The 144,179-nt window shown below is 38.0% G+C and overlaps 8 protein-coding genes across 8 annotated transcripts; all 8 read left to right on the top strand.

Annotated features, from left to right (window-relative positions):
- Positions 1–25,107: 25,107 nt before the first annotated feature.
- Positions 25,108–31,486, top strand: LOC149288571 (outer mitochondrial transmembrane helix translocase-like). The gene is made up of 9 exons (XM_089491316.1): positions 25,108–25,275; positions 25,579–25,677; positions 25,859–25,979; positions 29,011–29,211; positions 29,368–29,474; positions 29,758–29,847; positions 30,335–30,385; positions 30,803–30,936; positions 31,378–31,486. Exons 1-9 carry the CDS (start codon positions 25,108–25,110, stop codon positions 31,484–31,486), a joined length of 1,080 nt encoding a protein of 359 aa, XP_089347442.1.
- Positions 31,487–55,922: 24,436 nt separating this feature from the next.
- On the top strand, positions 55,923–59,010 carry LOC149288570 (outer mitochondrial transmembrane helix translocase-like). Its single transcript, XM_089491315.1, has 5 exons — positions 55,923–56,006; positions 56,290–56,379; positions 57,861–57,911; positions 58,329–58,462; positions 58,902–59,010. Exons 1-5 carry the CDS (start codon positions 55,923–55,925, stop codon positions 59,008–59,010), a joined length of 468 nt encoding a protein of 155 aa, XP_089347441.1.
- Positions 59,011–60,648: 1,638 nt separating this feature from the next.
- Positions 60,649–65,112, top strand: LOC149288569 (outer mitochondrial transmembrane helix translocase-like). The gene is made up of 9 exons (XM_089491314.1): positions 60,649–60,792; positions 61,096–61,194; positions 61,376–61,496; positions 62,637–62,837; positions 62,994–63,100; positions 63,384–63,473; positions 63,962–64,012; positions 64,430–64,563; positions 65,004–65,112. Exons 1-9 carry the CDS (start codon positions 60,733–60,735, stop codon positions 65,110–65,112), a joined length of 972 nt encoding a protein of 323 aa, XP_089347440.1. The 5' UTR covers positions 60,649–60,732.
- Positions 65,113–69,812: 4,700 nt separating this feature from the next.
- LOC149288568 (outer mitochondrial transmembrane helix translocase-like) lies at positions 69,813–74,261 on the top strand. Its single transcript, XM_089491312.1, has 9 exons — positions 69,813–69,956; positions 70,260–70,358; positions 70,540–70,660; positions 71,801–72,001; positions 72,158–72,264; positions 72,537–72,626; positions 73,111–73,161; positions 73,579–73,712; positions 74,153–74,261. Exons 1-9 carry the CDS (start codon positions 69,897–69,899, stop codon positions 74,259–74,261), a joined length of 972 nt encoding a protein of 323 aa, XP_089347438.1. The 5' UTR covers positions 69,813–69,896.
- A 4,742-nt stretch (positions 74,262–79,003) lies between these two features.
- LOC149288567 (outer mitochondrial transmembrane helix translocase-like) lies at positions 79,004–83,452 on the top strand. Its single transcript, XM_089491311.1, has 9 exons — positions 79,004–79,147; positions 79,451–79,549; positions 79,731–79,851; positions 80,992–81,192; positions 81,349–81,455; positions 81,728–81,817; positions 82,302–82,352; positions 82,770–82,903; positions 83,344–83,452. Exons 1-9 carry the CDS (start codon positions 79,088–79,090, stop codon positions 83,450–83,452), a joined length of 972 nt encoding a protein of 323 aa, XP_089347437.1. The 5' UTR covers positions 79,004–79,087.
- A 3,290-nt stretch (positions 83,453–86,742) lies between these two features.
- LOC149288566 (outer mitochondrial transmembrane helix translocase-like) lies at positions 86,743–95,594 on the top strand. Its single transcript, XM_089491310.1, has 9 exons — positions 86,743–86,886; positions 87,190–87,288; positions 87,470–87,590; positions 88,736–88,936; positions 89,093–89,199; positions 89,472–89,561; positions 90,048–90,098; positions 90,516–90,649; positions 95,396–95,594. The coding sequence occupies exons 1-9, from the start codon at positions 86,827–86,829 to the stop codon at positions 95,592–95,594; spliced, it is 1,062 nt and encodes a 353-aa protein (XP_089347436.1). The 5' UTR covers positions 86,743–86,826.
- A 14,172-nt stretch (positions 95,595–109,766) lies between these two features.
- Positions 109,767–119,262, top strand: LOC149288565 (outer mitochondrial transmembrane helix translocase-like). The gene is made up of 10 exons (XM_089491309.1): positions 109,767–109,820; positions 110,384–110,554; positions 110,858–110,956; positions 111,138–111,258; positions 112,403–112,603; positions 112,760–112,866; positions 113,139–113,228; positions 113,715–113,765; positions 114,183–114,316; positions 119,064–119,262. Exons 1-10 carry the CDS (start codon positions 109,767–109,769, stop codon positions 119,260–119,262), a joined length of 1,227 nt encoding a protein of 408 aa, XP_089347435.1.
- Positions 119,263–134,157: 14,895 nt separating this feature from the next.
- Positions 134,158–140,536, top strand: LOC149288564 (outer mitochondrial transmembrane helix translocase-like). Its single transcript, XM_089491308.1, has 9 exons — positions 134,158–134,325; positions 134,629–134,727; positions 134,909–135,029; positions 138,060–138,260; positions 138,417–138,523; positions 138,807–138,896; positions 139,385–139,435; positions 139,853–139,986; positions 140,428–140,536. The coding sequence occupies exons 1-9, from the start codon at positions 134,158–134,160 to the stop codon at positions 140,534–140,536; spliced, it is 1,080 nt and encodes a 359-aa protein (XP_089347434.1).
- Positions 140,537–144,179: the final 3,643 nt, after the last annotated feature.

Genomic DNA, 144,179 nt, shown 5'->3' with positions numbered 1-144,179 from the left:
GTTGGGATTAACAAGACTAATTATGAATAGTTTTTCTAAAATGCTGTTTTCATCTTTTTTTTCCTAGTCTACGGCACAGCGTCAATCAATTCTCAGTCTCATCTTGGAAAATGAAAATGTAAGCGACTTATACTTTGATATATGTGATTTTTATGTAATGGTTGACTATTCCACCAATGGCCCAAGAACCGTCCTGCTCAGCTGGAACTGCCTCAGATAGTCACCCCTTTCCACAACATACTGTTAAATGTCATAAATCATAAAGCCACCATTCTCTGGCTACTGGTATAATATCAATCTTTTACAAGATTCCTAGGCAATTGCGATCTTTTTACACAATGCATTTTCAGATGGACTCGATTCTTCTCAGTCTTGTTTGACTCTTTTCCTTTCCCTAAATGTTTAGAAAAACACGCCCTTGATTACTCTTTATGAATCTATATCACCCGACTTTGGTCTCTTGGTAGTTTTTTGAACTACACTGGGGAAAATCACCAATTAATTGTCCTTATGTGTCCTAATATGTTTTCTTTAGGTGAATGAAGATGTAGACCTGCGTGAAATTGCCGACTACACCGATGGATTCTCAGGAAGTGATCTGAGGGAAATATGCCGCGATGCCGCTCTGCTTTCCCTCAAAGAATATGCAGACAGCCATTCAGACGATGGGTATGTGTCACCTCTCTCTCTCTTATATTCATGTATTGCATATGAAACCCCTATGTAATGTTTTTTGGCTAATGGTAAACGTAAGAAAAGCCTTTGTGTCCAGTGACACAAAATACTGACGTGACAAAGTCAAAGCAAGATGTGCCATTTTGACATAGTAAGTGCGTGTTATGGAGCACACACTCTGTCCTTCTCAGAGGAGAAACCCACATAGACCTCCTGTTTTTTTTTGTCCCACTGAATGATTGAGTGAATACAGTCCAGAGAACTTTACAACTTCATATTGTAGAGTTGGCTCCACCAAGTGAATCATTGTATCATTTCTCAGCATCTTCACACTTTGTAAACTCAACTCGCAGTAAGTTAGATTTCAGAGTGACAATGAGCTGATAACAAAACTATGCCCACTGACAAGCTATTTTTATTTCTTCTTTTCCAGCTTTTGTCAGGATAGTGTAAAAATAGGACGGCTCCACTTACATAAGGCAATAGAAAGAATGTGCATGTTCCAGGAGCCAATGAGCCAGGGAATCGACATGCTGTCCTAATACACGAAGCCTAATGGATTTAGAGATAACCAAGACGTATTGGTTCTCAAGTTGGACTCATAGGATTATTATTAGTAATAGTATTGTTAGTTGTAAGTTGTAAGTTGTAGTTTGAATAAAGTAGGTTAAGGCCAAGGGCAGTGTTATCTTTCTGTTTAAGGTTGTGTGTGTGTGTCTTCTACAGAATAGTGTGAATAGTTTTCCTCTTAAGACGCTTAAGTCAATAACAGAGCTGCAGAACCTGCGTGTGTTATATAAATGTCATTTAATAGTCCAAAAACATACGCATTTTATTCCGGAAATTAAATGAGTGCATTTCTCATGTGTGTATGAGGACAAGGGTATGTACTTATGTTATAGGTTTACAGGGAAAAGAAAAGCTATGCGTGGTAACATTTAATTGTACAGGGCAAGAAAATTAGCCTAGAAGGAAGGATATATATTCCTTCTTAATGATCATGAAAAGTAAAACCAAATCTCTTGTTCTTCTGCGCCATTCATAGACTAGCGCAAACGTCCAGTCCTGTGAAGGCTTAACGTATGGACAAAATTCTGATAAAATGCAGACTAACATTATTAGAAATACTTTAAAGCTCTACAGAAATGAATTGTCACAGTCTTATCCACTTAAACATGGCTGAGGCCTTTAGAAAACTTTATTAAGGCAAGCGAGAAGATACCATATAAACAGTGAGCAGAGACATCCAGAAACATCACCACCTACTGATGGAACAGTATATAAAACATAAACTGGAGACAATAGTTGTTGCGGCAGACTTAAAAGACACAGGGTTCCAAGATGCATACAATATGCACTTTTCAAGTCTAGGAGTCTATAAAACATTTTCACTTGAATAAAGTGTTATAAGTTATTGAGTTTGCTTTGGTTGGAAAAATCTAATATATATATATTATGCATGTATGAATGAAATGAGACACACACTCATTGTATATGTATATACTCTATATGTACAATGTATTTCCTGTTTGCTCAGGAGTCACTCATCACAGCCCTCTTTCGCCTCATCTTTTTGTCTGTTGCATAGAGTTCTTTGTTAAACCGATCAGACGTATTGAGAAAAGAGGGATCACCAGGTCCCGACGTCGGATCAATTCGCTTTTTGGAACGCAACATCCTCGGACCATGAGCTCTCCATTGGTATACCGGGATTGATGCACGAAATAGAGACTTTTTGTCGTGTGGGCATTGCTGGACATATAACTGTATGGAGGCACTGGGCTGTCTGGTCGTTGATGGGATTATACTCCTGATCCAAATATGTTGTCTATAGATATACATATCTTTGATGTTCTCAATAAAGTCAGTTCCTGTTTTACCTCAATACGCGTTCTGTCTTATTATTGGGGTAAGCCTCGGTGCTGTCCTTGTAAGGACAGTAATGAACTATATTGCTACGCTCCAGTGCCACTAAGGTTCATGAGGAGCGGTGTTTCCTGCTGTCTTCGGCGCTAGCTCCACCTCACGATTGAAGTCTTGTATTCCTGGTAGCTATGGGGAAAAGAAAACAGCCTCTGGAGGGTGTACCCAGTTGGGGTATGGGTAGGTCCCGTCACATTGGTGCTTCCGGAGAGTGATTTTACCACTCGCAAGATGGCGGCACGTCCTTATAACAAAGATGGAAAAGTTTACTAGAGGGTCTCCAGACCCTCTTGAGAACTCTGGCTCCACTTGCAGGTTACTGCATTCAACCATACAAGTCAATGGAGCCCAGCTTTCTAATCACAATGTGATTAGTAAAACATTTAATAAATAATAAAAGAAAATGAAAAAAATGTAAAAATAAAATTAGTAACATTTTAAAATAATTTAAAATAATAATCAGAGGAACCATCCAGTTCCATCAAAATGTAAAAAAAGTCCAAAAACAAATAAGCTGTTTCCCCATAATTAAAGATTATATCCCCCAAGTATCCATACAGTTGCTGTTTAAATGTCTGTACAGACTCAGATAAAACTACATCTGCAGGCAGAGAATTCCACATCCTTATTGTCCTTACTGTAAAAAACCCTTTCCTCTGCTTTAGACTAAATCTGCTTTCTTCCTGTCTAAATGCATGACCACGTGTCCTGTGCATAGTCCTGTTTATGAACAGATTTCCACACAATGGTTTGTATTGGCCCCGAATATATTTATATAAAGCTATCATATTCCCTCTGAGGCGCTGTTTTTCTAAACTAAACAGATTTAAATTTGTTAACCTTTCCTGAATTTGTTTTTCTTCCTGGATCTGTAACTTTTTTTCTGCTTGGACCTTATTTTCTGGAAAAGACAAAAAGAAAGTTCCCTTCGGGTCTCTATTGGAAACCCACGGACCTATGGTATATAGTCTCTCATCCGTCTTCATAGGTTCCTTTAAAGTAAATAGCAATTTATTACAGTTATCAAAGGTTGTACATTCGGATCGTAATCATTTCAATCTTGTTTTGATCTTGCTCGCTCCTGCCCCGAAAATATCATATCCCCAATCTCGACTAGCTGTTGTCCACATAGCATAATCCCAACCAAGGCATGATGTTATACTTCGTTTTCCAGGGGGCTTTTCGGGCATCCAGCATATATATATATATATATATATATACATCGGCCTTAGCATAGTTTCTTGCTTGCCCAATATTTTTACAATGAATTAATTTACACAGATCAATAACAATGCAACTATCTCCTGTTAATAAAAAAGTCAGATTTTGTGCTTTGGTATCTTCCCATCTGGTCACCTTCTTGTTCTCATCCCACTTAGCATTAGCATTAGAATAAGGAATTACTGTAAAAACATCAGTCACTACCCAAAAAACTATAAGCAGGCACCACCCCTTCATCCTATCTGGCCGTCAACTCAGGGTTTGGGGAATGGATTTCTTCACTGGTTTGAGACGAGTCCAACCTATCGTCTGGACCCCCCTTTGTACCCAGACTTAATGAGTGACTACCAGCAAGTGGTGTTACCTTCTTACAGTGTGACTGATGTATACAACAACTCCTCTCAGCTTACACGCCGTGGGGTGGTTAATAGTACTTGGTACGGTCTTTCCCACCTCGGTGATGACCAATTCTTTCATTTGATTATCCTTATTAGTACCCAATCTCCAAAGCAACGTTCAATTTCTCAGGAATTGGCTCTTATGTTTCTGGAAGAGAATTAACAGTTTGTATTGATCTGGTATTCAACATTTTTGCCATATAATCTGCTAGGGTCAATTCCCTTTCATCATTTGCTTCTTTTATCTTTATCTGTGGCAAACTATAGGGTCTCTCATACATTACTTCAAATGGGATGAGGCCTTGCTTATTGGGTGTAATACGCATACTCAATTTTACCATAGGTAGGCAAGAAATTCTTCTCAGTTTCTGCCATGGTCTTTTTTAATTTATTCTTTATTGTTCCAATGTTTCTTTCCACCAACCCTGCTGACTGAGGATGATAGGCGCAATGATTCTTTAATTGTATACCAAATACTTGTGCAAATCTGGAGATTAGTTGATTGACAAAATGAGGCCCATTGTCACTATATATTCTTTCTGGTATTTCAAATACCAACATTTTTATCCTTCTGTCCCTTTCCCTTACTGTGGAATATCCCCATAATACAATCTCACCGCAATGTCAAAAAAGACAGAAAAAAGAAAATCTTTCGGTATTTATAAGATACCACGTCTGGACAGAGTGAAACAGAGAGCTCTTGGTATTTATAAGATACCACTTATTGACAGAGTGAAACAAAGGACCTCTGTATTTATGAGATACCGCTTCTAGACAGAATGAAACAAAGGACCTCTGTAATTATAAGATACCGTACATAGACAGTAGAGGTAGGAAAATTGCTTTCGCAGCGAAGTTGTTCACTTGCAATCCCAGCACTTGATCACAGAGAGCTTCTCACAAATGCCGGGGGGCGTATTAACAACAACCTTATTCACTGTTCGTTCGCCGTAAAAGACTCCTGAACAGTCATTCACACAGACAGAGTCATTCAGACATGATTTGTGACATGGGTTGGTATAGCTGTCCCTGGACCATAAGAGTTCTTCTCTTTAAGGTCTTGTGATACTCTTTCACAATAATACAAGCTGCAAGCAACCCCAACAGTATTACCACAATCACAAACAACAACAATTCGTTATCACAAAAATAATGACTAACTATCTGTGCACATTTCTCCTGATCAGCCTCATATTACTCCAAGTAATATTTCTCATTGTCGAATGCATACGCAGTTATTTATTTCAGTAGTCCCTGACAGACTTTGACCACTTATAATATTTCCCAGAAATATTTTTCCTACTCACATTTCTGAAGAGAAGACCGTCATAAACTTTCGGGAGGACGCTGCCGGTTTCAGGGACGATGTCGCGAAGTGCCTCTGGTTAACAGCAATCTTAGCTGGAGGACTTATATTATTACCCCAGATGCAGATCCTCGAGGTGTGGTTCCTCAGGACCGTCGTCCCTGTCTCCGGTCAGGACCTCCTCACACAGGGCACCAAAATGTTGGTTGAATTAATGGTCGAATTCTCCTCAGAAAGAGTTTTCCTTTATTTAGATCATGCGCATAATCGACACAAGACACACAAGAAACAAAAGTCGAAGCGTTGTCTGATTACATGTTTGGATTACATGGTTTATATAACCTCTTATCTATTTCTAATAGCATGCTTCATTCTGATTGGTTACCTTTCAAGCAAGTTACACCTCTTTAAGCTGCATAATTAAGAATGGCCTAGACTTGACCCTTTGCACATATATATATGTAGAACATAGAGTAGACGTTTTGACGTGAACTCGTGCATATATCATAGACTAGACATTTTCTACTTTCTTATGTCTTTGTCAGAAATACTATTTATGATAACACACGCATTTTTCTAACACCATAACATATAATGCTCCATTCCTTTTATTAATTTTGTAGCCCGCCTCTGCACCCTTTCTAGTGCTATGATATCCTTCTTTAGAATAGGTGCCCAAAATTGCACAGCATATTCAAGGTGCGGCCTTACCATTGATTTATACAGAGGCAAAATTATATCTTTATTCCGCGACTTGATGCCCCTTTTTATACACGACAATACCTTACTGGCCTTAGCAACCGCAGACTGACACTGCACATTGTTGCCTAGTTTGTTGTCTACAACAATTCCCAAATCCTCCTCATTTGTCATTACCCCTAATTCACTACCGTTTAGGGTGTAGGTTGCTTGTGCATTCGCTACCCAGAAGTGCATAACTTTACATTTATCTACATTGAATTTCATCTGCCATTTGAGTGCCCAGTCCCCAGTCTATCTAGATCCCTCTGCAGCACAGTAATATCCTGCTCGCCCTGTATAACTTTACCTAGTTTTGTGTCATCTGCAAATACAGAAACATGACTTTCAATGCCTCCTGCCAGGTCATTTATAAATAAGTTGAATAAAATTGGTCCCAGAACAGAACCCTGAGGGACACCACTTTTGACCAGCTCGAAAATTTACCATTTATAACAACTCTCTGTTCTCTATCTCTAAGCCAAGGTTCTACCTGAGCACAAGAATTTGCATCTAGACCAATTTCCTGCAGTTTGAATACTAACCTATTGTGTGGAACCGTCTCAAACGCCTTGGCAAAATCCAAGTAGATTACATCCACTGCAACCCCCTGATCTATACTTTGACTTACTTCTTTGTAGAATGCAATTAAATTAGTTTAACAGGACCTATGTTTCATAAAACCATGCTGATTTTTGCTAATAATACTGTTCTTCCCAATGAATTCTTTTTTTTTTTTTTTTAAGATTTTATTACATATAAAATTTGACCATTACAAACATATAACAAGACAAGATCTTACATTTCTATGTCTCAAGAGTAAAATTTTACAAAATAAAATATCTGACATACATACAATGACAGTAAATTGAGATTATCATAATCTGATATTATAACCAGAGCTGCGGGAGGGAGGAAGAGAAAATATCATAAAATTACTAATAATGAAAATAATAATAGTAATTTGCCAAGGTTAAAAAAAAGAAAAAATTAAAAATATAAGAAAAAAAGAAGAAAAGAGAGAGAAAAAGGAATCTCTATTATACTAAATCGGTCTCCGAGATCATATTTTGCCATGGGAGCCAGATTGCCTTATAATTATAGATGTTACTATATATCCTATAAAATTGTTTTTCCATTTTATATTGATAATTTATCTGAGTAATTACTTGAGACCATGACGGTGCTTGTTTCATTTTCCAGTTTCTTGCGATACAAATTTTGATAGCGGCCAGAATGTTAATGGCCAGATATCGATTTGATTTATTTTGCAAGGATATGTCGATATGAAATAAAAAAGTTTGAGGGTACAATATTAAGTCGAACCCAAATAAATTCCTAAATAATTCAACAACTTTAAATTTCATATTAGAGAGTTTGTCACATTCCCACCAGATATGTAGCATGGATCCTAATTCTAATTTACATCTCCAACATTTGTTAGAAGTGGATCCATACATTTTATGTATAGATGTCGGAACGTAATACCATCTGTGAAGGAGTTTAAAAAATTGTTCGTGCCTTTCTTGTGTTAATCCAGGCTGCAGCCCAGATATCAGATGAATAAGAAATTCCCAAGTCCGTTTCCCATTTTAAGATAGTATTGGGTTTATCTGGAATAGAATCTTGTTCAAGCAGTTTAGTTATTTGCATAATTGTATTTCTTTTATGATGTCTGTTCAAAAACCTATCCAGATTAGTCAAAGGTCTGACCGGGTTATGTTTAATAAAATTTCTAATCCTTAAATATGGGAAAAATTATTTACTTAAGAAAGAATATTTAACTTGTAGTTCTTTAAAGGAAGCTAGGTCCGTAGAAGACCAGATGTCCTCTAATGTAGCCACTCCTTGGGAAAACCAGAGTCTTAAATCAATATCTTTTATCAGATTTTGCAAGACTATTAGAGGAGTAAATATCGAAGAAGACTCAGTTATACCAAATTTTTTCATGAAACTAATCATGTTGTTCAAAATATTCGAGATGATAGGGTTAACAATCTCTAAATCATTTATTCCCTTTATATTGAACCAATACAGATAATATGGATCTAAATTATGACACTTCCACCTCTCGTATCTATACCATGGAAGGTGCAGTTCTCGTTTTGTATCCCATGCCAAAAAATGGCCAAAGAGGCAGATTTGATGGAGGGTACGTAAATTGGGGAAATTAAGTCCAATCTGTGAGAGACTTTTGGTAAGTATTATTCATGAGATCCTCGATTTTTTACCCAACCATACGAATGAGTAAAATAATTTTTCAAATTGATTTAAAATTCTTAGTGGAACTGATAAAGGAATAACTCTGAATAAGTAAATTAATTTTGGAAGGACATACGACTTTAATGTGTTTAGTCTGCCTAACCATGATATTTCTAAGCCTTTCCATTGTGTAAGTTGATTTCTAAGAGTTTCCAGAAGGATAGTATAGTTATTAATTACAGTATCTCTAAGGTTCTGATATATCTTAATGCCTAGATAGTCAATGTGGTTTTGTCCCCATAAAAAAGCAAAGTTACTTTTAATTTCTTCAAATCTAGAAAATCCATATTAAAGTCAATGATCTGAGATTTATCTAAATTCAATTTATAATTAGAGTATACTGCATATTCCTTAATACTTTCCAATGTCTCTGAGAGTGATATTTCAGGTAAAGATAAAGTGAGGAGAATATCATCTGCGTATAAAGAGATTTTGTGTTCATATGGACCTGTTGTTATTCCAGAGATTTTTTCCGACCGACGTATTATCGTCGCGAGGGGTTCAATAGAGAGGGCATACAGTAATGGAGCTAGAGGGTATCCTTGTCTTGTCCCATTATTGATAGAAAAAATGGTCGAATTTAAGTTTGAACCTGAGATCTTTGCTTGCAGATTTTTATACTGCTGTCCATTCAGGCCAAACATTTTTAAAGTTTCTTCCAAAAAGGGCCAACTCACCCGGTCAAAAGCCTTCTCCGCATCTAAGGCTAAGAAGACTGCCGGCGTATTATTAAAGTGTATTTCATGTATAAGATTTAATATCCTACGGGTATTATCTTCACCACTCCTACCCAGTATAAAGCCCGTTTGGTCTGAATGGATCAAGTCCTGCATAACAGCAGCTAATCTGTTAGCTAAAATTTTTGAAAATATTTTAATGTCAAGGTTTATAAGAGAAATAGGGCGGTAGTTTGAAACCTTACTCAGATCTTTCCCAATCTTTGGGATAGGAGTTATTGTGGTCTGTAACATTTCCGACGGAAACTCTTTCCCTAAAGGAACTTCTCTAAATACTTTCAATAATAATGGAGATATTATAGGGTCCAATAATTGATAGAAAGGAGCTGAAAATCCATCTGGACCGGGAGCTTTGGATTCCTTATTATAGTGTTAATCTCAGAGAGTTGAATAGATAGATTTAAGTTTTCCAACTTTACTTTAGATAGTTTAGGTAAATTTAAATCGTTAAGAAATGAACTTATCTGTGTTTTATCCTTATTAACTATAGGTAAATTATATAATGTGCTATAGTATTCTCTAAAAGCTTCTCCAATTAGTTTTGGGGTTAAATAGGTTTTACCATTATATACGATCTTATTAATTCTACTTTTAGCTAACCTATTTTTAATTTTTTTAGTTAAATTCTTACTGGCCCTGTTACTACTGTAATACCAATCCTGTTTAAGGAATAAAAGATTTTTATTGATGTTCTCCATTAGTCTCTCTTTAATCTTACATTGAATTTCTTTTATGTCTGTGTATAGGAGATTTGAAGGTCTTATTTTATTACTAGCTTCTAATTGTGCCAGCTCAATATATAAATCTGTTAGGGTCGCGCCTTTCATTTTCTTTATATATGCACCCTGTTTTATAAGATAGCCCCGCATGGTGCATTTAAAAGCGCACCATAGAGTTGCAATCGAGACTGTACCATTATCGTTGGTCTCAATAAAATTTTTGGCCAAATTCCTAAGTTGTTCCTTGAAATCGCGTGAAAGCAAAAGGGATTCATTAAGCCTCCAATTAGATTTTATTTTAAATTCTTCATTGTTTTTAATTTTTATAAAGATAGGTGCGTGATCGGACCAAGTCAAATTTCCTATAGTAGGCGACTCATAGATTTCTAAAGATTTATTGTCTGAAAAAAACATATCAATTCTGGAATACGAGTGATGCCTAACAGAATAATGCGTAAACTCCTTCACAGATGGATTACACATTCTCCAAATATCGAACAAATTATTACGCGCAAGACACAGAGAAAATGAGTTAGCTAAGGATTTCAACTTTAAATTTGGATATGTACCATGCATAAAACTCTTATCCAATTTAACGTCTAATATACAATTCATATCTCCTCCGATTACTAAGAAACCTTTTGAGATAGCATGGACTTTTTCAGGAGTTTTATCCAAAAATCTAACTGTAGAGATATTTGGTGCATATATATTAACTAACGTATAGGTCACGTCATTCAACTTACAAAGGAGAATAGTGTATCTAGCTTCTTGGTCAGATTCCATATCTGTTCAAACTTAATATTTTTGTTTATCAAGATTGCAACTCCTCTTTTTTTTCCCCACTTAAACTGGAGTGAGTAATAACAGGGTATTTCTTATAAGTCCAATGGTGGGAAACTCCTTTTTTCCAATGTGTTTCTTGCGCAAAACATATGTCTATTTGTTCTCTAATTAACATATCATATAAGAAACCTCTTTTGTATGGGAATTTAAACCTTGGCAATTAATAGAAACAAGTTTAAGTGTCATAGATATTAAATAATATTAGGCCCTCTTCCTCCCTCCTCAACTTTGATTTACCGTCAAGACATAGACAGACAACAAAAAACAAAGCATTTATACAGTTTACACATGAAAATCTTTCATGCGTCCTTTGCCCCATCATTAGATTGGGCGAATTCATGCGTAGGTGCCGACGTTTAGGAGACCTTTAAGTTAATAAAAAAAAAATAAATAAATAAATATTTGTATATTTTAAATAATGTCTAGGCACCAGTAGACCAGCTTAATGTAATTTAAATTGATCATATTAACAAATTAGTGTACTACTACTTCTTTAAATATGGTAAATTCTTTTAGCCATATTAATTAATGAATAGGGTGATAATAAATAAGTAAAAATTTTAAGTGTAATTTAACCAAATAAGTAAATAAATAATATTTATTAAGCAGTGTTTATGTGCAATACACTAATATGATGTAATTATATCTTAGTATATTATTTAATTAATTAATACACTTCTATTTTCATTAAAATATAATAAATTCTATTTTAACCAATATAGTTAATGAAAATAATAATAATAAATGAATTAATAAAAATAAAGATATAAATTAAATAAATAAATACATTATTGTAAGTAATAATTAAGTGCAAATGAGCAAAAACAAGGTGCTAAATGATACCAAAGTATCATTATTATATGATACTTTCATTATTAATGGAATTAATTAATCAATAATAATATTAATAAATAAGTTATTTCATCCAATAAATACATTATTGTAAATAATAATTAGGTGCAAATAAACAGGTATAAAGTGCTAAAGAAATTTAGTGTGCTGCCACTTCATTGTTAAGTGATAAATTCATTATTAGTAGAATTAATTAATCGATAATAATAATAAGTAGATTATTACAAAATTAAATATAAGTTAAATAAATATTTAATATAATATATTGTTTAGACACTAGTAAACATGTGAAGTATGTAAAAAAATGGCTTAACCCAGTAATACTTAAAACTTTCAATTTCCTCAAGCTTGTTTTTTAATTATTGTAAGTGATAATTAAGTGCAAATGAGCAAAAATAAAGTGCTAGAGGCATTTAATGTGCCGCCATTTCATTATTATATAATACTTTCATTATTAATAGAATTAATTAATCATTAATTATTGTAGGTGATAATTAAGTGCAAATGAGCAAAAATAAAGTGCTAAAGGCATTTAATGTGCCGCCATTTCATTATTATATAATACTTTCATTATTAATAGAATTAATTAATCAGTAATAATAATAATAAGTAAGTTATTTCATCAAATAAATACGTTATTGTAAATAATAATTAAGTGCAAATAAGCAGATATAAAGTGCTAAAGAAATTTAGTGTGTAGCCATTTCATTGTTATATAATAAATTCATTATTGGTAAAATTAATTAATCAATAATAATAATAAGTAAATTATTACAGAATTAAATATAAATTAAGTAAATAAATAATATAATATATTGTTTAGACACTAGTAAACATATGAAATATGTAAGAAATGGCTTAACCCAGTAGCACTTTAAACTTACAAATTCCTCAAACTTATTTTTTAATTATTGTAAGTGATAATTAAGTGCAAATGAGCAAGAATAAAGTGCTAAAAACATTTAGTGTGCTGCCATTTCATTATTATATGATAATTTCATTATTAATGGAATTAATCAATCAATAATAATAATAATAAATAAATTACTGCATCAAATAAATACATTATTATAGGTAGTAATTAAGTGCAATTTAGCGGGTATAAAGTGCCAAAGGCATTTAGTGTGCTGCCACTTCATTGTTATGTGATCATTGGTAAAATTAGTTAATCAATAATAATAATAAATAAATTATTACAGTGTGTATTTCTAGTGTATATTAATGTTCCTTTACCCAAAATTAATATTTATAATGTGGTGTATTGAGTCTGCAAATAATAGTGAATATTTGCAGAATTAAAGTGCAAAGGTGCTAACTATCCAAATAAATAGAAAATATGGTGAAAGTTAAAATAATAAATATTATAGATATTTAAGTAGATATATCTAACTATAAAACTCAATTCATAGTGTATTAACTATTCAAAATCAATATAACTTAAAAAACTTCAGATTTTCCAAGTGCATTTCTAATACATACAATTATGATAGAGAGTGTGCAAATCTTCTAATAGTGTGCAAGTACTCATAATTTAAAGTGACAAGTGTCCTAAATACCAAAAAAAAATAATAATAATAAGTTAAATAAATTAAATAAATTATTAATAAAAAGTTCAATTCATAATGGGATAGCTGCCTTGCTATCGTCGTCCCTACAAAGTACTTTTCCTATGCGAGAATGTAGATAAGAAATCTTCAAGTTCTGGAGGTTTATTAATTACTAGCGTTTCTCCCTCATTCTGTATAATCAACTTAAAGGGTGATCCCCATTTATACTTGATGCTCAGATCGCGGAGTTTCTTAGTGCCATCATAAAATTGTCTTCTAAACTTTCGTATTGCCATTGAGAAATCAGGAAGAAGTTTCAGATCTTTATATTGCTGACTTTGTGCAGAATTTTTATTAAATTGTGTTATAAAAAGATTCTTGATGTAAAAATTGTTGAAACGGACTATTACATCCCTTGGAGTGCTAGTGATTAGGTCTTTTGGTTTAGGAAGTCTATGAAAGTTTTCCAGCAAAAAATGACCTAAACTATCTTCTTTAATAAAGGTTGATAGAAGATCCTTTAAATAATTCTCCAGATTGCTAATTTCTTCAGGTATCCCCCTTATCCGCAAGTTTTTCCATCTTGATCTGTCTTCCAAGAGTGTTAATTTCGTTTCTATAGCTTGATAATTAGATCTGAGATCACTGTTCTGCATTCTAAGATTCTCTAGTTCGTCCTGCAGTGCCTGGATTAGGTTTGATTGTGAGATAAATTTTTCTGAAATTGATGCACTGTCTTGCTTCAGAGAGATTGTATTGGTTTTCATTTCTATAGTGAGTTTGGAATATAAATCACTTATATTATTAATCTTGATTGGATTGATTAATTCAGTTTGTACCAATTGGGGGTGAGTATCAAGAGAGGAATCAACTGATATGTCCGAGGAGTCTTTTGAAGGATGTTTGGGTGTAGGTGTAGTGAGAATCGGTTTGGGAGAGTATTATGTAGTTAGGACTTTAGATTTTTCATGGCTCAATCTTCTGTCCTTTTCTCTATCCCTTTCTCTGTCTTTGTCCTTTTTTGGCGGCATCTTAGTATTTTAAATACAAGTGCTCTGAAGCCGTTTATACCCGTTAATTTCTTATATGATGTTTCTCTCCTTATTTTTTTTTTCCTCTTTTTTACTCCTTTCTTTCCTTAGCTTGTTAACCCCCTCCTCATATATTTCCTTGATCTCCTAAGGTTTTATACCTCTCGTCTTTTACTTAGATTATTCGCATTAATTCTTATTAATTCATTTTGAGTCCAAAAAATTCAAGCTATTTCAAAATAATGAGAAAAATAAAAAATATATTCGGTGGTAAGCAGTGAAATTCCCAGGGACCTCATAGATTTAGGCCTCCGGATGTTTATAAGTATAAATATCTCCAGTTAATGGCGTAGTGCAGCAATGTAGTGCGATAGTGTGTTGATACTTCCAGAAATTTCTTTGAATCTCAGTTAATAGCAGTATACAGAGAGATATATGTATACTAAAAACGTCACTTATCTTGCGTTGAAAACCGGACGGTGAACAACTAGATGGAATCGCAGTTGTAGTCGTGGACGAGGGATATGTCCATATATCTCTGCATCTGTGTTTTCTATTCGACCATCAGGATGCCATATATCCTGCTTCTTACTCCAGGCAAATAAAAACACGCAGGAAATGTATAGAAAGTATGCAAGTAAGTGGGTGCCAAATACCAGGTTGATCCCCCAGGCTGGGTCAGGCTGAGTCCGCTGTAATAAAATAAACCGCTGTCCTGGGATTATTCTGAGGCTCGGAAGCGCTAAATTTTCGTCTCGGCAGCTACACCATTACCCGGTAAAACCGAGCATCGCCATACGTCTCCAAAAGCCGGCACTAGCCGCAGGCGTATTACTCAGCACGCATAGCGTGATGCGTGCAGCGTTCTACGTCACCATCCATCCTTTCTTCCCAATGAATGCTTGAATATTATCCCTAAACAGCCCTTCAATATATCCATTGCCATAGGTTCCTCCTTAATATATACTGAGGAAAAACTGTTATTTAAAGTTTCCGCTTTTTCCTGGTCCTTCTTAACCAACACTCCCATCTGGTATTTCTAAACTCAAGACAAATAGTAGAATCTATTTAGCAGGTTTTTTCATGAGCTTTTTTTGGGATGAGTAAAAGATTGTTCAGTGCCTGAGTTTTCGAAATGATAGGTTTGCAATAGGATACTTATTTATAGTTCTCCAGATGTTCATCTAGGTAGAAGAAGAACTGTTTGGGGATGTAAGGACGGTGAAGATATCATACCCGAAGAGACCGAGGGAGATGTCTCAATTGGGAATCCTTTGATCAAGGCATATGCTCTTACACGGATCACATTGGTAAAATTAAAAAGCATAGTGCAGAATCCTAACAAACAGACACTTGCCGGGGTTTCTATATAGTGCCATTTATCCCTGTTTGTAGGGATTGGTGGACGCCCAATTTCGCTAAACTTTTTTGTAAGCATTCCTAGTAAAGTCGGTCAAAAGCCTTCTCAGCGTCAAAGGAGATTTTTACCTTTAGCTCACAGCAGCGAGGTGAATTGTATAGTGTAGGACTCGCCTAAGAGGTTTGCCGTGACGTGGCAGGCGAGCTTCCATTTTAATGGCCATTGGAGTGAAACTAAAAACCTCCATTTGTCTATATGAGCACAGGTGTTTGGGATAGTGCGCAGGTAACTTTTTTTGTGTTTGTTCTATGTATTTTGGGCTGATGAATACTATAGCCGTTGCTGCCGCCTAAGAATGATGGGAGTTTGAGCGCAGGGCTTTCTTTTGTGTGTCAGCGTCAAAAGATGCCAGAAGACAAGGGAGGTGTGGGCCTCTGATTTCCATATGACATTCAAGAAGTTGCGGTATTGTTATGGGGTTGGCTACCTAAAATGAACCCCAACTTATCCAGATGCAGAAGGGACAACACAAAGGGAGTAAGTCAATTCGCAAACACTTTGGCATACAATTTAACAACCCCATTCAGCAGGGAAATTGGCCTGTAGATAGAGCAGTTGTCCAATTTTATCACTGGTTGGGAATTGTCACTATGAGGGCTTGAAGGCTCTCCTTCGGGATGGGTCTTTCTTTCTTTAAAGCTATGAATAGGAAACAGAGACGTGGCACCAGGGATGTAGCTAAATTCTTGTAGTAAATGTTAGATAAGCCATACAAAAATAAAGTGACTAATGGCGCTTCTAATAGATATATGGATAAATAAAGTATATAAAATGAATATAAAAAATAGCTGCTAGCACTTAACACATAACCCCTATGTTGAGGGTCTCATAGAAGATACCATCTGTGATTTGAATCCAAGTATCCTTTTTTTTCTCTTTACATACGATGGGTGTTACTTTGTAAGAAGGGACATATTCAATTGTTATATAATACAAAACTGCATAGCACTACTAATATAGAGTTATTATAAACGGAGCGCTGCACTATATTTATTAATCTATTTTTTGAATGTTAGATAAGCAAAATAGCCCATGGGCTGTTTTCAGCTTTCTCTACCTGAAAAAAGTCCCGATTTTTCAGTTTTTTTCAGTCCTGTCCCGTCACATTTGGGTAAAGTAGGTATGCAAATATAGGTACAAAAAATATAATAAATTAAATAACTTGTAAAATATAATTAGAAAATAACCCCTTATGTTAATAACACCTATTAAATTTTAAGTTAGATAAATTAATAATAGATGTTTAACCAAACCGGTGCACCACTACTATCCTTAACCTTAATTAACCCTATAACTCTAAGTCTAAGCTTATTTTGAGTTTTTGACCACTTTCATCCATCCACATACCTCCCAACAGTCCCAAATCTCACGGGACAGTCCCGCTTGTCATTCAATCCTGTACGGTTAAATTGGGGTTGTAGGTAAGTATGCCATTATACTCAAGTCGCAAATGTTAGGCAAGTGCGTAAAATCGGTCTCAAATTCCCTATTGAACAATGCATTCATTTATTGACTTTAGCACCGTTTCATGGCATTTCCATGGCAACCACCAGAAAACGAAGAAAAAATGAATACAAAGTACACATACGAAACTAACACGGGAAAGGACGAATATTTCTAGAATTTGCAGATATCTTTCCATCGAAGACTAACACGAAGACAAACACGTCTTCGTCTTCGCCGGCGCCCAAGTCTAATTTAAACTTTCTCGATCACAACCTTAAGACGTCTAGTGAGACACCAGATGGTAAAACAAAGCATGTGCAAATTGCACTCAAATATAGATGGGAATAACCAAGGGCAGTTCATGTGGGGATTATTACTATATTTTATCCTTATTAATATATTTTATTTATATTGTGATAACAATTCATGCAGTGATTATTATAGATGCGTCTATCCAGATAAAAGTGTAAACTTGTTGTTATCATGTCTTACACAAATGATGTGCATTAACAGTAAAATACATAATATTAAACCATTTTAATGTCTAATTGGATAATTGACTGTCACTAATTTTCGTGATGTGCGCAGTTGCCATCTGATATCCTTTACGAGAATCACCATGGAAAAACATCTTGCATTTCCAGTAGACGTTACACAAGCGTTTTTTTCTGGTGGCATCACTATAATTGGATGCATAAAGCGGGGGGGGGGGTCTTTGATGTCACCTAAATCCATTCAGCTTTGAATTTTGAAACTATTTTTTAAAAGTAAAGTTTATAAAAATGGCTTCCCCTCTTTTTATAAACAGACAGATCACATCACCCGACAGGAGAATGTGGAGTTCTGTTTATTCACATGGAAAACATGTGTTTATTAGAAAACATCATAAAGGGAGCAGTAGTGTCTTTAAGAAATATACTAGCATATTCTATATATATGTATATATATATATATGTATGTATATATGTATATATATATATATATATACATATATACATACATATGTATATTTTTTTAAATTTACCCCTCCTAAAGGCAAACGGGGGTCTGTAAACCTAGAGGACAGGACCGCTGAGGAGAGCCCAACTCAAGCGTGCCGACAATTATATCATTATATGGATCCTTTCTGCAGTAACTGTGGGAGCGACTCTACAGCGATACTATTAAAAGTCACAGTGTGCGGACGGTTCTTACATCTCAAAACCGGATTCAGGTGCTGCAGCCTGTTTCATTCCTTTCAAGGTACTTTAGCAAAAAATAACTCATTAAACTACTAAGAAAAATGTTTTTTTTTTTCCTTATTAAAGATGTTAAAAACAAACATAATTTGCAGTCTGCTTTTAGTCCAACATCTATTTTTATCTCATTTATTTAACTTGAACCATCATTATTTGCATCTTTGAAATTGATGTTTTCATGATCAGTAAGCTGTAAACATGCAGGCCACACCAACATTGCCAAATATGGAAAATATGTAAATCAGGCATGTTATGTCATAATAGTTAACTTGCACGGTCTTGACACACACACACACTTTAAGCCACGCCCATATCACCATATATGGAAAACATGCAAAGCAGTCAACTATGATGTCATAATAGCTAGGCTATAAACCCCCGATGCCTGCAGTGACTGTGCCCTCATTCACACAGTGATTGTTCATAGACGAGGACCTCAGAGAGAGAAGAAGCTACAGGACTGTAGCTTCTTAGGAAAAGTATGTATACCCTAAATTATAAATGCACATAATCTAACATAGACCATAAGTCAAATGTATAGTTATATTATAAAAAGATAAAGGGAATTAGATAGTATTGTTTTGCTCAAAACTTGCTTCTCTGTTTTGGTCGAAAAATGATTGAACTGAGGTGTCCTTCCCCATGGAACGTGGTAGAATATAGATAGTAAAACAATGACATAGAAATTACTCTGCGCTAAGCAAATATGGCAAAACAAAACAGGATGTTATCATCTCCTCTATGGATAGATGGCTGCAATACAAGAGGTGGCTGATGTAAGGACTTACCTGCCTCTCCGGCCCCGCTCCATGGCTGCTCCCACGACGCTTCCTCAGGCGGCTTCCCGGGCAGCGAGTACCACCGCTACCCGGTCGGCGTCTTCACCGCATGGCCGACCACGCGGTAAACGGGTACCACAGCGCCACCGTGTGGTCAAAAGTTAATATTGCATGTTACATTTGTAACATGCTTTTATAACCTCGGGTGACCTCTTCATGCAGGACACGCCTCCTCCTCTCCCTATTTAAACCCGGAATTCCTCTTCTGGATCACCCTTGGTTGGTGTATTTTGCTATTTGCTTGTGCATTGCTTGTGACTACTGCTCCGGTTTGACTTGGCTTGTTGACCTCGTTCCTGTCTCCTGATTCGGCTCCTAATTCCTGCTCACCTGGTATTGATTCGGCTTGTTGACCTCGTCTCTGGATTCTGATTTGGCTTATCCTGCTTACCTGTCTGACCCGGTTGGTTCTCTGACTCCCTGGTTCCTGTTTGGCCTGGCTACCTCCGCCATCTGGGGTCCTGCCTCATCATACCATTACAGTACCAAGGGTCATCATGGACCCCGCGGAGATTGGCCAGAAGATGTCTACCTGTGAAGCCCGTATTGAAAGTCTGGATCATCGCATGGACCAGTTTGCTCAGGCTTTGCAAACCCTCCTGGCGAGGACTGATCCAGCACGTGGTCCTCCTCCTGTGCCCGCTGTTGCACCTGTTGCTGTTCCACCACCTGCTGACCCAGGTCTTCATACCCTCCGTTTACCTCCTCCTCCCAGATATGGAGGAGATCCTGCTACCTGTCGTGGATTCCTCAATCAGTGCTCCATTCACTTCGAGATGTCTCCCTACTTGTTTCCTTCCGACAGAGCCCGTGTGGGGTATGTCATCTCCCTACTCACTGACAGGGCTCTGGCCTGGGCAACTCCTCTTTGGGAACGCAACTCTCCAGTGGTCAACAATTATAATGACTTTGTAACCACTTTCCGTCAAGTGTTTGACAGGCCAGGTCGCGGCCATATTGCCTCGTCAAGTCTCTTCTCATTGCGTCAAGGTACACGCAGTTTATCGGACTATGCCATTGAATTCCGTACCCTGGCTGCAGAAGTGGCATGGAACAACGACGCCTTGGTTGCTGCCTTCACTAATGGCCTGTCTGACCGCCTGAAAGATGAAATAGCAGCCCGAGACCTGCCCACGGACTTGGAAGAACTCATCGCCTACATTGGCCACATTGATCTACGCCTCCGGGAACGCCAGGTACAGCGAGATCGCCAAAGAAGGGGTCCAGTGCGTTTTGCGCCACGTCTCACTGCTTCTGACTCTGCTTCTCTTCCGCCTGAAGAGCCCATGCAGATCGGCTCCACACATCTCTCCGAGGAGGAGAGAACCCTCCGGCGCCAACAGGACCTCTGTATGTACTGTGGCAAACAAGGTCATTACGTGCGCTCCTGCCCCGTGAAGCCGGGAAACTACAGGGCCTAAGGAGGATTGGGGAGTCTCCTCTAGGCCTTCCTGCTGTTTTTCCCCACGACCGGACATCGCGTATGTTTGTGCCTGCTGCTCTCACTGTCCAGGAGAGAACCATTCTAGCCCCAGCCCTTATTGACTCTGGGGCCGCCGGAAACTTTATCGACCGCGACTTCTGCAGGCTCCACAACATTCCCTTGCAGGAGAAAGCCTCTCCAGTTTTTGTGGAGGCAATCGATGGGCGGCCTCTCCTACCTGCAGCGGTGACCCATGACACTACACCGCTTCGTCTCCAAATAGGGGTTCTCCATAAAGAGACTGTGGTTCTACATGTAATATCTTCTCCGGCTGCTCCCATAGTGTTGGGCTACCCTTGGCTGCAGCTACACAACCCAGACATCAATTGGTCCACCCGTGAGATCACCTCCTGGCGGTGTACCACTTGCGTTTCACCTCAACCCTGTGTATTGAAGGTTGCCTCCTTAGGTACCACCATCTTACCTCCACAATATCAGACCTTTGCTGATGTATTCGACAAAAAGGAAGCTGACTCCTTGCCCCCGCACCGTCCTTACGATTGTCCCATCGACCTGCTTCCTGGCACCGTACCCCCACGGGGTAGGGTGTATCCGTTATCCCCGGCTGAAACCGAAGCTATGGAGACCTATATCCGTGAAAATCTCCTAAAAGGCTTTATCCGCCGCTCCACGTCTCCCGCCGGCGCGGGATTTTTCTTTGTTTCCAAGAAGGATGGAGGTCTACGTCCGTGCATCGACTATCGAGGTCTTAATCGAATCACAATAAAAAACACTTACCCTTTGCCACTCATCTCTGAGTTGTTTGACCGTCTAAAAGGCTCAAAAGTTTTCACGAAATTAGATCTACGGGGTGCGTACAACCTCATTCGTATCCGTCAGAACGACGAGTGGAAGACAGCTTTTAACACCCGCTCTGGTCACTACGAATATACAGTAATGCCATTCGGGCTCTGTAACGCCCCGGCTGTTTTTCAGGACTTTGTAAATGACTGTTTTCGGGATTATCTGCACCAATTCGTTGTCATCTACCTTGATGACATTCTAATCCATTCACCTGACCTGCTTTCACATCGAACTCACGTAAAGAAGGTCCTGACACGTCTTCGTGAAAACCGGTTGTACGCAAAACTAGAGAAATGTGAATTTGAAGTCAACCGTGTATCCTTCTTAGGTTACGTCATTACCGGTACAGGGTTCGAGATGGATCCTGACAAGCTCCAGTCCATTCTGCAATGGCCTCAACCACAGGGACTTAAAGCCCTACAGAGATTTCTCGGCTTTGCCAATTATTATCGCCGATTCATCCGGGACTTTTCCAAAGTGGTAGCTCCTTTGACCGATCTCACCAAGAAGGGAGCTGACTGCCATAACTGGCCTACCGCGGCAGTCCAAGCGTTCCATACACTAAAGACCCTGTTTGTGTCCGCTCCGATCCTCATACATCCTGATGTATCTCAACCCTTCGTAATCGAGGTAGATGCTTCGGAAATCGGGGCCGGAGCAGTATTGTCCCAACGCAAAACGTACGAAGGGCCTCTACACCCCTGTGGCTTCTTCTCTAAACGATTCTCTCCTGCAGAGAGGAACTATGACATAGGCAATCGTGAACTACTGGCAGTGATTCTCGCCCTTTCTGAATGGCGTCATCTTCTGGAGGGCTCCCGTATTCCTGTAACCATCCTCACGGATCACAAGAACCTCCAGTATATTGGCGATGCCAAGCGACTAACGCCTCGTCAGGCACGATGGTCCCTTTTCTTATCCCGCTTCAATTACTTAATCTCCTATCGTCCGGGGTCCAAGAATACCAAGGCCGACGCTTTATCACGTATGTTCTGTACTGCCTCTGAGGAGAAACCTGACCCGGAACCCATCGTACCCACTAACCGTATCATCTCTGCTGTCACTCTTGCCGTTTCCTCTCCCCTTCTGCAACGAATTCAAGCCAGTCAACCCACTGCTCCAGCCCAGACCCCTTCTGACAAGTTGTTCGTGCCCCCTGTATACCGTGAGAAGATACTCCAGTTGCACCACACCACAAAGTTTGCGGGCCACCTTGGTCTCCGGCGCACCTGTCAGGCTCTGGGCCGTAGTTTTTGGTGGCCCTCCTGGAGAAAGGACGTTGCAGACTTCCTTAAATCTTGCCACACTTGTGCTACGACCAAGACCCCCAGGACTCCCCCTTCCGGTCTGCTATTGCCCCTTCCAGTACCCAGTCGTCCCTGGACCCACATCGCCATGGACTTCATAGTGGAGCTACCTTCCTCTCATCGCTACACCACTATACTTACTGTTGTTGACCGGTTCTCCAGGATGGTTCATTTCGTGCCTCTCGTCAAATTACCGACAGCTAAGGAGCTTGCAGTCATCTTCATCAGAGACGTTGTACGACTCCACGGCCTTCCCCAGGTGATTGTCTCCGATCGTGGAGTCCAGTTTGTTTCCCGTTTCTGGAGAGCCTTCTGCAAAGCTGTGGGTATCACCCTTTCCTTTTCCACGGCTTATCACCCCCAAACCAATGGAGCGGCTGAACGATCCAATCAACGCCTTGAGCAGTATTTGCGGGCTTTCATTAATGACAACCAGAACGATTGGGCTGACCTTCTTCCACTCGCGGAGTTCGCCCTAAACAATGCGGTACAAGGCTCTACCCAGCATACACCTTTTTACTGTGTCTATGGTTTCCACCCGACTGTACTTCCTGCGGTATCCCCTGATTCGAGTGTTCCTGCGTTGGATGATCATCTTAAGCGGCTAACTTCAGTTTGGTCCTCTGTCCGTTCTGCGTCCATTGCTGCCTCTCAGGATCAAAAGAAGTACTATGATCGCAGACGGTTACCAGCCCCCACTTACATGCCCGGGGACAAAGTCTGGCTATCAACCCGACATATACGCCTACGTACTCCCTCCAAAAAATTGGCTCCTTGCTTTATTGGACCTTATTCCGTCCGCCGTCGTATCAACCCTGTTACCTATGAACTGGACTTGCCTCGCAACCTCCGTATTCCGCGTACTTTTCACGTTTCCCTCCTGAAGCCGGTGATATTTAACCGTTTTTCCCGGACGCTGGCCAGTCCTGGTCCTGTTTCAGTCTCCTCCATGGATGATTATGAGATCCGTTCCATCCTGGATTCACGCTTCTTCCGGGGTACCCTCCAATACCTTGTACACTGGAAGGGATACGGACCGGAGGAAAGAGCCTGGGTGCCCGCCTCTGAAGTCCACGCTCCTCGTCTGGTTCGTCAGTTTCATGTCAGGTACCCCCGGAAACCCAGTGGGGGTCCTGGTCGCCCTTCGGGCGGCTCTCGAGGGGGGAGTACTGTAAGGACTTACCTGCCTCTCCGGCCCCGCTCCATGGCTGCTCCCACGACGCTTCCTCAGGCGGCTTCCCGGGCAGCGAGTACCACCGCTACCCGGTCGGCGTCTTCACCGCATGGCCGACCACGCGGTAAACGGGTACCACAGCGCCACCGTGTGGTCAAAAGTTAATATTGCATGTTACATTTGTAACATGCTTTTATAACCTCGGGTGACCTCTTCATGCAGGACACGCCTCCTCCTCTCCCTATTTAAACCCGGAATTCCTCTTCTGGATCACCCTTGGTTGGTGTATTTTGCTATTTGCTTGTGCATTGCTTGTGACTACTGCTCCGGTTTGACTTGGCTTGTTGACCTCGTTCCTGTCTCCTGATTCGGCTCCTAATTCCTGCTCACCTGGTATTGATTCGGCTTGTTGACCTCGTCTCTGGATTCTGATTTGGCTTATCCTGCTTACCTGTCTGACCCGGTTGGTTCTCTGACTCCCTGGTTCCTGTTTGGCCTGGCTACCTCCGCCATCTGGGGTCCTGCCTCATCATACCATTACAGCTGAACTTTCTCCAGCAAAGCACTCAGGACCGGTGTTACATCCATCCATAACCAAAACGTTTGAAATATCTCTGATCAGAGAGCTATTATTTCTGGCCAAATGTGGTTTAATTTATTTCATAAACAATTTGATTCCAACATCCTGTTTACAGTTACCAAGGCCCATATTACCATATATGGAAATATGCAAAGTGGGCAATTGTGATGTCATAATAGCAAAGAAGCTACAAGGCTATAATGTGACAGAGAATGTGAGGATATTACGTTTACAATCTAGACTTAAAAAGTAAATAGACGTATAAAAGTATAGTTTTAAAATTAAAAAAAGATTTTGGAAGATTTTGTTTTTTCTTAAACCCACTAGTTTGCTTCTCTATTGTGGTTTAAAAATCAGTAAGCTGTGAACACACAAAGCAGGTAAATTTCAAGTCCTAATAATTATGTGACATGACCATTGTACCACCAGCCACAGCAATATTACCATATATGGAAATATGTAAAGTGAGCAAATGTGATGTTTCATTTACTTGAAAATCTAAAGTAGCAGTTGTCAAAAAAGGTTCTTATGTATTAATGTATTTTTATTTGTCTTTAAAACATGTTTTCTATGGATGTCTTTTCTCGTTATCTGGTTGGGAATCATGTTATCGGCAATATTGTCAAACTGACGGTATTGGGCGCAGCCAGTTATTACACCGCCAAATGGATGATGCATGCCTTCGATTCAACCAGAAAACCGGAACCAGAAGATGAACCTCAGATAGAGGTATGGAACTTTTTTCTTAATAACTTTGACAACAGAGAATACTAGTAAAGTCTATAGAAAGAAGGGGTAACAATGTTCCCTAAAAGATAAAATCCTGTGATTGTAAACGGAATGTACAGATATCAGTATTTACATTAGTTCTCCAAAGCTATGTGCAGTGATCATCCATGAATCTCACCAGGTGGACCTCACACGGGAAAGGGTTTTAATAGCATTGCCTGAGATGTGGTATTCTTGGTGGGATCCTTAGTTAATCATTTTAAAATACGGTAAACTTACTTTTATTCTTTTGGTATCTTGTAGGCTAAACAACCGATAAGACAGATTGGAGGAAAAACTGTCAGTCTGACGCAATACGAAATGTGCATCGCCGCACAGTTAGTGGACCCACTCAACATGGAGGTAAGGGAAAAGGTTACATGGAAAGAAGTAAACTGGGGAAGGAAGGACCAGGACAGTGAAGAATCCTGTATATATCCTTTTAAACCCCCATTACTTTATAGTGCTATTCCTTTTTGCTTTGTCTAATATTTCTAAGGTTGCATTGTAGAAGCAGTTTTACAATTGTGTTTGTTCCCTGTAGGTGACCTGGAGTGACATCGCAGGTCTTGACAATGTCATCGAGGCCCTAATAACCAGCGTCATCCTCCCTATAAGAAAGAGACACCTGTTTCCAAAATCCAGGCTGATGCAGCCTCCTAAAGGTATTACTCAAACCCTGTATGCGGGGCTTTTTGGGTTGAATCTGTTTCACTTATGAAGGCTGAAGGCTCTCCATTCATGACTTATTTTATATGTACAAAGATTATCTATATGGAAGCAATTTCGTGAGCCACAAGGCTGTCCAATTCTGGCCCTCAGGCAGTTACCGTCAGGATATCCTTAGACTCGGTTGAGTTATAGACAAACCTGCTCTGTTCACCAGTAAATTGAAAGTACATTTTATCTGTACTTCTTTTTACCTGTCCAAAAGAAGTATGGGGCGCAGATGCATATAAGGGAGAAAACAATTGAAGTGAAATATAATAATATTTTAATAATAAAATATATGTAAAACAAACTAAAAAAGTGCAATATGCAGGTAAAGAGTCAATAGACCAGCAAAATGCAACTTACATTTAGTCCATGCACCCAAAGTGCATAATGCGTATATATAGAAAAAACCACCAATGGTGGAATATGGACAAAGTTCAGATAAGTCCTTCCAGATCCTTCCAAACGCGTTTCGCCGACTTGGCTTCTTCAGTAGAAGTATGCTCTGTCCGGTAAGTGGTTTCCTTCTGTTTTTGTGTTTTTTTGTAGTTATTTCGGTGTATACGTCATCCCGCGTTGTTCATCACTCGTCCGGTAATTTCGTCGCATGCCGTACGCGTCATCGCGTTTTTGCGTGTTGTATGCGTCATCGCGTACTGTCCGTTAAAAGCTAAAAAGATAAAATAGTGAATATATCATATAAGGGGATATCTATAGAGATTGAGGTACTACAATAAAAGAATTGTGTATTCATAAAAAAATAAATATAAATATTTGTAGAAATAATACTGTGAGAGGAAAATGTATAAAGTACTATAAAAAGGGGATCTTATACGAAATTTATAATAAATTATACGGGATATTATATTTTATCTATATTTATTTTTTCTATTATATACACAATTTTTTTACTGTAGTACCTTGACCTATATAGATATCCTCTCATATGATATATTCATTATTTTTTATTTCAGCCTTTATATTAAAAAATGAAGTATAACACAGAAAGATCTTAGACACCTATTTATTTCATTCCACTTTATTACACACATTAATGAATAGCCAGAAGTGACATTTATTATATCTTCAAAAATAAATTAATGCATCACATTCTTTATAATTTCATAAAATTAATTTTAACATTTTTGAAATTATCGTTATCAATATTATAGATATATATTACGTTTTACACAACTATAATGATTTAATAAACATTTCATTTCGGTAATGGTGGTAATACACTTTGGTGGATTCGTTTTTCTTCTGTATCTTTAGTCTTCTTCCCGTCTATCCTTTGTCTTGAAGTATGGAGGCCAACTTTATTTCCACTTACCTGTTAGATCGCTCCTAACCGCATGTGTTCTTTCATCCCCACACATTGGGAGGATCGCGTCACGATCTCCCCAAATACAAGCTGAATCGTCTAGGTTTTTTCCAACACATCTTTATTAAATCGTACACGGAGACTTAGAGATACACGAAACGCGGCAGCTTGAAACAGACAGTACGCGATGACGCATACAACACGCAAAAACGCGATGACGCGTACGGCATGCGACGAAATTACCGGACGAGTGATGGACAACGCGGGATGACGTATACACCGAAATAACTACAAAAACAACACAAAAACAGAAGGAAACCACTTACCGGACAGAGCATACTTCTACTGAAGAAGCCAAGTCGGCGAAACGCGTTTGGAAGGATCTGGAAGGACTTATCTGAACTTTGTCCATATTCCACCATTGGTGGTTTTTTCTATATATACGCATTATGCACTTTGGGTGCATGGACTAAATGTAAGTTGCATTTTGCTGGTCTATTGACTCTTTACCTGCATATTGCACTTTTTTAGTTTGTTTTACATATATTTTATTATTAAAATATTATTATATTTCACTTCAATTGTTTTCTCCCTTATATGCATCTGCGCCCCATACTTCTTTTGTTTGGTTGTATTTTTACACTTTGAGGAAGAGTGTTTTCTTTGTGGGTAGCTGCGGTCCTATTTGGGGAATAATATATATTTTCACTTTTGTCACTTATTCAACTTAACACATCACACGTGATTTTAGGTTTTTTCACGTTTCTTCTTTTTACCTGTAGCTGATTGTGCTGTTTGTGCTCACTGCAAGGGAGTTAACATAATGGTATCTCTATCTGGGCAGGTTTCTTTGCAGTTAGGCTGTATAATTATATCTAGATAGGTTAGTAACTGTGTAGTTATGAGAGGTGGCAAACAAAAGGCACAAAAAAGCACAGAAATAAGTAAATGAGGTGCAAAAACTCTCAACCTGTGCGTAACAGGTAGCAGAAAATGTATTTGTAGGAGGTGCAAAATATAAGAGTAAACTATAAAATCTGATACCTGAAGTAAAAAACTAGAAATCTACTTTAACATAATATAAAAAGGACTTGGTACAGAATTTACAGTCACTCAGGTAAATGTTGCAGAGAAGTAGACAGTGTTACTGAGATCAACAATGTTTCGGCTTGGTAGCCTTTGTCAAGGGTAATCTGCAGAGTGACTTTGAGTGGTGCCAGTTCTTCTTTTTTGTCCCTGTTATATTATGTTACAATACATTTTGACTTTTTAGCTTGGCATAAGATTGCTGCGGTATCATTTATTTGCATTATAGTATGCACCTCCAAGAAATACTTTCAAATATTTGAAAGGTTATACATTCTTGCTAAACAAAACACCAGAAGGATGTATTTTTTTTTATTTATTTTTTTTTTGGGGGGGGGGATTATTTCTTTGTAATGCTTTCTTTCAAACTTATATAATTAACTATTAGAAGCTCTTCCTCCAGACTGCAATATGCAGAAATGTGCTTGATCAGAGGCTATCTTCACTTGGTACCCTTTATATTTTTAAGCAGATTAAATTACTGGAGCCTTTAAATACATTATTTTAATATTGTTTAATTACTAAAGGTACTTCTATTGTATAAATAAAATCATGCACTGTTTTTTATACAGGTGTCCTTCTTTATGGACCTCCAGGTTGTGGAAAGACCCTTATTGCCAAAGCCACAGCCAAAGAAGCCGGATGCCGGTTTATTAATCTCCAACCATCCACCCTGACCAACAAGTGGTATGGAGAGTCTGAGAAACTAGCAGCTGCTGTTTTCTCTTTGGCTGTGAAGCTCCAGCCAACTATCATTTTCATCGATGAAATCGGTAAGTTGCTCTTGGAAGTCACCAATCTCTAGCCATGCCAAATGGTGTATGTATTAGACTTCAATGTGATATTAGACAACTGGTGCCCAATCAATGGGCATTAATGAGTCTTTTTGTACATTCATCATGCTTGACTTTTTCTTTCTCTCCACACAGACTCTTTCCTTCGAAGTCGTTCCATGAGTGACCATGAAGTGACGGCCATGATGAAAGCCCAGTTCCTAAACCGTTGGGACGGGCTGGAGACAGGCCACAATTGTCAGGTAATATCTCGTTGGCATTACCTTAAAAATTTTTAGAAGCAAATCTTCCAAACTAGAGTACATTGTTTAGGATTTTAAGCTAGAGAACACACAGATAAGATGTGTATCCAACACTTTAAAAATACAGATTGCGTGCATAAGTGTAGTTCCTAAAGGATTTTTGAGGCTCTGGGATTTGGAGAAGAAACCACACATCATTCATTCTAGATTTATCATATTTTTTCAACACATTTTTCCCACCATATAGTATTTCTTATGTTTCACTTTTGTTGTATTTTCATAGGTTATTATCATGGGGGCCACTAACCGACCTCAGGACATCGATCCAGCAATACTGCGGAGGATGCCAGCCAGATTCCTGATTAAGAAACCAGTATGTAACTAAAATGTCTTTTTAAAGGAAATCCTCATGTTAAACTGATGTATATCCATGTTCTAAATAATCTCAATACATCAACCTGCAAAAAATGTTGCATGACAAATAGAACTTTAGTAAAAAGAGGAGTTGTTTATATTTTAAAACAAACCCATTTTATGACCTGCATTAAACATTTAGTAGCTATTGTATAAATACACAACTTTTACAGCCGGTTTTAAACCAAATCACTATTGTTAAGATAAATAATGAAGATAAATAGAACTTGCGGTTCTCTTAGATAGTGATGTATGGGTCAAATACTACTAATACTAAATGCTACTGAAGAAACAAGGTTATTTAAAGTTTGTTTTAGCCACTCCATAACTATGAATTCTTCATATATTTTCCCATTCCTATACTTCAAAATGCATTCTTGTTGGGATTAACAGGACTAATTATGAATAGTTTTTCTAAAATGCTGTTTTCATCTTTTTTTTTCTAGTCTACGGCACAGCGTCAATCAATTCTCAGTCTCATCTTCGAAAATGAAAATGTAAGCAACTTATACTTTGATATATGTGATTTTTATGTAATGGTTGACTATTCCACCAATGGCCCAAGAACCGTCCTGCTCAGCTGGAACTGCCTCAGATAGTCACCCCTTTCCACAACATACTATTAAATGTCAAAAATCATAAAGCCACTATTCTCTGGCTACTGGTATAATATCAATCTTTTACAAGATTGCTAGGCAATTGCAATCTTTTTACACAATGCATTTTCAGTTGGACTCGATTCTTCTCAGTCTTGTTTGACTCTTTTCCTTTCCCTAAATGTTTAGAAAAACACGCCCTTGTTTACTCCTTATGAATCTATATCACCCGGCTTTGGTCTCTTGGTAGTTATTTAAATGACACTGGGGAAAATCACCAATTAATTGTCCTTATGTGTCCTAATATGTTTTCTTTAGGTGAATGAAGATGTAGACCTGCGTGAAATTGCCGACTACACCGATGGATTCTCAGGAAGTGATCTGAGGGAAATATGCCGCGATGCCGCTCTGCTTTCCCTCAAAGAATATGCAGACAGCCATTCAGACGATGGGTATGTGACACCTCTCTCTCTCTTATATTCATGTATTGCATATGAAACCCCTATGTAATGTTTTTTGGCTAATAGTAAACGTAAGAAAAGCCTTTGTGTCCAGTGACAAAAAATACTGACGTGACAAAGTCAAAGCAAGATGTGCCATTTTGACATAGTAAGTGCGTGTTATGGAGCACACACTCTGTCCTTCTCAGAGGAGAAACCCACATAGGCCTCCTGTTTTTTTTTTTGTCCCACTGAATGATTGAGTGAATACAGTCCAGAGAACTTTACAACTTCATATTGTAGAGTTGGCTCCACCAAGTGAATCATTGTATCATTTCTCAGCATCTTCACACTTTGTAAACTCAACTCGCAGTAAGTTAGATTTCAGAGTGACAATGAGCTGATAACAAAACTATGCCCACTGACAAGCTCTTTTTATTTTTTCTTTTCCAGCTTTTGTCAGGATAGTGTAAAAATAGGACGGCTCCACTTACATAAGGCAATAGAAAGAATGTGCATGTTCCAGGAGCCAATGAGCCAGGGAATCGACATGCTGTCCTAATACACGAAGCCTAATGGATTGAGAGATAACCAAGACGTATTGGTTCTTAAGTTGGACTCATAGGATTATTATTAGTAATAGTATTGTTAGTTATAAGTTGTAAGTTGTAGTTTGAATAAAGTAGGTTAAGGCCAAGGGCAGTGTTATCTTTCTGTTTAAGGTTGTGTGTGTGTGTCTTCTACAGAATAGTGTGAATAGTTTTCCTCTTAAGACGCTTAAGTCAATAACAGAGCTGCAGAACCTGCGTGTGTTATATAAATGTAATTTAATAGTCCAAAAACATGCGCACTTTATTCCGGAAACTAAATGAGTGCATTTCTCATGTGTGTATGAGGACAAGGGTATGTACCTATGTTATAGGTTTACAGGGAAAAGAAAAGCTATGCGTGGTAGCATTTCCTTGTACAGGGCAAGAAAATTAGCAGTCTGCTTTTCGTCCAACATCTATTTTTATCTCATTTATTTAACTTGAACCATCATTATTTGCATCTTTGAATTGATGTTTTCATGATCAGTAAGCTGTGAACATGCAGGCCACACCTACATTGCCATATATGGAAAATATGTAAATCAGGCATGTGATGTCATAATAGTTAACTTGCACGGTCTTGACTTTACTCTAAGCCATGCCCATATCACCATATATGGAAAACATGCAAAGCAGGCAACTATGATGTCATAATAGCTAGGCTATAAAACCCCGGTGCCTGCAGTGACTGTGCCCTCATTCACACAGTGATTGTTCATAGACGAGGACCTCAGAGAGAAGAAGAAGCTACAGGACTGTAGCTTCTTAGGAAAAGTATGTATACCCTAAATTATAAATGCACATAATCTAACATAGACCATAAGTCAAATGTATAGTTATATTATAAAAAGATAAAGGGATTTAGATAGTATTGTTTTGCTGAAAACTTGCTTCTCTGTTGTGGTCGAAAAATGATTGAACTGAGGTGTCCTTCCCCATGGAACGTGGTAGAATATAGATAGTAAAACAATGACATAGAAATTACTCTGCGCTAAGCAAATATGGCAAAACAAAACAGGATGTTATCATCTCCTCTATGGATAGATGGCTGCAATACAAGAGGTGGCTGAACTTTCTCCAGCAAAGCACTCAGGACCGGTGTTACATCCATCCATAACCAAAACGTTTGAAATATCTCTGATCAGAGAGCTATTATTTCTGGCCAAATGTGGTTTAATTTATTTCATAAACAATTTGATTCCAACATCCAGCTTACAGTTACCAAGACCCATATTACCATATATGGAAATATGCAAAGTGGGCAATTGTGATGTCATAATAGCAAAGAAGCTACAAGGCTATAATGTGACAGAAAATGTGAGGATATTACGTTTACAATCTAGACTTAAAAAGTAAATAGACGTATAAAAGTATAGTTTTAAAATTAAAAAAAGGTTTTGGAAGATTTTGTTTTTTCTTAAACCCACTAGTTTGCTTCTCTATTGTGGTTTAAAAATCAGTAAGCTGTGAACACACAAAGCAGGTAAATTTCAAGTCCTAATAATTATGTGACATGACCACTGTACCACCAGCCACAGCAATATTACCATATATGGAAATATGTAAAGTGAGCAAATGTGATGTTTCATTTACTTGAAAATCTAAAGTAGCAGTTGTCAAAAAAGGTTCTTATGTATTAATGTATTTTTATTTGTCTTTAGAACATGTTTTCTATGGATGTCTTTTCTCGTTATCTGGTTGGGAATCATGTTATCGGCAATATTGTCAAACTGACGGTATTGGGCGCAGCCAGTTATTACACCGCCAAATGGATGATGCATGCCTTCGATTCAACCAGAAAACCGGAACCAGAAGATGAACCTCAGATAGAGGTATGGAACTTTTTTCTTAATAACTTTGACAACAGAGAATACTAGTTAAGTCTATAGAAAGAAGGGGTAACAATGTTCCCTAAAAGATAAAATCCTGTGATTGTAAACGGGATCTACAGATATCAGTATTTACATTAGTTCTCCAAAGCTATGTGCAGTGATCATCCATGAATCTCACCAGGTGGACCTCACACGGGAAAGGGTTTTAATAGCATTGCCTGAGATGTGGTATTCTTGGTGGGATCCTTAGTTAATCATTTTAAAACACGGTAAACTTACTTTTATTCTTTTGGTATCTTGTAGGCTAAACAACCGATGAGTCAGATTGGAGGAAAAACTGTCAGTCTGACGCAATACGAAATGTGCATCGCCGCACAGTTAGTGGACCCACTCAACATGGAGGTAAGGGAAAAGGTTACATGGAAAGAAGTAAACTGGGGAAGGAAGGACCAGGACAGTGAAGAAACCTGTATATATCCTTTTAAACCCCCATTACTTTATAGTGCTATTCCTTTTTGCTTTGTCTAATATTTCTAAGGTTGCGTTGTAGAAGCAGTTTTACAATTGTGTTTGTTCCCTGTAGGTGACCTGGAGTGACATCGCAGGTCTTGACAATGTCATCGAGGCCCTAATAACCAGTGTCATCCTCCCTATAAGAAAGAGACACCTGTTTCCAAAATCCAGGCTGATGCAGCCTCCTAAAGGTATTACTCAAACCCTGTATGCGGGGCTTTTTGGGTTGAATTTGTTTCACTTATTAAGGCTTAAGGTGCTCCATTCATGACTTATTTTATATGTAGAAAGATTATCTATGTGGAAGCATTTTGGTGAGCCACAAGGCTGTCCAATTCTGGCCCTCAGGCAGTTACCGTCAGGATATCCTTAGACTCGGTTGAGTTATCGACAAACCTGCTCTATTCACCAGTAAATTGAAAGTACATTTTATCTGTACTTCTTTTTACCTGTATCTGATTGTGCTGTTTGCGCTCACTGCAAGGGAGTTAACATAATGGTATCTCTATCTGGGCAGGTTTCTTTGCAGTTAGGCTGGATAATTATATCTAGATAGGTTAGTAACTGTGTAGTTATGAGAGGTGGCAAACAAAAGGCACAAAAAAGCACAGAAATAAGTAAATGAGGTGCAAAAACTCCCAACCTGTGCGCAACAGGTAGCAGAAAATGTATTTGTAGGCGGTGCAAAATATAAGAGTAAACTATAAAATCTGATACCTGAAGTAAAAAAGTAGAAATCTACTTTAAAATAATATAAAAAGGACTTGGTACAGAACTTACGAGTCACTCAGGTAAATGTTGCAGAGAAGTAGACAGTGTTACTGAGATCAACAATGTTTCGGAGTGGTAGCCTTTGTCAAGGGTAATCTGCAGAGTGACTTGGAGTGGTGCCAGTTCTTCTTTTTTGTCCCTGTTATATTATGTTACAATACATTTTGATGTTTTAGCTTGGCATAAGATTGCTGCGGTATCATTTATTTGTATTATAGTATGCACCTCCAAGAAATACTTTCAAATATTTAAAAGGTTATACATTCTTGCTAAACAAAACACCAAAAGGATGTTTTGTTTTTTTTTGTTTTTTTTTTTGGGGGGGGGGATTATTTCTTTTTAATGCTTTCTTTCAAACTTATATAATTAACTATTAGAAGCTCTTACTCCAGACTGCAATATGCACAAATGTGCTTGATCAGAGGCTATCTTCACTTGGTACCCTTTATATTTTTAAGCAGATTAAATTACTGGAGCCTTTAAATACATTATTTTAATATTGTTTAATTACTAAAGGTACTTCTATTGTATAAATAAAATCATGCACGTTTTTTTATACAGGTGTCCTTCTTTATGGACCTCCAGGTTGTGGAAAGACACTTATTGCCAAAGCCACAGCCAAAGAAGCCGGATGCCGGTTTATTAATCTCCAGCCATCCACCCTGACCAACAAGTGGTATGGAGAGTCTGAGAAACTAGCAGCTGCTGTTTTCTCTTTGGCTGTGAAGCTCCAGCCAACTATCATTTTCATCGATGAAATCGGTAAGTTGCTCTTGGAAGTCACCAATCTCTAGCCATGCCAAATGGTGTATGTATTAGACTTCAATGTGATATTAGACAACTGGTGCCCAATCAATGGGCATTAATGAGTCTTTTTGTACATTCATCATGCTTGACTTTTTCTTTCTCTCCACACAGACTCTTTCCTTCGAAGTCGTTCCATGAGTGACCATGAAGTGACGGCCATGATGAAAGCCCAGTTCCTAAGCCGTTGGGACGGGCTGGAGACAGGCCACAATTGTCAGGTAATATCTCGTTGGCATTACTTTAAAATTTTTTATAAGCAAATCTTCCAAACTAGAGTACATTGTTTAGGATTTTAGGCTAGAGAACACACAGATAAGATGTGTATCCAACACTTTAAAAATACAGATTGCGTGCATAAGTGTAGTTCCTAAAGGATTTTTGAGGCTCTGGGATTTGGAGAAGAAACCACACATCATTCATTCTAGATTTATCATATTTTTTCAACACATTTTCCTACCATATAGTACTTCTTATGTTTCACTTTTGTTGTATTTTCATAGGTTATTATCATGGGGGCCACTAACCGACCTCAGGACATCGATCCAGCAATACTGCGGAGGATGCCAGCCAGATTCCTGATTAAGAAACCAGTATGTAACTAAAATGTCTTTTTAAAGGAAATCCTCATGTTAAACTGGTGTATATCCATGTTCTAAATAATCTCAATACATCAACCTGCAAAAAATGTTGCATGACAAATAGAACTTTAGTAAAAAGAGGAGTTGTTTATATTTTAAAACAAACCCATTTTATGACCTGCATTAAACATTTAGTAGCTATTGTATAAATACACAACTTTTACAGCCGGTTTTAAACCAAATCACTATTGTTAAGATAAATAATGAAGATAATTAGAACCTGCGGTTCTCTTAGATAGTGATGTATGGGTGAAATACTACTAATACTAAATGCTACTGAAGAAACAAGGTTATTTAAAGTTTGTTTTAGCCACTCCATAACTATGAATTCTTCATATATTTTCCCATTCCTATACTTCAAAATGCATTCTTGTTGAGATTAACAAGACTAATTATGAATAGTTTTTCTAAAATGCTGTTTTCATCTTTTTTTTCTAGTCTACGGCACAGCGTCAATCAATTCTCAGTCTCATCTTGGAAAATGAAAATGTAAGCAACTTATACTATGATATATGTGATTTTTATGTAATGGTTGACTATTCCACCAATGGCCCAAGAACCGTCCTGCTCAGCTGGAACTGCCTCAGATAGTCACCCCTTTCCACAACATACTGTTAAATGTCAAAAATCATAACGCCACCATTCTCTGGCTACTGGTATAATATCAATCTTTTACAAGATTCCTAGGCAATTGCGATCTTTTTACACAATGCATTTTCAGTTGGACACGATTCTTCTCAGTCTTGTTTGACTCTTTTCCTTTCCCTAAATGTTTAGAAAAACACGCCCTTGTTTACTCCTTATGAATCTATATCACCCGGCTTTGGTCTCTTGGTAGTTATTTGAATTACACTGGGGAAAATCACCAATTCATTGTCCTCATGTGTCCTAATATGTTTTCTTTAGGTGAATGAAGATGTAGACCTGCGTGAAATTGCCGACTACACCGATGGATTCTCAGGAAGTGATCTGAGGGAAATATGCCGCGATGCTGCTCTGCTTTCCCTCAAAGAATATGCAGACAGCCATTCAGACGATGGGTATGTGTCACCTCTCTCTCTCTTATATTCATGTATTGCATATGAAACTCCTATGTAATGTTTTTTGGCTAATGGTAAACGTAAGAAAAGCCTTTGTGTCCAGTGACACAAAAAACTGACGTGACAAAGTCAAAGCAAGATGTGCCATTTTGACATAGTAAGTGCGTGTTATGGAGCACACACTCTGTCCTTCTCAGAGGAGAAACCCACATAGACCTCCTGTTTTGTTTTTTTTTGTCCCACTGAATGATTGAGTGAATACAGTCCAGAGAACTTTACAACTTCATATTGTAGAGTTGGCTCCACCAAGTGAACCATTGTATCATTTCTCAGCATCTTCACACTTTGTAAACTCAACTCGCAGTAAGTTAGATTTCAGAGTGACAATGAGCTGATAACAAAACTATGCCCACTGACAAGCTATTTTTATTTCTTCTTTTCCAGCTTTTGTCAGGATAGTGTAAAAATAGGACGGCTCCACTTACATAAGGCAATAGAAAGAATGTGCATGTTCCAGGAGCCAATGAGCCAGGGAATCGACATGCTGTCCTAATACACGAAGCCTAATGGATTTAGAGATAACCAAGACGTATTGGTTCTCAAGTTGGACTCATAGGATTATTATTAGTAATAGTATTGTTAGTTATAAGTTGTAAGTTGTAAGATGTAGTTTGAATAAAGTAGGTTAAGGCCAAGGGCAGTGTTATCTTTCTGTTTAAGGTTGTGTGTGTGTGTCTTCTACAGAATAGTGTGAATAGTTTTCCTCTTAAGACGCTTAAGTCAATAACAGAGCTGCAGAACCTGCGTGTGTTATATAAATGTAATTTAATAGTCCAAAAACATGCGCACTTTATTCCGGAAACCAAATGAGTGCATTTCTCATGTGTGTATGAGGACAAGGGTATGTACTTATGTTATAGGTTTACAGGGAAAAGAAAAGCTATGCGTGGTAGCATTTCATTGTACAGGGCAAGAAAATTAGCAGTCTGCTTTTCGTCCAACATCTATTTTTATCTCATTTATTTAACTTGAACCATCATTAGTTGCATCTTTGAATTGATGTTTTCATGATCAGTAAGCTGTAAACATGCAGGCCACACCTACATTGCCATATATGGAAAATATGTAAATCAGGCATGTGATGTCATAATAGTTAACTTGCATGGTCTTGACCTTACTCTAAGCCATGCCCATATCACCATATATGGAAAACATGCAAAGCAGGCAACTACGACGTCATAATAGCCAGGCTATAAAACCCCAGGGGCCTGCAGTGACTGTGCCCTCATTCACACAGTGATTGTTCATAGATGAGGACCTCAGAGAGAAGAAGAAGCTACAGGACTGTAGCTTCTTAGGAAAAGTATGTATACACTAAATTATAAATGCACATAATCTAACATAGACCATAAGTCAAATGTATAGTTATATGATAAAAAGATAAAGGGATTTGGATAGTATTGTTTTGCTCAAAACTTGCTTCTCTCGAAAAATGATTGAACTGAGGTGTCCTTCCCCATGGAACGTGGTAGAATATAGATAGTAAAACAATGACATAGAAATTACTCTGCGCTAAGCAAATATAGCAAAACAAAACAGGATGTTACCATCTCCTCTATGGATAGATGGCTGCAATACAAGAGGTGGCTGAACTTTCTCCAGCAAAGCACTCAGGACCGGTGTTACATCCATCCATAACCAAAACGTTTGAAATATCTCTGATCAGAGCACTATTATTTCTGGCCAAATGTGGTTTAATTTATTTCATAAACAATTTGATTCCAACATCCAGCTTACAGTTACCAAGACCCATATTACCATATATGGAAATATGCAAAGTGGGCAATTGTGATGTCATAATAGCAAAGAAGCTACAAGGCTATAATGCGATAGAAAATGTGAGGATATTACGTTTACAATCTAGACTTAAAAAGTAAATAGACGTATAAAAGTATAGTTTTAAAATTAAAAAAAAAGATTTCGTTTTTTCTTAAATCCACTAGTTTGCTTCTCTATTGTGGTTTAAAAATCAGTAAGCTGTGAACACACAAAGCAGGCAAATTTCAAGTCCTAATAATTATGTTACATGACCATTGTACCACCAGCCACAACAATATTACCATATATGGAAATATGTAAAGTGAGCAAATGTGATGTTTCATTTACTTGAAAATCTAAAGTAGCAGTTGCCAAAAAAGGTTCTTCTGTATTAATGTATTTTTCCTGGCATACAGTGGCAGTACGAGTGGTAATGTCCTTTTCTTAGGGACAAGAAGAATCTAAAGATATAAAAACAATTAAATGCCCCGGAGCCCCTCCTCCTTACCCATAAAGCCGGGGCCGACCGTAGGAAGTCAGTTCTTTTTTTGTCCCTTTCAGCGACGGACAGGTTGGAATCGTCGGTCCGGACAGGAGTCCGGTATTTTCAGCAACTGGTGAGGCGCACGGGTTGCTGCCTTGGGGTTTCGTGAGCCTCCGATTGCTCCCCGGGTGGTAAGCAGAGAGAGGTCTTCCCTCCGTAGCGGTTCGCGTTACGGAGGATGTATTTGATGTCTTCCTTTTGTTGCCAAGGAAGTGGGAGCATGCGCAGTCTGGTGGAACGCACGCCCGGGTGTCGTTGCGTTCCACTGAAGATCCGATCGCGCTACTGAGCATGTGCGAGTCGGATCTTCCGGAGGGCGGCAATTTTAAAATTGCTTATAAAGCGCTTTGCCTGTCTGACTGCTGGAGCTTTCGTCAGTACAGGGCAGCCGTGTCACCAGCCCCCCCACACGGTTCAGAGGTGGTTAGGGTAAGATATTTCTTTATCTTGGCTCTTTCTGATCCTCTTCCCTCCTAAAGAAAAAAAAACAAAAAAAAATTTTTTTTATTTATACGCTTTTTTCTTTTTATCAGATGTCTAGTCCGGTACCATCAGAGAATCCGGATAAGGATAAAAGACCTGCTCCAGCTCCCAAAAAAGCCATTTCTAAAGCTAAACATTTAACATGTTCTGAGTGTGCTACTCCACTGCCTGATGGCTGCTGGAAAAAATTGTGTAACTCATGCTCTGCTGAACAGCTTGCTTCTGAGAAGCGTAAAGACCTACAATCTTTCCTTGGGTGGTTCCAGGAAAATTTGGCTCAGACATTTGAGGCGTTCCAGTTCTCGGCAGCTCAAACCCAGGAGAAAGTCAAGATTGGTTCTACACACAAGCACAAGAGGTCCAGGTATTTCTCTCAATCAGACCTTTCCTCGGGTGAGATCTCCCGGTCCTCTAATTCATCATCAAGTGATAGTTCGGAGGATGAGATGGTTTTTCCTCCCCGTGACCTCCGTAAGTTCACCAAGGAGGTGACTCGTCTACTCCTAGAGGATGATGTAGGAAGAATTAAAGGTTTTCCTGTGCTTCCTAAAGTGGATGACCTTATTGCCAGGGAATGGAAGCACCCTGGGAAGCGAGCTTTCATTTCCAAACAATTTAAGCAGCTGTTCAGGCTTCAGGGGGAATATTCTTGGGAGGATCCCCCCAAAGTGGACGTACAAGTGGCCCAGCTCTCCAAAAAGACTACTCTCCCTATTGGTGAGGTGTCCGGTCTTAAAGACCCTATGGACAGGAGAGCGGAGACTTCATGCAGGCGTATTTTCCAGGCTGCAGGAGCTCAATGTAGGGTGGCGGTGTCCAGTGCAGCAGTGGCTAGGGCCCAGCACATGTGGATTCCAGTTTTGCAAGATCGTCTTGCGGATGATTCTGATTCAGAGATTGCTAGGCTTTTAAAGAACTTAAAGCTTTCTAACAGTTTTTTTGTGGATTCGGCTCATGAATCTCTTAAGCTCTCAGCCAAGAACATGGCATTGTCTTCTGTGTCACGCAGAGCCCTGTGGTTACGGTCCTGGACGGCTGATTCCGCTTCCAAATCTGCTCTCTGTGACTTACCTTTGGAAAGTAAGAAGTTGTTTGGTGCTCCTTTGGAAGACCTTATTAAGCAGATTTCGGATACTAAAAGAGCCTTACCTCAGGATAGAAGACCAAGGTGGAACCGTAGATATCCATATAGGAACCCGAGGCCTTTTTTCCAATCCGCTAGATCTCAGAATTTTCGTGGGCCCTTTGGAGATAAGAAATTCCAAGACCGGCCGAAAAAGCAGGACTAAAGAAAATTCTGACAAAGTGGGAGGACGCCTGCGGCACTTCAGACTCTCCTCCGGCACTCAGATTATTTCAGAGGGTTACTGTAAACCGCTGTACAGAATTTTCGGATGGAGAGTATCACCTCAGTCACACAGGTTCTAAAGGAGGGAGATTTTATGGTCACCTTAGACCTGTAAGACGCATATCTTCATGTCCCGATAGCCGAGGCGTCCAGGAAGTTTCTGAGGTTTGCTCTGTGGGTCAATCAGAGGGTGCATCATTTTCAATTCAAGGCCCTTCCATTCGGTCTGGCATCAGCCCCAAGGGTTTTCACAAAGATCCTTTGTCCTTTGACAGCTCACCTCAGAGAACAGAATATGTCGATCATTCCTGGACGATTGGCTGATCATGGCGGCTTCCCGGGAGAAGTTGTTGTTAGACCTGTCCACAACTATGAAGTTTTTGGAACAACACGGCTGGTTAATAAACAAGCAAAAATCTTGCCTCATTCCTGCTTCCAGGACTCTTTTCCTGGGGTTTTTGGTGGACTCAATGTCCCTTTGCGTTTATCTCCCGCGTCCCAAGCGGATAAAGATAAAACAAGAGATCTCGACACTGCAAAGATGTCCAACTTGTTCTGTCAGGAAGGCTATGAGCGTCCTGGGTCTGCTAACCGCTTCCATCCCGGCGGTACCTTGGGCAAGGTGTCAGCTTCGTCCCTTGCAGTGGCAGATTCTCTCAAACTGGTCCAAGCAAGAAGAGGATCTGGACACTTCCTTCACAATAAGTGGCCAGGTCCTATCCCAATTGAATTGGTGGAAACAGTCAACCCATCTCGCCAGAGGGCTCTCTTTCGACCAAGAAGTTGGATAATTATCACCACAGATGCCTCCGGCCGAGGATGGGGAGCCCATCTTTTTCGAAGGGAAGATTGGGCTCCGGTAGATGTTGTCCGCTCGTCAAATTTCCAAGAGCTGAAGGCAGTTCTTCAGGCTCTCCTGGTCTTCAGGCCCTTCATAGAGGGTCAGACGGTGAAGATCCAATCAGACAACGCAGCGGCCGTCGCCTATATCAACAAGCAAGGTGGGACGTGGATACGGAGTCTTCAGATCCTGTGTGCAGAAATTAAGGAGTGGTCCCAACTTCATTTGACAGATATTTCGGCAACTCATATCAGAGGCCGCTACAATTTAATTGCGGACGATTTAAGCAGGGCAAAATGGTCACAGACAGAATGGTCTTTGACCCCACAAACCTTCTGCGCTTTGGTGGCACGCTTCGGTCTCCCGGAAGTGGATTTGATGGCGACTCGAAAAAACCACAAGGTCCCGGTGTTCGCGTCCCTCAACAGATGGGATTCGCCTCATTTTCTAGATGGTCTTTCCATGGTGTGGAATTTCTGGTTGGCCTACATCTTCCCGCCAGTGGCTTTGATTCCTCGCGTCCTGCTGAAAATTCGCTACGACAAGGCCAGGGTCTTGGCCATCCTTCCGTACTGGCCCAACAGGAGTTGGTTTGTCCTCCTCAAGCAGTTGACCATCACCTGTTGGGAGCTGCCAATTTCAACACAGTTACTGGAGAACGTCGACCTTCGCCCGGAACTTCTTCAGGTGTTCCGTCTGACAGCCTGGCTGTTGCAAGGCTGATTTTGAGTAACCAGGGTCTGGACGAAGACATCTCAGATTTTCTGTTGACATCGGTCAGAAGTTCAACGTCCAGAATTTATTTCCGGGTGTGGACCAAGTTCCTCCTGTGGTGCTCCGCAAGGCATCTTACGATTTTTCCTCCGTCCATCAACTCCGTCATTCGTTTTTTACAGGAGGGTCTGGCTTTGGGCCTTAGTGTCTCGACCCTTAAAGGGCAGATCTCGGCCCTTAGTCATTTTTTTCTTTCTGATCTGGCCTCTCACATTCTTATTAGGCATTTCTTTAAGGCCGCCACTATTCGACGTCCTCCTAGGAGGTCTTTGTTTCCGTCATGGGATCTTACCGTTGTGCTTCGAGCCCTATGTTCAGCGCCCTTCGAACCTCTGGAGGAAGTGTCCATGAAACTTCTCTCGCTAAAAACGGTTTTTCTAGTGGCTATTACCTCGGCTAGGAGAGTTGGGGAAATCCAGGCTCTTTCCTCCTCTCCGGAGTTCACCGTTTTTCATGATGATAAGGTTGTTCTCCATGTTAAACCTTCGTTTCTCCCTAAGGTCATTTCCAGGACCAGTATTAATCAGCCCTTGGTTCTTCCTACTTTTTTCTGTATCCTTCCTCTCCTGAGGAATTGGCTTGGCACACGTTAGACGTCAAAAGAGCTTTAGAGATTTATATTGATCGGACCTCCTCCATCCGTTCCTCGGACCGTCTGTTTGTCAATTTTTTTGTCTGCTGGGAGAGCGGCTTCTAAATCTTCCATTTCCAGATGGCTGGTGGATACCATCTGTATGGCCTACCAGTCCAATGGTCTCACTCTACAATGGCCCATCAGGGCCCATTCCACAAGGGCCATGGCAGCCTCCTGGGCAGAAAAGGCTGCAGCTTCGCCTGAGGACATTTGTAAGGCTGCTACGTGGTCCTCATTCTCCACCTTCGTTCACCATTATCGGCTAGACATCTTCTCCTTCTCTGCGGCGGATTTTGGGCGTAAGGTGCTCCAGGCGGTGGTCTCCTGATATGTTCTCCCCCCCAGTTCCGGGATCTTGCTACATCCCACTCGTACTGCCACTGTATGCCAGGAAAAACGGAAATTTTTTACTCACCGTAAATTCCTTTTTCCTTAATACAGTGGCAGTACAGGTTTCCCTCCCTTCTTGTGATAGAATAAAATGTTTTTGGCAAGCAATTCTGTGTGTGTCTTGTTACTTACTGACTTCCTATGGTCGGCCCCGGCTTTATGGGTAAGGAGGAGGGGCTCCGGGGCATTTAATTGTTTTTATATCTTTAGAAAAGGACATTACCACTCGTACTGCCACTGTATTAAGAAAAAAGGAATTTACGGTGAGTAAAAAAATTCCATTTTTATTTGTCTTTAGAACATGTTTTCTATGGATGTCTTTTCTCGTTATCTGGTTGGGAATCATGTTATCGGCAATATTGTCAAACTGACGGTATTGGGCGCAGCCAGTTATTACACTGCCAAATGGATGATGCATGCCTTCGATTCAACCAGAAAACAGGAACCAGAAGATGAACCTCAGATAGAGGTATGGAACTTTTTTCTTAATAACTTTGACAATAGAGAATACCAGTAAAGTCTATAGAAAGAAGGAGTAACAATGTTCCCTAAAAGATAAAATCCTGTGATTGTAAACGGGATGTACAGATATCAGTATTTACATTAGTTCTCCAAAGCTATGTGCAGTGATCATCCATGAATCTCACCAGGTGGACCTCACACGGGAAAGGGTTTTAATAGCATTGCCTGAAATGTGGTATTCTTGGTGGGATCCTTAGTTAATCATTTTAAAATACGGTAAACTTACTTTTATTCTTTTGGTATCTTGTAGGCTAAAGAACCGATGAGTCAGATTGGAGGAAAAACTGTCAGTCTGACGCAATACGAAATGTGCATCGCCGCACAGTTAGTGGACCCACTCAACATGGAGGTAAGGGAAAAGGTTACATGGAAAGAAATAAACTGGGGAAGGAAGGACCAGGACAGTGAAGAAACCTGTATATATCCTTTTAAACGCCCATTACTTTATAGTGCTATTCCTTTTTGCTTTGTCTAATATTTCTAAGGTTGCATTGTAGAAGCAGTTTTACAATTGTGTTTGTTCCCTGTAGGTGACCTGGAGTGACATCGCAGGTCTTGACAATGTCATCGAAGCCCATCGAATCAGCTGCTGTTTTCTCTTTGGCTGTGAAGCTCCAGCCAACTATCATTTTCATCGATGAAATCGGTAAGTTGCTCTTGGAAGTCACCAATCTCTAGCCATGCCAAATGGTGTATGTATTAGACTTCAATGTGATATTAGGCAACTGGTGCCCAATCAATGGGCATTAATGAGTCTTTTTGTACATTCGAAGTCGTTCCATGAGTGATCATGAAGTGACGGCCATGATGAAAGCCCAGTTCCTAAGCCGTTGGGACGGGCTGGAGACAGGCCACAATTGTCAGGTAATATCTCGTTGGCATTACCTTAAAAAAAATGTATAAGCAAATCTTCCAAACTAGAGTACATTGTTTAGGATTTTAGGCTAGAGAACACACAGATAAGATGTGTATCCAACACTTTAAAAATACAGATTGCGTGCATAAGTGTAGTTCCTAAAGGATTTTTGAGGCTCTGGGATTTGGAGAAGAAACCACACATCATTCATTCTAGATTTATCATATTTTTTCAACACATTTTCCTACCATATAGTACTTCTTATGTTTCACTTTTGTTGTATTTTCATAGGTTATTATCATGGGGGCCACGAACCGACCTCAGGACATCGATCCAGCAATACTGCGGAGGATGCCAGCCAGATTCCTGATTAAGAAACCAGTATGTAACTAAAATGTCTTTTTAAAGGAAATCCTCATGTTAAACTGGTGTATATCCATGTTCTAAATAATCTCAATACATCAACCTGCAAAAAATGTTGCATGACAAATAGAACTTTAGTAAAAAGAGGAGTTGTTTATATTTTAAAACAATGTATACAAAAAACAAAAACTGTCTGCGCTTCTTACCCTAATATAGTTGGCAACAAATATATAAACATAATATAAATGAGAGGTTTTGGTTATATGAATTGGCCAAAGCATAATTAAGCTCACCCGCCACGTCAAGGCACACTCTCAATAGGGTGAGAACCTACTCTCACCTCCTACATAGCTGACACACAAAGCAGTTTATACTGCTACCAAAACCTTATTAATGTGTTGGGGGAGGTGCAATTAAACCTCCTCCCCATTAACCCCTGGACAGCAAGCTGCAACCAGACTGATGAGCCAACAACCTCAAATATGTGCAAACAGGGAAAAGAAAAAATGTCGGTGCGCTAAGCTAGTCACAGGCTCAAATAATACAAATATGTAATACGAGGCCTACCAAACAGGTGTAAGCATGCAGCAAGAAACAGTGTATTGGCTGTACAATGTATACAAAAAACAAAAACTGTCTGCGCTTCTTACCCTAATAAAGTTGGCAACAAATATATAAACATAATATAAATGAGAGGTTTTGGTTATATGAATTGGCCAAAGCATAATTAAGCTCACCCGCCACGTCAAGGCACACTCTCAATAGGGTGAGAACCTACTCTCACCTCCTACATAATGGACACACAAAGCAGTTTATACTGCTACCAAAACCTTATTAATGTGTCGGGGGAGGTGCAATTAAACCTCCTCTCCATTAACCCCTGGACAGCAAGCTGCAACCAGCTTAATTATGCTTTGGCCAATTCATATAACCAAAACCTCTCATTTATATTATGTTTATATATTTGTTGCCAACTTTATTAGGGTAAGAAGCGCAGACAGTTTTTGTTTTTTGTATACATTGTACAGCCAATACACTGTTTCTTGCTGCATGCTTACACCTGTTTGGTAGGCCTCGTATTACATATTTGTATTATTTGAGCCTGTGACTAGCTTAGCGCACCGACATTTTTTCTTTTCCCTGTTTGCACATATTTTAAAACAAACCCATTTTATGACCTGCATTAAACATTTAGTAGCTATTGTATAAATACACAACTTTTACAGCCGGTTTTAAACCAAATCACTATTGTTAAGATAAATAATGAAGATAATTAGAACCTGCGGTTCTCTTAGATAGTGATGTATGGGTCAAATACTACTAATACTAAATGCTACTGAAGAAACAAGGTTATTTAAAGTTTGTTTTAGCCACTCCATAACTATGAATTCTTCATATATTTTCCCATTCCTATACTTCAAAATGCATTCTTGTTGGGATTAACAAGACTAATTATGAATAGTTTTTCTAAAATGCTGTTTTCATCTTTTTTTTCCTAGTCTACGGCACAGCGTCAATCAATTCTCAGTCTCATCTTGGAAAATGAAAATGTAAGCGACTTATACTTTGATATATGTGATTTTTATGTAATGGTTGACTATTCCACCAATGGCCCAAGAACCGTCCTGCTCAGCTGGAACTGCCTCAGATAGTCACCCCTTTCCACAACATACTGTTAAATGTCATAAATCATAAAGCCACCATTCTCTGGCTACTGGTATAATATCAATCTTTTACAAGATTCCTAGGCAATTGCGATCTTTTTACACAATGCATTTTCAGATGGACTCGATTCTTCTCAGTCTTGTTTGACTCTTTTCCTTTCCCTAAATGTTTAGAAAAACACGCCCTTGATTACTCTTTATGAATCTATATCACCTGACTTTGGTCTCTTGGTAGTTTTTTGAACTACACTGGGGAAAATCACCAATTAATTGTCCTTATGTGTCCTAATATGTTTTCTTTAGGTGAATGAAGATGTAGACCTGCGTGAAATTGCCGACTACACCGATGGATTCTCAGGAAGTGATCTGAGGGAAATATGCCGCGATGCCGCTCTGCTTTCCCTCAAACAATATGCAGACAGCCATTCAGACGATGGGTATGTGTCACCTCTCTCTCTCTTATATTCATGTATTGCATATGAAACCCCTATGTAATGTTTTTTGGCTAATGGTAAACGTAAGAAAAGCCTTTGTGTCCAGTGACACAAAATACTGACGTGACAAAGTCAAAGCAAGATGTGCCATTTTGACATAGTAAGTGCGTGTTATGGAGCACACACTCTGTCCTTCTCAGAGGAGAAACCCACATAGACCTCCTGTTTTTTTTTGTCCCACTGAATGATTGAGTGAATACAGTCCAGAGAACTTTACAACTTCATATTGTAGAGTTGGCTCCACCAAGTGAATCATTGTATCATTTCTCAGCATCTTCACACTTTGTAAACTCAACTCGCAGTAAGTTAGATTTCAGAGTGACAATGAGCTGATAACAAAACTATGCCCACTGACAAGCTATTTTTATTTCTTCTTTTCCAGCTTTTGTCAGGATAGTGTAAAAATAGGACGGCTCCACTTACATAAGGCAATAGAAAGAATGTGCATGTTCCAGGAGCCAATGAGCCAGGGAATCGACATGCTGTCCTAATACACGAAGCCTAATGGATTTAGAGATAACCAAGACGTATTGGTTCTCAAGTTGGACTCATAGGATTATTATTAGTAATAGTATTGTTAGTTATAAGTTGTAAGTTGTAAGATGTAGTTTGAATAAAGTAGGTTAAGGCCAAGGGCAGTGTTATCTTTCTGTTTAAGGTTGTGTGTGTGTGTCTTCTACAGAATAGTGTGAATAGTTTTCCTCTTAAGACGCTTAAGTCAATAACAGAGCTGCAGAACCTGCGTGTGTTATATAAATGTAATTTAATAGTCCAAAAACATGCGCACTTTATTCCGGAAACCAAATGAGTGCATTTCTCGTGTGTATGAGGACAAGGGTATGTACTTATGTTATAGGTTTACAGGGAAAAGAAAAGCTATGCGTGGTAGCATTTCATTGTACAGGGCAAGAAAATTAGCAGTCTGCTTTTCGTCCAACATCTATTTTTATCTCATTTATTTAACTTGAACCATCATTGTTTGCATCTTTGAATTGATGTTTTCATGATCAGTAAGCTGTAAACATGCAGGCCACACCTACATTGCCATATATGGAAAATATGTAAATCAGGCATGTTATGTCATAATAGTTAACTTGCATGGTCTTGACCTTACTCTAAGCCATGCCCATATCACCATATATGGAAAACATGCAAAGCAGGCAACTACGACGTCATAATAGCCAGGCTATAAAACCCCAGGGGCCTGCAGTGACTGTGCCCTCATTCACACAGTGATTGTTCATAGATGAGGACCTCAGAGAGAAGAAGAAGCTACAGGACTGTAGCTTCTTAGGAAAAGTATGTATACACTAAATTATAAATGCACAAAATCTAACATAGACCATAAGTCAAATGTATAGTTATATGATAAAAAGATAAAGGGATTTGGATAGTATTGTTTTGCTCAAAACTTGCTTCTCTCGAAAAATGATTGAACTGAGGTGTCCTTCCCCATGGAACGTGGTAGAATATAGATAGTAAAACAATGACATAGAAATTACTCTGCGCTAAGCAAATATAGCAAAACAAAACAGGATGTTACCATCTCCTCTATGGATAGATGGCTGCAATACAAGAGGTGGCTGAACTTTCTCCAGCAAAGCACTCAGGACCGGTGTTACATCCATCCATAACCAAAACGTTTGAAATATCTCTGATCAGAGCACTATTATTTCTGGCCAAATGTGGTTTAATTTATTTCATAAACAATTTGATTCCAACATCCAGCTTACAGTTACCAAGACCCATATTACCATATATGGAAATATGCAAAGTGGGCAATTGTGATGTCATAATAGCAAAGAAGCTACAAGGCTATAATGCGATAGAAAATGTGAGGATATTACGTTTACAATCTAGACTTAAAAAGTAAATAGACGTATAAAAGTATAGTTTTAAAATTAAAAAAAAAGATTTCGTTTTTTCTTAAATCCACTAGTTTGCTTCTCTATTGTGGTTTAAAAATCAGTAAGCTGTGAACACACAAAGCAGGCAAATTTCAAGTCCTAATAATTATGTTACATGACCATTGTACCACCAGCCACAACAATATTACCATATATGGAAATATGTAAAGTGAGCAAATGTGATGTTTCATTTACTTGAAAATCTAAAGTAGCAGTTGCCAAAAAAGGTTCTTCTGTATTAATGTATTTTTCCTGGCATACAGTGGCAGTACGAGTGGTAATGTCCTTTTCTTAGGGACAAGAAGAATCTAAAGATATAAAAACAATTAAATGCCCCGGAGCCCCTCCTCCTTACCCATAAAGCCGGGGCCGACCGTAGGAAGTCAGTTCTTTTTTTGTCCCTTTCAGGAACGGACAGGTTGGAATCGTCGGTCCGGACAGGAGTCCGGTATTTTCAGCAACTGGTGAGGCGCACGGGTTGCTGCCTTGGGGTTTCGTGAGCCTCCGATTGCTCCCCGGGTGGTGAGCAGAGAGAGGTCTTCCCTCCGTAGCGGTTCGCGTTACGGAGGATGTATTTGATGTCTTCCTTTTGTTGCCAAGGAAGTGGGAGCATGCGCAGTCTGGTAGAACGCACGCCCGGGTGTCGTTGCGTTCCACTGAAGATCCGATCGCGCTACTGAGCATGTGCGAGTCGGATCTTCCGGAGGGCGGCAATTTTAAAATTGCTTATAAAGCGCTTTGCCTGTCTGACTGCTGGAGCTTTCGTCAGTACAGGGCAGCCGTGTCACCAGCCCCCCCACACGGTCCAGAGGTGGTTAGGGTAAGATATTTCTTTATCTTGGCTCTTTCTGATCCTCTTCCCTCCTAAAGAAAAAAAAACAAAAAAAATTTTTTTTTATTTATACGCTTTTTTCTTTTTATCAGATGTCTAGTCCGGTACCATCAGAGAATCCGGATAAGGATAAAAGACCTGCTCCAGCTCCCAAAAAAGCCATTTCTAAAGCTAAACATTTAACATGTTCTGAGTGTGCTACTCCACTGCCTGATGGCTGCTGGAAAAAATTGTGTAACTCATGCTCTGCTGAACAGCTTGCTTCTGAGAAGCGTAAAGACCTACAATCTTTCCTTGGGTGGTTCCAGGAAAATTTGGCTCAGACATTTGAGGCGTTCCAGTTCTCGGCAGCTCAAACCCAGGAGAAAGTCAAGATTGGTTCTACACACAAGCACAAGAGGTCCAGGTATTTCTCTCAATCAGACCTTTCCTCGGGTGAGATCTCCCGGTCCTCTAATTCATCATCAAGTGATAGTTCGGAGGATGAGATGGTTTTTCCTCCCCGTGACCTCCGTAAGTTCACCAAGGAGGTGACTCGTCTACTCCTAGAGGATGATGTAGGAAGAATTAAAGGTTTTCCTGTGCTTCCTAAAGTGGATGACCTTATTGCCAGGGAATGGAAGCACCCTGGGAAGCGAGCTTTCATTTCCAAACAATTTAAGCAGCTGTTCAGGCTTCAGGGGGAATATTCTTGGGAGGATCCCCCCAAAGTGGACGTACAAGTGGCCCAGCTCTCCAAAAAGACTACTCTCCCTATTGGTGAGGTGTCCGGTCTTAAAGACCCTATGGACAGGAGAGAGGAGACTTCATGCAGGCGTATTTTCCAGGCTGCAGGAGCTCAATGTAGGGTGGCGGTGTCCAGTGCAGCAGTGGCTAGGGCCCAGCACATGTGGATTCCAGTTTTGCAAGATCGTCTTGCGGATGATTCTGATTCAGAGATTGCTAGGCTTTTAAAGAACTTAAAGCTTTCTAACAGTTTTTTTGTGGATTCGGCTCATGAATCTCTTAAGCTCTCAGCCAAGAACATGGCATTGTCTTCTGTGTCACGCAGAGCCCTGTGGTTACGGTCCTGGACGGCTGATTCCCCTCCCAAATCTGCTCTCTGTGACTTACCTTTGGAAAGTAAGAAGTTGTTTGGTGCTCCTTTGGAAGACCTTATTAAGCAGATTTCGGATACTAAAAGAGCCTTACCTCAGGATAGAAGACCAAGGTGGAACCGTAGATATCCATATAGGAACCCGAGGCCTTTTTTCCAATCCGCTAGATCTCAGAATTTTCGTGGGCCCTTTGGAGATAAGAAATTCCAAGACCGGCCGAAAAAGCAGGACTAAAGAAAATTCTGACAAAGTGGGAGGACGCCTGCGGCACTTCAGACTCTCCTCCGGCACTCAGATTATTTCAGAGGGTTACTGTAAACCGCTGTACAGAATTTTCGGATGGAGAGTATCACCTCAGTCACACAGGTTCTAAAGGAGGGAGATTTTATGGTCACCTTAGACCTGTAAGACGCATATCTTCATGTCCCGATAGCCGAGGCGTCCAGGAAGTTTCTGAGGTTTGCTCTGTGGGTCAATCAGAGGGTGCATCATTTTCAATTCAAGGCCCTTCCATTCGGTCTGGCATCAGCCCCAAGGGTTTTCACAAAGATCCTTTGTCCTTTGACAGCTCACCTCAGAGAACAGAATATGTCGATCATTCCTGGACGATTGGCTGATCATGGCGGCTTCCCGGGAGAAGTTGTTGTTAGACCTGTCCACAACTATGAAGTTTATGGAACAACACGGCTGGTTAATAAACAAGCAAAAATCTTGCCTCATTCCTGCTTCCAGGACTCTTTTCCTGGGGTTTTTGGTGGACTCAATGTCCCTTTGCGTTTATCTCCCGCGTCCCAAGCGGATAAAGATAAAACAAGAGATCTCGACACTGCAAAGATGTCCAACTTGTTCTGTCAGGAAGGCTATGAGCGTCCTGGGTCTGCTGACCGCTTCCATCCCGGCGGTACCTTGGGCAAGGTGTCAGCTTCGTCCCTTGCAGTGGCAGATTCTCTCAAACTGGTCCAAGCAAGAAGAGGATCTGGACACTTCCTTCACAATAAGTGGCCAGGTCCTATCCCAATTGAATTGGTGGAAACAGTCAACCCATCTCGCCAGAGGGCTCTCTTTCGACCAAGAAGTTGGATAATTATCACCACAGATGCCTCCGGCCGAGGATGGGGAGCCCATCTTTTTCGAAGGGAAGATTGGGCTCCGGTAGATGTTGTCCGCTCGTCAAATTTCCAAGAGCTGAAGGCAGTTCTTCAGGCTCTCCTGGTCTTCAGGCCCTTCATAGAGGGTCAGACGGTGAAGATCCAATCAGACAACGCAGCGGCCGTCGCCTATATCAACAAGCAAGGTGGGACGCGGATACGGAGTCTTCAGATCCTGTGTGCAGTAATTATGGAGTGGTCCCAACTTCATTTGACAGATATTTCGGCAACTCATATCAGAGGCCGCTACAATTTAATTGCGGACGATTTAAGCAGGGCAAAATGGTCACAGACAGAATGGTCTTTAACCCCACAAACCTTCTGCGCTTTGGTGGCACGCTTCGGTCTCCCGGAAGTGGATTTGATGGCGACTCGAAAAAACCACAAGGTCCCGGTGTTCGCGTCCCTCAACAGATGGGATTCGCCTCATTTTCTAGATGGTCTTTCCATGGTGTGGAATTTCTGGTTGGCCTACATCTTCCCGCCAGTGGCTTTGATTCCTCGCGTCCTGCTGAAAATTCGCTACGACAAGGCCAGGGTCTTGGCCATCCTTCCGTACTGGCCCAACAGGAGTTGGTTTGTCCTCCTCAAGCAGTTGACCATCACCTGTTGGGAGCTGCCAATTTCAACACAGTTACTGGAGAACGTCGACCTTCGCCCGGAACTTCTTCAGGTGTTCCGTCTGACAGCCTGGCTGTTGCAAGGCTGATTTTGAGTAACCAGGGTCTGGACGAAGACATCTCAGATTTTCTGTTGACATCGGTCAGAAGTTCAACGTCCAGAATTTATTTCCGGGTGTGGACCAAGTTCCTCCTGTGGTGCTCCGCAAGGCATCTTACGATTTTTCCTCCGTCCATCAACTCCGTCATTCGTTTTTTACAGGAGGGTCTGGCTTTGGGCCTTAGTGTCTCGACCCTTAAAGGGCAGATCTCGGCCCTTAGTCATTTTTTTCTTTCTGATCTGGCCTCTCACATTCTTATTAGGCATTTCTTTAAGGCCGCCACTATTCGACGTCCTCCTAGGAGGTCTTTGTTTCCGTCATGGGATCTTACCGTTGTGCTTCGAGCCCTATGTTCAGCGCCCTTCGAACCTCTGGAGGAAGTGTTTCATGAAACTTCTCTCGCTAAAAACGGTTTTTCTAGTGGCTATTACCTCGGCTAGGAGAGTTGGGGAAATCCAGGCTCTTTCCTCCTCTCCGGAGTTCACCGTTTTTCATGATGATAAGGTTGTTCTCCATGTTAAACCTTCGTTTCTCCCTAAGGTCATTTCCAGGACCAGTATTAATCAGCCCTTGGTTCTTCCTACTTTTTTCTGTATCCTTCCTCTCCTGAGGAATTGGCTTGGCACACGTTAGACGTCAAAAGAGCTTTAGAGATTTATATTGATCGGACCTCCTCCATCCGTTCCTCGGACCGTCTGTTTGTCAATTTTTTTGGGCGGTCTGCTGGGAGAGCGGCTTCTAAATCTTCCATTTCCAGATGGCTGGTGGATACCATCTGTATGGCCTACCAGTCCAATGGTCTCACTCTACAATGGCCCATCAGGGCCCATTCCACAAGGGCCATGGCAGCCTCCTGGGCAGAAAAGGCTGCAGCTTCGCCTGAGGACATTTGTAAGGCTGCTACCTGGTCCTCATTCTCCACCTTCGTTCACCATTATCGGCTAGACATCTTCTCCTTCTCTGCGGCGGATTTTGGGCGTAAGGTGCTCCAGGCGGTGGTCTCCTGATATGTTCTCCCCCCCAGTTCCGGGATCTTGCTACATCCCACTCGTACTGCCACTGTATGCCAGGAAAAACGGAAATTTTTTACTCACCGTAAATTCCTTTTTCCTTAATACAGTGGCAGTACAGGTTTCCCTCCCTTCTTGTGATAGAATAAAATGTTTTTGGCAAGCAATTCTGTGTGTGTCTTGTTACTTACTGACTTCCTATGGTCGGCCCCGGCTTTATGGGTAAGGAGGAGGGGCTCCGGGGCATTTAATTGTTTTTATATCTTTAGAAAAGGACATTACCACTCGTACTGCCACTGTATTAAGAAAAAAGGAATTTACGGTGAGTAAAAAAATTCCATTTTTATTTGTCTTTAGAACATGTTTTCTATGGATGTCTTTTCTCGTTATCTGGTTGGGAATCATGTTATCGGCAATATTGTCAAACTGACGGTATTGGGCGCAGCCAGTTATTACACCGCCAAATGGATGATGCATGCCTTCGATTCAACCAGAAAACCGGAACCAGAAGATGAACCTCAGATAGAGGTATGGAACTTTTTTCTTAATAACTTTGACAATAGAGAATACCAGTAAAGTCTATAGAAAGAAGGAGTAACAATGTTCCCTAAAAGATAAAATCCTGTGATTGTAAACGGGATGTACAGATATCAGTATTTACATTAGTTCTCCAAAGCTATGTGCAGTGATCATCCATGAATCTCACCAGGTGGACCTCACACGGGAAAGGGTTTTAATAGCATTGCCTGAAATGTGGTATTCTTGGTGGGATCCTTAGTTAATCATTTTAAAATACGGTAAACTTACTTTTATTCTTTTGGTATCTTGTAGGCTAAAGAACCGATGAGTCAGATTGGAGGAAAAACTGTCAGTCTGACGCAATACGAAATGTGCATCGCCGCACAGTTAGTGGACCCACTCAACATGGAGGTAAGGGAAAAGGTTACATGGAAAGAAGTAAACTGGGGAAGGAAGGACCAGGACAGTGAAGAAACCTGTATATATCCTTTTAAACCCCCATTACTTTATAGTGCTATTCCTTTTTGCTTTGTCTAACATTTCTAAGGTTGCATTGTAGAAGCAGTTTTACAATTGTGTTTGTTCCCTGTAGGTGACCTGGAGTGACATCGCAGGTCTTGACAATGTCATCGAAGCCCATCGAAGCAGCTGCTGTTTTCTCTTTGGCTGTGAAGCTCCAGCCAACTATCATTTTCATCGATGAAATCGGTAAGTTGCTCTTGGAAGTCACCAATCTCTAGCCATGCCAAATGGTGTATGTATTAGACTTCAATGTGATATTAGGCAACTGGTGCCCAATCAATGGGCATTAATGAGTCTTTTTGTACATTCGAAGTCGTTCCATGAGTGACCATGAAGTGACGGCCATGATGAAAGCCCAGTTCCTAAGCCGTTGGGACGGGCTGGAGACAGGCCACAATTGTCAGGTAATATCTCGTTGGCATTACCTTAAAAAAAATGTATAAGCAAATCTTCCAAACTAGAGTACATTGTTTAGGATTTTAGGCTAGAGAACACACAGATAAGATGTGTATCCAACACTTTAAAAATACAGATTGCGTGCATAAGTGTAGTTCCTAAAGGATTTTTGAGGCTCTGGGATTTGGAGAAGAAACCACACATCATTCATTCTAGATTTATCATATTTTTTCAACACATTTTCCTACCATATAGTACTTCTTATGTTTCACTTTTGTTGTATTTTCATAGGTTATTATCATGGGGGCCACGAACCGACCTCAGGACATCGATCCAGCAATACTGCGGAGGATGCCAGCCAGATTCCTGATTAAGAAACCAGTATGTAACTAAAATGTCTTTTTAAAGGAAATCCTCATGTTAAACTGGTGTATATCCATGTTCTAAATAATCTCAATACATCAACCTGCAAAAAATGTTGCATGACAAATAGAACTTTAGTAAAAAGAGGAGTTGTTTATATTTTAAAACAATGTATACAAAAAACAAAAACTGTCTGCGCTTCTTACCCTAATATAGTTGGCAACAAATATATAAACATAATATAAATGAGAGGTTTTGGTTATATGAATTGGCCAAAGCATAATTAAGCTCACCCGCCACGTCAAGGCACACTCTCAATAGGGTGAGAACCTACTCTCACCTCCTACATAGCTGACACACAAAGCAGTTTATACTGCTACCAAAACCTTATTAATGTGTTGGGGGAGGTGCAATTAAACCTCCTCCCCATTAACCCCTGGACAGCAAGCTGCAACCAGACTGATGAGCCAACAACCTCAAATATGTGCAAACAGGGAAAAGAAAAAATGTCGGTGCGCTAAGCTAGTCACAGGCTCAAATAATACAAATATGTAATACGAGGCCTACCAAACAGGTGTAAGCATGCAGCAAGAAACAGTGTATTGGCTGTACAATGTATACAAAAAACAAAAACTGTCTGCGCTTCTTACCCTAATAAAGTTGGCAACAAATATATAAACATAATATAAATGAGAGGTTTTGGTTATATGAATTGGCCAAAGCATAATTAAGCTGGTTGCAGCTTGCTGTCCAGGGGTTAATGGGGAGGAGGTTTAATTGCACCTCCCCCGACACATTAATAAGGTTTTGGTAGCAGTATAAACTGCTTTGTGTGTCCATTATGTAGGAGGTGAGAGTAGGTTCTCACCCTATTGAGAGTGTGCCTTGACGTGGCGGGTGAGCTTAATTATGCTTTGGCCAATTCATATAACCAAAACCTCTCATTTATATTATGTTTATATATTTGTTGCCAACTTTATTAGGGTAAGAAGCGCAGACAGTTTTTGTTTTTTGTATACATTGTACAGCCAATACACTGTTTCTTGCTGCATGCTTACACCTGTTTGGTAGGCCTCGTATTACATATTTGTATTATTTGAGCCTGTGACTAGCTTAGCGCACCGACATTTTTTCTTTTCCCTCTTTGCACATATTTTAAAACAAACCCATTTTATGACCTGCATTAAACATTTAGTAGCTATTGTATAAATACACAACTTTTACAGCCGGTTTTAAACCAAATCACTATTGTTAAGATAAATAATGAAGATAATTAGAACCTGCGGTTCTCTTAGATAGTGATGTATGGGTCAAATACTACTAATACTAAATGCTACTGAAGAAACAAGGTTATTTAAAGTTTGTTTTAGCCACTCCATAACTATGAATTCTTCATATATTTTCCCATTCCTATACTTCAAAATGCATTCTTGTTGGGATTAACAAGACTAATTATGAATAGTTTTTCTAAAATGCTGTTTTCATCTTTTTTTTCCTAGTCTACGGCACAGCGTCAATCAATTCTCAGTCTCATCTTGGAAAATGAAAATGTAAGCGACTTATACTTTGATATATGTGATTTTTATGTAATGGTTGACTATTCCACCAATGGCCCAAGAACCGTCCTGCTCAGCTGGAACTGCCTCAGATAGTCACCCCTTTCCACAACATACTGTTACATGTCATAAATCATAAAGCCACCATTCTCTGGCTACTGGTATAATATCAATCTTTTACAAGATTCCTAGGCAATTGCGATCTTTTTACACAATGCATTTTCAGTTGGACTCGATTCTTCTCAGTCTTGTTTGACTCTTTTCCTTTCCCTAAATGTTTAGAAAAACACGCCCTTGATTACTCTTTATGAATCTATATCACCCGACTTTGGTCTCTTGGTAGTTTTTTGAACTACACTGGGGAAAATCACCAATTAATTGTCCTTATGTGTCCTAATATGTTTTCTTTAGGTGAATGAAGATGTAGACCTGCGTGAAATTGCCGACTACACCGATGGATTCTCAGGAAGTGATCTGAGGGAAATATCCCGCGATGCCGCTCTGCTTTCCCTCAAACAATATGCAGACAGCCATTCAGACGATGGGTATGTGTCACCTCTCTCTCTCTTATATTCATGTATTGCATATGAAACCCCTATGTAATGTTTTTTGGCTAATGGTAAACGTAAGAAAAGCCTTTGTGTCCAGTGACACAAAATACTGACGTGACAAAGTCAAAGCAAGATGTGCCATTTTGACATAGTAAGTGCGTGTTATGGAGCACACACTCTGTCCTTCTCAGAGGAGAAACCCACATAGACCTCCTGTTTTTTTTTGTCCCACTGAATGATTGAGTGAATACAGTCCAGAGAACTTTACAACTTCATATTGTAGAGTTGGCTCCACCAAGTGAATCATTGTATCATTTCTCAGCATCTTCACACTTTGTAAACTCAACTCGCAGTAAGTTAGATTTCAGAGTGACAATGAGTTGATAACAAAACTATGCCCACTGACAAGCTATTTTTATTTCTTCTTTTCCAGCTTTTGTCAGGATAGTGTAAAAATAGGACGGCTCCACTTACATAAGGCAATAGAAAGAATGTGCATGTTCCAGGAGCCAATGAGCCAGGGAATCGACATGCTGTCCTAATACACGAAGCCTAATGGATTTAGAGATAACCAAGACGTATTGGTTCTCAAGTTGGACTCATAGGATTATTATTAGTAATAGTATTGTTAGTTATAAGTTGTAAGTTGTAGTTTGAATAAAGTAGGTTAAGGCCAAGGGCAGTGTTATATTTCTGTTTAAGGTTGTGTGTGTGTGTCTTCTACAGAATAGTGTGAATAGTTTTCCTCTTAAGACGCTTAAGTCAATAACAGAGCTGCATTTCTCATGTGTGTATGAGGACAAGGGTATGTACTTATGTTATAGGTTTACAGGGAAAAGAAAAGCTATGCGTGGTAGCATTTCATTGTACAGGGCAAGAAAATTAGCAGTCTGCTTTTCGTCCAACATCTATTTTTATCTCATTTATTTAACTTGAACCATCATTATTTGCATCTTTGAATTGATTTTTTAATGATCAGTAAGCTGTAAACATGCAGGCCACACCTACATTGCCATATATGGAAAATATGTAAATCAGGGATGTTATGTCATAATAGTTAACTTGCACGGTCTTGACTTTACTCTAAGCCACGCCCATATCACCATATATGGAAAACATGCAAAGCAGGCAACTATGATGTCATAATAGCTAGGCTATAAAACCCCGGTGCCTGCAGTCACTGTGCCCTCATTCACACAGTGATTGTTCATAGACGAGGACCTCAGAGAGAAGGAGAAGCTACAGGACTGTAGCTTCTTAGGAAAAGTATGTATACCCTAAATTATAAATGCACATAATCTAACATAGACCATAAGTCAAATGAATAGTTATATTATAAAAAGATAAAGGGATTTAGATAGTATTGTTTTGCTCAAAACTTGCTTCTCTGTTGTGGTCGAAAAATGATTGAACTGAGGTGTCCTTCCCCATGGAACGTGGTAGAATATAGATAGTAAAACAATGACATAGAAATTACTCTGCGCTAAGCAAATATGGCAAAACAAAACAGGATGTTATCATCTCCTCTATGGATAGATGGCTGCAATACAAGAGGTGGCTGAACTTTCTCCAGCAAAGCACTCAGGACCGGAGTTACATCTATCCATAACCAAAACGTTTGAAATATCTCTGATCAGAGCGCTATTATTTCTGGCCAAATGGGGTTTAATTTATTTCATAATCAATTTGATTCCAACATCCAGCTTACAGTTACCAAGACCCATATTACCATATAAGAAAATATGCAAAGTGGGCAATTGTGATGTCATAATAGCAAAGAAGCTGCAAGGCTATAATGCGATAGAAAATGTGAGGATATTACGTTTACAATCTAGACTTAAAAAGTAAATAGAAGTATAAAAGTATAGTTTTAAAATTAAGAAAAGGTTTTGGAAGATTTCGTTTTTTCTTAAACCCACTAGTTTGCTTCTCTATTGTGGTTTAAAAATCAGTAAGCTGTGAACACACAAAGCAGGTAAATTTCAAGTCCTAATAATTATGTGACATGACCACTGTACCACCAGCCACAGCAATATTACCATATATGGAAATATGTAAAGTGAGCAAATGTGATGTTTCATTTACTTGAAAATCTAAAGTAGCAGTTGTCAAAAAAGGTTCTTATGTATTAATGTATTTTTATTTGTCTTTAGAACATGTTTTCTATGGATGTCTTTTCTCGTTATCTGGTTGGGAATCATGTTATCGGCAATATTGTCAAACTGACGGTATTGGGCGCAGCCAGTTATTACACCGCCAAATGGATGATGCATGCCTTCGATTCAACCAGAAAACCGGAACCAGAAGATGAACCTCAGATAGAGGTATGGAACTTTTTTCTTAATAACTTTGACAACAGAGAATACTAGTTAAGTCTATAGAAAGAAGGGGTAACAATGTTCCCTAAAAGATAAAATCCTGTGATTGTAAACGGGATCTACAGATATCAGTATTTACATTAGTTCTCCAAAGCTATGTGCAGTGATCATCCATGAATCTCACCAGGTGGACCTCACACGGGAAAGGGTTTTAATAGCATTGCCTGAGATGTGGTATTCTTGGTGGGATCCTTAGTTAATCATTTTAAAATACGGTAAACTTACTTTTATTCTTTTGGTATCTTGTAGGCTAAACAACCGATGAGACAGATTGGAGGAAAAACTGTCAGTCTGACGCAATACGAAATGTGCATCGCCGCACAGTTAGTGGACCCACTCAACATGGAGGTAAGGGAAAAGGTTACATGGAAAGAAGTAAACTGGGGAAGGAAGGACCAGGACAGTGAAGAAACCTGTATATATCCTTTTAAACCCCCATTACTTTATAGTGCTATTCCTTTTTGCTTTGTCTAACATTTCTAAGGTTGCATTGTAGAAGCAGTTTTACAATTGTGTTTGTTCCCTGTAGGTGACCTGGAGTGACATCGCAGGTCTTGACAATGTCATCGAGGCCCTAATAACCAGCGTCATCCTCCCTATAAGAAAGAGACACCTGTTTCCAAAATCCAGGCTGATGCAGCCTCCTAAAGGTATTACTCAAACCCTGTATGCGGGACTTTTTGGGTTGAATCTGTTTCACTTATGAAGGCTGAAGGCTCCCATTCATGACTTATTTTATATGTACAAAGATTATCTATATGGAAGCAATTTCGTGAGCCACAAGGCTGTCCAATTCTGGCCCTCAGGCAGTTACCGTCAGGATATCCTTAGACTCGGTTGAGTTATAGACAAACCCGCTCTATTCACCAGTAAATTGAAAGTACATTTTATCTGTACTTCTTTTTACCTGTAGCTGATTGTGCTGTTTGCGCTCACTGCAAGGGAGTTAACATAATGGTATCTCTATCTGGGCAGGTTTCTTTGCAGTTAGGCTGTTTAATTATATCTAGATAGGTTAGTAACTGTGTAGTTATGAGAGGTGGCAAACAAAAGGCACAAAAAAGCACAGAAATAAGTAAATGAGGTGCAAAAACTCTCAACCTGTGCGTAACAGGTAGCAGAAAATGTATTTGTAGGCGGTGCAAAATATAAGCGTAAACTATAAAATCTGATACCTGAAGTAAAAAAGTAGAAATCTACTTTAACATAATATAAAAAGGACGTGGTACAGAATTTACGAGTCACTCAGGTAAATGTTGCAGAGAAGTAGACAGTGTTACTGCGATCAACAATGATTCGGCTTGGTAGCCTTTGTCAGGGGTAATCTGCAGAGTGACTTGGAGTGGTGCCACTTCTTCTTTTTTGTCCCTGTTATATTATGTTACAATACATTTTGACTTTTTAGCTTGGCATAAGATTGCTGCGGTATCATTTATTTGTATTATAGTATGCACCTCCAAGAAATACTTTCAAATATTTGAAAGGTTATACATTCTTGCTAAACAAAACACCAAAAGGATGTTTTTTTTTTTTTGTGTTTTTTTTTTGGGGGGGGGGATTATTTCTTTGTAATGCTTTCTTTCAAACTTATATAATTAACTATTAGAAGCTCTTCCTCCAGACTGCAATATGCAGAAATGTGCTTGATCAGAGGCTATCTTCACTTGGTACCCTTTATATTTTTAAGCAGATTGAATTACTGGAGCCTTTAAATACATTATTTTAATATTGTTTAATTACTAAAGGTACTTCTATTGTATAAATAAAATCATGCACTGTTTTTTATACAGGTGTCCTTCTTTATGGACCTCCAGGTTGTGGAAAGACCCTTATTGCCAAAGCCACAGCCAAAGAAGCCGGATGCCGGTTTATTAATCTCCAGCCATCCACCCTGACCAACAAGTGGTATGGAGAGTCTGAGAAACTAGCAGCTGCTGTTTTCTCTTTGGCTGTGAAGCTCCAGCCAACTATCATTTTCATCGATGAAATCGGTAAGTTGCTCTTGGAAGTCACCAATCTCTAGCCATGCCAAATGGTGTATGTATTAGACTTCAATGTGATATTAGACAACTGGTGCCCAATCAATGGGCATTAATGAGTCTTTTTGTACATTCATCATGCTTGACTTTTTCTTTCTCTCCACCTAGACTCTTTCCTTCGAAGTCGTTCCATGAGTGACCATGAAGTGACGGCCATGATGAAAGCCCAGTTCCTAAGCCGTTGGGACGGGCTGGAGACAGGCCACAATTGTCAGGTAATATCTCGTTGGCATTACCTTAAAATTTTTTAGAAGCAAATCTTCCAAACTAGAGTACATTGTTTAGGATTTTAAGCTAGAGAACACACAGATAAGATGTGTATTCAACACTTTAAAAATACAGATTGCGTGCATAAGTGTAGTTCCTAAAGGATTTTTGAGGCTCTGGGATTTGGAGAAGAAACCACACATCATTCATTCTAGATTTATCATATTTTTTCAACACATTTTTCCCACCATATAGTATTTCTTATGTTTCACTTTTGTTGTATTTTCATAGGTTATTATCATGGGGGCCACTAACCGACCTCAGGACATCGATCCAGCAATACTGCGGAGGATGCCAGCCAGATTCCTGATTAAGAAACCAGTATGTAACTAAAATGTCTTTTTAAAGGAAATCCTCATGTTAAACTGATGTATATCCATGTTCTAAATAATCTCAATACATCAACCTGCAAAAAATGTTGCATGACAAATAGAACTTTAGTAAAAAGAGGAGTTGTTTATATTTTAATACAAACCCATTTTATGACCTGCATTAAACATTTAGTAGCTATTGTATAAATACACAACTTTTACAGACGGTTTTAAACCAAATCACTATTGTTAAGATAAATAATGAAGATAATTAGAACTTGCGGTTCTCTTAGATAGTGATGTATGGGTCAAATACTACTAATACTAAATGCTACTGAAGAAACAAGGTTATTTAAAGTTTGTTTTAGCCACTCCATAACTATGAATTCTTCATATATTTTCCCATTCCTATACTTCAAAATGCATTCTTGTTGGGATTAACAAGACTAATTATGAATAGTTTTTCTAAAATGCTGTTTTCATCTTTTTTTTTTCTAGTCTACGGCACAGCGTCAATCAATTCTCAGTCTCATCTTGGAAAATGAAAATGTAAGCGACTTATACTTTGATATATGTGATTTTTATGTAATGGTTGACTATTCCACCAATGGCCCAAGAACCGTCCTGCTCAGCTGGAACTGCCTCAGATAGTCACCTCTTTCCACAACATACTGTTAAATGTCAAAAATCATAAAGCCACCATTCTCTGGCTACTGGTATAATATCAATCTTTTACAAGAATCCTAGGCAATTGCGATCCTTTTACACAATGTATTTTCAGTTGGACTCGATTCTTCTCAGTCTTGTTTGACTCTTTTCCTTTCCCTAAATGTTTAGAAAAACACGCCCTTGTTTACTCCTTATGAATCTATATCACCCGGCTTTGGTCTCTTGGTAGTTATTTGAATTACACTGGGGAAAATCACCAATTCATTGTCCTTATGTGTCCTAATATGTTTTCTTTAGGTGAATGAAGATGTAGACCTGCGTGAAATTGCCGACTACACCGATGGATTCTCAGGAAGTGATCTGAGGGAAATATGCCGCGATGCCGCTCTGCTTTCCCTCAAAGAATATGCAGACAGCCATTCAGACGATGGGTATGTGTCACCTCTCTCTCTCTCTTATATTCATGTATTGCATATGAAACCCCTATGTAATGTTTTTTGGCTAATGGTAAACGTAAGAAAAGCCTTTGTGTCCAGTGACACAAAATACTGACGTGACAAAGTCAAAGCAAGATGTGCCATTTTGACATAGTAAATGCGTGTTATGGAGCACACACTCTGTCCTTCTCAGAGGAGAAACCCACATAGACCTCCTGTTTTTTTTGTCCCACTGAATGATTGAGTGAATACAGTCCAGAGAACTTTACAACTTCATATTGTTGACTTGGCTCTACCAAGTGAATCATTGTATCATTTCTCAGCATCTTCACACTTTGTAAACTCAACTTGCAGTAAGTTAGATTTCAGAGTGACAATGAGCTGATAACAAAACTATGCCCACTGACAAGCTATTTTTATTTCTTCTTTTCCAGCTTTTGTCAGGATAGTGTAAAAATAGGACGGCTCCACTTACATAAGGCAATAGAAAGAATGTGCATGTTCCAGGAGCCAATGAGCCAGGGAATCGACATGCTGTCCTAATACACGAAGCCTAATGGATTTAGAGATAACCAAGACGTATTGGTTCTCAAGTTGGACTCATAGGATTATTATTAGTAATAGTATTGTTAGTTATAAGTTGTAAGTTGTAGTTTGAATAAAGTAGGTTAAGGCCAAGGGCAGTGTTATCTTTCTGTTTAAGGTTACATAGTTACATAGCTACATAGGCTGAAAAAAGACATGCGTCCATCAAGTTCAGCCTTTCCTATATCTGTTAATTTATTGCTGTTTGATCCAAAAGAAGGCAAAAAACCCCGGCTTCACTCTTTCTAATTTTGCACTAACCAGGGAAAAAAAATTCCTTCTTGACCCCAAAATGGCAGTCAGATTTCTCCTTGGATCAATAAGCTGTTTCCCCATAATTAAAGATTATATCCCCGAATATTATGTTTTTCCAGGTATCCATCCAGTTGCAGTTTAAACGTCTGTACAGACTCTGAAAAAACTACCTCTGCAGGCAGAGAATTCCACATCCTTATTGTCCTTACTGTAAAAAACCCTTTCCTCTGATTTAGTCTAAATCTCCTTTCTTCCAGTCTAAATGCATGACCACGTGTCCTGTGCATAGTCCTGTTTATGAACAGATTTCCACACAATGGTTTGTATTGGCCCCGAATATATTTATATAACGTTATCATATCCCCTCTGAGGCGACGTTTTTCTAAACTAAACAGATTTAAATTAGTTAACCTTTCTTCATAACTATAGTGCTCCATTCCTTTTATTAATTTTGTAGCCCGCCTCTGCACCCTTTCTAGTGCTATGATATCCTTCTTTAGAATAGGTGCCCAAAATTGCACAGCATATTCAAGGTGCGGCCTTACCATTGATTTATACAGAGGCAAAATTATATCTTTATTCCGCGACTTGATGCCCCTTTTTATACACGACAATACCTTACTGGCCTTAGCAACCGCAGACTGACACTGCACATTGTTGCCTAGTTTGTTGTCTATAACAATTCCCAAATCCTCCTCATTTGTCATTACCCCTAATTCACTACCGTTTAGGGTGTAGGTTGCTTGTGCATTCGCTACCCCGAAGTGCATAACTATACATTTATCTACATTGAATTTCATCTGCCATTTGAGTGCCCAGTCCCCCAGTCTATCTAGATCCCTCTGCAGCACAGTAATATCCTGCTCGCCCTGTATAACTTTACCTAGTTTTGTGTCATCTGCAAATACAGAAACATGACTTTCAATGCCTCCTGCCAGGTCATTTATAAATAAGTTGAATAAAATTGGTCCCAGAACAGAACCCTGAGGGACACCACTTACCACTTTTGACCAGCTTGAAAATTTACCATTTATAACAACTCTCTGTTCTCTACCTCTAAGCCAGGGGTGGGCAATTAATTTTCCCATGGGGCCACATGAGAAATTGGAATGGTTTTAGAGGGCCAGACCTCTACAAACTACAAACTCCGAAGCCTTGTCCATTTTGTTAACTTATGTGCTGTTTAATAAAGTTATTCAAGCCTACGTCATTGGTAGAGGTGCTTGAATAAGTAAGGCCTGAATAACTATTAGCACAGCACAGAAGTGAACAAAATGAACAAGGCTTCGGAGTGCATACCGTATTTTTCGCTCTATAAGACGCACCTGCTGATAAGACGCACCTAGATTTTAGAGGAGAAAAAAAAGGAAAAAATATTTTGAGCTAAAAAATGGGCTAAAATATTTATTACAATAACTGAATAAGCTATGAACACAGTAAGACACACGCAGTAAGACACACACAGACACAGTAAGACACACACAGACACAGTAAGACACACACAGACACAGTAAGACACACACAGACACAGTGAGACACACACAGACACAGTGAGACACACACAGACACAGTGAGACACACACAGACACAGTAAGACACACACAGACACAGTGAGACACACACAGACACAGTGAGACACACACAGACACAGTGAGACACACACAGACACAGTGAGACACACACAGACACAGTGAGACACACACACACAGTAAGACACAGTAAGACACACACAGACACAGTGAGACACACACAGACACAGTGAGACACACACAGACACAGTGAGACACACACAGACACAGTAAGACACACACAGACACAGTGAGACACACACAGACACAGTGAGACACACACAGACACAGTGAGACACACACAGACACAGTAAGACACACACAGACACAGTGAGACACACACAGACACAGTAAGATACACACACACACAGTAAGACACACACACACAAACACAGTAAGACACACACACACAGTAAGACCTCCCTCCCTAACCCCCCTTCTCAGTATCTCCCCTCTAACTCCCTAACCCCCCCTTCTCAGTATCTCCCCTCTAACTCCCTAACCCCCCCTTCTCAGTATCTCCCCTCTAACTCCCTAACCCCCCCTTCTCAGGATCTCCCCCCCCCGCCCCGGTCACTTACCTTAAACTCCTGTGTTGGAAGCGTGAGGCGTTTGTCTCGGGTGCCGGCGCTTCACTGCTGATCGCCGGCGTCTGACGTCATATGCCGGCGCCCAGCGTAAAGCGCCGGCACCCGAGACAAACGCTTCCAACACAGGAGTTTAAGGTAAGTGACCGGGGCGGGGGGGGACACCGGACTCATTGGTGAGTCACCAGGACACTCTTTGCGGGCCGGTCCGAGCTATTCAGCGGGCCGGATGTGGCCCGCGGGCCGTGCTTTGCCCAGGTCTGCTCTAAGCCAATGTTCTACCCAAGAACAAGAATTTGCATCTAGGCCAATTTCTTTCAGTTTGAATACTAACCTATTGTGTGGAACCGTGTCAAACGCCTTGGCAAAATCCAAGTAGATTACATCCACTGCAACACCCTGATCTACACTTCTACTTACTTCTTCGTAGAATGCAATTAAATTAGTTTGACAGGACCTAGGTTTCATAAAACCATGCTGATTTATGCTAATAATACTATTCTTCCCAAGGAATTCTTCAATATTATCCCTAAACAGCCCTTCAAATACTTTCCCAGCAACGGAAGTTAGGCTCACAGGTCTATAATTTCCGGGCACAGAGTTGGAACCCTTTTTGAAAATAGGAACCACATCTGCCTTCCTCCAATCCTCTGGTACAATTCCTGAAAGAAAAGAATCCCGAAAGATTGGAGACAGAGGTTCACTTATTTCCTGACACAGCTCCTTAAGTACTCGTGGGTGAATACCGTCAGGCCCTGGAGCCTTGTTAAAGGTTGTGTGTGTGTCTTCTACAGAATAGTGTGAATAGTTTTCCTCTTAAGACGCTTAAGTCAATAACAGAGCTGCATTTCTCATGTGTGTATGAGGACAAGGGTATGTACTTATGTTATAGGTTTACAGGGAAAAGAAAAGCTATGCGTGGTAGCATTTCATTGTACAGGGCAAGAAAATTAGCAGTCTGCTTTTCGTCCAACATCTATTTTTATCTCATTTATTTAACTTGAACCATCATTATTTGCATCTTTGAATTGATTTTTTAATGATCAGTAAGCTGTAAACATGCAGGCCACACCTACATTGCCATATATGGAAAATATGTAAATCAGGGATGTTATGTCATAATAGTTAACTTGCACGGTCTTGACTTTACTCTAAGCCACGCCCATATCACCATATATGGAAAACATGCAAAGCAGGCAACTATGATGTCATAATAGCTAGGCTATAAAACCCCGGTGCCTGCAGTCACTGTGCCCTCATTCACACAGTGATTGTTCATAGACGAGGACCTCAGAGAGAAGGAGAAGCTACAGGACTGTAGCTTCTTAGGAAAAGTATGTATACCCTAAATTATAAATGCACATAATCTAACATAGACCATAAGTCAAATGTATAGTTATATTATAAAAAGATAAAGGGATTTAGATAGTATTGTTTTGCTCAAAACTTGCTTCTCTGTTGTGGTCGAAAAATGATTGAACTGAGGTGTCCTTCCCCATGGAACGTGGTAGAATATAGATAGTAAAACAATGACATAGAAATTACTCTGCGCTAAGCAAATATGGCAAAACAAAACAGGATGTTATCATCTCCTCTATGGATAGATGGCTGCAATACAAGAGGTGGCTGAACTTTCTCCAGCAAAGCACTCAGGACCGGAGTTACATCTATCCATAACCAAAACGTTTGAAATATCTCTGATCAGAGCGCTATTATTTCTGGCCAAATGGGGTTTAATTTATTTCATAATCAATTTGATTCCAACATCCAGCTTACAGTTACCAAGACCCATATTACCATATAAGAAAATATGCAAAGTGGGCAATTGTGATGTCATAATAGCAAAGAAGCTGCAAGGCTATAATGCGATAGAAAATGTGAGGATATTACGTTTACAATCTAGACTTAAAAAGTAAATAGAAGTATAAAAGTATAGTTTTAAAATTAAGAAAAGGTTTTGGAAGATTTTATTTTTTCTTAAACCCACTAGTTTGCTTCTCTATTGTGGTTTAAAAATCAGTAAGCTGTGAACACACAAAGCAGGTAAATTTCAAGTCCTAATAATTATGTGACATGACCACTGTACCACCAGACACAGCAATATTACCATATATGGAAATATGTAAAGTGAGCAAATGTGATGTTTCATTTACTTGAAAATCTAAAGTAGCAGTTGTCAAAAAAGGTTCTTATGTATTAATGTATTTTTATTTGTCTTTAGAACATGTTTTCTATGGATGTCTTTTCTCGTTATCTGGTTGGGAATCATGTTATCGGCAATATTGTCAAACTGACGGTATTGGGCGCAGCCAGTTATTACACCGCCAAATGGATGATGCATGCCTTCGATTCAACCAGAAAACCGGAACCAGAAGATGAACCTCAGATAGAGGTATGGAACTTTTTTCTTAATAACTTTGACAACAGAGAATACTAGTTAAGTCTATAGAAAGAAGGGGTAACAATGTTCCCTAAAAGATAAAATCCTGTGATTGTAAACGGGATCTACAGATATCAGTATTTACATTAGTTCTCCAAAGCTATGTGCAGTGATCATCCATGAATCTCACCAGGTGGACCTCACACGGGAAAGGGTTTTAATAGCATTGCCTGAGATGTGGTATTCTTGGTGGGATCCTTAGTTAATCATTTTAAAATACGGTAAACTTACTTTTATTCTTTTGGTATCTTGTAGGCTAAACAACCGATGAGACAGATTGGAGGAAAAACTGTCAGTCTGACGCAATACGAAATGTGCATCGCCGCACAGTTAGTGGACCCACTCAACATGGAGGTAAGGGAAAAGGTTACATGGAAAGAAGTAAACTGGGGAAGGAAGGACCAGGACAGTGAAGAAACCTGTATATATCCTTTTAAACCCCCATTACTTTATAGTGCTATTCCTTTTTGCTTTGTCTAACATTTCTAAGGTTGCATTGTAGAAGCAGTTTTACAATTGTGTTTGTTCCCTGTAGGTGACCTGGAGTGACATCGCAGGTCTTGACAATGTCATCGAGGCCCTAATAACCAGCGTCATCCTCCCTATAAGAAAGAGACACCTGTTTCCAAAATCCAGGCTGATGCAGCCTCCTAAAGGTATTACTCAAACCCTGTATGCGGGACTTTTTGGGTTGAATCTGTTTCACTTATGAAGGCTGAAGGCTCCCATTCATGACTTATTTTATATGTACAAAGATTATCTATATGGAAGCAATTTCGTGAGCCACAAGGCTGTCCAATTCTGGCCCTCAGGCAGTTACCGTCAGGATATCCTTAGACTCGGTTGAGTTATAGACAAACCCGCTCTATTCACCAGTAAATTGAAAGTACATTTTATCTGTACTTCTTTTTACCTGTAGCTGATTGTGCTGTTTGCGCTCACTGCAAGGGAGTTAACATAATGGTATCTCTATCTGGGCAGGTTTCTTTGCAGTTAGGCTGTTTAATTATATCTAGATAGGTTAGTAACTGTGTAGTTATGAGAGGTGGCAAACAAAAGGCACAAAAAAGCACAGAAATAAGTAAATGAGGTGCAAAAACTCTCAACCTGTGCGTAACAGGTAGCAGAAAATGTATTTGTAGGCGGTGCAAAATATAAGCGTAAACTATAAAATCTGATACCTGAAGTAAAAAAGTAGAAATCTACTTTAACATAATATAAAAAGGACGTGGTACAGAATTTACGAGTCACTCAGGTAAATGTTGCAGAGAAGTAGACAGTGTTACTGCGATCAACAATGATTCGGCTTGGTAGCCTTTGTCAGGGGTAATCTGCAGAGTGACTTGGAGTGGTGCCAGTTCTTCTTTTTTGTCCCTGTTATATTATGTTACAATACATTTTGACTTTTTAGCTTGGCATAAGATTGCTGCGGTATCATTTATTTGTATTATAGTATGCACCTCCAAGAAATACTTTCAAATATTTGAAAGGTTATACATTCTTGCTAAACAAAACACCAAAAGGATGTTTGTTTTTTTTTGTGTTTTTTTTTTGGGGGGGGGGATTATTTCTTTGTAATGCTTTCTTTCAAACTTATATAATTAACTATTAGAAGCTCTTCCTCCAGACTGCAATATGCAGAAATGTGCTTGATCAGAGGCTATCTTCACTTGGTACCCTTTATATTTTTAAGCAGATTGAATTACTGGAGCCTTTAAATACATTATTTTAATATTGTTTAATTACTAAAGGTACTTCTATTGTATAAATAAAATCATGCACTGTTTTTTATACAGGTGTCCTTCTTTATGGACCTCCAGGTTGTGGAAAGACCCTTATTGCCAAAGCCACAGCCAAAGAAGCCGGATGCCGGTTTATTAATCTCCAGCCATCCACCCTGACCAACAAGTGGTATGGAGAGTCTGAGAAACTAGCAGCTGCTGTTTTCTCTTTGGCTGTGAAGCTCCAGCCAACTATCATTTTCATCGATGAAATCGGTAAGTTGCTCTTGGAAGTCACCAATCTCTAGCCATGCCAAATGGTGTATGTATTAGACTTCAATGTGATATTAGACAACTGGTGCCCAATCAATGGGCATTAATGAGTCTTTTTGTACATTCATCATGCTTGACTTTTTCTTTCTCTCCACCTAGACTCTTTCCTTCGAAGTCGTTCCATGAGTGACCATGAAGTGACGGCCATGATGAAAGCCCAGTTCCTAAGCCGTTGGGACGGGCTGGAGACAGGCCACAATTGTCAGGTTGGCATTACTTTAAAAATTTTTATAAGCAAATCTTCCAAACTAGAGTACATTGTTTAGGATTTTAGGCTAGAGAACACACAGATAAGATGTGTATCCAACACTTTAAAAATACAGATTGCGTGCATAAGTGTAGTTCCTAAAGGATTTTTGAGGCTCTGGGATTTGGAGAAGAAACCACACATCATTCATTCTAGATTTATCATATTTTTTCAACACATTTTCCTACCATATAGTACTTCTTATGTTTCACTTTTGTTGTATTTTCATAGGTTATTATCATGGGGGCCACTAACCGACCTCAGGACATCGATCCAGCAATACTGCGGAGGATGCCAGCCAGATTCCTGATTAAGAAACCAGTATGTAACTAAAATGTCTTTTTGAAGGAAATCCTCATGTTAAACTGATGTATATCCATGTTCTAAATAATCTCAATACATCAACCTGCAAAAAATGTTGCATGACAAATAGAACTTTAGTAAAAAGAGGAGTTGTTTATATTTTAATACAAACCCATTTTATGACCTGCATTAAACATTTAGTAGCTATTGTATAAATACACAACTTTTACAGACGGTTTTAAACCAAATCACTATTGTTAAGATAAATAATGAAGATAATTAGAACTTGCGGTTCTCTTAGATAGTGATGTATGGGTCAAATACTACTAATACTAAATGCTACTGAAGAAACAAGGTTATTTAAAGTTTGTTTTAGCCACTCCATAACTATGAATTCTTCATATATTTTCCCATTCCTATACTTCAAAATGCATTCTTGTTGGGATTAACAAGACTATGAATAGTTTTTCTAAAATGCTGTTTTCATCTTTTTTTTTTCTAGTCTACGGCACAGCGTCAATCAATTCTCAGTCTCATCTTGGAAAATGAAAATGTAAGCGACTTATACTTTGATATATGTGATTTTTATGTAATGGTTGACTATTCCACCAATGGCCCAAGAACCGTCCTGCTCAGCTGGAACTGCCTCAGATAGTCACCTCTTTCCACAACATACTGTTAAATGTCAAAAATCATAAAGCCACCATTCTCTGGCTACTGGTATAATATCAATCTTTTACAAGAATCCTAGGCAATTGCGATCCTTTTACACAATGTATTTTCAGTTGGACTCGATTCTTCTCAGTCTTGTTTGACTCTTTTCCTTTCCCTAAATGTTTAGAAAAACACGCCCTTGTTTACTCCTTATGAATCTATATCACCCGGCTTTGGTCTCTTGGTAGTTATTTGAATTACACTGGGGAAAATCACCAATTCATTGTCCTTATGTGTCCTAATATGTTTTCTTTAGGTGAATGAAGATGTAGACCTGCGTGAAATTGCCGACTACACCGATGGATTCTCAGGAAGTGATCTGAGGGAAATATGCCGCGATGCCGCTCTGCTTTCCCTCAAAGAATATGCAGACAGCCATTCAGACGATGGGTATGTGTCACCTCTCTCTCTCTCTTATATTCATGTATTGCATATGAAACCCCTATGTAATGTTTTTTGGCTAATGGTAAACGTAAGAAAAGCCTTTGTGTCCAGTGACACAAAATACTGACGTGACAAAGTCAAAGCAAGATGTGCCATTTTGACATAGTAAATGCGTGTTATGGAGCACACACTCTGTCCTTCTCAGAGGAGAAACCCACATAGACCTCCTGTTTTTTTTGTCCCACTGAATGATTGAGTGAATACAGTCCAGAGAACTTTACAACTTCATATTGTTGACTTGGCTCTACCAAGTGAATCATTGTATCATTTCTCAGCATCTTCACACTTTGTAAACTCAACTTGCAGTAAGTTAGATTTCAGAGTGACAATGAGCTGATAACAAAACTATGCCCACTGACAAGCTATTTTTATTTCTTCTTTTCCAGCTTTTGTCAGGATAGTGTAAAAATAGGACGGCTCCACTTACATAAGGCAATAGAAAGAATGTGCATGTTCCAGGAGCCAATGAGCCAGGGAATCGACATGCTGTCCTAATACACGAAGCCTAATGGATTTAGAGATAACCAAGACGTATTGGTTCTCAAGTTGGACTCATAGGATTATTATTAGTAATAGTATTGTTAGTTATAAGTTGTAAGTTGTAGTTTGAATAAAGTAGGTTAAGGCCAAGGGCAGTGTTATCTTTCTGTTTAAGGTTACATAGTTACATAGCTACATAGGCTGAAAAAAGACATGCGTCCATCAAGTTCAGCCTTTCCTATATCTGTTAATTTATTGCTGTTTGATCCAAAAGAAGGCAAAAAACCCCGGCTTCACTCTTTCTAATTTTGCACTAACCAGGGAAAAAAAATTCCTTCTTGACCCCAAAATGGCAGTCAGATTTCTCCTTGGATCAATAAGCTGTTTCCCCATAATTAAAGATTATATCCCCGAATATTATGTTTTTCCAGGTATCCATCCAGTTGCAGTTTAAACGTCTGTACAGACTCTGAAAAAACTACCTCTGCAGGCAGAGAATTCCACATCCTTATTGTCCTTACTGTAAAAAACCCTTTCCTCTGATTTAGTCTAAATCTCCTTTCTTCCAGTCTAAATGCATGACCACGTGTCCTGTGCATAGTCCTGTTTATGAACAGATTTCCACACAATGGTTTGTATTGGCCCCGAATATATTTATATAACGTTATCATATCCCCTCTGAGGCGACGTTTTTCTAAACTAAACAGATTTAAATTAGTTAACCTTTCTTCATAACTATAGTGCTCCATTCCTTTTATTAATTTTGTAGCCCGCCTCTGCACCCTTTCTAGTGCTATGATATCCTTCTTTAGAATAGGTGCCCAAAATTGCACAGCATATTCAAGGTGCGGCCTTACCATTGATTTATACAGAGGCAAAATTATATCTTTATTCCGCGACTTGATGCCCCTTTTTATACACGACAATACCTTACTGGCCTTAGCAACCGCAGACTGACACTGCACATTGTTGCCTAGTTTGTTGTCTATAACAATTCCCAAATCCTCCTCATTTGTCATTACCCCTAATTCACTACCGTTTAGGGTGTAGGTTGCTTGTGCATTCGCTACCCCGAAGTGCATAACTATACATTTATCTACATTGAATTTCATCTGCCATTTGAGTGCCCAGTCCCCCAGTCTATCTAGATCCCTCTGCAGCACAGTAATATCCTGCTCGCCCTGTATAACTTTACCTAGTTTTGTGTCATCTGCAAATACAGAAACATGACTTTCAATGCCTCCTGCCAGGTCATTTATAAATAAGTTGAATAAAATTGGTCCCAGAACAGAACCCTGAGGGACACCACTTACCACTTTTGACCAGCTTGAAAATTTACCATTTATAACAACTCTCTGTTCTCTACCTCTAAGCCAGGGGTGGGCAATTAATTTTCCCATGGGGCCACATGAGAAATTGGAATGGTTTTAGAGGGCCAGACCTCTACAAACTACAAACTCCGAAGCCTTGTCCATTTTGTTAACTTATGTGCTGTTTAATAAAGTTATTCAAGCCTACGTCATTGGTAGAGGTGCTTGAATAAGTAAGGCCTGAATAACTATTAGCACAGCACAGAAGTGAACAAAATGAACAAGGCTTCGGAGTGCATACCGTATTTTTCGCTCTATAAGACGCACCTGCTGATAAGACGCACCTAGATTTTAGAGGAGAAAAAAAAGGAAAAAATATTTTGAGCTAAAAAATGGGCTAAAATATTTATTACAATAACTGAATAAGCTATGAACACAGTAAGACACACGCAGTAAGACACACACAGACACAGTAAGACACACACAGACACAGTAAGACACACACAGACACAGTAAGACACACACAGACACAGTGAGACACACACAGACACAGTGAGACACACACAGACACAGTGAGACACACACAGACACAGTGAGACACACACAGACACAGTAAGACACACACAGACACAGTGAGACACACACAGACACAGTGAGACACACACAGACACAGTGAGACACACACAGACACAGTGAGACACACACAGACACAGTGAGACACACACAGACACAGTGAGACACACACACACAGTAAGACACAGTAAGACACACACAGACACAGTGAGACACACACAGACACAGTGAGACACACACAGACACAGTGAGACACACACAGACACAGTAAGACACACACAGACACAGTGAGACACACACAGACACAGTGAGACACACACAGACACAGTGAGACACACACAGACACAGTAAGACACACACAGACACAGTGAGACACACACAGACACAGTAAGATACACACACACACAGTAAGACACACACACACAAACACAGTAAGACACACACACACAGTAAGACCTCCCTCCCTAACCCCCCTTCTCAGTATCTCCCCTCTAACTCCCTAACCCCCCCTTCTCAGTATCTCCCCTCTAACTCCCTAACCCCCCCTTCTCAGTATCTCCCCTCTAACTCCCTAACCCCCCCTTCTCAGGATCTCCCCCCCCCCGCCCCGGTCACTTACCTTAAACTCCTGTGTTGGAAGCGTGAGGCGTTTGTCTCGGGTGCCGGCGCTTCACTGCTGATCGCCGGCGTCTGACGTCATATGCCGGCGCCCAGCGTAAAGCGCCGGCACCCGAGACAAACGCTTCCAACACAGGAGTTTAAGGTAAGTGACCGGGGCGGGGGGGGGACACCGGACTCATTGGTGAGTCACCAGGACACTCTTTGCGGGCCGGTCCGAGCTATTCAGCGGGCCGGATGTGGCCCGCGGGCCGTGCTTTGCCCAGGTCTGCTCTAAGCCAATGTTCTACCCAAGAACAAGAATTTGCATCTAGGCCAATTTCTTTCAGTTTGAATACTAACCTATTGTGTGGAACCGTGTCAAACGCCTTGGCAAAATCCAAGTAGATTACATCCACTGCAACACCCTGATCTACACTTCTACTTACTTCTTCGTAGAATGCAATTAAATTAGTTTGACAGGACCTAGGTTTCATAAAACCATGCTGATTTATGCTAATAATACTATTCTTCCCAAGGAATTCTTCAATATTATCCCTAAACAGCCCTTCAAATACTTTCCCAGCAACGGAAGTTAGGCTCACAGGTCTATAATTTCCGGGCACAGAGTTGGAACCCTTTTTGAAAATAGGAACCACATCTGCCTTCCTCCAATCCTCTGGTACAATTCCTGAAAGAAAAGAATCCCGAAAGATTGGAGACAGAGGTTCACTTATTTCCTGACACAGCTCCTTAAGTACTCGTGGGTGAATACCGTCAGGCCCTGGAGCCTTGTTAAAGGTTGTGTGTGTGTCTTCTACAGAATAGTGTGAATAGTTTTCCTCTTAAGACGCTTAAGTCAATAACAGAGCTGCATTTCTCATGTGTGTATGAGGACAAGGGTATGTACTTATGTTATAGGTTTACAGGGAAAAGAAAAGCTATGCGTGGTAGCATTTCATTGTACAGGGCAAGAAAATTAGCAGTCTGCTTTTCGTCCAACATCTATTTTTATCTCATTTATTTAACTTGAACCATCATTATTTGCATCTTTGAATTGATTTTTTAATGATCAGTAAGCTGTAAACATGCAGGCCACACCTACATTGCCATATATGGAAAATATGTAAATCAGGGATGTTATGTCATAATAGTTAACTTGCACGGTCTTGACTTTACTCTAAGCCACGCCCATATCACCATATATGGAAAACATGCAAAGCAGGCAACTATGATGTCATAATAGCTAGGCTATAAAACCCCGGTGCCTGCAGTCACTGTGCCCTCATTCACACAGTGATTGTTCATAGACGAGGACCTCAGAGAGAAGGAGAAGCTACAGGACTGTAGCTTCTTAGGAAAAGTATGTATACCCTAAATTATAAATGCACATAATCTAACATAGACCATAAGTCAAATGTATAGTTATATTATAAAAAGATAAAGGGATTTAGATAGTATTGTTTTGCTCAAAACTTGCTTCTCTGTTGTGGTCGAAAAATGATTGAACTGAGGTGTCCTTCCCCATGGAACGTGGTAGAATATAGATAGTAAAACAATGACATAGAAATTACTCTGCGCTAAGCAAATATGGCAAAACAAAACAGGATGTTATCATCTCCTCTATGGATAGATGGCTGCAATACAAGAGGTGGCTGAACTTTCTCCAGCAAAGCACTCAGGACCGGAGTTACATCTATCCATAACCAAAACGTTTGAAATATCTCTGATCAGAGCGCTATTATTTCTGGCCAAATGGGGTTTAATTTATTTCATAATCAATTTGATTCCAACATCCAGCTTACAGTTACCAAGACCCATATTACCATATAAGAAAATATGCAAAGTGGGCAATTGTGATGTCATAATAGCAAAGAAGCTGCAAGGCTATAATGCGATAGAAAATGTGAGGATATTACGTTTACAATCTAGACTTAAAAAGTAAATAGAAGTATAAAAGTATAGTTTTAAAATTAAGAAAAGGTTTTGGAAGATTTTATTTTTTCTTAAACCCACTAGTTTGCTTCTCTATTGTGGTTTAAAAATCAGTAAGCTGTGAACACACAAAGCAGGTAAATTTCAAGTCCTAATAATTATGTGACATGACCACTGTACCACCAGACACAGCAATATTACCATATATGGAAATATGTAAAGTGAGCAAATGTGATGTTTCATTTACTTGAAAATCTAAAGTAGCAGTTGTCAAAAAAGGTTCTTATGTATTAATGTATTTTTATTTGTCTTTAGAACATGTTTTCTATGGATGTCTTTTCTCGTTATCTGGTTGGGAATCATGTTATCGGCAATATTGTCAAACTGACGGTATTGGGCGCAGCCAGTTATTACACCGCCAAATGGATGATGCATGCCTTCGATTCAACCAGAAAACCGGAACCAGAAGATGAACCTCAGATAGAGGTATGGAACTTTTTTCTTAATAACTTTGACAACAGAGAATACTAGTTAAGTCTATAGAAAGAAGGGGTAACAATGTTCCCTAAAAGATAAAATCCTGTGATTGTAAACGGGATCTACAGATATCAGTATTTACATTAGTTCTCCAAAGCTATGTGCAGTGATCATCCATGAATCTCACCAGGTGGACCTCACACGGGAAAGGGTTTTAATAGCATTGCCTGAGATGTGGTATTCTTGGTGGGATCCTTAGTTAATCATTTTAAAATACGGTAAACTTACTTTTATTCTTTTGGTATCTTGTAGGCTAAACAACCGATGAGACAGATTGGAGGAAAAACTGTCAGTCTGACGCAATACGAAATGTGCATCGCCGCACAGTTAGTGGACCCACTCAACATGGAGGTAAGGGAAAAGGTTACATGGAAAGAAGTAAACTGGGGAAGGAAGGACCAGGACAGTGAAGAAACCTGTATATATCCTTTTAAACCCCCATTACTTTATAGTGCTATTCCTTTTTGCTTTGTCTAACATTTCTAAGGTTGCATTGTAGAAGCAGTTTTACAATTGTGTTTGTTCCCTGTAGGTGACCTGGAGTGACATCGCAGGTCTTGACAATGTCATCGAGGCCCTAATAACCAGCGTCATCCTCCCTATAAGAAAGAGACACCTGTTTCCAAAATCCAGGCTGATGCAGCCTCCTAAAGGTATTACTCAAACCCTGTATGCGGGACTTTTTGGGTTGAATCTGTTTCACTTATGAAGGCTGAAGGCTCCCATTCATGACTTATTTTATATGTACAAAGATTATCTATATGGAAGCAATTTCGTGAGCCACAAGGCTGTCCAATTCTGGCCCTCAGGCAGTTACCGTCAGGATATCCTTAGACTCGGTTGAGTTATAGACAAACCCGCTCTATTCACCAGTAAATTGAAAGTACATTTTATCTGTACTTCTTTTTACCTGTAGCTGATTGTGCTGTTTGCGCTCACTGCAAGGGAGTTAACATAATGGTATCTCTATCTGGGCAGGTTTCTTTGCAGTTAGGCTGTTTAATTATATCTAGATAGGTTAGTAACTGTGTAGTTATGAGAGGTGGCAAACAAAAGGCACAAAAAAGCACAGAAATAAGTAAATGAGGTGCAAAAACTCTCAACCTGTGCGTAACAGGTAGCAGAAAATGTATTTGTAGGCGGTGCAAAATATAAGCGTAAACTATAAAATCTGATACCTGAAGTAAAAAAGTAGAAATCTACTTTAACATAATATAAAAAGGACGTGGTACAGAATTTACGAGTCACTCAGGTAAATGTTGCAGAGAAGTAGACAGTGTTACTGCGATCAACAATGATTCGGCTTGGTAGCCTTTGTCAGGGGTAATCTGCAGAGTGACTTGGAGTGGTGCCAGTTCTTCTTTTTTGTCCCTGTTATATTATGTTACAATACATTTTGACTTTTTAGCTTGGCATAAGATTGCTGCGGTATCATTTATTTGTATTATAGTATGCACCTCCAAGAAATACTTTCAAATATTTGAAAGGTTATACATTCTTGCTAAACAAAACACCAAAAGGATGTTTGTTTTTTTTTGTGTTTTTTTTTTGGGGGGGGGGATTATTTCTTTGTAATGCTTTCTTTCAAACTTATATAATTAACTATTAGAAGCTCTTCCTCCAGACTGCAATATGCAGAAATGTGCTTGATCAGAGGCTATCTTCACTTGGTACCCTTTATATTTTTAAGCAGATTGAATTACTGGAGCCTTTAAATACATTATTTTAATATTGTTTAATTACTAAAGGTACTTCTATTGTATAAATAAAATCATGCACTGTTTTTTATACAGGTGTCCTTCTTTATGGACCTCCAGGTTGTGGAAAGACCCTTATTGCCAAAGCCACAGCCAAAGAAGCCGGATGCCGGTTTATTAATCTCCAGCCATCCACCCTGACCAACAAGTGGTATGGAGAGTCTGAGAAACTAGCAGCTGCTGTTTTCTCTTTGGCTGTGAAGCTCCAGCCAACTATCATTTTCATCGATGAAATCGGTAAGTTGCTCTTGGAAGTCACCAATCTCTAGCCATGCCAAATGGTGTATGTATTAGACTTCAATGTGATATTAGACAACTGGTGCCCAATCAATGGGCATTAATGAGTCTTTTTGTACATTCATCATGCTTGACTTTTTCTTTCTCTCCACCTAGACTCTTTCCTTCGAAGTCGTTCCATGAGTGACCATGAAGTGACGGCCATGATGAAAGCCCAGTTCCTAAGCCGTTGGGACGGGCTGGAGACAGGCCACAATTGTCAGGTTGGCATTACTTTAAAAATTTTTATAAGCAAATCTTCCAAACTAGAGTACATTGTTTAGGATTTTAGGCTAGAGAACACACAGATAAGATGTGTATCCAACACTTTAAAAATACAGATTGCGTGCATAAGTGTAGTTCCTAAAGGATTTTTGAGGCTCTGGGATTTGGAGAAGAAACCACACATCATTCATTCTAGATTTATCATATTTTTTCAACACATTTTCCTACCATATAGTACTTCTTATGTTTCACTTTTGTTGTATTTTCATAGGTTATTATCATGGGGGCCACTAACCGACCTCAGGACATCGATCCAGCAATACTGCGGAGGATGCCAGCCAGATTCCTGATTAAGAAACCAGTATGTAACTAAAATGTCTTTTTGAAGGAAATCCTCATGTTAAACTGATGTATATCCATGTTCTAAATAATCTCAATACATCAACCTGCAAAAAATGTTGCATGACAAATAGAACTTTAGTAAAAAGAGGAGTTGTTTATATTTTAATACAAACCCATTTTATGACCTGCATTAAACATTTAGTAGCTATTGTATAAATACACAACTTTTACAGACGGTTTTAAACCAAATCACTATTGTTAAGATAAATAATGAAGATAATTAGAACTTGCGGTTCTCTTAGATAGTGATGTATGGGTCAAATACTACTAATACTAAATGCTACTGAAGAAACAAGGTTATTTAAAGTTTGTTTTAGCCACTCCATAACTATGAATTCTTCATATATTTTCCCATTCCTATACTTCAAAATGCATTCTTGTTGGGATTAACAAGACTATGAATAGTTTTTCTAAAATGCTGTTTTCATCTTTTTTTTTTCTAGTCTACGGCACAGCGTCAATCAATTCTCAGTCTCATCTTGGAAAATGAAAATGTAAGCGACTTATACTTTGATATATGTGATTTTTATGTAATGGTTGACTATTCCACCAATGGCCCAAGAACCGTCCTGCTCAGCTGGAACTGCCTCAGATAGTAACCCCTTTCCACAACATACTGTTAAATGTCAAAAATCATAAAGCCACCATTCTCTGGCTACTGGTATAATATCAATCTTTTACAAGAATCCTAGGCAATTGCGATCCTTTTACACAATGTATTTTCAGTTGGACTCGATTCTTCTCAGTCTTGTTTGACTCTTTTCCTTTCCCTAAATGTTTAGAAAAACACGCCCTTGTTTACTCCTTATGAATCTATATCACCCGGCTTTGGTCTCTTGGTAGTTATTTGAATTACACTGGGGAAAATCACCAATTCATTGTCCTTATGTGTCCTAATATGTTTTCTTTAGGTGAATGAAGATGTAGACCTGCGTGAAATTGCCGACTACACCGATGGATTCTCAGGAAGTGATCTGAGGGAAATATGCCGCGATGCCGCTCTGCTTTCCCTCAAAGAATATGCAGACAGCCATTCAGACGATGGGTATGTGTCACCTCTCTCTCTCTCTTATATTCATGTATTGCATATGAAACCCCTATGTAATGTTTTTTGGCTAATGGTAAACGTAAGAAAAGCCTTTGTGTCCAGTGACACAAAATACTGACGTGACAAAGTCAAAGCAAGATGTGCCATTTTGACATAGTAAATGCGTGTTATGGAGCACACACTCTGTCCTTCTCAGAGGAGAAACCCACATAGACCTCCTGTTTTTTTTGTCCCACTGAATGATTGAGTGAATACAGTCCAGAGAACTTTACAACTTCATATTGTTGACTTGGCTCTACCAAGTGAATCATTGTATCATTTCTCAGCATCTTCACACTTTGTAAACTCAACTTGCAGTAAGTTAGATTTCAGAGTGACAAAGAGCTGATAACAAAACTATGCCCCCTGACAAGCTATTTTTATTTCTTCTTTTCCAGCTTTTGTCAGGATAGTGTAAAAATAGGACGGCTCCACTTACATAAGGCAATAGAAAGAATGTGCATGTTCCAGGAGCCAATGAGCCAGGGAATCGACATGCTGTCCTAATACACGAAGCCTAATGGATTTAGAGATAACCAAGACGTATTGGTTCTCAAGTTGGACTCATAGGATTATTATTAGTAATAGTATTGTTAGTTAGAAGTTGTAAGTTGTAGTTTGAATAAAGTAGGTTAAGGCCAAGGGCAGTGTTATCTTTCTGTTTAAGGTTACATAGTTACATAGTTACATAGGCTGAAAAAAGACATGCGTCCATCAAGTTCAGCCTTTCCTATATCTGTTAATTTATTGCTGTTTGATCCAAAAGAAGGCAAAAAACCCCGGCTTCACTCTTTCCAATTTTGCACTAACCAGGGAAAAAAATTCCTTCTTGACCCCATAATTAAAGATTATATCCCCGAATATTATGTTTTTCCAGGTATCCATCCAGTCGCAGTTTAAACGTCTGTACAGACTCTGAAAAAACTACCTCTGCAGGCAGAGAATTCCACATCCTTATTGTCCTTACTGTAAAAAACCCTTTCCTCTGCTTTAGTCTAAATCTTTTTTCTTCCAGTCTAAATGCATGACCACGTGTCCTGTGCATAGTCCTGTTTATGAACAGATTTCCACACAATGGTTTGTATTGGCCCCGAATATATTTATATAACGTTATCATATCCCCTCTGAGGCGACGTTTTTCTAAACTAAACAGATTTAAATTAGTTAACCTTTCTTCATAACTATAGTGCTCCATTCCTTTTATTAATTTTGTAGCCCGCCTCTGCACCCTTTCTAGTGCTATGATATCCTTCTTTAGAATAGGTGCCCAAAATTGCACAGCATATTCAAGGTGCGGCCTTACCATTGATTTATACAGAGGCAAAATTATATCTTTATTCCGCGACTTGATGCCCCTTTTTATACACGACAATACCTTACTGGCCTTAGCAACCGCAGACTGACACTGCACATTGTTGCCTAGTTTGTTGTCTACAACAATTCCCAAATCCTCCTCATTTGTCATTACCCCTAATTCACTACCGTTTAGGGTGTAGGTTGCTTGTGCATTCGCTACCCAGAAGTGCATAACTATACATTTATCTACATTGAATTTCATCTGCCATTTGAGTGCCCAGTCCCCAGTCTATCTAGATCCCTCTGCAGCACAGTAATATCCTGCTCGCCCTGTATAACTTTACCTAGTTTTGTGTCATCTGCAAATACAGAAACATGACTTTCAATGCCTCCTGCCAGGTCATTTATAAATAAGTTGAATAAAATTGGTCCCAGAACAGAACCCTGAGGGACACCACTTACCACTTTTGACCAGCTTGAAAATTTACCATTTATAACAACTCTCTGTTCTCTATCTCTAAGCCAATGTTCTACCCAAGAACAAGAATTTGCATCTAGGCCAATTTCTTTCAGTTTGAATACTAACCTATTGTGTGGAACCGTGTCAAACGCCTTGGCAAAATCCAAGTAGATTACATCCACTGCAACACCCTGATCTACACTTCTACTTACTTCTTCGTAGAATGCAATTAAATTAGTTTGACAGGACCTAGGTTTCATAAAACCATGCTGATTTATGCTAATAATACTATTCTTCCCAAGGAATTCTTCAATATTATCCCTAAACAGCCCTTCAAATACTTTCCCAGCAACGGAAGTTAGGCTCACAGGTCTATAATTTCCGGGCACAGAGTTGGAACCCTTTTTGAAAATAGGAACCACATCTGCCTTCCTCCAATCCTCTGGTACAATTCCTGAAAGAAAAGAATCCCGAAAGATTGGAGACAGAGGTTCACTTATTTCCTGACACAGCTCCTTAAGTACTCGTGGGTGAATACCGTCAGGCCCTGGAGCCTTGTTAAAGGTTGTGTGTGTGTCTTCTACAGAATAGTGTGAATAGTTTTCCTCTTAAGACGCTTAAGTCAATAACAGAGCTGCATTTCTCATGTGTGTATGAGGACAAGGGTATGTACTTATGTTATAGGTTTACAGGGAAAAGAAAAGCTATGCGTGGTAGCATTTCATTGTACAGGGCAAGAAAATTAGCAGTCTGCTTTTCGTCCAACATCTATTTTTATCTCATTTATTTAACTTGAACCATCATTATTTGCATCTTTGAATTGATTTTTTAATGATCAGTAAGCTGTAAACATGCAGGCCACACCTACATTGCCATATATGGAAAATATGTAAATCAGGCATGTTATGTCATAATAGTTAACTTGCACGGTCTTGACTTTACTCTAAGCCACGCCCATATCACCATATATGGAAAACATGCAAAGCAGGCAACTATGATGTCATAATAGCTAGGCTATAAAACCCCGGTGCCTGCAGTCACTGTGCCCTCATTCACACAGTGATTGTTCATAGACGAGGACCTCAGAGAGAAGGAGAAGCTACAGGACTGTAGCTTCTTAGGAAAAGTATGTATACCCTAAATTATAAAATGCACATAATCTAACATAGACCATAAGTCAAATGTATAGTTATATTATAAAAAGATAAAGGGATTTAGATAGTATTGTTTTGCTCAAAACTTGCTTCTCTGTTGTGGTCGAAAAATGATTGAACTGATGTGTCCTTCCCCATGGAACGTGGTAGAATATAGATAGTAAAACAATGACATAGAAATTACTCTGCGCTAAGCAAATATGGCAAAACAAAACAGGATGTTATCATCTCCTCTATGGATAGATGGCTGCAATACAAGAGGTGGCTGAACTTTCTCCAGCAAAGCACTCAGGACCGGTGTTACATCCATCCATAACCAAAACGTTTGAAATATCTCTGATCAGAGCGCTATTATTTCTGGCCAAAAGTGGTTTAATTTATTTCATAAACAATTTGATTCCAACATCCTGCTTACAGTTACCAAGACCCATATTACCATATAAGAAAATATGCAAAGTGGGCAATTGTGATGTCATAATAGCAAAGAAGCTGCAAGGCTATAATGCGATAGAAAATGTGAGGATATTGCGTTTATAATCTAGACTTAAAAAGTAAATAGAGGTATAAAAGTATAGTTTTAAAATTAAGAAAAGGTTTTGGAAGATTTCGTTTTTTCTTAAACCCACTAGTTTGCTTCTCTATTGTGGTTTAAAAATCAGTAAGCTGTGAACACACAAAGCAGGCAAATTTCAAGTCCTAATAATTATGTTACATGACCACTGTACCACCAGCCACAACTATATTACCATATATGGAAATATGTAAAGTGAGCAAATGTGATGTTTCATTTACTTGAAAATCTAAAGTAGCAGTTGCCAAAAAAGGTTCTTATGTATTAATGTATTTTTATTTGTCTTTAGAACATGTTTTCTATGGATGTCTTTTCTCGTTATCTGGTTGGGAATCATGTTATCGGCAATATTGTCAAACTGACGGTATTGGGCGCAGCCAGTTATTACACCGCCAAATGGATGATGCATGCCTTCGATTCAACCAGAAAACAGGAACCAGAAGATGAACCTCAGATAGAGGTATGGGACTTTTTTCTTAATAACTTTGACAATAGAGAATACCAGTAAAGTCTATAGAAAGAAGGGGTAACAATGTTTCCTAAAAGATAAAATCCTGTGATCGTAAACGGGATGTACAGATATCAGTATTTACATTAGTTCTCCAAAGCTATGTGCAGTGATCATCCATGAATCTCACCAGGTGGACCTCACACGGGAAAGGGATTTAATAGCATTGCCTGAGATGTGGTATTCTTGGTGGGATCCTTAGTTAATCATTTTAAAATACGGTAAACTTACTTTTGTTCTTTTGGTATCTTGTAGGCTAAACAACCGATGAGTCAGATTGGAGGAAAAACTGTCAGTCTGACGCAATACGAAATGTGCATCGCCGCACAGTTAGTGGACCCACTCAACATGGAGGTAAGGGAAAAGGTTACATGGAAAGAAGTAAACTGGGGAAGGAAGGACCAGGACAGTGAAGAAACCTGTATATATCCTTTTAAACCCCCATTACTTTATAGTGCTATTCCTTTTTGCTTTGTCTAATATTTCTAAGGTTGCATTGTAGAAGCAGTTTTACAATTGTGTTTGTTCCCTGTAGGTGACCTGGAGTGACATCGCAGGTCTTGACAATGTCATCGAGGCCCTAATAACCAGCGTCATCCTCCCTATAAGAAAGAGACACCTGTTTCCAAAATCCAGGCTGATGCAGCCTCCTAAAGGTATTACTCAAACCCTGTATGCGGGACTTTTTGGGTTGAATCTGTTTCACTTATTAAGGCTTAAGGTGCTCCATTCATGACTTATTTTATATGTAGAAAGATTATCTATGTGGAAGCATTTTGGTGAGCCACAAGGCTGTCCAATTCTGGCCCTCAGGCAGTTACCGTCAGGATATCCTTAGACTCGGTTGAGTTATCGACAAACCTGCTCTATTCACCAGTAAATTGAAAGTACATTTTATCTGTACTTCTTTTTACCTGTATCTGATTGTGCTGTTTGCGCTCACTGCAAGGGAGTTAACATAATGGTATCTCTATCTGGGCAGGTTTCTTTGCAGTTAGGCTGGATAATTATATCTAGATAGGTTAGTAACTGTGTAGTTATGAGAGGTGGCAAACAAAAGGCACAAAAAAGCACAGAAATAAGTAAATGAGGTGCAAAAACTCCCAACCTGTGCGCAACAGGTAGCAGAAAATGTATTTGTAGGCGGTGCAAAATATAAGAGTAAACTATAAAATCTGATACCTGAAGTAAAAAAGTAGAAATCTACTTTAAAATAATATAAAAAGGACTTGGTACAGAACTTACGAGTCACTCAGGTAAATGTTGCAGAGAAGTAGACAGTGTTACTGAGATCAACAATGTTTTGGAGTGGTAGCCTTTGTCAAGGGTAATCTGCAGAGTGACTTGGAGTGGTGCCAGTTCTTCTTTTTTGTCCCTGTTATATTATGTTACAATACATTTTGATGTTTTAGCTTGGCATAAGATTGCTGCGGTATCATTTATTTGTATTATAGTATGCACCTCCATGAAATACTTTCAAATATTTAAAAGGTTATACATTCTTGCTAAACAAAACACCAAAAGGATGTTTGTTTTTTTTTGTTGTTTTTTTTTTTGGGGGGGGGGGGATTATTTCTTTGTAATGCTTTCTTTCAAACTTATATAATTAACTATTAGAAGCTCTTACTCCAGACTGCAATATGCAGAAATGTGCTTGATCAGAGGCTATCTTCACTTGGTACCCTTTATATTTTTAAGCAGATTAAATTACTGGAGCCTTTAAATACATTATTTTAATATTGTTTAATTACTAAAGGTACTTCTATTGTATAAATAAAATCATGCACGTTTTTTTATACAGGTGTCCTTCTTTATGGACCTCCAGGTTGTGGAAAGACACTTATTGCCAAAGCCACAGCCAAAGAAGCCGGATGCCGGTTTATTAATCTCCAGCCATCCACCCTGACCAACAAGTGGTATGGAGAGTCTGAGAAACTAGCAGCTGCTGTTTTCTCTTTGGCTGTGAAGCTCCAGCCAACTATCATTTTCATCGATGAAATCGGTAAGTTGCTCTTGGAAGTCACCAATCTCTAGCCATGCCAAATGGTGTATGTATTAGACTTCAATGTGATATTAGACAACTGGTGCCCAATCAATGGGCATTAATGAGTCTTTTTGTACATTCATCATGCTTGACTTTTTCTTTCTCTCCACACAGACTCTTTCCTTCGAAGTCGTTCCATGAGTGACCATGAAGTGACGGCCATGATGAAAGCCCAGTTCCTAAGCCGTTGGGACGGGCTGGAGACAGGCCACAATTGTCAGGTTGGCATTACTTTAAAAATTTTTATAAGCAAATCTTCCAAACTAGAGTACATTGTTTAGGATTTTAGGCTAGAGAACACACAGATAAGATGTGTATCTAACACTTTAAAAATACAGATTGCGTGCATAAGTGTAGTTCCTAAAGGATTTTTGAGGCTCTGGGATTTGGAGAAGAAACCACACATCATTCATTCTAGATTTATCATATTTTTTCAACACATTTTCCTACCATATAGTACTTCTTATGTTTCACTTTTGTTGTATTTTCATAGGTTATTATCATGGGGGCCACTAACCGACCTCAGGACATCGATCCAGCAATACTGCGGAGGATGCCAGCCAGATTCCTGATTAAGAAACCAGTATGTAACTAAAATGTCTTTTTGAAGGAAATCCTCATGTTAAACTTGTGTATATCCATGTTCTAAATAATCTCAATACATCAACCTGCAAAAAATGTTGCATGACAAATAGAACTTTAGTAAAAAGTGGAGTTGTTTATATTTTAAAACAAACCCATTTTATGACCTGCATTAAACATTTAGTAGCTATTGTATAAATACACAACTTTTACAGCCGATTTTAAACCAAATCACTATTGTTAAGATAAATAATGAAGATAATTAGAACTTGCGGTTCTCTTAGATAGTGATGTATGGGTCAAATACTACTAATACTAAATGCTACTGAAGAAACAAGGTTATTTAAAGTTTGTTTTAGCCACTCCATAACTATGAATTCTTCATATATTTCCCCATTCCTATACTTCAAAATGCATTCTTGTTGGGATTAACAAGACTAATTATGAATAGTTTTTCTAAAATGCTGTTTTCATCTTTTTTTTCTAGTCTACGGCACAGCGTCAATCAATTCTCAGTCTCATCTTGGAAAATGAAAATGTAAGCAACTTATACTATGATATATGTGATTTTTATGTAATGGTTGACTATTCCACCAATGGCCCAAGAACCGTCCTGCTCAGCTGGAACTGCCTCAGATAGTCACCCCTTTCCACAACATACTGTTAAATGTCAAAAATCAGAACGCCACCATTCTCTGGCTACTGGTATAATATCAATCTTTTACAAGATTCCTAGGCAATTGCGATCTTTTTACACAATGCATTTTCAGTTGGACACGATTCTTCTCAGTCTTGTTTGACTCTTTTCCTTTCCCTAAATGTTTAGAAAAACACGCCCTTGTTTACTCCTTATGAATCTATATCACCCGGCTTTGGTCTCTTGGTAGTTATTTGAATTACACTGGGGAAAATCACCAATTCATTGTCCTTATGTGTCCTAATATGTTTTCTTTAGGTGAATGAAGATGTAGACCTGCGTGAAATTGCCGACTACACCGATGGATTCTCAGGAAGTGATCTGAGGGAAATATGCCGCGATGCCGCTCTGCTTTCCCTCAAAGAATATGCAGACAGCCATTCAGACGTTGGGTATGTGTCACCTCTCTCTCTCTTATATTCATGTATTGCATATGAAACTCCTATGTAATGTTTTTTGGCTAATGGTAAACGTAAGAAAAGCCTTTGTGTTCAGTGACACAAAAAACTGACGTGACAAAGTCAAAGCAAGATGTGCCATTTTGACATATTTTTTTTGTCCCACTGAATGATTGAGTGAATACAGTCCAGAGAACTTTACAACTTCATATTGTAGAGTTGGCTCCACCAAGTGAATCATTGTATCATTTCTCAGCATCTTCACACTTTGTAAACTCAACTCGCAGTAAGTTAGATTTCAGAGTGACAATGAGCTGATAACAAAACTATGCCCACTGACAAGCTATTTTTATTTCTTCTTTTCCAGCTTTTGTCAGGATAGTGTAAAAATAGGACGGCTCCACTTACATAAGGCAATAGAAAGAATGTGCATGTTCCAGGAGCCAATGAGCCAGGGAATCGACATGCTGTCCTAATACACGAAGCCTAATGGATTTAGAGATAACCAAGACGTATTGGTTCTCAAGTTGGACTCATAGGATTATTATTAGTAATAGTATTGTTAGTTGTAAGTTGTAAGTTGTAGTTTGAATAAAGTAGGTTAAGGCCAAGGGCAGTGTTATCTTTCTGTTTAAGGTTGTGTGTGTGTGTCTTCTACAGAATAGTGTGAATAGTTTTCCTCTTAAGACGCTTAAGTCAATAACAGAGCTGCAGAACCTCCGTGTGTTATATAAATGTAATTTAATAGTCCAAAAACATACGCATTTTATTCCGGAAATTAAATGAGTGCATTTCTCATGTGTGTATGAGGACAAGGGTATGTACTTATGTTATAGGTTTACAGGGAAAAGAAAAGCTATGCGTGGTAACATTTAATTGTACAGGGCAAGAAAATTAGCCTAGAAGGAAGGATATATATTCCTTCTTAATGATCATGAAAAGTAAAACCAAATCTCTTGTTCTTCTGCGCCATTCATAGACTAGCGCAAACGTCCAGTCCTGTGAAGGCTTAACGTATGGACAAAATTCTGATAAAATGCAGACTAACATTGTTAGAAATACTTTAAAGCTCTACAGAAATGAATTGTCACAGTCTTATCCACTTAAACATGGCTGAGGCCTTTAGAAAACTTTATTAAGGCAAGCGAGAAGATACCATATAAACAGTGAGCAGAGACATCCAGAAACATCACCACCTACTGATGGAACAGTATATAAAACATAAACTGGAGACAATAGTTGTTGCGGCAGACTTAAAAGACACAGTGTTCCAAGATGCATACAATATGCACTTTTCAAGTCTAGGAGTCTATAAAACATTTTCACTTGAATAAAGTGTTATAAGTTATTGAGTTTGCTTTGGTTGGAAAAATCTAATATATATATATTATGCATGTATGAATGAAATGAGACACACACTCATTGTATATGTATATACTCTATATGTACAATGTATTTCCTGTTTGCTCAGGAGTCACTCATCACAGCCCTCTTTCGCCTCATCTTTTTGTCTGTTGCATAGAGTTCTTTGTTGAACCGATCAGACGTATTGAGAAAAGAGGGATCACCAGGTCCCGACGTCGGATCAATTCGCTTTTTGGAACGCAACATCCTCGGACCATGAGCTCTCCATTGGTATACCGGGATTGATGCACGAAATAGAGACTTTTTGTCGTGTGGGCATTGCTGGACATATAACTGTATGGAGGCACTGGGCTGTCTGGTCGTTGATGGGATTATACTCCTGATCCAAATATGTTGTCTATAGATATACATATCTTTGATGTTCTCAATAAAGTCAGTTCCTGTTTTACCTCAATACGCGTTCTGTCTTATTATTGGGGTAAGCCTCGGTGCTGTCCTTGTAAGGACAGTAATGAACTATATTGCTACGCTCCAGTGCCACTAAGGTTCATGAGGAGCGTTGTTTCCTGCTGTCTTCGGCGCTAGCTCCACCTCACGATTGAAGTCTTGTATTCCTGGTAGCTATGGGGAAAAGAAAACAGCCTCTGGAGGGTGTACCCAGTTAGGGTATGGGTAGGTCCCGTCACATTGGTGCTTCCGGAGAGTGATTTTACCACTCGCAAGATGGCGGCACGTCCTTATAACAAAGATGGAAAAGTTTACTAGAGGGTCTCCAGACCCTCTTGAGAACTCTGGCTCCACTTGCAGGTTACTGCATTCAACCATACAAGTCAATGGAGCCCAGCTTTCTAATCACAATGTGATTAGTAAAACATTTAATAAATAATAAAAGAAAATGAAAAAAATGTAAAAATAAAATTAGTAACATTTTAAAATAATTTAAAATAATAATCAGAGGAACCATCCAGTTCCATCAAAATGTAAAAAAAGTCCAAAAACAAATAAGCTGTTTCCCCATAATTAAAGATTATATCCCCCAAGTATCCATACAGTTGCTGTTTAAATGTCTGTACAGACTCAGATAAAACTACATCTGCAGGCAGAGAATTCCACATCCTTATTGTCCTTACTGTAAAAAACCCTTTCCTCTGCTTTAGACTAAATCTGCTTTCTTCCTGTCTAAATGCATGACCACGTGTCCTGTGCATAGTCCTGTTTATGAACAGATTTCCACACAATGGTTTGTATTGGCCCCGAATATATTTATATAAAGCTATCATATTCCCTCTGAGGCGCTGTTTTTCTAAACTAAACAGATTTAAATTTGTTAACCTTTCCTGAATTTGTTTTTCTTCCTGGATCTGTAACTTTTTTTTTCTGCTTGGACCTTATTTTCTGGAAAAGACAAAAAGAAAGTTCCCTTCGGGTCTCTATTGGAAACCCACGGACCTATGGTATATAGTCTCTCATCCGTCTTCATAGGTTCCTTTAAAGTAAATAGCAATTTATTACAGTTATCAAAGGTTGTACATTCGGATCGTAATCATTTCAATCTTGTTTTGATCTTGCTCGCTCCTGCCCCGAAAATATCATATCCCCAATCTCGACTAGCTGTTGTCCACATAGCATAATCCCAACCAAGGCATGATGTTATACTTCGTTTTCCAGGGGGCTTTTCGGGCATCCAGCATATATATATATATATACATCGGCCTTAGCATAGTTTCTTGCTTGCCCAATATTTTTACAATGAATTAATTTACACAGATCAATAACAATGCAACTATCTCCTGTTAATAAAAAAGTCAGATTTTGTGCTTTGGTATCTTCCCATCTGGTCACCTTCTTGTTCTCATCCCACTTAGCATTAGCATTAGAATAAGGAATTACTGTAAAAACATCAGTCACTACCCAAAAAACTATAAGCAGGCACCACCCCTTCATCCTATCTGGCCGTCAACTCAGGGTTTGGGGAATGGATTTCTTCACTGGTTTGAGACGAGTCCAACCTATCGTCTGGACCCCCCTTTGTACCCAGACTTAATGAGTGACTACCAGCAAGTGGTGTTACCTTCTTACAGTGTGACTGATGTATACAACAACTCCTCTCAGCTTACACGCCGTGGGGTGGTTAATAGTACTTGGTACGGTCTTTCCCACCTCGGTGATGACCAATTCTTTCGTTTGATTATCCTTATTAGTACCCAATCTCCAAAGCAACGTTCAATTTCTCAGGAATTGGCTCTTATGTTTCTGGAAGAGAATTAACAGTTTTTATTGATCTGGTATTCAACATTTTTGCCATATAATCTGCTAGGGTCAATTCCCTTTCATCATTTGCTTCTTTTACCTTTATCTGTGGCAAACTATAGGGTCTCCCATACATTACTTCAAATGGGGTGAGGCCTTGCTTATTGGGTGTAATACGCATACTCAATTTTACCATAGGTAGGCAAGAAATTCTTCTCAGTTTCTGCCATGGTCTTTTTTAATTTATTCTTTATTGTTCCAATGTTTCTTTCCACCAACCCTGCTGACTGAGGATGATAGGCGCAATGATTCTTTAACTGTATACCAAATACTTGTGCAAATCTGGAGATTAGTTGATTGACAAAATGAGGCCCATTGTCACTATATATTCTTTCTGGTATTTCAAATACCAACATTTTTATCCTTCTGTCCCTTTCCCTTACTGTGGAATATCCCCATAATACAATCTCACCGCAATGTCAAAAAAGACAGAAAAAAGAAAATCTTTCTGTATTTATAAGATACCACGTCTGGACAGAGTGAAACAGAGAGCTCTTGGTATTTATAAGATACCACTTATTGACAGAGTGAAACAAAGGACCTCTGTAATTATAAGATACCGTACATAGACAGTAGAGGTAGGAAAATTGCTTTCGCAGCGAAGTTGTTCACTTGCAATCCCAGCACTTGATCACAGAGAGCTTCTCACAAATGCCGGGGGGCGTATTAACAACAACCTTATTCACTGTTCGTTCGCCGTAAAAGACTCCTGAACAGTCATTCACACAGACAGAGTCATTCAGACATGATTTGTGACATGGGTTGGTATAGCTGTCCCTGGACCATAAGAGTTCTTCTCTTTAAGGTCTTGTGATACTCTTTCACAATAATACAAGCTGCAAGCAACCCCAACAGTATTACCACAATCACAAACAACAACAATTCGTTATCACAAAAATAATGACTAACTATCTGTGCACATTTCTCCTGATCAGCCTCATATTACTCCAAGTAATATTTCTCATTGTCGAATGCATACGCAGTTATTTATTTCAGTAGTCCCTGACAGACTTTGACCACTTATAATATTTCCCAGAAATATTTTTCCTACTCACATTTCTGAAGAGAAGACCGTCATAAACTTTCGGGAGGACGCTGCCGGTTTCAGGGACGATGTCGCGAAGTGCCTCTGGTTAACAGCAATCTTAGCTGGAGGACTTATATTATTACCCCAGATGCAGATCCTCGAGGTGTGGTTCCTCAGGACCGTCGTCCCTGTCTCCGGTCAGGACCTCCTCACACAGGGCAACAAAATGTTGGTTGAATTAATGGTCGAATTCTCCTCAGAAAGAGTTTTCCTTTATTTAGATCATGCGCATAATCGACACAAGGCACACAAGAAACAAAAGTCGAAGCGTTGTCTGATTACATGTTTGGATTACATGGTTTATATAACCTCTTATCTATTTCTAATAGCATGCTTCATTCTGATTGGTTACCTTTCAAGCAAGTTACACCTCTTTAAGCTGCATAATTAAGAATGGCCTAGACTTGACCCTTTGCACATATATATATGTAGAACATAGAGTAGACGTTTTGGCGTGAACTCGTGCATATATCATAGACTAGACATTTTCTACTTTCTTATGTCTTTGTCAGAAATACTATTTATGATAACACACGCATTTTTCTAACACCATAACTATAATGCTCCATTCCTTTTATTAATTTTGTAGCCCGCCTCTGCACCCTTTCTAGTGCCATGATATCCTTCTTTAGAATAGGTGCCCAAAATTGCATAGCATATTCAAGGTGCGGCCTTACCATTCATTAATACAGAGGCAAAATTATATTTTTAATCCCGCAAATTGATGCCCCTTTTAATACATGACAATACCTTACTGGCCTTAGCAACTGCTGACTGACATTGCACATTGTTTCCTAGTTTGTTGTCTATAACAGTTCCCAAATCCTTCTCATTTGTCGTGACCCCTAACTCACTACCATTTAGGGTGTAGGTTGCTTGTGCATTCCCTACCCCGAAGTGCATAACTTTACATTTATCTACATTGAATTTCATCTGCCATCTGTGTGCCCAGTCCCCAGTCTATCTAGATCCCTCTGCAGCACTGTAATATCTCGATCACACTGCATTACTTTACCTAGTTTAGTGTCATCCGCCAAAACACAGAAACATGACTTTCAATGCCTATTGCCAGGTCATTTATAAATATGTTGAATAAAATTGGTCCCAGAACAGAACCCTGAGGGACACCACTTTTGACCAGCTCGAAAATTTACCATTTATAACAACTCTCTGTTCTCTATCTCTAAGCCAAGGTTCTACCTGAGCACAAGAATTTGCATCTAGACCAATTTCCTGCAGTTTGAATACTAACCTATTGTGTGGAACCGTCTCAAACGCCTTGGCAAAATCCAAGTAGATTACATCCACTGCAACCCCCTGATCTATACTTTGACTTACTTCTTTGTAGAATGCAATTAAATTAGTTTGACAGGACCTATGTTTCATAAAACCATGCTGATTTTTGCTAATAATACTGTTCTTCCCAATGAATTCTTTTTTTTTTTTTTTAAAGATTTTATTACATATAAAATTTGACCATTACAAACATATAACAAGACAAGATCTTACATTTCTATGTCTCAAGAGTAAAATTTTACGAAATAAAATATCTGACATACATACAATGACAGTAAATTGAGATTATCATAATCTGATATTATAACCAGAGCTGCGGGAGGGAGGAAGAGAAAATATCATAAAATTACTAATAATGAAAATAATAATAGTAATTTGCCAAGGTTAAAAAAAAGAAAAAATTAAAAATATAAGAAAAAAAGAAGAAAAGAGAGAGAAAAAGGAATCTCTATTATACTAAATCGGTCTCCGAGATCATATTTTGCCATGGGAGCCAGATTGCCTTATAATTATAGATGTTACTATATATCCTATAAAATTGTTTTTCCATTTTATATTGATAATTTATCTGAGTAATTACTTGAGACCATGTTCCATTTTCCAGTTTCTTGCGATACAAATTTTGATAGCGGCCAGAATGTTAATGGCCAGATATCGATTTGATTTATTTTGCAAGGATATGTCGATATGAAATAAAAAAGTTTGAGGGTACAATATTAAGTCGAACCCAAATAACTTCCTAAATAATTCAACAACTTTAAATTTCATATTAGAGAGTTTGTCACATTCCCACCAGATATGTAGCATGGATCCTAATTCTAATTTACATCTACAACATTTGTTAGAAGTGGATCCATACATTTTATGTATAGATGTCGGAACGTAATACCATCTGTGAAGGAGTTTAAAAAATTGTTCGTGCAAATTTATACAATGTATCGCCTTTCTTGTGTTAATCCAGGCTGCAGCCCAGATATCAGATAAAAAAGAAATTCCCAAGTCCGTTTCCCATTTTAAGATAGTATTGGGTTTATCTGGAATAGAATCTTGTTCAAGCAGTTTAGTTATTTGCATAATTGTATTTCTTTTATGATGTCTGTTCAAAAACCTATCCAGATTAGTCAAAGGTCTGACCGGGTTATGTTTAATAAAATTTCTAATCCTTAAATATGGGAAAAATTCTTTACTTAAGAAAGAATATTTAACTTGTAGTTCTTTAAAGGAAGCTAGGTCCGTAGAAGACCAGATGTCCTCTAATGTAGCCACTCCTTGGGAAAACCAGAGTCTTAAATCAATATCTTTTATCAGATTTTGCAAGACTATTAGAGGAGTAAATATCGAAGAAGACCAAATTTTTTCTTGAAACTAATCATGTTGTTCAAAATATTCGAGATGATAGGGTTAACAATCTCTAAATCATTTATTCCCTTTATATTGAACCAATACAGATAATATGGATCTAAATTATGACACTTCCACCTCTCGTATCTATACCATGGAAGGTGCAGTTCTCGTTTTGTATCCCATGCCAAAAAATGGCCAAAGAGGCAGATTTGATGGAGGGTACGTAAATTGGGGAAATTAAGTCCAATCTATGAGAGACTTTTGGTAAGTATTATTCGTGAGATCCTCGATTTTTTACCCAACCATACGAATGAGTAAAATAATTTTTCAAATTGATTTAAAATTCTTAGTGGAACTGATAAAGGAATAACTCTGAATAAGTAAATTAATTTTGAAAGGACATACGACTTTAATGTGTTTAGTCTGCCTAACCATGATATTTCTAAGCCTTTCCATTGTGTAAGTTGATTTCTAAGAGTTTCCAGAAGGATAGTATAGTTATTAATTACAGTATCTCTAAGGTTCTGATATATCTTAATGCCTAGATAGTCAATGTGGTTTTGTCCCCATAAAAAAGCAAAGTTACTTTTAATTTCTTCAAATCTAGAAAATCCATATTAAAGTCAATGATCTGAGATTTATCTAAATTCAATTTATAATTAGAGTATACTGCATATTCCTTAATACTTTCCAATGTCTCTGAGAGTGATATTTCAGGTAAAGATAAAGTGAGGAGAATATCATCTGCGTATAAAGAGATTTTGTGTTCATATGGACCTGTTGTTATTCCAGAGATTTTTCCGACCGACGTATTATCGTCGCGAGGGGTTCAATAGAGAGGGCATACAGTAATGGAGCTAGAGGGTATCCTTGTCTTGTCCCATTATTGATAGAAAAAATGGTCGAATTTAAGTTTGAACCTGAGATCTTTGCTTGCAGATTTTTATACTGCTGTCCATTCAGGCCAAACATTTTTAAAGTTTCTTCCAAAAAGGGCCAACTCACCCGGTGTCAGGACTCGGGTGATCAGGTCGGGTAGGAGCCTATGCGCAGGGGATACTTGGGGTTCAGTATGTAACCCACGGTGCATGATTATGCAAACAAAGACACCACAAACAGAAATCCAGGTAATGCAGTGTATTTGATGTATATAACAGGACCAGCAAATAAGGGTAAAATAGTCTAAGCAAGTAACCGGACGTATGGCAAAATAAAATACAGGTAATAAGTCTTTTGGCAGGGAGCCCCCTTGGAAGGGCGCGACAGACAGAGAGCCCGCTGGGAAGGGCACGACAGACAGAGAGCCCGCTTGGAAGGGTAGAAAAGGCACAAAAGCAGGGAGTCCACTTGAAAGGACACAACAATAGCAGGGAGTCCACTTGGAAGGACACAACAATAGCAGGGAGTCCACTTGGAAGGACACAACAATAGCAGGGAGTCCACTTGGAAGGACACAATAGCAGGGAGTCCACTTGGAAGGACACAATAGCAGGGAGTCCACTTGGAAGGACACGAAAGCAGGGAGTCCACTTGGAAGGACACAATAGCAGGGAGTCCACTTGGAAGGGCACGAAAGCAGGGAGTCCACTTGGAAGGGCACGAAAGCAGGGAGTCCACTTGGAAGGGCACGAAAGCAGGGAACCAGGAACAGTACAGGTGCAGAGCCACAGCAGGAAGGTCCATAGACTTCAATACAAAGGCCCTGACTGAAGGGCAGGGCAGGTTCATAAAGGCAGGGCAATCCAGGTAACAAGGCCCAGCTGGATGTATTCACTAGGGCTCAACCCAGGTAACAAGGCACACCTGAGTTCTGAGTGCTCCAGAGGGCAGAGGGTGGCCACTAGTGGTAGCAGATGTAAATGGCACAGGTATGAAAAAGCCATGGTTCAGGCAGCGAAAAATAGGTTCCTGACACCCGGTCAAAAGCCTTCTCCGCATCTAAGGCTAAGAAGACTGCCGGCGTATTATTAAAGTGTATTTCATGTATAAGATTTAATATCCTACGGGTATTATCTTCACCACTCCTACCCAGTATAAAGCCCGTTTGGTCTGAATGGATCAAGTCCTGCATAACAGCAGCTAATCTGTTAGCTAAAATTTTTGAAAATATTTTAATGTCAAGGTTTATAAGAGAAATAGGGCGGTAGTTTGAAACCTTACTCAGATCTTTCCCAATCTTTGGGAAAGGAGTTATTGTGGTCTGTAACATTTCCGACGGAAACTCTTTCCCTAAAGGAACTTCTCTAAATACTTTCAATAATAATGGAGATATTATGGGGTCCAATAATTGATAGAAAGGAGCTGAAAATCCATCTGGACCGGGAGCTTTGGATTCCTTATTATAGTGTTAATCTCAGAGAGTTGAATAGATAGATTTAAGTTTTCCAACTTTACTTTAGATAGTTTAGGTAAATTTAAATCGTTAAGAAATGAACTTATCTGTGTTTTATCCTTATTAACTATAGGTAAATTATATAATGTGCTATAGTATTCTCTAAAAGCTTCTCCAATTAGTTTTGGGGTTAAATAGGTTTTACCATTATATACGATCTTATTAATTCTACTTTTAGCTAACCTATTTTTAATTTTTTTAGTTAAATTCTTACTGGCCCTGTTACTACTGTAATACCAATCCTGTTTAAGGAATAAAAGATTTTTATTGATGTTCTCCATTAGTCTCTCTTTAATCTTACATTGAATTTCTTTTATGTCTGTGTATAGGAGATTTGAAGGTCTTATTTTATTACTAGCTTCTAATTGTGCCAGCTCAATATATAAATCTGTTAGGGTCGCGCCTTTCATTTTCTTTATATATGCACCCTGTTTTATAAGATAGCCCCGCATGGTGCATTTAAAAGCGCACCATAGAGTTGCAATCGAGACTGTACCATTATCGTTGGTCTCAATAAAATTTTTGGCCAAATTCCTAAGTTGTTCCTTGAAATCGCGTGAAAGCAAAAGGGATTCATTAAGCCTCCAATTAGATTTTATTTTAAATTCTTCATTGTTTTTAATTTTTATAAAGATAGGTGCGTGATCGGACCAAGTCAAATTTCCTATAGTAGGCGACTCATAGATTTCTAAAGATTTATTGTCTGAAAAAAACATATCAATTCTGGAATACGAGTGATGCCTAACAGAATAATGCGTAAACTCCTTCACAGATGGATTATACATTCTCCAAATATCGAACAAATTATTACGAGCAAGACACAGAGAAAATGAGTTAGCTAAGGATTTCAACTTTAAATTTGGATATGTACCATGCATAAAACTCTTATCCAATTTAACGTCTAATATACAATTCATATCTCCTCCGATTACTAAGAAACCTTTTGAGCTAGCATGGACTTTTTCAGGAGTTTTATCCAAAAATCTAACTGTAGAGATATTTGGTGCATATATATTAACTAACGTATAGGTCACGTCATTCAACTTACAAAGGAGAATAGTGTATCTAGCTTCTTGGTCAGATTCCGTATCTGTTCAAACTTAATATTTTTGTTTATCAAGATTGCAACTCCTCTTTTTTTCCCCCACTTAAACTGGAGTGAGTAATAACAGGGTATTTCTTATAAGTCCAATGGTGGGAAACTCCTTTTTTCCAATGTGTTTCTTGCGCAAAACATATGTCTATTTGTTCTCTAATTAACATATCATATAAGAAACCTCTTTTGTATGGGAATTTAAACCTTGGCAATTAATAGAAACAAGTTTAAGTGTCATAGATATTAAATAATATTAGGCCCTCTTCCTCCCTCCTCAACTTTGATTTACCGTCAAGACATAGACAGACAACAAAAAACAAAGCATTTATACAGTTTACACATGAAAATCTTTCATGCGTCCTTTGCCCCATCATTAGATTGGGCGAATTCATGCGTAGGTGCCGACGTTTAGGAGACCTTTAAGTTAATAAAAAAAAAATAAATAAATAAATATTTGTATATTTTAAATAATGTCTAGGCACCAGTAGACCAGCTTAATGTAATTTAAATTGATCATATTAACAAATTAGTGTACTACTACTTCTTTAAATATGGTAAATTCTTTTAGCCATATTAATTAATGAATAGGGTGATAATAAATAAGTAAAAATTTTAAGTGTAATTTAACCAAATAAGTAAATAAATAATATTTATTAAGCAGTGTTTATGTGCAATACACTAATATGATGTAATTATATCTTAGTATATTATTTAATTAATTAATACACTTCTATTTTCATTAAAATATAATAAATTCGATTTTAACCAATATAGTTAATGAAAATAATAATAATAAATGAATTAATAAAAATAAAGATATAAATTAAATAAATAAATACATTATTGTAAGTAATAATTAAGTGCAAATGAGCAAAAACAAGGTGCTAAATGATACCAAAGTATCATTATTATATGATACTTTCATTATTAATGGAATTAATTAATCAATAATAATATTAATAAATAAGTTATTTCATCCAATAAATACATTATTGTAAATAATAATTAGGTGCAAATAAACAGGTATAAAGTGCTAAAGAAATTTAGTGTGCTGCCACTTCATTGTTAAGTGATAAAATCATTATTAGTAGAATTAATTAATCGATAATAATAATAAGTAGATTATTACAAAATTAAATATAAGTTAAATAAATATTTAATATAATATATTGTTTAGACACTAGTAAACATGTGAAGTATGTAAAAAAATGGCTTAACCCAGTAATACTTAAAACTTTCAATTTCCTCAAGCTTGTTTTTTAATTATTGTAAGTGATAATTAAGTGCAAATGAGCAAAAATAAAGTGCTAGAGGCATTTAATGTGCCGCCATTTCATTATTATATAATACTTTCATTATTAATAGAATTCATTAATCATTAATTATTGTAGGTGATAATTAAGTGCAAATGAGCAAAAATAAAGTGCTAAAGGCATTTAATGTGCCGCCATTTCATTATTATATAATACTTTCATTATTAATAGAATTAATTAATCAATAATAATAATAAGTAAATTATTACAGAATTAAATATAAATTAAGTAAATAAATAATATAATATATTGTTTAGACACTAGTAAACATATGAAATATGTAAGAAATGGCTTAACCCAGTAGCACTTTAAACTTACAAATTCCTCAAACTTATTTTTTAATTATTGTAAGTGATAATTAAGTGCAAATGAGCAAGAATAAAGTGCTAAAAACATTTAGTGTGCTGCCATTTCATTATTATATGATAATTTCATTATTAATGGAATTAATCAATCAATAATAATAATAATAAATAAATTACTGCATCAAATAAATACATTATTATAGGTAGTAATTAAGTGCAATTTAGCGGGTATAAAGTGCCAAAGGCATTTAGTGTGCTGCCACTTCATTGTTATGTGATCATTGGTAAAATTAGTTAATCAATAATAATAATAAATAAATTATTACAGTGTGTATTTCTAGTGTATATTAATGTTCCTTTACCCAAAATTAATATTTATAATGTGGTGTATTGAGTCTGCAAATAATAGTGAATATTTGCAGAATTAAAGTGCAAAGGTGCTAACTATCCAAATAAATAGAAAATATGGTGAAAGTTAAAATAATAAATATTATAGATATTTAAGTAGATATATCTAACTATAAAACTCGATTCATAGTGTATTAACTATTCAAAATCAATATAACTTAAAAAACTTCAGATTTTCCAAGTGCATTTCTAATACATACAATTATGATAGAGAGTGTGCAAATCTTCTAATAGTGTGCAAGTACTCATAATTTAAAGTGACAAGTGTCCTAAATACCAAAAAAAAAATAATAATAATAAGTTAAATAAATTAAATAAATTATTAATAAAAAGTTCAATTCATAATGGGATAGCTGCCTTGCTATCGTCGTCCCTACAAAGTACTTTTCCTATGCGAGAATGTAGATAAGAAATCTTCAAGTTCTGGAGGTTTATTAATTACTAGCGTTTCTCCCTCATTCTGTATAATCAACTTAAAGGGTGATCCCCATTTATACTTGATGCTCAGATCGCGGAGTTTCTTAGTGCCATCATAAAATTGTCTTCTAAACTTTCGTATTGCCATTGAGAAATCAGGAAGAAGTTTCAGATCTTTATATTGCTGACTTTGTGCAGAATTTTTATTAAATTGTGTTATAAAAAGATTCTTGATGTAAAAATTGTTGAAACGGACTATTACATCCCTTGGAGTGCTAGTGATTAGGTCTTTTGGTTTAGGAAGTCTATGAAAGTTTTCCAGCAAAAAATGACCTAAACTATCTTCTTTAATAAAGGTTGATAGAAGATCCTTTAAATAATTCTCCAGATTGCTAATTTCTTCAGGTATCCCCCTTATCCGCAAGTTTTTCCATCTTGATCTGTCTTCCAAGAGTGTTAATTTCGTTTCTATAGCTTGATAATTAGATCTGAGATCACTGTTCTGCATTCTAAGATTCTCTAGTTCGTCCTGCAGTGCCTGGATTAGGTTTGATTGTGAGATAAATTTTTCTGAAATTGATGCACTGTCTTGCTTCAGAGAGATTGTATTGGTTTTCATTTCTATAGTGAGTTTGGAATATAAATCACTTATATTATTAATCTTGATTGGATTGATTAATTCAGTTTGTACCAATTGGGGGTGAGTATCAAGAGAGGAATCAACTGATATGTCCGAGGAGTCTTTTGAAGGATGTTTGGGTGTAGGTGTAGTGAGAATCGGTTTGGGAGAGTATTATGTAGTTAGGACTTTAGATTTTTCATGGCTCATTCTTCTGTCCTTTTCTCTATCCCTTTCTCTGTCTTTGTCCTTTTTTGGCGGCATCTTAGTATTTTAAATACAAGTGCTCTGAAGCCGTTTATACCCGTTAATTTCTTATATGATGTTTCTCTCCTTATTTTTTTTTCCCTTTATTTTCCTTTTTTTTTTTTTTTGCTCTTTTTCTTCCTTCCTCTCTCTCTTTTTTACTCCTTTCTTTCCTTAGCTTGTTAACCCCCTCCTCATATATTTCCTTGATCTCCTAAGGTTTTATACCTCTCGTCTTTTACTTAGATTATTCGCATTAATTCTTATTAATTCATTTTGAGTCCAAAAAATTCAAGCTATTTCAAAATAATGAGAAAAATAAAAAATATATTCGGTGGTAAGCAGTGAAATTCCCAGGGACCTCATAGATTTAGGCCTCCGGATGTTTATAAGTATAAATATCTCCAGTTAATGGCGTAGTGCAGCAATGTAGTGCGATAGTGTGTTGATACTTCCAGAAATTTCTTTGAATCTCAGTTAATAGCAGTATACAGAGAGATATATGTATACTAAAAACGTCACTTATCTTGCGTTGAAAACCGGACGGTGAACAACTAGATGGAATCGCAGTTGTAGTCGTGGACGAGGGATATGTCCATATATCTCTGCATCTGTGTTTTCTATTCGACCATCAGGATGCCATATATCCTGCTTCTTACTCCAGGCAAATAAAAACACGCAGGAAATGTATAGAAAGTATGCAAGTAAGTGGGTGCCAAATACCAGGTTGATCCCCCAGGCTGGGTCAGGCTGAGTCCGCTGTAATAAAATAAACCGCTGTCCTGGGATTATTCTGAGGCTCGGAAGCGCTAAATTTTCGTCTCGGCAGCTACACCATTACCCGGTAAAACCGAGCATCGCCATACGTCTCCAAAAGCCGGCACTAGCCGCAGGCGTATTACTCAGCACGCATAGCGTGATGCGTGCAGCGTTCTACGTCACCATCCATCCTTTCTTCCCAATGAATGCTTGAATATTATCCCTAAACAGCCCTTCAATATATCCATTGCCATAGGTTCCTCCTTAATATATACTGAGGAAAAACTGTTATTTAAAGTTTCCGCTTTTTCCTGGTCCTTCTTAACCAACACTCCCATCTGGTATTTCTAAACTCAAGACAAATAGTAGAATCTATTTAGCAGGTTTTTTCATGAGCTTTTTTTGGGATGAGTAAAAGATTGTTCAGTGCCTGAGTTTTCGAAATGATAGGTTTGCAATAGGATACTTATTTATAGTTCTCCAGACGTTCATCTAGGTAGAAGAAGAACTGTTTGGGGATGTAAGGACGGTGAAGATATCATACCCGAAGAGACCGAGGGAGATGTCTCAATTGGGAATCCTTTGATCAAGGCATATGCTCTTACACGGATCACATTGGTAAAATTAAAAAGCATAGTGCAGAATCCTAACAAACAGACACTTGCCGGGGTTTCTATATAGTGCCATTTATCCCTGTTTGTAGGGATTGGTGGACGCCCAATTTCGCTAAACTTTTTTGTAAGCATTCCTAGTAAAGTCGGTCAAAAGCCTTCTCAGCGTCAAAGGAGATTTTTACCTTTAGCTCACAGCAGCGAGGTGAATTGTATAGTGTAGGACTCGCCTAAGAGGTTTGCCGTGACGTGGCAGGCGAGCTTCCATTTTAATGGCCATTGGAGTGAAACTAAAAACCTCCATTTGTCTATATGAGCACAGGTGTTTGGGATAGTGCGCAGGTAACTTTTTTTGTGTTTGTTCTATGTATTTTGGGCTGATGAATACTATAGCCGTTGCTGCCGCCTAAGAATGATGGGAGTTTGAGCGCAGGGCTTTCTTTTGTGTGTCAGCGTCAAAAGATGCCAGAAGACAAGGGAGGTGTGGGCCTCTGATTTCCATATGACATTCAAGAAGTTGCGGTATTGTTATGGGGTTGGCTACCTAAAATGAACCCCAACTTATCCAGATGCAGAAGGGACAACACAAAGGGAGTAAGTCAATTCGCAAACACTTTGGCATACAATTTAACAACCCCATTCAGCAGGGAAATTGGCCTGTAGATAGAGCAGTTGTCCAATTTTATCACTGGTTGGGAATTGTCACTATGAGGGCTTGAAGGCTCTCCTTCGGGATGGGTCTTTCTTTCTTTAAAGCTATGAATAGGAAACAGAGACGTGGCACCAGGGATGTAGCTAAATTCTTGTAGTAAATGTTAGATAAGCCATACAAAAATAAAGTGACTAATGGCGCTTCTAATAGATATATGGATAAATAAAGTATATAAAATGAATATAAAAAATAGCTGCTAGCACTTAACACATAACCCCTATGTTGAGGGTCTCATAGAAGATACCATCTGTGATTTGAATCCAAGTATCCTTTTTTTTCTCTTTACATACGATGGGTGTTACTTTGTAAGAAGGGACATATTCAATTGTTATATAATACAAAACTGCATAGCACTACTAATATAGAGTTATTATAAACGGAGCGCTGCACTATATTTATTAATCTATTTTTTGAATGTTAGATAAGCAAAATAGCCCATGGGCTGTTTTCAGCTTTCTCTACCTGAAAAAAGTCCCGATTTTTCAGTTTTTTTCAGTCCTGTCCCGTCACATTTGGGTAAAGTAGGTATGCAAATATAGGTACAAAAAATATAATAAATTAAATAACTTGTAAAATATAATTAGAAAATAACCCCTTATGTTAATAACACCTATTAAATTTTAAGTTAGATAAATTAATAATAGATGTTTAACCAAACCGGTGCACCACTACTATCCTTAACCTTAATTAACCCTATAACTCTAAGTCTAAGCTTATTTTGAGTTTTTGACCACTTTCATCCATCCACATACCTCCCAACAGTCCCAAATCTCACGGGACAGTCCCGCTTGTCATTCAATCCTGTACGGTTAAATTGGGGTTGTAGGTAAGTATGCCATTATACTCAAGTCGCAAATGTTAGGCAAGTGCGTAAAATCGGTCTCAAATTCCCTATTGAACAATGCATTCATTTATTGACTTTAGCACCGTTTCATGGCATTTCCATGGCAACCACCAGAAAACGAAGAAAAAATGAATACAAAGTACACATACGAAACTAACACGGGAAAGGACGAATATTTCTAGAATTTGCAGATATCTTTCCATCGAAGACTAACACGAAGACAAACACGTCTTCATCTTCGCCGGCGCCCAAGTCTAATTTAAACTTTCTCGATCACAACCTTAAGACGTCTAGTGAGACACCAGATGGTAAAACAAAGCATGTGCAAATTGCACTCAAATATAGATGGGAATAACCAAGGGCAGTTCATGTGGGGATTATTACTATATTTTATCCTTATTAATATATTTTATTTATATTGTGATAACAATTCATGCAGTGATTATTATAGATGCGTCTATCCAGATAAAAGTGTAAACTTGTTGTTATCATGTCTTACACAAATGATGTGCATTAACAGTAAAATACATAATATTAAACCATTTTAATGTCTAATTGGATAATTGACTGTCACTAATTTTCGTGATGTGCGCAGTTGCCATCTGATATCCTTTACGAGAATCACCATGGAAAAACATCTTGCATTTCCAGTAGACGTTACACAAGCGTTTTTTTCTGGTGGCATCACTATAATTGGATGCATAAAGCGGGGGGGGGTCTTTGATGTCACCTAAATCCATTCAGCTTTGAATTTTGAAACTATTTTTTAAAAGTAAAGTTTATAAAAATGGCTTCCCCTCTTTTTATAAACAGACAGATCACATCACCCGACAGGAGAATGTGGAGTTCTGTTTATTCACATGGAAAACATGTGTTTATTAGAAAACATCATAAAGGGAGCAGTAGTGTCTTTAAGAAATATACTAGCATATTCTATATATATGTATATATATATATATGTATGTATATATGTATATATATATATATACATATATACATACATATGTATATTTTTTTAAATTTACCCCTCCTAAAGGCAAACGGGGGTCTGTAAACCTAGAGGACAGGACCGCTGAGGAGAGCCCAACTCAAGCGTGCCGACAATTATATCATTATATGGATCCTTTCTGCAGTAACTGTGGGAGCGACTCTACAGCGATACTATTAAAAGTCACAGTGTGCGGACGGTTCTTACATCTCAAAACCGGATTCAGGTGCTGCAGCCTGTTTCATTCCTTTCAAGGTACTTTAGCAAAAAATAACTCATTAAACTACTAAGAAAAATGTTTTTTTTTTCCTTATTAAAGATGTTAAAAACAAACATAATTTGCAGTCTGCTTTTAGTCCAACATCTATTTTTATCTCATTTATTTAACTTGAACCATCATTATTTGCATCTTTGAAATTGATGTTTTCATGATCAGTAAGCTGTAAACATGCAGGCCACACCAACATTGCCAAATATGGAAAATATGTAAATCAGGCATGTTATGTCATAATAGTTAACTTGCACGGTCTTGACACACACACACACTTTAAGCCACGCCCATATCACCATATATGGAAAACATGCAAAGCAGTCAACTATGATGTCATAATAGCTAGGCTATAAACCCCCGATGCCTGCAGTGACTGTGCCCTCATTCACACAGTGATTGTTCATAGACGAGGACCTCAGAGAGAGAAGAAGCTACAGGACTGTAGCTTCTTAGGAAAAGTATGTATACCCTAAATTATAAATGCACATAATCTAACATAGACCATAAGTCAAATGTATAGTTATATTATAAAAAGATAAAGGGAATTAGATAGTATTGTTTTGCTCAAAACTTGCTTCTCTGTTTTGGTCGAAAAATGATTGAACTGAGGTGTCCTTCCCCATGGAACGTGGTAGAATATAGATAGTAAAACAATGACATAGAAATTACTCTGCGCTAAGCAAATATGGCAAAACAAAACAGGATGTTATCATCTCCTCTATGGATAGATGGCTGCAATACAAGAGGTGGCTGAACTTTCTCCAGCAAAGCACTCAGGACCGGTATTACATCCATCCATAACCAAAACGTTTGAAATATCTCTGATCAGAGAGCTATTATTTCTGGCCAAATGTGGTTTAATTTATTTCATAAACAATTTGATTCCAACATCCTGTTTACAGTTACCAAGGCCCATATTACCATATATGGAAATATGCAAAGTGGGCAATTGTGATGTCATAATAGCAAAGAAGCTACAAGGCTATAATGTGACAGAGAATGTGAGGATATTACGTTTACAATCTAGACTTAAAAAGTAAATAGACGTATAAAAGTATAGTTTTAAAATTAAAAAAAGATTTTGGAAGATTTTATTTTTTCTTAAACCCACTAGTTTGCTTCTCTATTGTGGTTTAAAAATCAGTAAGCTGTGAACACACAAAGCAGGTAAATTTCAAGTCCTAATAATTATGTGACATGACCATTGTACCACCAGCCACAGCAATATTACCATATATGGAAATATGTAAAGTGAGCAAATGTGATGTTTCATTTACTTGAAAATCTAAAGTAGCAGTTGTCAAAAAAGGTTCTTATGTATTAATGTATTTTTATTTGTCTTTAGAACATGTTTTCTATGGATGTCTTTTCTCGTTATCTGGTTGGGAATCATGTTATCGGCAATATTGTCAAACTGACGGTATTGGGCGCAGCCAGTTATTACACCGCCAAATGGATGATGCATGCCTTCCATTCAACCAGAAAACAGGAACCAGAAGATGAACCTCAGATAGAGGTATGGGACTTTTTTCTTAATAACTTTGACAATAGAGAATACCAGTAAAGTCTATAGAAAGAAGGGGTAACAATGTTTCCTAAAAGATAAAATCCTGTGATCGTAAACGGGATGTACAGATATCAGTATTTACATTAGTTCTCCAAAGCTATGTGCAGTGATCATCCATGAATCTCACCAGGTGGACCTCACACGGGAAAGGGATTTAATAGCATTGCCTGAGATGTGGTATTCTTGGTGGGATCCTTAGTTAATCATTTTAAAATACGGTAAACTTACTTTTGTTCTTTTGGTATCTTGTAGGCTAAACAACCGATGAGTCAGATTGGAGGAAAAACTGTCAGTCTGACGCAATACGAAATGTGCATCGCCGCACAGTTAGTGGACCCACTCAACATGGAGGTAAGGGAAAAGGTTACATGGAAAGAAGTAAACTGGGGAAGGAAGGACCAGGACAGTGAAGAAACCTGTATATATCCTTTTAAACCCCCATTACTTTATAGTGCTATTCCTTTTTGCTTTGTCTAATATTTCTAAGGTTGCATTGTAGAAGCAGTTTTACAATTGTGTTTGTTCCCTGTAGGTGACCTGGAGTGACATCGCAGGTCTTGACAATGTCATCGAGGCCCTAATAACCAGCGTCATCCTCCCTATAAGAAAGAGACACCTGTTTCCAAAATCCAGGCTGATGCAGCCTCCTAAAGGTATTACTCAAACCCTGTATGCGGGACTTTTTGGGTTGAATCTGTTTCACTTATTAAGGCTTAAGGTGCTCCATTGATGACTTATTTTATATGTAGAAAGATTATCTATGTGGAAGCATTTTGGTGAGCCACAAGGCTGTCCAATTCTGGCCCTCAGGCAGTTACCGTCAGGATATCCTTAGACTCAGTTGAGTTATCGACAAACCTGCTCTATTCACCAGTAAATTGAAAGTACATTTTATCTGTACTTCTTTTTACCTGTATCTGATTGTGCTGTTTGCGCTCACTGCAAGGGAGTTAACATAATGGTATCTCTATCTGGGCAGGTTTCTTTGCAGTTAGGCTGGATAATTATATCTAGATAGGTTAGTAACTGTGTAGTTATGAGAGGTGGCAAACAAAAGGCACAAAAAAGCACAGAAATAAGTAAATGAGGTGCAAAAACTCCCAACCTGTGCGCAACAGGTAGCAGAAAATGTATTTGTAGGCGGTGCAAAATATAAGAGTAAACTATAAAATCTGATACCTGAAGTAAAAAAGTAGAAATCTACTTTAAAATAATATAAAAAGGACTTGGTACAGAACTTACGAGTCACTCAGGTAAATGTTGCAGAGAAGTAGACAGTGTTACTGAGATCAACAATGTTTCGGAGTGGTAGCCTTTGTCAAGGGTAATCTGCAGACTGACTTGGAGTGGTGCCAGTTCTTCTTTTTTGTCCCTGTTATATTATGTTACAATACATTTTGATGTTTTAGCTTGGCATAAGATTGCTGCGGTATCATTTATTTGTATTATAGTATGCACCTCCATGAAATACTTTCAAATATTTAAAAGGTTATACATTCTTGCTAAACAAAACACCAAAAGGATGTTTGTTTTTTTTTGTTGTTTTTTTTTTTTGGGGGGGGGGATTATTTCTTTGTAATGCTTTCTTTCAAACTTATATAATTAACTATTAGAAGCTCTTACTCCAGACTGCAATATGCAGAAATGTGCTTGATCAGAGGCTATCTTCACTTGGTACCCTTTATATTTTTAAGCAGATTAAATTACTGGAGCCTTTAAATACATTATTTTAATATTGTTTAATTACTAAAGGTACTTCTATTGTATAAATAAAATCATGCACGTTTTTTTATACAGGTGTCCTTCTTTATGGACCTCCAGGTTGTGGAAAGACACTTATTGCCAAAGCCACAGCCAAAGAAGCCGGATGCCGGTTTATTAATCTCCAGCCATCCACCCTGACCAACAAGTGGTATGGAGAGTCTGAGAAACTAGCAGCTGCTGTTTTCTCTTTGGCTGTGAAGCTCCAGCCAACTATCATTTTCATCGATGAAATCGGTAAGTTGCTCTTGGAAGTCACCAATCTCTAGCCATGCCAAATGGTGTATGTATTAGACTTCAATGTGATATTAGACAACTGGTGCCCAATCAATGGGCATTAATGAGTCTTTTTGTACATTCATCATGCTTGACTTTTTCTTTCTCTCCACACAGACTCTTTCCTTCGAAGTCGTTCCATGAGTGACCATGAAGTGACGGCCATGATGAAAGCCCAGTTCCTAAGCCGTTGGGACGGGCTGGAGACAGGCCACAATTGTCAGGTTGGCATTACTTTAAAAATTTTTATAAGCAAATCTTCCAAACTAGAGTACATTGTTTAGGATTTTAGGCTAGAGAACACACAGATAAGATGTGTATCCAACACTTTAAAAATACAGATTGTGTGCATAAGTGTAGTTCCTAAAGGATTTTTGAGGCTCTGGGATTTGGAGAAGAAACCACACATCATTCATTCTAGATTTATCATATTTTTTCAACACATTTTCCTACCATATAGTACTTCTTATGTTTCACTTTTGTTGTATTTTCATAGGTTATTATCATGGGGGCCACTAACCGACCTCAGGACATCGATCCAGCAATACTGCGGAGGATGCCAGCCAGATTCCTGATTAAGAAACCAGTATGTAACTAAAATGTCTTTTTGAAGGAAATCCTCATGTTAAACTTGTGTATATCCATGTTCTAAATAATCTCAATACATCAACCTGCAAAAAATGTTGCATGACAAATAGAACTTTAGTAAAAAGTGGAGTTGTTTATATTTTAAAACAAACCCATTTTATGACCTGCATTAAACATTTAGTAGCTATTGTATAAATACACAACTTTTACAGCCGATTTTAAACCAAATCACTATTGTTAAGATAAATAATGAAGATAATTAGAACTTGCGGTTCTCTTAGATAGTGATGTATGGGTCAAATACTACTAATACTAAATGCTACTGAAGAAACAAGGTTATTTAAAGTTTGTTTTAGCCACTCCATAACTATGAATTCTTCATATATTTCCCCATTCCTATACTTCAAAATGCATTCTTGTTGGGATTAACAAGACTAATTATGAATAGTTTTTCTAAAATGCTGTTTTCATCTTTTTTTTCTAGTCTACGGCACAGCGTCAATCAATTCTCAGTCTCATCTTGGAAAATGAAAATGTAAGCAACTTATACTATGATATATGTGATTTTTATGTAATGGTTGACTATTCCACCAATGGCCCAAGAACCGTCCTGCTCAGCTGGAACTGCCTCAGATAGTCACCCCTTTCCACAACATACTGTTAAATGTCAAAAATCATAACGCCACCATTCTCTGGCTACTGGTATAATATCAATCTTTTACAAGATTCCTAGGCAATTGCGATCTTTTTACACAATGCATTTTCAGTTGGACACGATTCTTCTCAGTCATGTTTGACTCTTTTCCTTTCCCTAAATGTTTAGAAAAACACGCCCTTGTTTACTCCTTATGAATCTATATCACCCGGCTTTGGTCTCTTGGTAGTTATTTGAATTACACTGGGGAAAATCACCAATTCATTGTCCTTATGTGTCCTAATATGTTTTCTTTAGGTGAATGAAGATGTAGACCTGCGTGAAATTGCCGACTACACCGATGGATTCTCAGGAAGTGATCTGAGGGAAATATGCCGCGATGCCGCTCTGCTTTCCCTCAAAGAATATGCAGACAGCCATTCAGACGTTGGGTATGTGTCACCTCTCTCTCTCTTATATTCATGTATTGCATATGAAACTCCTATGTAATGTTTTTTGGCTAATGGTAAACGTAAGAAAAGCCTTTGTGTTCAGTGACACAAAAAACTGACGTGACAAAGTCAAAGCAAGATGTGCCATTTTGACATATTTTTTTTGTCCCACTGAATGATTGAGTGAATACAGTCCAGAGAACTTTACAACTTCATATTGTAGAGTTGGCTCCACCAAGTGAATCATTGTATCATTTCTCAGCATCTTCACACTTTGTAAACTCAACTCGCAGTAAGTTAGATTTCAGAGTGACAATGAGCTGATAACAAAACTATGCCCACTGACAAGCTATTTTTATTTCTTCTTTTCCAGCTTTTGTCAGGATAGTGTAAAAATAGGACGGCTCCACTTACATAAGGCAATAGAAAGAATGTGCATGTTCCAGGAGCCAATGAGCCAGGGAATCGACATGCTGTCCTAATACACGAAGCCTAATGGATTTAGAGATAACCAAGACGTATTGGTTCTCAAGTTGGACTCATAGGATTATTATTAGTAATAGTATTGTTAGTTGTAAGTTGTAAGTTGTAGTTTGAATAAAGTAGGTTAAGGCCAAGGGCAGTGTTATCTTTCTGTTTAAGGTTGTGTGTGTGTGTCTTCTACAGAATAGTGTGAATAGTTTTCCTCTTAAGACGCTTAAGTCAATAACAGAGCTGCAGAACCTCCGTGTGTTATATAAATGTAATTTAATAGTCCAAAAACATACGCATTTTATTCCGGAAATTAAATGAGTGCATTTCTCATGTGTGTATGAGGACAAGGGTATGTACTTATGTTATAGGTTTACAGGGAAAAGAAAAGCTATGCGTGGTAACATTTAATTGTACAGGGCAAGAAAATTAGCCTAGAAGGAAGGATATATATTCCTTCTTAATGATCATGAAAAGTAAAACCAAATCTCTTGTTCTTCTGCGCCATTCATAGACTAGCGCAAACGTCCAGTCCTGTGAAGGCTTAACGTATGGACAAAATTCTGATAAAATGCAGACTAACATTGTTAGAAATACTTTAAAGCTCTACAGAAATGAATTGTCACAGTCTTATCCACTTAAACATGGCTGAGGCCTTTAGAAAACTTTATTAAGGCAAGCGAGAAGATACCATATAAACAGTGAGCAGAGACATCCAGAAACATCACCACCTACTGATGGAACAGTATATAAAACATAAACTGGAGACAATAGTTGTTGCGGCAGACTTAAAAGACACAGTGTTCCAAGATGCATACAATATGCACTTTTCAAGTCTAGGAGTCTATAAAACATTTTCACTTGAATAAAGTGTTATAAGTTATTGAGTTTGCTTTGGTTGGAAAAATCTAATATATATATATTATGCATGTATGAATGAAATGAGACACACACTCATTGTATATGTATATACTCTATATGTACAATGTATTTCCTGTTTGCTCAGGAGTCACTCATCACAGCCCTCTTTCGCCTCATCTTTTTGTCTGTTGCATAGAGTTCTTTGTTGAACCGATCAGACGTATTGAGAAAAGAGGGATCACCAGGTCCCGACGTCGGATCAATTCGCTTTTTGGAACGCAACATCCTCGGACCATGAGCTCTCCATTGGTATACCGGGATTGATGCACGAAATAGAGACTTTTTGTCGTGTGGGCATTGCTGGACATATAACTGTATGGAGGCACTGGGCTGTCTGGTCGTTGATGGGATTATACTCCTGATCCAAATATGTTGTCTATAGATATACATATCTTTGATGTTCTCAATAAAGTCAGTTCCTGTTTTACCTCAATACGCGTTCTGTCTTATTATTGGGGTAAGCCTCGGTGCTGTCCTTGTAAGGACAGTAATGAACTATATTGCTACGCTCCAGTGCCACTAAGGTTCATGAGGAGCGTTGTTTCCTGCTGTCTTCGGCGCTAGCTCCACCTCACGATTGAAGTCTTGTATTCCTGGTAGCTATGGGGAAAAGAAAACAGCCTCTGGAGGGTGTACCCAGTTAGGGTATGGGTAGGTCCCGTCACATTGGTGCTTCCGGAGAGTGATTTTACCACTCGCAAGATGGCGGCACGTCCTTATAACAAAGATGGAAAAGTTTACTAGAGGGTCTCCAGACCCTCTTGAGAACTCTGGCTCCACTTGCAGGTTACTGCATTCAACCATACAAGTCAATGGAGCCCAGCTTTCTAATCACAATGTGATTAGTAAAACATTTAATAAATAATAAAAGAAAATGAAAAAAATGTAAAAATAAAATTAGTAACATTTTAAAATAATTTAAAATAATAATCAGAGGAACCATCCAGTTCCATCAAAATGTAAAAAAAGTCCAAAAACAAATAAGCTGTTTCCCCATAATTAAAGATTATATCCCCCAAGTATCCATACAGTTGCTGTTTAAATGTCTGTACAGACTCAGATAAAACTACATCTGCAGGCAGAGAATTCCACATCCTTATTGTCCTTACTGTAAAAAACCCTTTCCTCTGCTTTAGACTAAATCTGCTTTCTTCCTGTCTAAATGCATGACCACGTGTCCTGTGCATAGTCCTGTTTATGAACAGATTTCCACACAATGGTTTGTATTGGCCCCGAATATATTTATATAAAGCTATCATATTCCCTCTGAGGCGCTGTTTTTCTAAACTAAACAGATTTAAATTTGTTAACCTTTCTTGAATTTGTTTTTCTTCCTGGCTCTGTAACTTTTTTTCTGCTTGGACCTTATTTTCTGGAAAAGACAAAAAGAAAGTTCCCTTCGGGTCTCTATTGGAAACCCACGGACCTATGGTATATAGTCTCTCATCCGTCTTCATAGGTTCCTTTAAAGTAAATAGCAATTTATTACAGTTATCAAAGGTTGTACATTCGGATCGTAATCATTTCAATCTTGTTTTGATCTTGCTCGCTCCTGCCCCGAAAATATCATATCCCCAATCTCGACTAGCTGTTGTCCACATAGCATAATCCCAACCAAGGCATGATGTTATACTTCGTTTTCCAGGGGGCTTTTCGGGCATCCAGCATATATATATATATATACATCGGCCTTAGCATAGTTTCTTGCTTGCCCAATTATCTCCTGTTAATAAAAAAGTCAGATTTTGTGCTTTGGTATCTTCCCATCTGGTCACCTTCTTGTTCTCATCCCACTTAGCATTAGCATTAGAATAAGGAATTACTGTAAAAACATCAGTCACTACCCAAAAAACTATAAGCAGGCACCACCCCTTCATCCTATCTGGCCGTCAACTCAGGGTTTGGGGAATGGATTTCTTCACTGGTTTGAGACGAGTCCAACCTATCGTCTGGACCCCCCTTTGTACCCAGACTTAATGAGTGACTACCAGCAAGTGGTGTTACCTTCTTACAGTGTGACTGATGTATACAACAACTCCTCTCAGCTTACACGCCGTGGGGTGGTTAATAGTACTTGGTACGGTCTTTCCCACCTCGGTGATGACCAATTCTTTCGTTTGATTATCCTTATTAGTACCCAATCTCCAAAGCAACGTTCAATTTCTCAGGAATTGGCTCTTATGTTTCTGGAAGAGAATTAACAGTTTTTATTGATCTGGTATTCAACATTTTTGCCATATAATCTGCTAGGGTCAATTCCCTTTCATCATTTGCTTCTTTTACCTTTATCTGTGGCAAACTATAGGGTCTCCCATACATTACTTCAAATGGGGTGAGGCCTTGCTTATTGGGTGTAATACGCATACTCAATTTTACCATAGGTAGGCAAGAAATTCTTCTCAGTTTCTGCCATGGTCTTTTTTAATTTATTCTTTATTGTTCCAATGTTTCTTTCCACCAACCCTGCTGACTGAGGATGATAGGCGCAATGATTCTTTAACTGTATACCAAATACTTGTGCAAATCTGGAGATTAGTTGATTGACAAAATGAGGCCCATTGTCACTATATATTCTTTCTGGTATTTCAAATACCAACATTTTTATCCTTCTGTCCCTTTCCCTTACTGTGGAATATCCCCATAATACAATCTCACCGCAATGTCAAAAAAGACAGAAAAAAGAAAATCTTTCTGTATTTATAAGATACCACGTCTGGACAGAGTGAAACAGAGAGCTCTTGGTATTTATAAGATACCACTTATTGACAGAGTGAAACAAAGGACCTCTGTATTTATGAGATACCGCTTCTAGACAGAATGAAACAAAGGACCTCTGTAATTATAAGATACCGTACATAGACAGTAGAGGTAGGAAAATTGCTTTCGCAGCGAAGTTGTTCACTTGCAATCCCAGCACTTGATCACAGAGAGCTTCTCACAAATGCCGGGGGGCGTATTAACAACAACCTTATTCACTGTTCGTTCGCCGTAAAAGACTCCTGAACAGTCATTCACACAGACAGAGTCATTCAGACATGATTTGTGACATGGGTTGGTATAGCTGTCCCTGGACCATAAGAGTTCTTCTCTTTAAGGTCTTGTGATACTCTTTCACAATAATACAAGCTGCAAGCAACCCCAACAGTATTACCACAATCACAAACAACAACAATTCGTTATCACAAAAATAATGACTAACTATCTGTGCACATTTCTCCTGATCAGCCTCATATTACTCCAAGTAATATTTCTCATTGTCGAATGCATACGCAGTTATTTATTTCAGTAGTCCCTGACAGACTTTGACCACTTATAATATTTCCCAGAAATATTTTTCCTACTCACATTTCTGAAGAGAAGACCGTCATAAACTTTCGGGAGGACGCTGCCGGTTTCAGGGACGATGTCGCGAAGTGCCTCTGGTTAACAGCAATCTTAGCTGGAGGACTTATATTATTACCCCAGATGCAGATCCTCGAGGTGTGGTTCCTCAGGACCGTCGTCCCTGTCTCCGGTCAGGACCTCCTCACACAGGGCAACAAAATGTTGGTTGAATTAATGGTCGAATTCTCCTCAGAAAGAGTTTTCCTTTATTTAGATCATGCGCATAATCGACACAAGGCACACAAGAAACAAAAGTCGAAGCGTTGTCTGATTACATGTTTGGATTACATGGTTTATATAACCTCTTATCTATTTCTAATAGCATGCTTCATTCTGATTGGTTACCTTTCAAGCAAGTTACACCTCTTTAAGCTGCATAATTAAGAATGGCCTAGACTTGACCCTTTGCACATATATATATGTAGAACATAGAGTAGACGTTTTGGCGTGAACTCGTGCATATATCATAGACTAGACATTTTCTACTTTCTTATGTCTTTGTCAGAAATACTATTTATGATAACACACGCATTTTTCTAACACCATAACTATAATGCTCCATTCCTTTTATTAATTTTGTAGCCCGCCTCTGCACCCTTTCTAGTGCCATGATATCCTTCTTTAGAATAGGTGCCCAAAATTGCATAGCATATTCAAGGTGCGGCCTTACCATTCATTAATACAGAGGCAAAATTATATTTTTAATCCCGCAAATTGATGCCCCTTTTAATACATGACAATACCTTACTGGCCTTAGCAACTGCTGACTGACATTGCACATTGTTTCCTAGTTTGTTGTCTATAACAGTTCCCAAATCCTTCTCATTTGTCGTGACCCCTAACTCACTACCATTTAGGGTGTAGGTTGCTTGTGCATTCCCTACCCCGAAGTGCATAACTTTACATTTATCTACATTGAATTTCATCTGCCATCTGTGTGCCCAGTCCCCAGTCTATCTAGATCCCTCTGCAGCACTGTAATATCTCGATCACACTGCATTACTTTACCTAGTTTAGTGTCATCCGCCAAAACACAGAAACATGACTTTCAATGCCTATTGCCAGGTCATTTATAAATATGTTGAATAAAATTGGTCCCAGAACAGAACCCTGAGGGACACCACTTTTGACCAGCTCGAAAATTTACCATTTATAACAACTCTCTGTTCTCTATCTCTAAGCCAAGGTTCTACCTGAGCACAAGAATTTGCATCTAGACCAATTTCCTGCAGTTTGAATACTAACCTATTGTGTGGAACCGTCTCAAACGCCTTGGCAAAATCCAAGTAGATTACATCCACTGCAACCCCCTGATCTATACTTTGACTTACTTCTTTGTAGAATGCAATTAAATTAGTTTGACAGGACCTATGTTTCATAAAACCATGCTGATTTTTGCTAATAATACTGTTCTTCCCAATGAATTCTTTTTTTTTTTTTTTAAAGATTTTATTACATATAAAATTTGACCATTACAAACATATAACAAGACAAGATCTTACATTTCTATGTCTCAAGAGTAAAATTTTACGAAATAAAATATCTGACATACATACAATGACAGTAAATTGAGATTATCATAATCTGATATTATAACCAGAGCTGCGGGAGGGAGGAAGAGAAAATATCATAAAATTACTAATAATGAAAATAATAATAGTAATTTGCCAAGGTTAAAAAAAAGAAAAAATTAAAAATATAAGAAAAAAAGAAGAAAAGAGAGAGAAAAAGGAATCTCTATTATACTAAATCGGTCTCCGAGATCATATTTTGCCATGGGAGCCAGATTGCCTTATAATTATAGATGTTACTATATATCCTATAAAATTGTTTTTCCATTTTATATTGATAATTTATCTGAGTAATTACTTGAGACCATGTTCCATTTTCCAGTTTCTTGCGATACAAATTTTGATAGCGGCCAGAATGTTAATGGCCAGATATCGATTTGATTTATTTTGCAAGGATATGTCGATATGAAATAAAAAAGTTTGAGGGTACAATATTAAGTCGAACCCAAATAACTTCCTAAATAATTCAACAACTTTAAATTTCATATTAGAGAGTTTGTCACATTCCCACCAGATATGTAGCATGGATCCTAATTCTAATTTACATCTACAACATTTGTTAGAAGTGGATCCATACATTTTATGTATAGATGTCGGAACGTAATACCATCTGTGAAGGAGTTTAAAAAATTGTTCGTGCAAATTTATACAATGTATCGCCTTTCTTGTGTTAATCCAGGCTGCAGCCCAGATATCAGATAAAAAAGAAATTCCCAAGTCCGTTTCCCATTTTAAGATAGTATTGGGTTTATCTGGAATAGAATCTTGTTCAAGCAGTTTAGTTATTTGCATAATTGTATTTCTTTTATGATGTCTGTTCAAAAACCTATCCAGATTAGTCAAAGGTCTGACCGGGTTATGTTTAATAAAATTTCTAATCCTTAAATATGGGAAAAATTCTTTACTTAAGAAAGAATATTTAACTTGTAGTTCTTTAAAGGAAGCTAGGTCCGTAGAAGACCAGATGTCCTCTAATGTAGCCACTCCTTGGGAAAACCAGAGTCTTAAATCAATATCTTTTATCAGATTTTGCAAGACTATTAGAGGAGTAAATATCGAAGAAGACCAAATTTTTTCTTGAAACTAATCATGTTGTTCAAAATATTCGAGATGATAGGGTTAACAATCTCTAAATCATTTATTCCCTTTATATTGAACCAATACAGATAATATGGATCTAAATTATGACACTTCCACCTCTCGTATCTATACCATGGAAGGTGCAGTTCTCGTTTTGTATCCCATGCCAAAAAATGGCCAAAGAGGCAGATTTGATGGAGGGTACGTAAATTGGGGAAATTAAGTCCAATCTATGAGAGACTTTTGGTAAGTATTATTCGTGAGATCCTCGATTTTTTACCCAACCATACGAATGAGTAAAATAATTTTTCAAATTGATTTAAAATTCTTAGTGGAACTGATAAAGGAATAACTCTGAATAAGTAAATTAATTTTGAAAGGACATACGACTTTAATGTGTTTAGTCTGCCTAACCATGATATTTCTAAGCCTTTCCATTGTGTAAGTTGATTTCTAAGAGTTTCCAGAAGGATAGTATAGTTATTAATTACAGTATCTCTAAGGTTCTGATATATCTTAATGCCTAGATAGTCAATGTGGTTTTGTCCCCATAAAAAAGCAAAGTTACTTTTAATTTCTTCAAATCTAGAAAATCCATATTAAAGTCAATGATCTGAGATTTATCTAAATTCAATTTATAATTAGAGTATACTGCATATTCCTTAATACTTTCCAATGTCTCTGAGAGTGATATTTCAGGTAAAGATAAAGTGAGGAGAATATCATCTGCGTATAAAGAGATTTTGTGTTCATATGGACCTGTTGTTATTCCAGAGATTTTTCCGACCGACGTATTATCGTCGCGAGGGGTTCAATAGAGAGGGCATACAGTAATGGAGCTAGAGGGTATCCTTGTCTTGTCCCATTATTGATAGAAAAAATGGTCGAATTTAAGTTTGAACCTGAGATCTTTGCTTGCAGATTTTTATACTGCTGTCCATTCAGGCCAAACATTTTTAAAGTTTCTTCCAAAAAGGGCCAACTCACCCGGTGTCAGGACTCGGGTGATCAGGTCGGGTAGGAGCCTATGCGCAGGGGATACTTGGGGTTCAGTATGTAACCCACGGTGCATGATTATGCAAACAAAGACACCACAAACAGAAATCCAGGTAATGCAGTGTATTTGATGTATATAACAGGACCAGCAAATAAGGGTAAAATAGTCTAAGCAAGTAACCGGACGTATGGCAAAATAAAATACAGGTAATAAGTCTTTTGGCAGGGAGCCCCCTTGGAAGGGCGCGACAGACAGAGAGCCCGCTGGGAAGGGCACGACAGACAGAGAGCCCGCTTGGAAGGGTAGAAAAGGCACAAAAGCAGGGAGTCCACTTGAAAGGACACAACAATAGCAGGGAGTCCACTTGGAAGGACACAACAATAGCAGGGAGTCCACTTGGAAGGACACAACAATAGCAGGGAGTCCACTTGGAAGGACACAATAGCAGGGAGTCCACTTGGAAGGACACAATAGCAGGGAGTCCACTTGGAAGGACACGAAAGCAGGGAGTCCACTTGGAAGGACACAATAGCAGGGAGTCCACTTGGAAGGGCACGAAAGCAGGGAGTCCACTTGGAAGGGCACGAAAGCAGGGAGTCCACTTGGAAGGGCACGAAAGCAGGGAACCAGGAACAGTACAGGTGCAGAGCCACAGCAGGAAGGTCCATAGACTTCAATACAAAGGCCCTGACTGAAGGGCAGGGCAGGTTCATAAAGGCAGGGCAATCCAGGTAACAAGGCCCAGCTGGATGTATTCACTAGGGCTCAACCCAGGTAACAAGGCACACCTGAGTTCTGAGTGCTCCAGAGGGCAGAGGGTGGCCACTAGTGGTAGCAGATGTAAATGGCACAGGTATGAAAAAGCCATGGTTCAGGCAGCGAAAAATAGGTTCCTGACACCCGGTCAAAAGCCTTCTCCGCATCTAAGGCTAAGAAGACTGCCGGCGTATTATTAAAGTGTATTTCATGTATAAGATTTAATATCCTACGGGTATTATCTTCACCACTCCTACCCAGTATAAAGCCCGTTTGGTCTGAATGGATCAAGTCCTGCATAACAGCAGCTAATCTGTTAGCTAAAATTTTTGAAAATATTTTAATGTCAAGGTTTATAAGAGAAATAGGGCGGTAGTTTGAAACCTTACTCAGATCTTTCCCAATCTTTGGGAAAGGAGTTATTGTGGTCTGTAACATTTCCGACGGAAACTCTTTCCCTAAAGGAACTTCTCTAAATACTTTCAATAATAATGGAGATATTATGGGGTCCAATAATTGATAGAAAGGAGCTGAAAATCCATCTGGACCGGGAGCTTTGGATTCCTTATTATAGTGTTAATCTCAGAGAGTTGAATAGATAGATTTAAGTTTTCCAACTTTACTTTAGATAGTTTAGGTAAATTTAAATCGTTAAGAAATGAACTTATCTGTGTTTTATCCTTATTAACTATAGGTAAATTATATAATGTGCTATAGTATTCTCTAAAAGCTTCTCCAATTAGTTTTGGGGTTAAATAGGTTTTACCATTATATACGATCTTATTAATTCTACTTTTAGCTAACCTATTTTTAATTTTTTTAGTTAAATTCTTACTGGCCCTGTTACTACTGTAATACCAATCCTGTTTAAGGAATAAAAGATTTTTATTGATGTTCTCCATTAGTCTCTCTTTAATCTTACATTGAATTTCTTTTATGTCTGTGTATAGGAGATTTGAAGGTCTTATTTTATTACTAGCTTCTAATTGTGCCAGCTCAATATATAAATCTGTTAGGGTCGCGCCTTTCATTTTCTTTATATATGCACCCTGTTTTATAAGATAGCCCCGCATGGTGCATTTAAAAGCGCACCATAGAGTTGCAATCGAGACTGTACCATTATCGTTGGTCTCAATAAAATTTTTGGCCAAATTCCTAAGTTGTTCCTTGAAATCGCGTGAAAGCAAAAGGGATTCATTAAGCCTCCAATTAGATTTTATTTTAAATTCTTCATTGTTTTTAATTTTTATAAAGATAGGTGCGTGATCGGACCAAGTCAAATTTCCTATAGTAGGCGACTCATAGATTTCTAAAGATTTATTGTCTGAAAAAAACATATCAATTCTGGAATACGAGTGATGCCTAACAGAATAATGCGTAAACTCCTTCACAGATGGATTATACATTCTCCAAATATCGAACAAATTATTACGAGCAAGACACAGAGAAAATGAGTTAGCTAAGGATTTCAACTTTAAATTTGGATATGTACCATGCATAAAACTCTTATCCAATTTAACGTCTAATATACAATTCATATCTCCTCCGATTACTAAGAAACCTTTTGAGATAGCATGGACTTTTTCAGGAGTTTTATCCAAAAATCTAACTGTAGAGATATTTGGTGCATATATATTAACTAACGTATAGGTCACGTCATTCAACTTACAAAGGAGAATAGTGTATCTAGCTTCTTGGTCAGATTCCGTATCTGTTCAAACTTAATATTTTTGTTTATCAAGATTGCAACTCCTCTTTTTTTCCCCCACTTAAACTGGAGTGAGTAATAACAGGGTATTTCTTATAAGTCCAATGGTGGGAAACTCCTTTTTTCCAATGTGTTTCTTGCGCAAAACATATGTCTATTTGTTCTCTAATTAACATATCATATAAGAAACCTCTTTTGTATGGGAATTTAAACCTTGGCAATTAATAGAAACAAGTTTAAGTGTCATAGATATTAAATAATATTAGGCCCTCTTCCTCCCTCCTCAACTTTGATTTACCGTCAAGACATAGACAGACAACAAAAAACAAAGCATTTATACAGTTTACACATGAAAATCTTTCATGCGTCCTTTGCCCCATCATTAGATTGGGCGAATTCATGCGTAGGTGCCGACGTTTAGGAGACCTTTAAGTTAATAAAAAAAAAAAAAAAAAAAAAATATTTGTATATTTTAAATAATGTCTAGGCACCAGTAGACCAGCTTAATGTAATTTAAATTGATCATATTAACAAATTAGTGTACTACTACTTCTTTAAATATGGTAAATTCTTTTAGCCATATTAATTAATGAATAGGGTGATAATAAATAAGTAAAAATTTTAAGTGTAATTTAACCAAATAAGTAAATAAATAATATTTATTAAGCAGTGTTTATGTGCAATACACTAATATGATGTAATTATATCTTAGTATATTATTTAATTAATTAATACACTTCTATTTTCATTAAAATATAATAAATTCGATTTTAACCAATATAGTTAATGAAAATAATAATAATAAATGAATTAATAAAAATAAAGATATAAATTAAATAAATAAATACATTATTGTAAGTAATAATTAAGTGCAAATGAGCAAAAACAAGGTGCTAAATGATACCAAAGTATCATTATTATATGATACTTTCATTATTAATGGAATTAATTAATCAATAATAATATTAATAAATAAGTTATTTCATCCAATAAATACATTATTGTAAATAATAATTAGGTGCAAATAAACAGGTATAAAGTGCTAAAGAAATTTAGTGTGCTGCCACTTCATTGTTAAGTGATAAATTCATTATTAGTAGAATTAATTAATCGATAATAATAATAAGTAGATTATTACAAAATTAAATATAAGTTAAATAAATATTTAATATAATATATTGTTTAGACACTAGTAAACATGTGAAGTATGTAAAAAAATGGCTTAACCCAGTAATACTTAAAACTTTCAATTTCCTCAAGCTTGTTTTTTAATTATTGTAAGTGATAATTAAGTGCAAATGAGCAAAAATAAAGTGCTAGAGGCATTTAATGTGCCGCCATTTCATTATTATATAATACTTTCATTATTAATAGAATTAATTAATCATTAATTATTGTAGGTGATAATTAAGTGCAAATGAGCAAAAATAAAGTGCTAAAGGCATTTAATGTGCCGCCATTTCATTATTATATAATACTTTCATTATTAATAGAATTAATTAATCAGTAATAATAATAATAAGTAAGTTATTTCATCAAATAAATACGTTATTGTAAATAATAATTAAGTGCAAATAAGCAGATATAAAGTGCTAAAGAAATTTAGTGTGCAGCCATTTCATTGTTATATAATAAATTCATTATTGGTAAAATTAATTAATCAATAATAATAATAAGTAAATTATTACAGAATTAAATATAAATTAAGTAAATAAATAATATAATATATTGTTTAGACACTAGTAAACATATGAAATATGTAAGAAATGGCTTAACCCAGTAGCACTTTAAACTTACAAATTCCTCAAACTTATTTTTTAATTATTGTAAGTGATAATTAAGTGCAAATGAGCAAGAATAAAGTGCTAAAAACATTTAGTGTGCTGCCATTTCATTATTATATGATAATTTCATTATTAATGGAATTAATCAATCAATAATAATAATAATAAATAAATTACTGCATCAAATAAATACATTATTATAGGTAGTAATTAAGTGCAATTTAGCGGGTATAAAGTGCCAAAGGCATTTAGTGTGCTGCCACTTCATTGTTATGTGATCATTGGTAAAATTAGTTAATCAATAATAATAATAAATAAATTATTACAGTGTGTATTTCTAGTGTATATTAATGTTCCTTTACCCAAAATTAATATTTATAATGTGGTGTATTGAGTCTGCAAATAATAGTGAATATTTGCAGAATTAAAGTGCAAAGGTGCTAACTATCCAAATAAATAGAAAATATGGTGAAAGTTAAAATAATAAATATTATAGATATTTAAGTAGATATATCTAACTATAAAACTCAATTCATAGTGTATTAACTATTCAAAATCAATATAACTTAAAAAACTTCAGATTTTCCAAGTGCATTTCTAATACATACAATTATGATAGAGAGTGTGCAAATCTTCTAATAGTGTGCAAGTACTCATAATTTAAAGTGACAAGTGTCCTAAATACCAAAAAAAAATAATAATAATAAGTTAAATAAATTATTAATAAAAAGTTCAATTCATAATGGGATAGCTGCCTTGCTATCGTCGTCCCTACAAAGTACTTTTCCTATGCGAGAATGTAGATAAGAAATCTTCAAGTTCTGGAGGTTTATTAATTACTAGCGTTTCTCCCTCATTCTGTATAATCAACTTAAAGGGTGATCCCCATTTATACTTGATGCTCAGATCGCGGAGTTTCTTAGTGCCATCATAAAATTGTCTTCTAAACTTTCGTATTGCCATTGAGAAATCAGGAAGAAGTTTCAGATCTTTATATTGCTGACTTTGTGCAGAATTTTTATTAAATTGTGTTATAAAAAGATTCTTGATGTAAAAATTGTTGAAACGGACTATTACATCCCTTGGAGTGCTAGTGATTAGGTCTTTTGGTTTAGGAAGTCTATGAAAGTTTTCCAGCAAAAAATGACCTAAACTATCTTCTTTAATAAAGGTTGATAGAAGATCCTTTAAATAATTCTCCAGATTGCTAATTTCTTCAGGTATCCCCCTTATCCGCAAGTTTTTCCATCTTGATCTGTCTTCCAAGAGTGTTAATTTCGTTTCTATAGCTTGATAATTAGATCTGAGATCACTGTTCTGCATTCTAAGATTCTCTAGTTCGTCCTGCAGTGCCTGGATTAGGTTTGATTGTGAGATAAATTTTTCTGAAATTGATGCACTGTCTTGCTTCAGAGAGATTGTATTGGTTTTCATTTCTATAGTGAGTTTGGAATATAAATCACTTATATTATTAATCTTGATTGGATTGATTAATTCAGTTTGTACCAATTGGGGGTGAGTATCAAGAGAGGAATCAACTGATATGTCCGAGGAGTCTTTTGAAGGATGTTTGGGTGTAGGTGTAGTGAGAATCGGTTTGGGAGAGTATTATGTAGTTAGGACTTTAGATTTTTCATGGCTCAATCTTCTGTCCTTTTCTCTATCCCTTTCTCTGTCTTTGTCCTTTTTTGGCGGCATCTTAGTATTTTAAATACAAGTGCTCTGAAGCCGTTTATACCCGTTAATTTCTTATATGATGTTTCTCTCCTTATTTTTTTTTTCCTCTTTTTTACTCCTTTCTTTCCTTAGCTTGTTAACCCCCTCCTCATATATTTCCTTGATCTCCTAAGGTTTTATACCTCTCGTCTTTTACTTAGATTATTCGCATTAATTCTTATTAATTCATTTTGAGTCCAAAAAATTCAAGCTATTTCAAAATAATGAGAAAAATAAAAAATATATTCGGTGGTAAGCAGTGAAATTCCCAGGGACCTCATAGATTTAGGCCTCCGGATGTTTATAAGTATAAATATCTCCAGTTAATGGCGTAGTGCAGCAATGTAGTGCGATAGTGTGTTGATACTTCCAGAAATTTCTTTGAATCTCAGTTAATAGCAGTATACAGAGAGATATATGTATACTAAAAACGTCACTTATCTTGCGTTGAAAACCGGACGGTGAACAACTAGATGGAATCGCAGTTGTAGTCGTGGACGAGGGATATGTCCATATATCTCTGCATCTGTGTTTTCTATTCGACCATCAGGATGCCATATATCCTGCTTCTTACTCCAGGCAAATAAAAACACGCAGGAAATGTATAGAAAGTATGCAAGTAAGTGGGTGCCAAATACCAGGTTGATCCCCCAGGCTGGGTCAGGCTGAGTCCGCTGTAATAAAATAAACCGCTGTCCTGGGATTATTCTGAGGCTCGGAAGCGCTAAATTTTCGTCTCGGCAGCTACACCATTACCCGGTAAAACCGAGCATCGCCATACGTCTCCAAAAGCCGGCACTAGCCGCAGGCGTATTACTCAGCACGCATAGCGTGATGCGTGCAGCGTTCTACGTCACCATCCATCCTTTCTTCCCAATGAATGCTTGAATATTATCCCTAAACAGCCCTTCAATATATCCATTGCCATAGGTTCCTCCTTAATATATACTGAGGAAAAACTGTTATTTAAAGTTTCCGCTTTTTCCTGGTCCTTCTTAACCAACACTCCCATCTGGTATTTCTAAACTCAAGACAAATAGTAGAATCTATTTAGCAGGTTTTTTCATGAGCTTTTTTTGGGATGAGTAAAAGATTGTTCAGTGCCTGAGTTTTCGAAATGATAGGTTTGCAATAGGATACTTATTTATAGTTCTCCAGATGTTCATCTAGGTAGAAGAAGAACTGTTTGGGGATGTAAGGACGGTGAAGATATCATACCCGAAGAGACCGAGGGAGATGTCTCAATTGGGAATCCTTTGATCAAGGCATATGCTCTTACACGGATCACATTGGTAAAATTAAAAAGCATAGTGCAGAATCCTAACAAACAGACACTTGCCGGGGTTTCTATATAGTGCCATTTATCCCTGTTTGTAGGGATTGGTGGACGCCCAATTTCGCTAAACTTTTTTGTAAGCATTCCTAGTAAAGTCGGTCAAAAGCCTTCTCAGCGTCAAAGGAGATTTTTACCTTTAGCTCACAGCAGCGAGGTGAATTGTATAGTGTAGGACTCGCCTAAGAGGTTTGCCGTGACGTGGCAGGCGAGCTTCCATTTTAATGGCCATTGGAGTGAAACTAAAAACCTCCATTTGTCTATATGAGCACAGGTGTTTGGGATAGTGCGCAGGTAACTTTTTTTGTGTTTGTTCTATGTATTTTGGGCTGATGAATACTATAGCCGTTGCTGCCGCCTAAGAATGATGGGAGTTTGAGCGCAGGGCTTTCTTTTGTGTGTCAGCGTCAAAAGATGCCAGAAGACAAGGGAGGTGTGGGCCTCTGATTTCCATATGACATTCAAGAAGTTGCGGTATTGTTATGGGGTTGGCTACCTAAAATGAACCCCAATTTATCCAGATGCAGAAGGGACAACACAAAGGGAGTAAGTCAATTCGCAAACACTTTGGCATACAATTTAACAACCCCATTCAGCAGGGAAATTGGCCTGTAGATAGAGCAGTTGTCCAATTTTATCACTGGTTGGGAATTGTCACTATGAGGGCTTGAAGGCTCTCCTTCGGGATGGGTCTTTCTTTCTTTAAAGCTATGAATAGGAAACAGAGACGTGGCACCAGGGATGTAGCTAAATTCTTGTAGTAAATGTTAGATAAGCCATACAAAAATAAAGTGACTAATGGCGCTTCTAATAGATATATGGATAAATAAAGTATATAAAATGAATATAAAAAATAGCTGCTAGCACTTAACACATAACCCCTATGTTGAGGGTCTCATAGAAGATACCATCTGTGATTTGAATCCAAGTATCCTTTTTTTTCTCTTTACATACGATGGGTGTTACTTTGTAAGAAGGGACATATTCAATTGTTATATAATACAAAACTGCATAGCACTACTAATATAGAGTTATTATAAACGGAGCGCTGCACTATATTTATTAATCTATTTTTTGAATGTTAGATAAGCAAAATAGCCCATGGGCTGTTTTCAGCTTTCTCTACCTGAAAAAAGTCCCGATTTTTCAGTTTTTTTCAGTCCTGTCCCGTCACATTTGGGTAAAGTAGGTATGCAAATATAGGTACAAAAAATATAATAAATTAAATAACTTGTAAAATATAATTAGAAAATAACCCCTTATGTTAATAACACCTATTAAATTTTAAGTTAGATAAATTAATAATAGATGTTTAACCAAACCGGTGCACCACTACTATCCTTAACCTTAATTAACCCTATAACTCTAAGTCTAAGCTTATTTTGAGTTTTTGACCACTTTCATCCATCCACATACCTCCCAACAGTCCCAAATCTCACGGGACAGTCCCGCTTGTCATTCAATCCTGTACGGTTAAATTGGGGTTGTAGGTAAGTATGCCATTATACTCAAGTCGCAAATGTTAGGCAAGTGCGTAAAATCGGTCTCAAATTCCCTATTGAACAATGCATTCATTTATTGACTTTAGCACCGTTTCATGGCATTTCCATGGCAACCACCAGAAAACGAAGAAAAAATGAATACAAAGTACACATACGAAACTAACACGGGAAAGGACGAATATTTCTAGAATTTGCAGATATCTTTCCATCGAAGACTAACACGAAGACAAACACGTCTTCGTCTTCGCCGGCGCCCAAGTCTAATTTAAACTTTCTCGATCACAACCTTAAGACGTCTAGTGAGACACCAGATGGTAAAACAAAGCATGTGCAAATTGCACTCAAATATAGATGGGAATAACCAAGGGCAGTTCATGTGGGGATTATTACTATATTTTATCCTTATTAATATATTTTATTTATATTGTGATAACAATTCATGCAGTGATTATTATAGATGCGTCTATCCAGATAAAAGTGTAAACTTGTTGTTATCATGTCTTACACAAATGATGTGCATTAACAGTAAAATACATAATATTAAACCATTTTAATGTCTAATTGGATAATTGACTGTCACTAATTTTCGTGATGTGCGCAGTTGCCATCTGATATCCTTTACGAGAATCACCATGGAAAAACATCTTGCATTTCCAGTAGACGTTACACAAGCGTTTTTTTCTGGTGGCATCACTATAATTGGATGCATAAAGCGGGGGGGGGGGTCTTTGATGTCACCTAAATCCATTCAGCTTTGAATTTTGAAACTATTTTTTAAAAGTAAAGTTTATAAAAATGGCTTCCCCTCTTTTTATAAACAGACAGATCACATCACCCGACAGGAGAATGTGGAGTTCTGTTTATTCACATGGAAAACATGTGTTTATTAGAAAACATCATAAAGGGAGCAGTAGTGTCTTTAAGAAATATACTAGCATATTCTATATATATGTATATATATATATATGTATGTATATATGTATATATATATATATATACATATATACATACATATGTATATTTTTTTAAATTTACCCCTCCTAAAGGCAAACGGGGGTCTGTAAACCTAGAGGACAGGACCGCTGAGGAGAGCCCAACTCAAGCGTGCCGACAATTATATCATTATATGGATCCTTTCTGCAGTAACTGTGGGAGCGACTCTACAGCGATACTATTAAAAGTCACAGTGTGCGGACGGTTCTTACATCTCAAAACCGGATTCAGGTGCTGCAGCCTGTTTCATTCCTTTCAAGGTACTTTAGCAAAAAATAACTCATTAAACTACTAAGAAAAATGTTTTTTTTTTTCCTTATTAAAGATGTTAAAAACAAACATAATTTGCAGTCTGCTTTTAGTCCAACATCTATTTTTATCTCATTTATTTAACTTGAACCATCATTATTTGCATCTTTGAAATTGATGTTTTCATGATCAGTAAGCTGTAAACATGCAGGCCACACCAACATTGCCAAATATGGAAAATATGTAAATCAGGCATGTTATGTCATAATAGTTAACTTGCACGGTCTTGACACACACACACACTTTAAGCCACGCCCATATCACCATATATGGAAAACATGCAAAGCAGTCAACTATGATGTCATAATAGCTAGGCTATAAACCCCCGATGCCTGCAGTGACTGTGCCCTCATTCACACAGTGATTGTTCATAGACGAGGACCTCAGAGAGAGAAGAAGCTACAGGACTGTAGCTTCTTAGGAAAAGTATGTATACCCTAAATTATAAATGCACATAATCTAACATAGACCATAAGTCAAATGTATAGTTATATTATAAAAAGATAAAGGGAATTAGATAGTATTGTTTTGCTCAAAACTTGCTTCTCTGTTTTGGTCGAAAAATGATTGAACTGAGGTGTCCTTCCCCATGGAACGTGGTAGAATATAGATAGTAAAACAATGACATAGAAATTACTCTGCGCTAAGCAAATATGGCAAAACAAAACAGGATGTTATCATCTCCTCTATGGATAGATGGCTGCAATACAAGAGGTGGCTGAACTTTCTCCAGCAAAGCACTCAGGACCGGTGTTACATCCATCCATAACCAAAACGTTTGAAATATCTCTGATCAGAGAGCTATTATTTCTGGCCAAATGTGGTTTAATTTATTTCATAAACAATTTGATTCCAACATCCTGTTTACAGTTACCAAGGCCCATATTACCATATATGGAAATATGCAAAGTGGGCAATTGTGATGTCATAATAGCAAAGAAGCTACAAGGCTATAATGTGACAGAGAATGTGAGGATATTACGTTTACAATCTAGACTTAAAAAGTAAATAGACGTATAAAAGTATAGTTTTAAAATTAAAAAAAGATTTTGGAAGATTTTATTTTTTCTTAAACCCACTAGTTTGCTTCTCTATTGTGGTTTAAAAATCAGTAAGCTGTGAACACACAAAGCAGGTAAATTTCAAGTCCTAATAATTATGTGACATGACCATTGTACCACCAGCCACAGCAATATTACCATATATGGAAATATGTCAAGTGAGCAAATGTGATGTTTCATTTACTTGAAAATCTAAAGTAGCAGTTGTCAAAAAAGGTTCTTATGTATTAATGTATTTTTATTTGTCTTTAAAACATGTTTTCTATGGATGTCTTTTCTCGTTATCTGGTTGGGAATCATGTTATCGGCAATATTGTCAAACTGACGGTATTGGGCGCAGCCAGTTATTACACCGCCAAATGGATGATGCATGCCTTCGATTCAACCAGAAAACCGGAACCAGAAGATGAACCTCAGATAGAGGTATGGAACTTTTTTCTTAATAACTTTGACAACAGAGAATACTAGTAAAGTCTATAGAAAGAAGGGGTAACAATGTTCCCTAAAAGATAAAATCCTGTGATTGTAAACGGGATCTACAGATATCAGTATTTACATTAGTTCTCCAAAGCTATGTGCAGTGATCATCCATGAATCTCACCAGGTGGACCTCACACGGGAAAGGGTTTTAATAGCATTGCCTGAGATGTGGTATTCTTGGTGGGATCCTTAGTTAATCATTTTAAAATACGGTAAACTTACTTTTATTCTTTTGGTATCTTGTAGGCTAAACAACCGATAAGACAGATTGGAGGAAAAACTGTCAGTCTGACGCAATACGAAATGTGCATCGCCGCACAGTTAGTGGACCCACTCAACATGGAGGTAAGGGAAAAGGTTACATGGAAAGAAGTAAACTGGGGAAGGAAGGACCAGGACAGTGAAGAATCCTGTATATATCCTTTTAAACCCCCATTACTTTATAGTGCTATTCCTTTTTGCTTTGTCTAATATTTCTAAGGTTGCATTGTAGAAGCAGTTTTACAATTGTGTTTGTTCCCTGTAGGTGACCTGGAGTGACATCGCAGGTCTTGACAATGTCATCGAGGCCCTAATAACCAGCGTCATCCTCCCTATAAGAAAGAGACACCTGTTTCCAAAATCCAGGCTGATGCAGCCTCCTAAAGGTATTACTCAAACCCTGTATGCGGGGCTTTTTGGGTTGAATCTGTTTCACTTATGAAGGCTGAAGGCTCTCCATTCATGACTTATTTTATATGTACAAAGATTATCTATATGGAAGAAATTTCGTGAGCCACAAGGCTGTCCAATTCTGGCCCTCAGGCAGTTACCGTCAGGATATCCTTAGACTCGGTTGAGTTATAGACAAACCTGCTCTGTTCACCAGTAAATTGAAAGTACATTTTATCTGTACTTCTTTTTACCTGTCCAAAAGAAGTATGGGGCGCAGATGCATATAAGGGAGAAAACAATTGAAGTGAAATATAATAATATTTTAATAATAAAATATATGTAAAACAAACTAAAAAAGTGCAATATGCAGGTAAAGAGTCAATAGACCAGCAAAATGCAACTTACATTTAGTCCATGCACCCAAAGTGCATAATGCGTATATATAGAAAAAACCACCAATGGTGGAATATGGACAAAGTTCAGATAAGTCCTTCCAGATCCTTCCAAACGCGTTTCGCCGACTTGGCTTCTTCAGTAGAAGTATGCTCTGTCCGGTAAGTGGTTTCCTTCTGTTTTTGTGTTTTTTTGTAGTTATTTCGGTGTATACGTCATCCCGCGTTGTTCATCACTCGTCCGGTAATTTCGTCGCATGCCGTACGCGTCATCGCGTTTTTGCGTGTTGTATGCGTCATCGCGTACTGTCCGTTAAAAGCTAAAAAGATAAAATAGTGAATATATCATATAAGGGGATATCTATAGAGATTGAGGTACTACAATAAAAGAATTGTGTATTCATAAAAAAATAAATATAAATATTTGTAGAAATAATACTGTGAGAGGAAAATGTATAAAGTACTATAAAAAGGGGATCTTATACGAAATTTATAATAAATTATACGGGATATTATATTTTATCTATATTTATTTTTTCTATTATATACACAATTTTTTTACTGTAGTACCTTGACCTATATAGATATCCTCTCATATGATATATTCATTATTTTTTATTTCAGCCTTTATATTAAAAAATGAAGTATAACACAGAAAGATCTTAGACACCTATTTATTTCATTCCACTTTATTACACACATTAATGAATAGCCAGAAGTGACATTTATTATATCTTCAAAAATAAATTAATGCATCACATTCTTTATAATTTCATAAAATTAATTTTAACATTTTTGAAATTATCGTTATCAATATTATAGATATATATTACGTTTTACACAACTATAATGATTTAATAAACATTTCATTTCGGTAATGGTGGTAATACACTTTGGTGGATTCGTTTTTCTTCTGTATCTTTAGTCTTCTTCCCGTCTATCCTTTGTCTTGAAGTATGGAGGCCAACTTTATTTCCACTTACCTGTTAGATCGCTCCTAACCGCATGTGTTCTTTCATCCCCACACATTGGGAGGATCGCGTCACGATCTCCCCAAATACAAGCTGAATCGTCTAGGTTTTTTCCAACACATCTTTATTAAATCGTACACGGAGACTTAGAGATACACGAAACGCGGCAGCTTGAAACAGACAGTACGCGATGACGCATACAACACGCAAAAACGCGATGACGCGTACGGCATGCGACGAAATTACCGGACGAGTGATGGACAACGCGGGATGACGTATACACCGAAATAACTACAAAAACAACACAAAAACAGAAGGAAACCACTTACCGGACAGAGCATACTTCTACTGAAGAAGCCAAGTCGGCAAAACGCGTTTGGAAGGATCTGGAAGGACTTATCTGAACTTTGTCCATATTCCACCATTGGTGGTTTTTTCTATATATACGCATTATGCACTTTGGGTGCATGGACTAAATGTAAGTTGCATTTTGCTGGTCTATTGACTCTTTACCTGCATATTGCACTTTTTTAGTTTGTTTTACATATATTTTATTATTAAAATATTATTATATTTCACTTCAATTGTTTTCTCCCTTATATGCATCTGCGCCCCATACTTCTTTTGTTTGGTTGTATTTTTACACTTTGAGGAAGAGTGTTTTCTTTGTGGGTAGCTGCGGTCCTATTTGGGGAATAATATATATTTTCACTTTTGTCACTTATTCAACTTAACACATCACACGTGATTTTAGGTTTTTTCACGTTTCTTCTTTTTACCTGTAGCTGATTGTGCTGTTTGTGCTCACTGCAAGGGAGTTAACATAATGGTATCTCTATCTGGGCAGGTTTCTTTGCAGTTAGGCTGTATAATTATATCTAGATAGGTTAGTAACTGTGTAGTTATGAGAGGTGGCAAACAAAAGGCACAAAAAAGCACAGAAATAAGTAAATGAGGTGCAAAAACTCTCAACCTGTGCGTAACAGGTAGCAGAAAATGTATTTGTAGGAGGTGCAAAATATAAGAGTAAACTATAAAATCTGATACCTGAAGTAAAAAACTAGAAATCTACTTTAACATAATATAAAAAGGACTTGGTACAGAATTTACAGTCACTCAGGTAAATGTTGCAGAGAAGTAGACAGTGTTACTGAGATCAACAATGTTTCGGCTTGGTAGCCTTTGTCAAGGGTAATCTGCAGAGTGACTTTGAGTGGTGCCAGTTCTTCTTTTTTGTCCCTGTTATATTATGCTACAATACATTTTGACTTTTTAGCTTGGCATAAGATTGCTGCGGTATCATTTATTTGCATTATAGTATGCACCTCCAAGAAATACTTTCAAATATTTGAAAGGTTATACATTCTTGCTAAACAAAACACCAGAAGGATGTATTTTTTTTTATTTTTTTTGGGGGGGGGGGGGGGATTATTTCTTTGTAATGCTTTCTTTCAAACTTATATAATTAACTATTAGAAGCTCTTCCTCCAGACTGCAATATGCAGAAATGTGCTTGATCAGAGGCTATCTTCACTTGGTACCCTTTATATTTTTAAGCAGATTAAATTACTGGAGCCTTTAAATACATTATTTTAATATTGTTTAATTACTAAAGGTACTTCTATTGTATAAATAAAATCATGCACTGTTTTTTATACAGGTGTCCTTCTTTATGGACCTCCAGGTTGTGGAAAGACCCTTATTGCCAAAGCCACAGCCAAAGAAGCCGGATGCCGGTTTATTAATCTCCAACCATCCACCCTGACCAACAAGTGGTATGGAGAGTCTGAGAAACTAGCAGCTGCTGTTTTCTCTTTGGCTGTGAAGCTCCAGCCAACTATCATTTTCATCGATGAAATCGGTAAGTTGCTCTTGGAAGTCACCAATCTCTAGCCATCCCAAATGGTGTATGTATTAGACTTCAATGTGATATTAGACAACTGGTGCCCAATCAATGGGCATTAATGAGTCTTTTTGTACATTCATCATGCTTGACTTTTTCTTTCTCTCCACACAGACTCTTTCCTTCGAAGTCGTTCCATGAGTGACCATGAAGTGACGGCCATGATGAAAGCCCAGTTCCTAAACCGTTGGGACGGGCTGGAGACAGGCCACAATTGTCAGGTAATATCTCGTTGGCATTACCTTAAAAATTTTTAGAAGCAAATCTTCCAAACTAGAGTACATTGTTTAGGATTTTAAGCTAGAGAACACACAGATAAGATGTGTATCCAACACTTTAAAAATACAGATTGCGTGCATAAGTGTAGTTCCTAAAGGATTTTTGAGGCTCTGGGATTTGGAGAAGAAACCACACATCATTCATTCTAGATTTATCATATTTTTTCAACACATTTTTCCCACCATATAGTATTTCTTATGTTTCACTTTTGTTGTATTTTCATAGGTTATTATCATGGGGGCCACTAACCGACCTCAGGACATCGATCCAGCAATACTGCGGAGGATGCCAGCCAGATTCCTGATTAAGAAACCAGTATGTAACTAAAATGTCTTTTTAAAGGAAATCCTCATGTTAAACTGATGTATATCCATGTTCTAAATAATCTCAATACATCAACCTGCAAAAAATGTTGCATGACAAATAGAACTTTAGTAAAAAGAGGAGTTGTTTATATTTTAAAACAAACCCATTTTATGACCTGCATTAAACATTTAGTAGCTATTGTATAAATACACAACTTTTACAGCCGGTTTTAAACCAAATCACTATTGTTAAGATAAATAATGAAGATAAATAGAACTTGCGGTTCTCTTAGATAGTGATGTATGGGTCAAATACTACTAATACTAAATGCTACTGAAGAAACAAGGTTATTTAAAGTTTGTTTTAGCCACTCCATAACTATGAATTCTTCATATATTTTCCCATTCCTATACTTCAAAATGCATTCTTGTTGGGATTAACAGGACTAATTATGAATAGTTTTTCTAAAATGCTGTTTTCATCTTTTTTTTTTCTAGTCTACGGCACAGCGTCAATCAATTCTCAGTCTCATCTTGGAAAATGAAAATGTAAGCAACTTATACTTTGATATATGTGATTTTTATGTAATGGTTGACTATTCCACCAATGGCCCAAGAACCGTCCTGCTCAGCTGGAACTGCCTCAGATAGTCACCCCTTTCCACAACATACTATTAAATGTCAAAAATCATAAAGCCACTATTCTCTGGCTACTGGTATAATATCAATCTTTTACAAGATTGCTAGGCAATTGCAATCTTTTTACACAATGCATTTTCAGTTGGACTCGATTCTTCTCAGTCTTGTTTGACTCTTTTCCTTTCCCTAAATGTTTAGAAAAACACGCCCTTGTTTACTCCTTATGAATCTATATCACCCGGCTTTGGTCTCTTGGTAGTTATTTAAATGACACTGGGGAAAATCACCAATTAATTGTCCTTATGTGTCCTAATATGTTTTCTTTAGGTGAATGAAGATGTAGACCTGCGTGAAATTGCCGACTACACCGATGGATTCTCAGGAAGTGATCTGAGGGAAATATGCCGCGATGCCGCTCTGCTTTCCCTCAAAGAATATGCAGACAGCCATTCAGACGATGGGTATGTGACACCTCTCTCTCTCTTATATTCATGTATTGCATATGAAACCCCTATGTAATGTTTTTTGGCTAATAGTAAACGTAAGAAAAGCCTTTGTGTCCAGTGACAAAAAATACTGACGTGACAAAGTCAAAGCAAGATGTGCCATTTTGACATAGTAAGTGCGTGTTATGGAGCACACACTCTGTCCTTCTCAGAGGAGAAACCCACATAGGCCTCCTGTTTTTTTTTTTGTCCCACTGAATGATTGAGTGAATACAGTCCAGAGAACTTTACAACTTCATATTGTAGAGTTGGCTCCACCAAGTGAATCATTGTATCATTTCTCAGCATCTTCACACTTTGTAAACTCAACTCGCAGTAAGTTAGATTTCAGAGTGACAATGAGCTGATAACAAAACTATGCCCACTGACAAGCTCTTTTTATTTTTTCTTTTCCAGCTTTTGTCAGGATAGTGTAAAAATAGGACGGCTCCACTTACATAAGGCAATAGAAAGAATGTGCATGTTCCAGGAGCCAATGAGCCAGGGAATCGACATGCTGTCCTAATACACGAAGCCTAATGGATTGAGAGATAACCAAGACGTATTGGTTCTTAAGTTGGACTCATAGGATTATTATTAGTAATAGTATTGTTAGTTATAAGTTGTAAGTTGTAGTTTGAATAAAGTAGGTTAAGGCCAAGGGCAGTGTTATCTTTCTGTTTAAGGTTGTGTGTGTGTGTCTTCTACAGAATAGTGTGAATAGTTTTCCTCTTAAGACGCTTAAGTCAATAACAGAGCTGCAGAACCTGCGTGTGTTATATAAATGTAATTTAATAGTCCAAAAACATGCGCACTTTATTCCGGAAACTAAATGAGTGCATTTCTCATGTGTGTATGAGGACAAGGGTATGTACCTATGTTATAGGTTTACAGGGAAAAGAAAAGCTATGCGTGGTAGCATTTCCTTGTACAGGGCAAGAAAATTAGCAGTCTGCTTTTCGTCCAACATCTATTTTTATCTCATTTATTTAACTTGAACCATCATTATTTGCATCTTTGAATTGATGTTTTCATGATCAGTAAGCTGTGAACATGCAGGCCACACCTACATTGCCATATATGGAAAATATGTAAATCAGGCATGTGATGTCATAATAGTTAACTTGCACGGTCTTGACTTTACTCTAAGCCATGCCCATATCACCATATATGGAAAACATGCAAAGCAGGCAACTATGATGTCATAATAGCTAGGCTATAAAACCCCGGTGCCTGCAGTGACTGTGCCCTCATTCACACAGTGATTGTTCATAGACGAGGACCTCAGAGAGAAGAAGAAGCTACAGGACTGTAGCTTCTTAGGAAAAGTATGTATACCCTAAATTATAAATGCACATAATCTAACATAGACCATAAGTCAAATGTATAGTTATATTATAAAAAGATAAAGGGAATTAGATAGTATTGTTTTGCTCAAAACTTGCTTCTCTGTTTTGGTCGAAAAATGATTGAACTGAGGTGTCCTTCCCCATGGAACGTGGTAGAATATAGATAGTAAAACAATGACATAGAAATTACTCTGCGCTAAGCAAATATGGCAAAACAAAACAGGATGTTACCATCTCCTCTATGGATAGATGGCTGCAATACAAGAGGTGGCTGAACTTTCTCCAGCAAAGCACTCAGGACCGGTATTACATCCATCCATAACCAAAACGTTTGAAATATCTCTGATCAGAGCGCTATTATTTCTGGCCAAATGTGGTTTAATTTATTTCATAAACAATTTGATTCCAACATCCTGTTTACAGTTACCAAGGCCCATATTACCATATATGGAAATATGCAAAGTGGGCAATTGTGATGTCATAATAGCAAAGAAGCTACAAGGCTATAATGTGACAGAGAATGTGAGGATATTACGTTTACAATCTAGACTTAAAAAGTAAATAGACGTATAAAAGTATAGTTTTAAAATTAAAAAAAGGTTTTGGAAGATTTTGTTTTTTCTTAAACCCACTAGTTTGCTTCTCTATTGTGGTTTAAAAATCAGTAAGCTGTGAACACACAAAGCAGGTAAATTTCAAGTCCTAATAATTATGTGACATGACCACTGTACCACCAGCCACAGCAATATTACCATATATGGAAATATGTAAAGTGAGCAAATGTGATGTTTCATTTACTTGAAAATCTAAAGTAGCAGTTGTCAAAAAAGGTTCTTATGTATTAATGTATTTTTATTTGTCTTTAGAACATGTTTTCTATGGATGTCTTTTCTCGTTATCTGGTTGGGAATCATGTTATCGGCAATATTGTCAAACTGACGGTATTGGGCGCAGCCAGTTATTACACCGCCAAATGGATGATGCATGCCTTCGATTCAACCAGAAAACCGGAACCAGAAGATGAACCTCAGATAGAGGTATGGAACTTTTTTCTTAATAACTTTGACAACAGAGAATACTAGTTAAGTCTATAGAAAGAAGGGGTAACAATGTTCCCTAAAAGATAAAATCCTGTGATTGTAAACGGGATCTACAGATATCAGTATTTACATTAGTTCTCCAAAGCTATGTGCAGTGATCATCCATGAATCTCACCAGGTGGACCTCACACGGGAAAGGGTTTTAATAGCATTGCCTGAGATGTGGTATTCTTGGTGGGATCCTTAGTTAATCATTTTAAAACACGGTAAACTTACTTTTATTCTTTTGGTATCTTGTAGGCTAAACAACCGATGAGTCAGATTGGAGGAAAAACTGTCAGTCTGACGCAATACGAAATGTGCATCGCCGCACAGTTAGTGGACCCACTCAACATGGAGGTAAGGGAAAAGGTTACATGGAAAGAAGTAAACTGGGGAAGGAAGGACCAGGACAGTGAAGAAACCTGTATATATCCTTTTAAACCCCCATTACTTTATAGTGCTATTCGTTTTTGCTTTGTCTAATATTTCTAAGGTTGCATTGTAGAAGCAGTTTTACAATTGTGTTTGTTCCCTGTAGGTGACCTGGAGTGACATCGCAGGTCTTGACAATGTCATCGAGGCCCTAATAACCAGTGTCATCCTCCCTATAAGAAAGAGACACCTGTTTCCAAAATCCAGGCTGATGCAGCCTCCTAAAGGTATTACTCAAACCCTGTATGCGGGGCTTTTTGGGTTGAATCTGTTTCACTTATTAAGGCTTAAGGTGCTCCATTCATGACTTATTTTATATGTAGAAAGATTATCTATGTGGAAGCATTTTGGTGAGCCACAAGGCTGTCCAATTCTGGCCCTCAGGCAGTTACCGTCAGAATATCCTTAGACTCGGTTGAGTTATCGACAAACCTGCTCTATTCACCAGTAAATTGAAAGTACATTTTATCTGTACTTCTTTTTACCTGTATCTGATTGTGCTGTTTGCGCTCACTGCAAGGGAGTTAACATAATGGTATCTCTATCTGGGCAGGTTTCTTTGCAGTTAGGCTGGATAATTATATCTAGATAGGTTAGTAACTGTGTAGTTATGAGAGGTGGCAAACAAAAGGCACAAAAAAGCACAGAAATAAGTAAATGAGGTGCAAAAACTCCCAACCTGTGCGCAACAGGTAGCAGAAAATGTATTTGTAGGCGGTGCAAAATATAAGAGTAAACTATAAAATCTGATACCTGAAGTAAAAAAGTAGAAATCTACTTTAAAATAATATAAAAAGGACTTGGTACAGAACTTACGAGTCACTCAGGTAAATGTTGCAGAGAAGTAGACAGTGTTACTGAGATCAACAATGTTTCGGAGTGGTAGCCTTTGTCAAGGGTAATCTGCAGAGTGACTTGGAGTGGTGCCAGTTCTTCTTTTTTGTCCCTGTTATATTATGTTACAATACATTTTGATGTTTTAGCTTGGCATAAGATTGCTGCGGTATCATTTATTTGTATTATAGTATGCACCTCCAAGAAATACTTTCAAATATTTAAAAGGTTATACATTCTTGCTAAACAAAACACCAAAAGGATGTTTTTTTTTTGTTTGTTTTTTTTTGGGGGGGGGGGGATTATTTCTTTTTAATGCTTTCTTTCAAACTTATATAATTAACTATTAGAAGCTCTTACTCCAGACTGCAATATGCACAAATGTGCTTGATCAGAGGCTATCTTCACTTGGTACCCTTTATATTTTTAAGCAGATTAAATTACTGGAGCCTTTAAATACATTATTTTAATA

The sequence above is a fragment of the Sceloporus occidentalis genome, unplaced genomic scaffold (assembly GCF_023333645.1).
Source record: "Sceloporus occidentalis isolate IW3139 unplaced genomic scaffold, rSceOcc1.0.p SCAF_50, whole genome shotgun sequence".
Taxonomy (NCBI): Eukaryota; Metazoa; Chordata; class Lepidosauria; order Squamata; family Phrynosomatidae; genus Sceloporus; species Sceloporus occidentalis.
Note: the sequence above shows the minus strand (reverse complement) of the source record. Positions and strands in the feature narration are given on the sequence as shown.

What these genes read in the sequence shown, in the direction of transcription:
- LOC149288565 (XM_089491309.1), top strand. Translation starts at nt 109,767, where the DNA reads ATGGCTGCAATACAAGAGGTGGCTGAACTTTCTCCAGCAAAGCACTCA. An exon ending in TGGACCCACTCAACATGGAG is followed by an intron (nt 110,957 to 111,137) that starts GTAAGGGAAAAG and finishes TGTTCCCTGTAG; the next exon opens with GTGACCTGGAGTGACATCGC. An exon ending in GCTGATGCAGCCTCCTAAAG is followed by an intron (nt 111,259 to 112,402) that starts GTATTACTCAAA and finishes TTTTTTATACAG; the next exon opens with GTGTCCTTCTTTATGGACCT.
- LOC149288571 (XM_089491316.1), top strand. Translation starts at nt 25,108, where the DNA reads ATGTTTTCTATGGATGTCTTTTCTCGTTATCTGGTTGGGAATCATGTT. An exon ending in AAGATGAACCTCAGATAGAG is followed by an intron (nt 25,276 to 25,578) that starts GTATGGAACTTT and finishes GGTATCTTGTAG; the next exon opens with GCTAAACAACCGATAAGACA. An exon ending in GCTGATGCAGCCTCCTAAAG is followed by an intron (nt 25,980 to 29,010) that starts GTATTACTCAAA and finishes TTTTTTATACAG; the next exon opens with GTGTCCTTCTTTATGGACCT.
- LOC149288570 (XM_089491315.1), top strand. Translation starts at nt 55,923, where the DNA reads ATGAGTGACCATGAAGTGACGGCCATGATGAAAGCCCAGTTCCTAAGC. An exon ending in GATTCCTGATTAAGAAACCA is followed by an intron (nt 56,380 to 57,860) that starts GTATGTAACTAA and finishes TTTTTTTCCTAG; the next exon opens with TCTACGGCACAGCGTCAATC. An exon ending in TCATCTTGGAAAATGAAAAT is followed by an intron (nt 57,912 to 58,328) that starts GTAAGCGACTTA and finishes TGTTTTCTTTAG; the next exon opens with GTGAATGAAGATGTAGACCT.
- LOC149288567 (XM_089491311.1), top strand. Translation starts at nt 79,088, where the DNA reads ATGATGCATGCCTTCGATTCAACCAGAAAACCGGAACCAGAAGATGAA. An exon ending in CATTTTCATCGATGAAATCG is followed by an intron (nt 81,193 to 81,348) that starts GTAAGTTGCTCT and finishes CTCTCCACCTAG; the next exon opens with ACTCTTTCCTTCGAAGTCGT. An exon ending in AGACAGGCCACAATTGTCAG is followed by an intron (nt 81,456 to 81,727) that starts GTTGGCATTACT and finishes GTATTTTCATAG; the next exon opens with GTTATTATCATGGGGGCCAC.
- LOC149288568 (XM_089491312.1), top strand. Translation starts at nt 69,897, where the DNA reads ATGATGCATGCCTTCGATTCAACCAGAAAACCGGAACCAGAAGATGAA. An exon ending in AGACAGGCCACAATTGTCAG is followed by an intron (nt 72,265 to 72,536) that starts GTTGGCATTACT and finishes GTATTTTCATAG; the next exon opens with GTTATTATCATGGGGGCCAC. An exon ending in TCATCTTGGAAAATGAAAAT is followed by an intron (nt 73,162 to 73,578) that starts GTAAGCGACTTA and finishes TGTTTTCTTTAG; the next exon opens with GTGAATGAAGATGTAGACCT.
- LOC149288569 (XM_089491314.1), top strand. Translation starts at nt 60,733, where the DNA reads ATGATGCATGCCTTCGATTCAACCAGAAAACCGGAACCAGAAGATGAA. An exon ending in TGGACCCACTCAACATGGAG is followed by an intron (nt 61,195 to 61,375) that starts GTAAGGGAAAAG and finishes TGTTCCCTGTAG; the next exon opens with GTGACCTGGAGTGACATCGC. An exon ending in GATTCCTGATTAAGAAACCA is followed by an intron (nt 63,474 to 63,961) that starts GTATGTAACTAA and finishes TTTTTTTTCTAG; the next exon opens with TCTACGGCACAGCGTCAATC.
- LOC149288566 (XM_089491310.1), top strand. Translation starts at nt 86,827, where the DNA reads ATGATGCATGCCTTCGATTCAACCAGAAAACAGGAACCAGAAGATGAA. An exon ending in CATTTTCATCGATGAAATCG is followed by an intron (nt 88,937 to 89,092) that starts GTAAGTTGCTCT and finishes CTCTCCACACAG; the next exon opens with ACTCTTTCCTTCGAAGTCGT. An exon ending in AGACAGGCCACAATTGTCAG is followed by an intron (nt 89,200 to 89,471) that starts GTTGGCATTACT and finishes GTATTTTCATAG; the next exon opens with GTTATTATCATGGGGGCCAC.
- LOC149288564 (XM_089491308.1), top strand. Translation starts at nt 134,158, where the DNA reads ATGTTTTCTATGGATGTCTTTTCTCGTTATCTGGTTGGGAATCATGTT. An exon ending in AAGATGAACCTCAGATAGAG is followed by an intron (nt 134,326 to 134,628) that starts GTATGGAACTTT and finishes GGTATCTTGTAG; the next exon opens with GCTAAACAACCGATAAGACA. An exon ending in AGACAGGCCACAATTGTCAG is followed by an intron (nt 138,524 to 138,806) that starts GTAATATCTCGT and finishes GTATTTTCATAG; the next exon opens with GTTATTATCATGGGGGCCAC.